Source organism: Hypomesus transpacificus, chromosome 6 (genome assembly GCF_021917145.1).
Source record: "Hypomesus transpacificus isolate Combined female chromosome 6, fHypTra1, whole genome shotgun sequence".
NCBI classification, from domain to species: Eukaryota; Metazoa; Chordata; class Actinopteri; order Osmeriformes; family Osmeridae; genus Hypomesus; species Hypomesus transpacificus.
This window is the reverse complement of record NC_061065.1, coordinates 5,613,999-5,754,565: the sequence shown is the minus strand read 5'-3', so window position 1 is coordinate 5,754,565 and position 140,567 is coordinate 5,613,999. Positions and strand designations below refer to the sequence as shown.

The window sequence follows — 140,567 nt, the reverse complement described above, 5'->3', positions numbered from 1 at the left end:
CAACTTTACAAATTCAGTAATAGTAAAAAGACTAAAAAAAGCTTTTGACATGTTTTAATCATCCACTTACTTTCTTAAAACAAAAGTAATTTTCGCGCATATTATAATAATATTTAGATAGTCTACAAGATCAGTCCCATTTAGAAGTCTTTCTCCTCATGTATCGGTCTCCTTCACTGTCGACGGCTTCATACAACTGTTGGTCGTTCTCTTTGATCGCGTGCAGGTAACCCAGATACCCCACGCACAAGGTGATTGTCACAAGCCCAAAAGCCATCATAGGTTTGTTCTGCAAAAAAATAAGTGAAAGATTTAAATACATTTCACACAGCACTACTCACTGTTAATACATATGCTGTTCACAACTCACTGTTGATACATATGCTGTTTACCAATCTAGTTCTGAGATTTAATGAGCCATTACCGGTTTGATGAATAACTCAGGGTTGACAGCTCGGAAAAGCGTGGTTGTCCTCGCCCCTCTAAGTCCGGGGGTCTTGTAGCCTTCAGCAGCCTCCTTTCCACTTCCCGATTCTGGAGACGACATTTTCCAATGTCAGTCTTTCCAAACGATTTGAAAGTAGTTAAATCCTCAATAAAGATAGCAAAGAGTCTTTAAAGACATGTTGGACTATGTCATATACATAGGCTAGGCTCATAGGCTAGGCTACTTTGCGTCGTGATGTCAAAGTCAAAACAATCAACGACAGTGAAAAGAATAACCGCTGAAACAGAGTCTCTAAAGAATTATGGATAGCGCCACCCAATGGTTGTAGAAATAAAAGAAAGAAAGACAGACGCGTGAAAAATATTCAAAACCGTCTGGGGAAAACAGAGTAGGCCTGTTGAAAAAGTCAGCAACGTGTAAGAGCAGGCGATAGCTTTATATTAAAATAATCATATATTTGTTAATTTTAATGTAACAAATACACTGAAGAGACGAAGTTCATGCCTTCAAATGTATTATTAATAGGCGACTTACTGTGCCATATAATAGGCCTACCTCAAATTCTCATTAAACTTGCATGACACGCCTCCATCACATGGAATGAATATATTTAACATATCGTTCTGTTCTTTCATCAAACACTAAACTGTTGACCTAGTTTTTTTGTTTGGTGTGTGTCCATAGTGACAACTTAGCCTCCAACCGCTTGTTGGAAATAAGGAAGCCTTTTTATTTAGAGGAAACAAACACCAACAAATTATTTCCCTATTTTAAATAGGGCTCAGATATTGCATCTCGATGTGAGTAAATCTTTTGCACACATCAACAAATGTAATTTGACATCTTCATGAATATAATTATTTTCTGTAAACAACCAGTCAACCTGTCCACCTGGTTGCAGAAGGTGTGGCGAGCTCACGGCATAGGAGGTGTCGGCTATCAGGTGATCCTAAAGATACAGGTACAGAACCACTCTTTACCTTCAGTTCACCATAAGAGAACAATAATCCGCTTTTCAATTGGTGAGTTTTCATCCTGCCTTTTCACTTTGTTAAATTGGTTAAAATGTCAAGTTGTTTGTTGCGCCCAGTTTTTAAATTTGACATTCAGTTCATTCTTCCTTCCTTAAATCATTGGATATTTCACGGTTTTTGATGTACAAGTAATCCTCGTAGAGAGAACATATTTGTTCGTAATAATAACTAAAAGACAAATGGTTGTCAGTGGGTGTGAAACGTCTACGTCACAGAAAGAGTAGGACTGTTAAATTATATATGGTTTACTGTTAATACTGCAGCCGTTACCAGAGCCAATGAAGGTATATTGAGTGATAATTTCAACACCAGGAAATCACCGGGATGCAAATTATGGGGAAACTACATTGCAGTTTGACTAACAAATCTTTGTTTTCTTTGTATAGCCTACACATTGCTATAATATAATACATGTTAGAAAAGACAATGTTTTCTGACTCATTTCCATGGCCCTGGCCATTGTCCCTCATATACAGGTTTATTAAATCAAAGAAAAGATGAACTGGGGTTTTTTGGAAAACGTCTTAAGTGGGGTAAATAAGTACTCCACAGTCATTGGGCGGATCTGGCTCTCCATTCTCTTCATCTTCCGCATCCTGGTGTATGTTGCTGCAGCAGAGCAGGTGTGGAAGGATGAGAACAAAGACTTTGTCTGCAACACACACCAACCTGGTTGTGAGAACGTATGTTTCGACCACTTCTACCCCATCTCCCAGATAAGACTATGGGCACTCCAGCTCATCATGGTGTCGACTCCCTCTCTGTTGGTCGCTCTACATGTTGCTTACCGCGAGTACAGGGAGAGCAAGTATAAAAGGAAGCTATACGAGGATAAAGGGAGGATTGATGGAGGCCTACTGTGCACCTACATTGTCAGCCTCGTCTTTAAGACAACTTTTGAGGTGGGGTCCCTATTGGCCTTCTACTTCCTGTACAGCGGCTTTGATGTTCCCCGTTTGCTCCGCTGCAGTGAGGACCCTTGTCCCAACACTGTGGACTGCTACATCTCCAAAGCAACCGAGAAGAAAGTCTTCCTTTACATTATGGGCTGCACATCGATTCTATGCATTCTATTGAATATTGCAGAACTGATGTACATCATATCTAAATACTGCTGGAAATGTTTCAGCAAACGATACATTCCTGTTGATGCGAATTACCGTTACCATTCAAATATCATTAATAACTCATCCACTCATCAAGTCCAGACTTTCCCAAATAAAGATATTCTGCAAAGTAAAGTCACCACTCAATGTCCACCAACCACAACAGACGCATAAATTGTATGATCCGTTAATATTTGATGTTGGGACATCTACTGGGCTATCTGCTTCTTTAAGACAGATTTTCTTTTAATGTACATTACAAAGACTACCATTGTATTTAAAATTCCCACAGATTTAATTTTTTTTTCATTAAAAGCAAAACAATGTAATGACTGAATGTAATAAAACACAAAAACTTGTAATAAAGTTTCAGTTTATCTCAATTAACTTTTCACTGCTGGTGGCAGTAAGTGCTTAAAAAATTAACTATACACACACACATACACATTTGTCTATGCCTAGAAATTTACAAGGCATGTTTAACAAAATAAATCAGAAACTTTACTCACAACATCACATTCTGTTAGTTTGAGGGACTACTTTGTTAAATCCTGTCCCATGGGGATACCATTTTTATTTTATTTTTAACATGGCAGCGTGTGCCATGAGCTTTTCATCTCAGTTTCTAATTTGGTTTGCAGGAGGCAAAATGTGATGGGAAACGTCATAAATACATACATGCTTAATTCATTAATTTATACCAAACTTTGTACATGTACTATAAAAACAATATTTATAGATAAGGTTTAGACTATTAGGTTTATTGTCAAAAACAATTTCAATTAATTAATTCAACAAACAGATTTACAAAAAAAAAAATGCAGCAAGTTTAAACCAGTCTAATCCTGAGTAACCATATTTAAAAACACATTCAGTCAGTCAGTCAGTCTTAATACCAACAATACCTATTTCTCTAAAATCACTGTTGGTCTCATTTCCTGAAGTTGCTTCAGTAGTATCTCAGCAACGTCCGAATAAGCGCCATCTACAATAATTTTCACTTTGTTAAGAGATGTCAGTTGTTGAGGGTTCCTGAAGTCAACGGAGGAATCTTTTGATTGCAGATATTCACTAGATTTTTTGCACAACACAGCGGCTTTTGGATGAATCTTCCTCTTAAGGGAATGTTCAGATTGGTTGGATTGCTCCAAAAACTTCAAGAAAGACATTTCAAATCCCATGGGCTTGAATGAAGTCAAGTCATCCTGTGTCAGAGCATTGCTCGATGATGAGTCGGAGCCATTATCCCCACCATACACCACACGGCTCCTCGTTGACCTCGACACCCTTTTCCGCTTCACTAGTTTGTCCAGATGTAATTTTTGAGGGCGACCTCTTTTGCGTCTTATCGGTACAGGGCTATCTGAAACGGCCTCAGAACTGTCATCGTTCAAAGGTTTGCTGTCGAACAGTCCAGGGTCCTCAGTTGTCCCCCTCTTACGCAGTACAGGTTTGGAGTACTCAAATTCACTTCCTTCTTGGCCGGTGTCTGCAGTGTCGTCGCTCTCCGATACTTCAGATGAGTTCTCTGACTTTGACTCATCACTCCTGACGGAGCGGTGCCTCTGCCTGGGGGATTTCTTACAAAATATGAAATGGCTTCTCTGCTCCTCGAGATATCGCTCTGACAGGCCATGCCCCATGTAGTGCTTCATAATGCTACGCTCGGAATTCATAACACTATCACACCCCTTTATCATGCAGGGGTACTGCAAGGTGTATCTCTTGATGCACAGCGCTGATGCTTCCTCCTTCGTTTTCAAAGAGGGGTTTCCGTATTTAGTCCAGTGATTGTTTTTAGACTTATCGGATTTCTTCCTGTCACAACCTTTCTGATGGCTCTTTTTGTTGCTCTCGATGTTTTCTTTTCCATCGACTGATTTTGACATTTTCAAACGTTCTTCACTCTTTTGTTGATTTACCAGCTGAAGTTTGTAGATATCGTTATGCTTCTTTATCGTGTGTCTCAGCAGGTTGGACCTTGTGGCGTAGGCACGGTCGCAACCGTCAACATCACATTTATACATTCCGTCCACAGGTTCAACTTTAGATAGCGCTCCCCTCTCATGTTCCTCTTTGACATGCCCAACGTACTTCCAAAAAGCGGTAAATGTTGCCGCACAACCTTGTTGGTCGCAACAGAACCTGCCAAGGTTAATGCTTGACATGAGAGACCCTGCCTTATCTAGGCTGAATTTGTGAAGCTGGAGGTAATGCTGCAAAAGGCTTGGAACATCTTGAAATACTCTTGAACAGTCTCTTACTTGACACCTAAGTTCAGTGACCTGGGTGACCTCACTCTCTGGTTCCTCCAGCGATGATGATGACATCTCTGGGTCATTTGTTTCATCTTGCCCCTCGTTCTGGTCGTTTTCATTGTTTACTTCAAATGCCAACAGAGCAGACTGATGGACCGCCCTATAGTGGAGGATCAAATTGTGCTGAATCGTAAAGGCTGCAACACATCCTTGATGAACACAGCGATAGGGCCTGTATGGGCTGAAAGCATCATTTGCGTCTGGCTTCTTCTCTTTCATCTTCTTGGGAGTTTCGACTTTAGGTTTTACAATTTTTTGTTTGTTGACCTTGTGTTTGTCAACGGGTAGGGGAATGCAGGTCTGAAGGGCATCTGATGTAGTCACTGACACGGAAGTTGTCAGTGCTGGCAAACTGACTCCAGTTTGATGACTTGGTAAGTACTGGTTGGGCACTGTAGACGATGGAATATATGGTCTATTTGACCATCTGTCACTCTCAAGACCTGTAGGTTGAGGAGTCATTACCGCACTCTGAGCATCCATTTGGTACCTAGACATTGTTGGTGATGAAGTCAGTTGCTGATTGTGTCTGGACAGGCTCTGTATTGATTGCATTCCAATAGAGTGAGTATTATCATCATACCTTTGGTCAGATATATCAGTAGAAAGTGACTGTACACAAGTATGTGACAAGTTCTCTTGTTTGGTCGCATCTTGGATTGAATTCTGACGAGTCATAGTGTCCGTGATTGGACGATGTTCGTTGACAGCACTGAGAGTCTGACACCAGGGGGAAGGGACTGAACTTACATTTGTCTGGTCCTGGTTATTCATGAATCCACCCGTGTTGCGCTTTGGATTTAATTTAGAAACTTCCTCAGGTGACAATCGGTGAGCCGTCTGACAATGTGCCCTCAGGTTTGAGTTACGGGTAAATGTTTTACTGCACATTTGGCAGCTAAATGGGGCAAATTTCTCATGACTTTTCTTCATTGAATGAATCATCTCATCTGTGTAATTGTGAGTCTTGATAAGGTGTTTCAAAACGGCATCTTTTGTCATGGCCCTGTATGTACAGTTATCTTTCTCACAGGCAAATGGTTTCACGAAGCCGTCAGATACCTGTGTAACAGACACCTGTGTGACTTTCTCTTTTGAAACATTGGACTCATTTTCATGGGACATGTCATTGGTGCTTGGTTTCTGTGGGAAACATGGTTGAGGTTTGACACTGAACTCTCTGTCCAAGTCCAGCCTCTCCAATGCAGTCTGAATATCCATCATCCAATGTTGTTGGTCTGTAGAAGATTGGGAGGGACCTAGATCAACATCATTCGCCAAAATAGTGGTAGGCACAGGTGTTTCCTGGTGTTGGGTGGATGGCTCTCTGAAATTAGTGAAGCTCTGTGGATTTGGTGCCCCATGAATTTGGCCAGGATACACAAGGTTAGTTTTTTTGTTAATATCATGGACCTGTCCCACAGTGGTTACCTCAATCTTCTTTGTCGGCTGGTGGCTTTGATGGTCCCCAGAATAATGTGTAGCACTGGTTGCTGGATTTAATGACATTCGATTCTTTGAGCAGTCATTTGTGTCAGTGCTGGTTAAATTAATTGAACTGTTTCTTCTTTGAAAGTCTCCTGCTAAAATCTGTTCCCTCAGTTTTCTCTTAACATCCTGTTCGATGTGCTTTCTCTGTGTCTCAGGTGGTTTAAGACCAGTTGCCGGAATATTCTGTGGATCTGGTGGCATGATCTGGGTCATTGGGTTGGACATTAGATTCTGTGCCATACTAGCCATCGCAGCCAGCAGTCCGTCATTTTTCTGCCCTCCTGAGTCATCATCAGAGATCCTCTTTGCTTCTCTCATCTTTGTGATTGTTTCAACTTTGAGTAAATTGTTAATTTGGTCTGAGGGCAGACTGCCAGGGGAACCACTGGATGGTTTCTCTGAAAGGATTTGGGAGAGGAGTGGGTCAGAGAAATCAGTCATTCCAAACATACCGTCACATGACTGGAGAAAAGGATCCCTATAAGATTCATTCTCTGTCTTCTTTACGTTTGCAGTGTGATGTATGACCGAGATTTTCGGACCATTATCAGTACTTCCGTGGGGCCCACAAGGATTTTGTAATGGTTGTTGGGGAACTGCTAAATTGTCATAAAGATCAGGAATGTTCGTATTATCCATAAGGTGTTTCAGAATCTCATCATTTGGTTCATCCCCGACTCCATATGCTGACAAATTGGCTGGATGATAACTGATATTAGACAACATTTTTGAATCTGCTGGAGTTCTTGTCACTGGCAGACTAGGCTTGTCTTGATAAATTCCAGAGGGGTTATACTGTACAGCTGGTGAAGGCTGGGCAGCATTAATAGATTGTTCTGAATTGAGAAGATCGAGAAACGACGTAGGGAGGTCTGCAGTCAGGTCAGTCTCATCAAAGGCCTTACAGTGGGATCGCTTCGACAAATGTCCTCCCAGCGATTTAGGACTCAAAAATTCTCTGAAACACCTAGAGCAAATGTATTTCCCATCTTTAATAATAGCAGGCCATTTTGTTCTTTTGTTTTTCTTGACACTTTTTAGATTCTCCGTATTATTTCCCAAACTGATTGTGCTGTCCTTAACCGCAGGTACGAGTTTTGGTTCTGTATGATTCAGTATCTCTGTCTTTATTTCTGGGGCAATGAAGTTTGTGCTGGATTTGATTTGTGTCTGTGAGGCATACAGAGATGTGGAACATCCCAACTGACTAGAACCCTTGAGCCTCTCCACATAAGAGGCAGTGTGTTGCAGAGCATTATCCAGAGTTCCAAGCATTGGACATGATGGACGGCCATGGTTGAGCGTTCCACTGATAGCATCCATTTGTGGTACATGCATCCCTTGCTGTTTTGAGGGATATTCCTGGGAAGGGCAACTATTCTGGTTTTGTTTGTTTCCAGAGGTTGGATGCCATGATAAAGTCGATCCAACATTTGACTGCATTGGTGCAAATTGATTAGTGGTGTTTCCTAACTGAGAGAGTACAATGGGGTCCAGTATATTCTCTATTTGGTTGAGAAGAGCCTGGTTTTGAACTGATGAAGTCGGGTGGTTTGAGTTTGGGGTCATGCTTAGGTGTGGGTGTGAATGGATCACATTCTGCCTCTGAAATCCAGGGACTGGGTCTCCATTGACCTGATGGGTTTGGAGAGCAGCAACAGGGTTTCCAACAAAGGGAACACTCAGAGAGGCAGCGTTGGAAACCTTGTTAATTTGTTTAGAAAGTTTCCACTGTGCATAAAATTCTGGATGAACAGCTTTCATGTGCTTGGTAACACTCCTGTAAGAACTGTAATTCCGTGTACATGAGTCAAGCGCACATTCATGCCTCTGTTTCTCCACAGATGTTGGGGCAACAGACCCTGAACATGGAAACTGTGCCATTGTGCTCTCAGTGGGTGGCAGAGGGGCCACTGCTGGAAGAAGTGATTGTGTCATTGCGGATGGAGTGTAATGTGGGGTCAGGCCCGATGCCAGAAGGTTATTAACAAGCATGTCTTGCTGACATCCTTGTAACGATTCTCCACAGTCTGAATTATATTTGCTAGAACAACCATGTCCATCTTGGGGAAATGTTAATGCCTGGCCTTGCAGAACATTCGTGCATAGGTAGGAGGGGACTTGGGGGTACTGTGGTGTAGGTCTCATGCAGTCAAACGTAGAAGCTCCTGAATTGTCTATATGCACATTTTGATTGGGATCAAGTGTGTGTGTAGACCGGATTACTGAATTATTTGAACAAGGGACCTGTCGAGATGGGTACTGACTTATGTCTGGTGGCTCACTTTTGACAGTGTATTGCTCAGGGTTTTGTACAGGTCTTTGAGAAAACATGTCCTCAATTGAGTGGTTCATCCTAACATTGTCCGGAGGTTGAAGAGGTGTCTCATTACCCGAGTTTATTACATTTCCTTTGCAGATCTCCTCTGAGAGGGTGGCCTGATCTGAAAGCATCCGCTCCACTAGTGAATGAGGAGGGTTGGGGCTTGGTGGACTTTGAAGGTCTTGATCTGGGTATTCCTCCTCTTTTGAGACATGTTCCTGCTGGTGTGAATCCAACTGGGTCTGACAGTGGAACACCTTCCCACAGTCAAGGATATTACAGGTGAACATCTTGTAATGCTGTGCCTCGTGATCATACAGCTTGTAAGCTTCACTGAAAATCTTCCCACAGCTGGGAAACATGCATCTAGCCTTAAACATAGCGTGCTCTTTTCTGTGGACAAGCAGTTCGGTGTTGGACAGAAAGCTGGCCCTGCAATTCAGCTGAATGCAAATGTACGGTCTTACGCCACAGTGCACCTGCAGATGATCGTTAAGGTGGGTGACATTGACAAACTGACGACGACAATACTGACAGATCACCTTCCTGTTCTGCATTTCCAAGAAGCGCTTTGCTTCATCATTATCCCCATGTGCTTTTACATGTGCAAGAAGATTCTTTAAAAACTTAAACCCCTTCCTGCAGTTGGCAACAGGACACGTGTTTTCATCACTGCATTCCGTCTTGAAGTCTGAGACTTTGGCCTGAACAGTTTCGGGGAACTCCACATTTGTTTCTTGCGAATCACTATTTTCTTTTGTCCACAGCTGATTCTCTGTCTTGGCCTTTAAGGCTGCAATAACAGGAGCTGCTGTTTTGGGATTAGACAGTTTCTTACTTGTTTTCATCGCAGCTAGTCTTTCCTTACTTGACAGCTTCACATGAGATGCTACATGGGGTACTAGTGTTTCCTTACAAGTAAATGTCTCTGCACATATTGGACAGCTATACACTCCATCTTTGTAATGAGTCTGTGCATGACGAACAATCCTGTGACCGAGAAACTCCTTGTCACACAAAACACAGTACTGCATATACGCCTGCCAGTTTCTAAACCTGGCAGATATGAAACCTTTCTCTCTCAGTTTCTTCACTTCTCTGTTCTTTTGTCTCTTGTCGGTTATTTCCTTCAGTTCATTTGTGGTGTCCACAAAGCAGTCCGTGACATCTCTGAAGTCCTCCTGGCCTTTGCTCGCGTCCTCCTCCTCCTCCTCCTCAGGAGCCTCTGGGCTCTCACTATCGTTCAGCAGGTCAATAGACGACACGATGGAGGCCTCCTCACCCATTAGAGCAAGACACTGACGTTTCAGGGCCTTCCAGTCCCAGAACTCCGGATCGAAAGGCCACTGGGTCTTAAACACCAGCAGCAGCTCACACCTTAGAGAGTTGGGCACGGGTAGATTGTCCTCCTCCAGCTTCTGGTCAGGTTCATTATAGAGTGTCTCCACAGCATAGTAAGAGTCCACTGTTGGATCCAGGAGAAACTCTGTGAGCTGGCAGGCACGTTTGACCTCCAGGTCAGTCGGTAACAAACACGAGATCGTTTTACAGATAGTGGCCTTGGTGCTTCCGTCACTGGATTCCATTTGCAGTGCTCTTATGCACATCTCAATACACACCGGCAGGCCTACAGTGTCCATCTGTTAAAGAGAGAAAGGAACAAAAAGGAGGGTAGGTTACGTGGAAGATGGTGAGCGCAATCAACTGATTTAAAAAATGAGTGTTTTGTAAAGTGAATGTTATTAACTCACCTCTGACTGAATGACCTTGATGAGGAAGAGAATGTGGTAAACTGTTTTAGACAGCAAGGACATCTGACGACATCTATCCAGAAAGGTCTGCTCTGACTCTTCTAGACGCTTCAGCAGTTTGCTCCAAAACAGCGTGAGCTCCCTGGAGATGGAGGACAGGTGTTATTCACACATTCCAATGTCAAAATTAACCAAAAAAACCTTAGTGTGTATCCGTGGTTACCAGGAACAATAACTGTCTCCTTGCAGTAGCTGGCGGGTCAGGAAGGCAGTGCATAAACTGAAGGCTCCCCTTTCATTCCCCTCTGACTCAAGATTGCAGATCATTTCCAAAGAATCACGGCAATCCACCTTAGACAGCTGAACAACAAACACGGCATTAGTACAGCCTCGAGTCACCAAGACTACTTGTAATGTGCTAGTCCGCCCTCTGCTGGCAGAAGTTCTCACTATCAAGAAACAGAAACCTTCTGAAATCTTTTTTTAATGACGCCTACAGATTATTTCACCTTACCTCTTCCATCAACTGTTCCTGTTCTGAGACGGCACACAAACAAATAAGGTGCATCTGCTTAAAATGCCCTTTTCCTTCAAACTCTGGATACTCTGTGCATGCCTTGGCCAGATGCAGGGCCTTCTCCTCCTGCTTCTCCTTAAACAGATGCTTCATCCTCATCAGCAGCAGTTGAGGCCCCTCCAGGGCCAAAAACTCATGAACTGTACAAGAGGAGAGTCATTCACCAGATTAAAGAATGTTGTTGTTACGTCACGATCATAACACTCCACTGTAGTTCCAGAGCAGGACTGCCCCCCTCACCTTGGTCTGTGTGTGGGGACCCGTGGGAGAGCAGGCTGTGCAGAGTGCTGTTAGTCCAGACCCCAGTCCCCTGGACCAGGACAGACAGCAGCGACAGCTGTGGAATCCCATTCTCCTGCAACTGTGAGTGGGAAGACTGCAAAGAAAAACATCAACGCGACAGCTTAGAGCGGGAAATATAATATCCCAGTTTAGGACACAGACAAACATTGAGGGATGAGCATTCCCCTCCAGTGAGACAGTGCCCTTTACCTGTACAGATGACTGGAACTCCTTCCACAAGGTATCTGGGATCTCGTTTGGTAGTGACAGCAAGAGTTCCACACAGCTTCTGCACAAAGCAATGGAAACCCAAAAGAGGAAAACCAAACATTATTTAATCAAGACAGCGCTGCATGACATGCAATGCAAGCGAGCAACCTAATTGCTGGTGCCTGGTGGCGTAAATTTCCTTTGATTGTGTAAGTACTTTAAACGGTACAAGTTATGATGGAAGTTAACACAATAAACACACATTTATGTACAGCAAATCAGTGTAATAAGTAGACTATAATTGTCCTGACATTTTTATGATTTTATGTTTATATCTCAAGGGTATTTGAGTGTGAATTGATGAAACAAAATAGTAAACAACAATCAAAGGCATCCCCTTCATTAGGACTCACAGCGAGAGCCTTTCAAGTACAAGGGGAACATTTTCACACTGGGTGGAGAGGCAGGGAGAAGCTTCAGCATAGCTCAGCAGGGCCACTCTGTAAACCTCCACCAAGGGCAACAGATCCTCCTCCACCTTCCATCGGCCAGCATACTCCACCAGAGTCTTCACACAGAGATAGAAGGGGAGGTTACACACACACACACACAGTCTATTCTCCTAATTAAGCACTGATAACATTCAGCGAGAAACCAAAATACTGTTTTTGTAGATATCATGCTGCGTCTTTAAAGTGCAGCGTAAAAAGACATCATTCAGAAACTTGCTGCTTTCTTGTGTTTAAATTCAGGCTGTACTTTATAAGCCCACAGGACAAATAGATGACTGAGCAGAGGTAGTCATTTCATAAGGTTCACTACATTTTCAAGGCCCATCTTTCCAGTGTCCTACAAAACTAGTGTACAACACATTTCCACACAAGTTGGGAAAGAGGGAGCTTTGCAACAGCGTAAAGAAAACAGACAAGGTGAGACCCAGGAGAGCTAGATACGCCTGAGGAAGAACGATCTTCACCAGAGTACAAAACTAGGCCTAGCAGAAGATCTGTAGAAATACAGGCATAGTGAGATGATAAATACATCTACTTTTATCTTCTAAGAACAAAGAAAACCGATTTCTCTGTAAAGCGAGGGGGGGGGGGAACCAAGTGTTTTTCATACAATAGAAGAGAGGATCCGAAGAAAGTCTTAGCCTACATTGTAAGATAATTCAACAAAGCTGCATATCTGTCTTCAGTATCATGTCCTCCGAACAATAATAGTGTGTAGACTGTGCTCATGTTTCACTGCATGGCTGGCTGGCTGCCTTCAGCCTCAGGTGGCTTGCAGACAGGATCCTAGAGGGGCCGATAGTCTTGCTAGGTATGCAAGGTTATGGAGAGTTCATTTCAAGGTCCTGGAGAGTTCAGTCAAGGACTGCCCCATGTTCTGCTCTTCAGGAAACACTGTATCGCTAGAATGTAACCCCATATAACCCAGAGAACTAAATACATGTTGAGGACAACAGCTGTCGAAAAGATCACGTTTTTCTTTTTCATCCCTGCAGCAGATTCGTAAACACATACTTGTAAACAGAGTCAACAGTCAAACCTCCACATAAAGAGAAGTTTCATTCTCAAATAATGAGATGTAAACATTCCCTAAAGACTTGATATTGGACAATCACCCTATATACAGGCAAACCCCACAGGGTACCATCCACTTAGCTTTCAGATTAAAATAACAAAATAACGTACCAAACGATGCTTATCAAGAGCTGAACACAATACCAGGTCCATTGAGGATATGTCTATGAAGGCGTTCATTAGAAGGACTAGTGTTAGACTTAATTAGCAAGGTCTGCCAGGATATTCACCTGCAGGGGAGGAGAGCATGAGGGGGAACTGAGCCATGCACAGACAGATTCATTATCTCAGCAGGCTACCTCCCAATGACAACACCACACTCATCTCTCTTCCCATCATGCATCTGCCCATAACCTTCAACTACAGACGAAACAAAGAAACAGTATCCTTCACATCCAGTGCTGGGAAATCTTCACAATGGAGGCTGCTGTTATGATTAACAGAAAACAACAGCAGCATCTTATTTAGTCTGCTCATCCTTCATCTCGCTCTCTCTGACCCCTCTCTCTTTTCCTCTGCAGGTGTGCATGACAGCACCCCCCCCCCCCCCCCCCCCCCCCCCCCCCCCCCCCCCCCCGGGAACCTTGAGAAATATACACACACCACTCATGTACACCTGGCTGCTAAGTGCTATTCCTAGCAGAAACACACAAGTGGACTTGTAATCCACCAGATAACCAGAGCACCATATCTTAGCTGCCAGACATGGATAATGTCAAAGGTCATGTAATTCATTTCAAAGGAAGCTGCCATCTGTCCGTTAGTCAGCTGTGGCTTCCATGCAATACAAAACAGCCTTTATATAGCGCAATCAGACCCCCACCAATAAAAAAGCTAGAACGGATATGAAGTCAAACACAGTGTCATTGTAAAAAGCTATCTTCTGACTGTATGTTAAAGTGAGTGATCAGCTCCTGAACAAATCCACAATGTTGTTTGTTGACCTTCTAATTAGGACAAGATTCAAGGGTAAACTGACCCTACAAGACATTGCTGACAAATGAAAATCTGGACCAAACGGCTCTGCTGGTTGGGTTAAGAGAAGAGAGAAACGCCCATCTTTGGTTTCCTGCAGTTTGCAATGCAAACACCCTGTGCTACAAGAAAACAACGAACAGGACCTTGCACCCAGCACACATTAGAATCCTATTCCCTGTTCTGTAGTTGATCCAGGCCTAATTAGACAAAGATAAAAGGAGGGGAAGGGTGCCCAGCCGGACCCGGTGGAGCATGCATATTCATCAGGTTCCACACAACCTGGGGCAACAGAGTCTCAAATGACTCTCCAGACAGAACACTCCCACAGCAACATCCTAGACACGGGGCAATACTGTGCAGGACGGCTGGCTTGCAGCTCATAACACCACATATACACACACACACAGACACACAGATACACACACACACACACACACAGATGCATACACAGAGATAGACACACACAAATACATTCACAGAGATACACACATCACTCAGTCGGTCGTGTGTTGTTCTCAGTGTGTCTAGGATCCCAGTAGGCCTCTGGGGGATTAAGCATCTTTTAAGCATCCATTCACTGAAATCCACACTAAGTGCAGAAAGTAGCAAACACAGGCTGCTTCTCCACTGAGAGAGAAACAAATCTGGAAATGAACACTGCACTGTTACATTTCCAAAAGAGAACACTTGAAAACCAAAAAATATAAATACAATTTAAAGACACATATTGAGGCTTAGATTGAGAGAGACTGTTCTAGGCTAGTCCTCCCACACAGCACAAAGACAGTCACTGCCTCCAGTCAAAGTTGTGTGTGAAACACGCTTTATATTCTACTGCTACAGTGGCTGAAACATCAAACACTGGAGGAACTGATCCTGTCTTTTCAAATATAAATCAAAAACAAGTTCAACTGTCACTATTTCCCAAAACATGAGAAGCAAAAAACCTTGGTCAAATAGTGCAGTTCTGAATCAGGAGCAGATCATAGGTCTAAATGTAACCCTAATGCTGCCATAAAACCAAACAACAAACACAGAAGTGACCTCAAATCAGAGGCCAATCCATCATAGATACATTCAGGGATGCATAGTCCACGTTTACTGCTACCCCATAATAAAACTCACGCACGACCCTGACTATCTGAATAGGCAGTCTATACTGCATTTCATATGTGTACCTATAACTGTGCAAACGAATAATTAACGTTTCTGACCAAATGTGATTCTGTGCATTCTATAGTTTATGACTGCACTGCAGTACTGCATCAAGTTGATGTTAGCCACAGCTATCAAAATCACCTCCTCTGCTGCGTAAGACAAGACTGGCAATTTCCATGGATCCACCCCACAACCGAATGTATTGCTAGCTAGTTGAGTCATGACACACCTTACAAGATGTCAATATGGTATGGTGGGAAGCATAGCTAGTTGACATGATTTAGCCTGAAGCAAAGCTAGCTAGCCAGCTACCTATCAAGCTGATCAGTGTCCCATCATTTGCTACGTTAACTAAACCAACAGTTACTTTCACCTTGAATTCTATGAACCGTACCCGCGGCTTTAAAGTCGTGGTTCTTTTGGTAGCTTTAGAAAAGATTCTTAGAAACCTAGCTCTCCACTGGTTAGCAATGGTTTGCTGTTGCAAAGCAATGGCTCAGTATGGTGTTAGCTTAGCTAGCCTTTTTCTATTGGGAATGGCCAGGACGCACAGTCAGAAATAATTCTAGCAAACGCTTGACAAACCTGACAAAATTCTTGGCAATACTGAGAAGAAGACTGTTCTCCAGAGTCCGCGCAGTCCTTTAGCACTACAGCTAATTTTTGCAGTCGTTCCCGGAGTGACACTATCGTTGTACTGGTGTCGCTCCGTGCGCAACGGTCCTGTTCGGCCTCTTCGTCCGCCATCTTCACATCCAACTCCAGCGCGTACCACTAAAGCGTACGCGAACAGCGTGGGACACAATTTTACGCACTGACGCAGTAAACAATGCCCTCTACTGTTAGAAAATGATTTTGATTGCATTGACCCCCGAGCGCATTACTAACGTATGATACAGAAAATAACAATAATTTCAAATTCCTATTGATTCCGTCTGATTGGATACGAGCGAAATTAGCTTTAAACAGCAACAACGTTTCTTTAATCGTTATCCTTAATGAGGATGTATTGATTGTGTTTTGATTTGGTTAATTTGTTTTGTTAATGTATAATCTGTTTAGTCCTATAAACCAACTGTAAATGTCAAAGGTGGATGAGGCCTGTAAAGTCTATTCTACAGTGGAAGGTGGAAGTCATCTCTAAAGACTTAAATAAAACGGGCGGGTAAAACAGTTTTGTTGATAAGACTTTTATTTAGAAAAGCACAACATCACACAAGTAACATGGACAAATGCAACACACTGCATGTAAATATATCTGCATACATTCCCTAACGGGTAGCATTTTCAACTTGGACCGGCTAAACATGCTCCTTCCGTCTGAAAAGCTTCTTAAACGCCAAATTGAAATCATCGTTAAAGCTAGTGTACAGGAGGGGGTTGATGAGCGAGTTGATATAGCCCAGCCAGGTTAGGAAATCAGAGACCTGTGGAGATGGATTTACTAGTCTTAGTCCCACAAGAAGCTCCTTGATAAAGAAAGGCAGCCAGCAAATTATAAAAGCCCCAAGGATAAGTCCAAGGATGCGTGCAGCCTTTCTCTCACGGGAGGTACATATCTGATTCCTCTCATCCATCCCCTCCAAATCTGCCTCAAAGGAAGGGATGCGTATAGTGACGTTGAGCCTGTCAAACTCCAGAGTGTTGTCTGAAGTGGACAGGTCGGACACACAGAGCGTGTGCGCGACACGGCAATGGTTGAGAGAATTCTGGCTGTCCACGCTCCGGTTACTCAAGTGACGGGAGGAACCTCGTTTCTGGTACAGAGTCTTGGCGGCGCTGTAGATCCTATAGTAGAGGATGAGTATGAGAGTCATGGGAATGTAAAAGGCCCCAAAGGTGGAGTAGATGGTGTAGCCCTTGTGGTCGTGCTCGATGATGCACTGTTTGGGGCCTTGGCTGCCTGGTCTGTGCCTCCAGAAGAGGGGAGGGATGGAGATGGAGATGGAGATGACCCAGACGACGGCTACCATGACGGCCGAGCGGCGTGCCGACCTCTTGCGGGCGTATTCGATGGCTTTAGTAATGGCCCAGTAGCGGTCCAGAGCTATGACACAGAGGTGCAGGATTGAGCATGTGCAGCAGGTCATATCCACGCTAAGCCATGCCTCACACACCATCTGGCCCAATGACCACGTCTCTGTGGAGATGTAGAGGATGCTGATTGGCATCACCAGGACAGCAACCAGGAAGTCAGTGACAGCCAGGGAGCAGATGAGGTAGTTGGCAGGCAAGTGGAGCTTCTTGGTGGTGCAGATGGCGATAATAACAGCAATGTTGACTAGCGCAGTGAGTAGGGTGAAGAGCCCCAGAAGTACGACCAAAACAACCATTCTGTCTGAGAAGACAGCGGCCTGCAGAGCGCTGGGGGGCGTCCCTGTGCAGTTAGTGATGTTGGGGCCCGTGGAGCTTTCTCCTTGGTACCTCTCCATCTCCATCCCTGGGCAGAGCCCGATGTCCACTTGGAGATAGAAACTCTCTCTCACCCAGGGAGATATTGCCCTCAGTCAGTAGTCATCCTGAAACAGACGACACGGAAAGAGTAACCAGTAATTATTAAATATTCAGGCTGACAACTGAAAAGGCACACAAAAAACAATTTGTTTGTCAGTATCTCATTTTCAAAAGCATTTGTAGATGACGTACAGCTACACATGTTCTGTAGCTGTCCTTGCTATCTAAGAAAAAAATAGTTTTACTGAGAAGAGAATAGTCGTTTGATAAAGGTGGTCATGTTTATGGAGGGTTGAAATCTCATGATTATTCTGATTTGTATGTAATGTAATTTGGTTGATTAACACACTGAACCCAAACAATTGTTATCAAACACAATGGGAAAGATTGTAAAGGTGAAGGGCACATTGAGAAATGTAACTACAGTTCTGATTCGACTCAATGTTTCGGTATCTCCACTCTCGACAAATATGCTATATCCCCTGAGTGTGATAGAATTAATCACTATTATTTAGAATAACATGTGAGGAGGTATTAACACATGCCTTAAGCCTAATTATTTAAATCCCCAGTTTAATTAGTATCCATTTTGCCTGTTGTCTGCCGGCAAAAAGCCCAGACTGTAGAAAGCGAGAAAAAGATAAGATAACAAACCAACGCTCAGAGAAAAGAGGAGCGGACTGATCAATTCTAGGGCAATGTGTTTTGGTATAACTATTGAACACTGATGCATTTTGATATTTAAAAAATCCTGTCTGTAAAAGTGTATTCAAGGAAAACAGAATTAAATATTCAATCAATGTTTTTGCCACTTGATACAAACGCTGCATGCTAATCCTTCAAGGCTTTATTTGACATGTGCACAGCTCTGTCTGAAGGGCATATATGGCTTTTTACTTGCAAGTGCACGAGCAACTTCAAATAAATACCCTGCTTCATACTTGCATGCAAACACAAGACAATGCTGAAGGACACTGTTTGAAGGCTAATTCATTTATCCAGACATGGTCAACGGAACGTTTCTGTGGCAGCTGTCATCGTGGACATGGTTCCCTCCTGCCCCCAGAGAGCTCCTCAACACAGACATCAGCTGAGTCAATACCCCAGACAGGTGTCCGACCCCGGGACATGGCATGAATACAAGCAGGTCGGAAAGAGAACCTTGGGGCTCGTGATGAACCCTATTTAGAACAGAGCCTGTAGTCGCTGCCAGTGGCTCAGTGAGTACAGCGCGTAGCATTCAGGTTAAGGCTAACGCAGGGGCCCAGGTTTGATTCCGGCCCGGGGCATTTTCCATCTCCTTCTCCCTCTCGTTCTGCTTTTCTGTCTCTCTCAAACTGTCTCTATATAAATAAAAAGTTGAAAGAAAAAGATTATGAAATGGAATACATCCTGTAAATACAATGCAGTTGGTGAGCACAAGTGAGCTAAACAACTGAGTGTAATTATTAGATCTTTGTGACTCTGTCATGTTTTCCTATAACAAATTGTGCGCTTCAAAGTGAATGAAATTACTTTACACTGCCATGTGGGGGCAGTAGAGGGAAACACAGCAAGTGTTTACCCGGTTTCCACTGTACCTACAAAACCATCATTTAGTTGCACAATATGTTTAACAGAATAAATAAAAGGTTTATTTTAACCAATGGAGCTACCAGTCAAGAACCGTAAGGCCCTTCTTGCTTGACTAGGGACTTGCAAAACACATTTTGGCGGACTGAATTTCATATGGGCAATGTATATTTATTAAAATAAATGTTTTATTTAATATTTTCCAAAGATCACAGCGAATGTGTCTCAAACACTCTGCCTGCTGATGTGCAGAACAATCATTTATCCTCTTTGGAGTGTCTTTACATATTTTTCATTAAAAAACTCAAGGCTCTCATTAAACAGAGGATTCTAATGAGGTTTCAAAATGCCTCCAGTCTACAGTGATGCAAGACTAAAATAACTCTGGACTGAGATGGTCATATTGGTCTCAAATGCAAGTGTAACCGAGTTAGTGAACTAGCTCCAAGCATGACTCTCTTCCAGTTGACCAATCATGACCTGTGTCCATGACCTGCCTTTAAGGCTAAATGGAGGCTGAAATTTTGGCCTCAAACTATTATGAAGGTCAAAATCCAATTTCCAGCTGCACATATTGTTCTAGATTGAAATGGAAATATTACGTAAGTGTCAGTATAGTAATGTCGGGAAAAGTGTGGCACAATGTGTATCAAGGGTTCCTTACAAGAAACACAGTAGGGTTGTGATTGGCTGTTAAGATAGTGACACGCCCCTCCTGTTGATGAGCTAACAATTGATTGCCATTCACATCACCATGATCATTCAGTAGTCATGGTTTTATCATCAATTGATGAATTAATTACTTCTCTTTCTTCTTCTTTGGCAAAAATAAATAAAGGTAGAGTACGAAGAGAGAAAGAAAGAGAGAAAGAAAGAGAGAGAGAGAGAGAGAGAGAGAGAGAGAGAGAGAGAGAGAGAGAGAGAGAGAGAGGGGAGGGAGGGAGAGGGGTAGAGAAAAATAACATATATTTTTGCCCATAGAAATTTATATTGTGAAACAGGTACAGAACACTAACAATCCATATGGTATCTATGCAAGAGCACCATTTAGATATCAAAGCAACAGTACAGGCTTCAAAGCTTGTGTGGTGGATGAATAATTCAACATTCCACAAGGCTAAATTACACATGACACTAATAACGGCACTACATATTGCCAAGTGGGCTCAGTGAGCTTCAATCCTGGGCTCTAGTCTAGTCCTGGTGTACAGCTCCCAAACCCCAGAGCCACCAAGCTATCCCCACAGAGTGAAACAGTCATACACACACAGGAAACTACAAATTATTGTCATTCAAGTACAGTAACACATGCCTTTCACGACGTTCGTAATTTCTGCGTGATGGTTGAAGGACTACAGCTAAATCAGCAGCTGTCAACGTATAGAGAGCAGGTGTGAGGGGGGGGTAGTCACACCCAGGGACTCGGCAAACGATGCAATTAATCAGCTGTCGTTTCACCTGGAGGACAAATGACCTTTCTACATTGGAGTTTGCGAGTGATCTCATATTACCATAACATCAAGCTGGAGTCTCTGTATCAGAAGTGGGGGGGAAAGAATCCATCAACACGGATGATGAAAAGCCACCATCATCGCCCCTAATAGTCAGATTCAATCTTACAAAGCCCCTTAATGTCACCAATTCACACTGTGCCCAAGTGGTAAAACCTTTTTGCTGAGCCCATTACCAGAGCAATCAATGTAAAATTACAAGAAACAAATGAAGATGGACAGAGGAGCGAATGTGATGTCTCCAGAAGGGGAGAGAGAGAGAACGAGAGAGAGGAAATGGCAGGGAACAAAAAAAAGCTCAAATAAAAGATAATGACAGGTGAAAGGAGAGGTCAGTAATATCTCCATTTGCCCAATCTATCTCCCAATCTGAATTGGCATTCTTCCTTCCAGAGCATATCGCAGCGCTCATATAACCCACTCTGGTTGTCTGATCACAAAGGCAGCCGTGTCTTCTTTAGCCAGTTCAGAGACAGATCCAAGGGTGATGGAACAGGAAGAGGGGAGAACTCTTTTCGTCAGATGTTGAATAGAGGGGCACCTATTCTGGGCCCTGATGGAAGAGGATACAGTATGATGGCACTCTGGGACACTTGAGACAGGCAGGAGTGTTGTTGGTCAAGCGCACAACTCCTACACAACTCCTACACAACTCCTACACAACTCCTACACAACTCCTACACAACTCTTACACAACCACTGTAGGCTCCAGACACATGACTCAACAATATCTGACTTCTCAACCTACGCTTGACTGAAACTCCCACAAGGTTTTCGGTCATTATGCCTGAAGTCTCTGCTCGACACAGGTCAAAGAAGATATCAATGACCTTACAGTAATATTAATAAATGTAATTGAATGCATTAGATTAGTTGGATGACACTGTACCTATCGCAGAGAAAAGATGGAGCACATTTAGTAGGACTAGCTTGACTAGAGATGCTTGACTGAAGAACCTACAGTCACTCGGCCTACAGTTACTGACAATATTAATACATGTAATTGAAGGCATCAGTTTATTAGTATAACACTTAGTTATGACAGAGTACTCCTTTTCATTTTAAATATGGAACACATTTTATGGGACTAAGATGAGTAACACTGCTGTGACAGCCTAAACTGAAGCCAGGCCAACATTAAAGAGAAAGGACATTGACTGATGCTTCGCAGCAGAGAAGTCTGTAACACACTCACTTTTGTCACCCAGAAATTGATGGACAGTTGCTTTCAGGATCTAAATCATGGGGAGCTAGAGAGCGGACAGATCTCTGGCTGGGAGTTGTGTCTAGTCCTGTCCAAGAACCTGACTTGACTTACTGTGAAAACTTGTGTGGTTGGCTTCCAACATAATATTGTTTACTTTTTGAACTCTTTAAATGACTGGCAAAAACACTACTGTTGTATATGTCAGTTACATATAAAGATGTTCTATAACTTTGGTAATTGGGATTAATAATATTACTGACAAAGAATAGCTGCAATATGGCAAGGTTTTTGCACACTCTTTCCTGTTGTACTAAGCTTCTGCTTATCTGTTACTTTATACATTTGGCGGATGTAAAGACGGCCCTGAAGTAAATTGTATTAAGATGTTATCATTACGGTAAATCAACGTCAGCTGCATCAGGATATAACAGATCTGATACAGCTTATCTGTTCTTGTTCTTCCCCGTCGCAGATACATTCGCCTTGATTGTAATACAACCCTGCAGGAAAGGTGCACCCAAACCTCACTGCAACATATTCACAGTCATGAGTACACTATAAAACCCTGTTTTCAGTTATGTTTTCTCGTCAATACCACAAATTGATTGTGACAGTGGAAGCTTGAAATCCAATTATTGGAACGTCTTGAGATTGTTTTTGCTACTTTGTCACTTGGTTGTGTGTGCTGTGCACTCACAAACACCTAACACAGAGTGGACCCGTCTGTCCAGAGGGAGAATACAGAGAGGGTGTGGAAGACAGGCAGTGTGAGGTCCTGGGGAGTAAATCTGGAGCTAAAGTTTATGGAAGCCCATAAGGATGTCGTGCCCATAAGGATGTCAACTGCAATCATGGGTGCCTTGGGACCAAAACGCCAGAGACTATAGATTTTTCCTTGATTGCTTGGGCAAGCTGGCAGAGTAACCCAGCTCCTCTGAGTCCACCTCAACTGTGGTGAAGAACATGCCATGTAGGGAAAGGTGTTTCTGTACCTTGAGAAGACAACCACTTGAAACAGAATAATGAATAATCGTGGTTTGTGGTAACATTTAATGAAATGTATCAAGTGTACTTTGATTCACATACTTAAAATCAATAATTTCTTTGTGACTGTCTAATAAAGGATAAGGATTGCTCAGTTCAGATGAAGCCTTTCAGATTGAATTTCAGAATCTCAGAATCACCTGCAGTTGTAAATGCATAATTGATGATGTAAAGAAGAGGCTTGTTACTGTTCTAATAGATGGGCCGCATTACGTACTCTGTTCCAGAAGTATTGTGATGAAGATGGTAGATATGGATTCCTGAGGGACATTCAAAATGGATCAGTCAACGGTGACTCAGTTAAGAGTGGCATTACAACATCCAACCCTGATTAACTCAATTTATGTAATTCAATGTTTGCTCTCAAATGTAGACAGATATTTTATGTAGGGCCTACCGCAATTTCTATTGTTACATTGGAAGTATAGTCGTAATCTGTTATGCTTCTGTTGTAATAGACCATGGTGCTGGCCATCAGAATTGAGCTCCTTATATGTAGGGCAATCACACACAGTCATTGCTTTAACATGCCCCAGTAATGGAACGGGCTGAAAGAGATATCCGACATAATATCACATTGCTTGCATCTAAAGGGAATGTTGAGAGATTTGAGAGCTTTAGCGGGTTTGAAGTGTGGAAGCACACTTCAAGTGACTTGCTTACTAAATGCTCTCTCAAACACACATACATGGGTGGGGAAAAATGTTCCCTGCATTAAATCTACGTCATACTGGTCTGCATGGCAAAAAGTATATAGTTGACCTAGGCAGCCTACAGCCCATTATCCAAAAAGTTACCTATCCCATGAGGACGATCTCGTATAGCTATTAGGCTACGGTTAATTTCAAATGGGCATTTCATTAAGCAAATATTAAATGTGTTTTGAAATCTGCCCAATTAGGCCTACTCAGTACATCTGAAATTTCATAGCATGAAATGAAATGAATAAATGTAATGTAAATAGCACTTATCGACGAAGACCATGGACGAAGACTATGCACACTAGCGATTAATAAATTAAGAAGGGATGAAAATATGAGCAGCTTTATCTTTGTCTTATTTTTTATTAACTTTAGGCAGATCCGTTAGCTGTGTAACTACAAAAGCAGATATCTATAAGAGTAAAAGTATCATGCAAATGAAAAATGTCGACAAGTACACAGCCTGTTCAAATATACTGTCACTCAATAACAAATTGCCAAGTTATATGCGCAAGCAATTGACTTACCGTTTATTCATTTCCAACTCACTTGGAATAGCCTATCATTATTTCTAAATGACGCTGTTGGACAAAAATACTGAAATCCTTTTTTCTTAAAATCGATTTTAAAATCGGTATATTACCTATACGATCAAGGTGCCCGATACATTTTTGCGCGCTGGTCTTGGGTGCATGCGCTGGAACAGTTCATCAGGTGTGCTCACATTTGCGTACAATAGCTGAGGATCCAAACACTAAAACGGTAATCCACTCCATAACCGAGGAAAATTTAAATCCACTGATTGTATAAACTACTAATTTAGGATCGGCGAACCCGTTTAAACATTTCCAGCTATGCAGCCACTTAGCCCATCTTTCTGCCTGTTCTCTGTAGCCTACCGAGGTTGTCACAGCTTCACCAATGGACCTGTATATTCTAACACTAGGGGGCACTTTCTACATTGACGAAACCCAAAAGTCAGGTGTCAGCAATTATAACGCGTGACGACGCTAACCTAGACTTCGTGTAGGCCTATTAAAAACAGTTATGTTTAAGGTATCAATGAAGAAAATGTACTAGAGGTCAATTGAAAGTGGTGAAATTACAAAAATTGATGAAGGTTCAGCGCGTCTCTTTCTCAGAAGTTCTGATACTAAACATTTAAACCAACCTGCATGTTAAAAGCCTCCGTGTATAACAGGCACGAGCAATTACTGGGCAGTGGGCACGCTCTACTCGCCTCCATAGGCCTACACACGTATGATATGTTGTTAAAACTTGGTGCATCAAGATATAATGAATATATTGGGCCAAAACTATTTAAATACACATTTAAGGCACAACATGTATAACAAGCTTGTAAAACAGGATAAAAACGGGTAGATCATAAGCAATTAACTATGTGAATCGCATTTTGATCAGGACACGTGTCATCCCTAATTGTCCCATGTGCAAGAACCAAAATGGACAATGATTAGGTTTTGATTAAGAGAGAATTGCAAGTCAATATGCTACATCAAATATGATCATATGTGTATATAATCATTGTAACCCACATATCCCTTCTGATCTTTAAAGAGGATGGCAAGCGATTGCATAAGAAAAACACCATGCCCTATTCGTACAACTGAAAAATCCAAATAGCAAAATTATCTCAAAGTATGTCTTTAGTAACTGATCAAGCTCTGTCATAACATGCATAGCTGTACCCACATACAAACACAGACACACAAATATTGGCCCATTTACAATATTCAGCTCATATCAAAACAACATGTCTTTACAAGTCTTTGACAGAGACACTGGGGAGTGTGAAAGTCTGCTATTTCTTCAACGACACAAAAAAAAAGAAAGTATTCTACTGTATTTACTGATAATTTCAGACGGTAACATTTCTGACAGGATGGAGAACTTTGGACCAGGCTCAGCTGACATACAGTATAAATGTCTCTTCACTCTATGGCTTTTTCTATTTTGGAAAAGTCTTTCTAGACAGACAGTTCTTGCTGGGAGCTGCTCATCGTGACCCCACAGCTTTCCAACACAGAGCTTGTCGCTTCGCTCTGAATCAAGTGCAGCACAAAAGTGCTGAAATAGCCACCCTGTGATCTTTTGTAGACCTGACAGTGGGCTAAAACTGGTGTAACAGAACAGGTGTTCCTGGTGAAAGAGCCTGGTTGAGAGGTGTAGATATGTGAAATGATTCCATGTCCGAATAAATGAGTGCTTCCGATAAAGGCGATAAAAAAAATAAAAAACATCAAATGCAGATCGAGGCTAATGAATCTTCACCCAAGAGAGCCAAAAAGTATTAATTAGAGCCTAGGCATCTGCTATTCAAGAATAAATGAATGAATAGTTTCATTCAAAATAGATACAATGAGTGAAATGCAGTGGTCAGCAACGTATGAAAAGTCTGTTTTATTAATTTGGATATCAATTATTAATTAATCATTGCAATTAAACTACTTTAACTTTACTTTATTTTGAGTGGATTAAAGTGTTCTGTGTACTCTATAAGATTTCAGATCTGATACCAAGGCACAATTTTCTCCAGAAAACCTCTTTCTTCAGCTCAGTCTGTTACTTCTGTGCCATGGCATATGAAAGTCCCCGAACATCTGTTTCTGTTTAGCTTATACTTATTGGAGCCTGTCGTTTATATCTTATGCAGATGTCAGTGCACAGACTTTCCATCCACTCACTTTACCGAACGGAATCCGGTAAAGGAATCCATACCTACTCTTTCACGCTCTGATGGCAGCCATACAATCTGATTTGTAAACTAAAAGAAGACACAGCCTAATCCTGATTTATGCTGTTCCGGCGATGGATCAATGTCTCCAAACAGGTTATCTGATGGAGTCCACCAGGAAGCTATGGGAGACAAGTGGGACTGCGATCCAGCACGGCATGGAGAGGTTCAGGGCCACGGTTTAGACCTGAAACCATAAATCACACCTTGGTGTTTTAACCCAGTGGCAGATCAGCTAAGTGCTGAGTGCTAGAAACAAGGACTATCCTCCAGCCATGGCATGTGTAGCAGGAGACCTGTCAGCACTGATATACATAATGTGTCATTGGATAATGTTATGTAATTTGGGGTAGTCTTTGCATGGTGTCAGTGGAATATCCATTTCACAAAACTAACGGGTCAGGATGACTTACAGACTGAGGTAACTCTCCAGGGTGCCTCAAATAAGGTTAGAGAGACCCTGAGATTTAGGCGTTTCTTCACGAAAACCTCCAGTGATTTGAGACTGTTGATTGGTCTATGCAGTACAAAGCAAGACAATGAGTGTGTTTAGTCTTTTTTTTTTTATTAATTTTTTAATTACATTTTATTATAGAAATTACAGTTTCAAGTCTTCTGGTTAATCCCAGTGTAACTATCTATTATGTCAATTTTACAACATTTTGCCATTTTGAAGGAGGAATCCAACATTGCTGCTTGCAGCTACATTTTTTATAGTATTTATTTGTTTGTTTTTACAAGGTATGCTTTAGAAATTTCAAAGGAGCGTTAGTTGCAAAGAGTCAGGACCAGAACAACAGCAGAGGGACATTTACAAATAAAGAGCTTCTAACCACTGCTCATGAATTGAGAAACGGAGCCTGTTTCTGTACCATCCAGCTGGGGACCAGTCATCAATACCCCCGCTCCGCTCAGAGTCATCCTCATGTGCCGGGTAGTGTTCCAAACAAGCCTCTGTCCAAGTTAATGAAGCCATCTGGAACTTAGCTGAAGTGTGAATTCAGAATCCTGGCTGGGGCACTGAGGATATGCTGCATAATTGGAATTGGTTTAAAGGCCTTTTATGTTCCAGCTCTTAGCCCACCTCTTCACCTGCAAACTCTGCATTGCCATGGCGTGGCCCATACTGGCTCTACTGTGCGGATGGCTTAAGAAAACACCTGCTTAATTCCGATGATTAGGGAGGTAAAAATATTTCCCTGCATACATACATGTTAGTGTCATTTGGTGGTTTGGCTGTCTCACCATTTCTTAGTTTTGCAGCTATTTAGTACAGGGACTTGCCAATACTATGTATCCCTCCTCCAGTGTTAACGAATTCCTTGCCTCAGTGGATCACTTCTGACGCTCAAGATGTTTCAACAAATTGCAGTCTGTGAACCAATTTTGCTTCCTTCAAACAAAAAAAACCCCACATAAGTGAAGAATCTTTGTCATTATAGAAATGCCTCTTTCCTCAAACCATTTCAAGAAGAGAGCATTTTTATTGATTGATCCTGACCTGAAGGCAGATGGTCAAATTGACCACGAGAAGATGACAGTTACTCATGCTCCACTATGGCAAACCTTCAGCCTGGATGATCTTCAATGACTGATGAGTTTCTGTCACAGAGGGGCGGCCTGTGATAGTGTTGAGTAGTTTGTGTAAATGAGATACATGTTTGGAAATTGATAGGTACTGTAGTGAAATAAACATGTTCAACATTAAATGGGATGTTTGAAATTACAAATGGTTAGTCAAACGTGTTTAAGGTGCATCATCTCAACGTATGACGAGGATGAACCCAGATAAGAGAGCAGTAGTGGCCATCATAGCTGAGTTAATTGCTCGCCTGAAAATTCTTATTGTCATTTCTTTATTGTTTTCTGATATGTTGTGGTTAAAGCTAATGAGTATTAGTTACATCCTGTTAATAGATTTATTATGACACAAGTTCCCTGGATTATAAATATTTCCTGAAACTTTTAAAAGCATCAAAGCGATCCAGCTGGCTCATGCAGAAATTGCTTCAGTCCAATTAAGTTTATTGAAGCACATCTTGGAGGACCTTCAAGATCTTACTGTGTTTCCAAGTGCAACAATATTGGAAGGATGAAATGTCAGCATTTGCATATATTAGCTATGTTGGTAAGGTTTCTTGAGCAGGATAACAAAACCCCATATGTGGGAGGTTTTTACTTGATTAAATTAGAACAATTACCTAGCATCCATGGTATTCAAATGTCTTAATATTAAATTATATAACCAATAACCAACAAAACACAATACACACCAATACAATGTAAATCATTAAATCGATGGAAGTCATAGAACAGGGATGGGATCATGTGTTGCACCCTTATGCAAATCTCTAGGCATTCAAAATGATAGTTCAATTAACAGAAGCTAAACTGAACTTACTGCTGAGACAAAGCAGCATGCCATGCATCGTGTACACCCTCACTGATTATGTTCAAGTGGTTGCTACTGTGAGAGAAGGCGGTTTCTTGGGGTGAAGAGAGGGCCCGGTTGAAGGCGTGTGATTCTGGGACTAATGACATCACCTGCAGACAGCAGGGTCCTCAGATCAGACATCACAAGGATGCTGTACATTTATAAATCAGCCCACCGTCGCCCCGGGAAACCATGCCACACACGCTGCGTGAGGCTGATTGAGCTCAAATGACTTTACCATTATGGGGAAGAAGCTGCACGAGAATGTATAATATTATGCAAAATAATGATTAAGTAATTTATATTCTGATGTCTGTTTGTTCTGTTTTTCATCCCAAGAGCCTTTGATCTGATTTTGATATCTGTTGTGATAACATATATAGGATGGATGGGGATTGTGTAAATATAAACTGAGAGATGTTGTGTTTTCACATTATGATTCATGCAACCAGTTTTTGGTTTTGAAATTACTACTGCTGCTATGCAACATGTTTCCATGGAGGTTCAACACAAGATACATAATTGAAGTAGAGACTATACTGATTACCAACAACTAACCAAAACAAAATAGTAACCAAGCAAACAACACATGAGCGAATGAAATACAATGTACTGTTTATGTGCTGAAACATATGTAAAAAATGGATGTCAGAACTGATAAGGAAAGGAAAGAGTGTAATTGCATTGCAACTGTTTTCCTTTGGTCCACTACTTATCATTGTAAACAATTATAATGCTGCACCAATCTATGGCTATCTCATTATACAGAACAGGATGTCCAAGGGAGGAAGGAGACAAATGGACAATTATCAGACTAGCAAACTACTGTTCTACAACAACAAAAACAACAAAAGATACTGTATTTTTCTCTGATCAAAGAGTGTGAGATTGGCTGGTGGAGTTGTTGAGGACTCATCAGGAGATCGTGGCTTCAGTGGGGATTAAAAAACAGAAATGTACTGTCCATGGGAGGATGTGGCCGGTACAAAATCACTGGTAAGCCGCTGGCACGCCGGAGACACTGTCCTTGAAAATGATTTCATCAGGCAGCAATGTTTGCCGGTTGCCTCACTTCTCTCTCCCATTAATTACCCACAAACCACTGCACTTCCTCACAGGTGAACGGATCAAGGAACAGGATAGACCATTACAAAAGTGGCCACCCTAATAACTTTGATCGTTTGACATCATAAATAAACAGGGAGGCAGAGCAGGTAATTAGGGTGCTAATTTGCATATTCCATTACCACTGGTCCTCCTATAACTTCTTCAGGGCAACTGATGATTCAAACTTCTCCGCATGAATGAACAGTGACTCAGCACTGTGTTTTCCAGATCTGAATTAATACTGTATATAAATGGGGAGGCTGGCTGAGATTCAACCGAATATCTGCACCTTTCACATATTGGCACGACATTCGGATACTTTTGAGAGCTGATTCTGACAAGCCTGGTCATTTCTCAAGAAAAAACTTGGATATGGGTCAGTGATAGAAATTAGCGTACAACAGGAGCAGTGTATGACGCACAGGAACATTTTTGAGACGCGTTTAATGAGTAGCAGGTTCATGCAGGGAGATCTATTCCAAACAAATGGTACTCTTATGCCTTCACTAGATGAACACATGAAATACACAGAAAAAAACTAGCAATCAACAAGTCAGAATCTCTGTAATCCATTGTACTGAAAGCATTAAATGGTCTTCTGAAAATAATGTTCTTTAGGAATGTGGTTTCGGATAACTCTTTTGTTCATAAAATGCAGTGCAAGAGTTATGCCTGCTACAAGGTAAAATAAGTCATTCTCTTTCCATAACTCAGTGGCAATAACCAGAGGCTGGAGACATTGACATCAAACTAAAACTTGTTTACAACATGTCATTATAAATTTAGAAGGAAAGGTGTACAGTAAATTGGGACTGGACCTAGAATAGAACGTATCCATATATCCACTCTCATAACGACTGTTTGCATTGCACAATTATAGGACTCACCAGAAACAGAAACCTTCACCCTGAGGTAAAATTTAGGCAACGCACCTCACAACATCTTTAATTGAGAGTTCACAGCGAAGGTATAAAGCTGACTCATCTCACATTGTGCCACCAGAAACCTTCTTTCTGCTGTGAGAGACAGCAGAGCATGAACAAGACACAGCGCCATGGAAACGGTCCCCTCAGAGCTAACAGTTTACAGCAGGGAATATCAGTTGACCTTGGAAGGAGTTTGGACAGTGTCTTTCGCTTTGCCTGTAAAACATCCTCAGACAGTTTGTCGTTTCAGTCTCATTGGATTCCCTCGAGAAGGGATGCTTCCTCTCAAAATAATCTGATGAAGTATTGATTCTTTAGAAATTACATTTATGAGGTTAAATGTTTCTTGTGTCCCGATGTGATTGTAAGCTTAGTTCACTTGAGCACTGTGCTCTGCTTGCTGTGATGAGCTTCTGGGAGACATTTGGTTGGCTGACCATACTAGCAGGTTTTCTTTTTATTAGTAGTTTGTATGTTCCATGAAATAACTAAAAAACACATCTTAATGTTCACAAGCTCTAAATACTTGTTTCTTTCCCTGCTCTTCTAAATGATTATTGTAATTGTTGTGTTTTGGCAGTCCAGCGTACATTTGAGGAACAAAATTTGAGCAAATCATAATTGCTTGCATGCTAGGAGACCAAATTCTGGTCTCTTTAAACCTAGTAAAAACAAGAAATGCATTTTGCAGAGTGAGATTCACCTCAAGACTTTATTTGTTCACACAAAGCTGAAAAAGATGCCAACAGAACAGCTTAAGATGTGCAGTCTTTCTGTCCTTGTTAGTAGATTGTTAGCAAATGGTGTATGACAGAACAAGTTGTGTTTTGTGGTGATGCTGCACGTGTGTCACTGCAGGGGCTTGTCCAGCCTCCCCAGCACTCCAGCTCACTTCATCCCCAACAGATGATCTGTGCAGGACCTTCGACTTCAAGGTCACAAGGCAAAAGACAATAAATGGACTGAATCCTCACGCCTTCTCAAAACATTCCATACCATTTAACAATTACACAAGGATGAGCCTAAGATGAAAGTGAAATATTTGTGCATATACTTTTGGTAGCACACTATCTGGAAGAAAATGACACAGGCATTTAGGCTTTGGAACCTGCTGGAGATCCTATCTGACACATTTGTCATTCAGATGGTAGCCTACTTTAACTTCACAGTTGAGAAAAAATGTTGACAGCTGTGAGAATGTGCAAACAAAAACCGCCTACGACAGCAGTGGAGTCGAGGAACACTAGAAACCCTGGTTTACTGAGAGTGTTGGGTAAATGTCTGGAGCAACGACACTTCACACTGGCACCGAGCCCTCTGACAAGAGCTATCTCTGCTCACAGCTCCGTCTCTGCAGCCGGGAGACAGAGCAACCCGAGGGGGACTCGAGACGTTGACCTTGTGTCACATAGCGGCCATGTCTGAACCTCTGTGAGTGTGCCTGCGGGGCCCAGCGAAGAGGATCGAGGGGGAGGGGGGGGCTAGCCCAGCTCAAAATGATCACACCCGCTGTGTCTGTGGTTACTGGCCCAGGACGGTAATTAGATAGCATAATCTGTCATGTTTGTGGAGTTTTCACACGTTCGACATGCTGGGTTACCCATCCTGGGTGCAGAGAGTGAAGTGAGTGCTTCGGGAGGGAGCACCAACTGTTTGATTACCTTCTCCATCTCTGGAGACAGGGGGAAAGCAACATCCTGCTAAATATAGACAGCTAGCTGAAAGGCAGGGCAAAGAGGAGAGGAAATCATCGTTTGATACTGATGAGTGCCAATCACCTTGTCATTCTGATACACTGTAGGTTTCAACTAAATCTGATGGAGCTTCTAAATAGCTTGTTTTTTTTATAAAAAAGTGAAGTAAGATAGTTTTGTGATTACTGTGAAACAGGTGAAAAGTTATTTTGTGGAAGTTTGCAGGTATTTTGCATGTTCTTTCGCAATCCAGGCAAGTCTTTCTGGACTGCATTTCTGATGAATACTTCTGTCATTCTGATTCAAGTGTCCTTTATCTGGGTTTCCAATATTGTGTTGTCCTTCTGACTGATGCGAAGAGGAGATGCATCAAATGTGTTTAATTTTTTCTTGTCAAAATGAGACAAAGGTTTTAGATTCATGCAATAAAATGTGTTTTTGAGGCCAAATGACTGCAGAATCCTGGAGTGAACAATAGTGGATAGTAAATCTGACAGATGTGGCGTTCTGTCCAAAATAGAATTAGCCTGTAAATCCACTCAGAATTAAGAGTTCTCCTTATGGATCAATTATATTAACATATTTTTAGCAGCCAGTGTTCAGGAATTGTCCTGTAATCCTCCCTCATCCTCTACAGAAACCTCCTGTGGACAGTTAGACTGCCTCCCTCATCCTCTACAGAAACCTCCTGTGGACAGTTTGGCAGTCAGAGAGAGACAAATACTGAATCGATGGTTCATTCCTGTTTAAACAGGTTGTTAAAGACGTAAATCTTGCTATGTTTAAATACACTGCCCTGACACTTGTCACGATAAGTGACAACTTTGACAGAGCGTCACAATTATGTTTAAACAGCACCTTGTGTATTGTACACTGGCTGACTGACTTAAAAGAGGGGTTAACTGTGCACATGCATTAATGGGCCATGGGAAATATCTACTTCTCTGTCGCCCTTGAAACTGTAAACTTGCATGATGTCTTCACAGATTCCGAGTCCTTATTCCAGAAATTAGGTATTTCATAAAAGATCAAAGAGGCACAGAAGATAGTTATTCTGAAGAAGACAGATCTCCCAAAGCAAATAAGTGTTGGTGTCACAAATCACACGTGGTTTCTAGATCCTGTGGCTCTGCTACTGTTTGAAGCTCATGGCACTGTAAACCCAGTGTAGTTGACATGAGTGATTTTAGAGATGCACGTTCTCTCATTGTTGTGTCTTGGAGCTAATGAGCAATGGCGTCGGCGGAATCGATTCTGAGAATGTTGATGTAGACTCAGAGGCAAAGAGAATCTAAAGTCATTCATTTGTTTTTCTTTCCAACAGATGGACGTAACTTTAACATTCACATTTCATACTTAAAATACAAACGCCAACCAGAAATGCACATGTACAGTACAAACATACAGGCATGTATATTCACTGCATAGAATATTAATATATGCATTCCTACACAACGTGTCATCATCCAAGGTCTTGACAATGAAAGTGACTTATACATTCCCATATAAGATGTGAGTCAAATATCTCCAAAGCACATACTTCGGTATGCTGCATATGCAATGAAGGAAAAAACGAATTGAAATAAAGAGGATAACATATTTTCCAGATGCATGGTGTATCCATAGCAATCTTAGAATGGAATGGCTTTTTTCTCCGCAGCAAACAACCTCAAACACACATTTTGCATTTTGACAATATATTCAATAGCTGTCACAGGATTGAGACCAACAAGCCTGATGAGATATCACAGGGTGATCGTGATAATAATGAGTTCAGAGCAAAAAAAATAAAAGGATGAATATGGATGGTGGTTCACAAGCATATGGTCTCACTCACTTTACACTTAACGTCCCTGCATGGAAACTATACTGACTCTTTTTACATAACTGTAAATATGTTACATTCTGGATCAGAATGTTTGAAGTACAGTCTTGATACTGATACAAATTTCACAGTATACTCTTGAAATCTTTTCTGAAGTGAAATTTGAAATGGTTTACAAAAGCGTCTTTATTGTCTATTATTCATAATCGTTCCGATTTGTGGTACCATGAACTGTAAATTCAAACTGGGTAGCACAGAAAGGGACCAGGGATTATAGACATAATGAATCCTTCACTAAATCAAAAACACTGTCTACATTCTGTGATAATCAGGCCATTTTGATGAGTTTGATAATCAGGGATGGAAAACGCTTTTCACATCAATCGACTTTCCTGCTTTGAAGGTCAGATCCAGATCCATCATCTTTACGTTGATAATAAAGTAACATTATTTTCCAGTTATCTTATTACCTGCATGCAATCCCTCAGTGGGATATATTTAATAATTGAAGCAGCCCTCATAAAATATTTAACCTTTTTTTTTTTATTATTCACTGTTCATTCATTTTTGTCTGTTAAAACAAATTAAGTTTTTAGATTTAAAAGATCAGTTAATGTGTGTGTTCTTTAATTCTTCAACCTTTAGAAAAACAAACAAGTGTTGACGCAGTACTTTGTTGTCTTGACATTCTTTGGCTCTGAACAAAACAGAAGCATTTATAACTTCAGTTTATCCACCTCTTATGTATGTTATGGTGGCCTTACTCAAGGGCCATGTCCTATCTCAAGGTACCCTTTACCCAAGTGCTGTACAGAGATTGCCTACAGATGCTAGGTTTGGTAAGATCTGTTAAGATATGCCCTGGGAAATACCCTCTTGCCTCAGGCCAAACATTCTCAAAATGTGAGGAATACTGGCAGGCGGAAAAGTTGTGGCTTGACCCGAAGGAAATCAAGTGAGTGAATGAACTCACATTTCAGAAAACCAACAGTCCAGTTATTTATTCCACTGTACAATTGAAGATAGATTTGCCACATGCAAAAGCTTTGCATCCAGCAGCCTACACCAAAGGAAATGGTCTCAGGGCATTTTTCCATGTTTGGCACCATTTCATCAGCTCAGTTGATTGGTAGTTCAAATTGACACAAGGATTTTGACAATGCATTTGATGTGAAGATGGTGCAAATTAGCCGCAGGAGACTGCAAGAGAGAGAGTGGGCTTGAAGACTCTGAGATTTCAGTAGTAAAATAATGTAACCTAGCAACATGCCTCGATGACAGAAAATACCACAAAATTGACTTTCTTGAGCAACGGCTTAACCAAAATCAATGGACTGATGTTGATTTAATTCATTACTTTTACAAAAACTCTTTTATGTAAAATAGATAAGAGGTAAAGAATGTGTACTTTGTATGTAAACGTTGCAGTCTAGCACTTATTACAGCTGTACAAAAGCGAGAAGGCATAAACTTCAGGGTTGTGGCTGATGTTTTCCTGTGATTTTAGGACATGGGGACAAAACAATAAATGCAATGCTGCATTAATAAAATCCTCACTTTTCAAAACACATCCTTTGTTATGAAAGTATGTCTCATGGTACCTCATTAGCTTGTATACACCATCACTGGTGCTCATTTGGTCCCCTGTTTTCTTTTATTGTAATGTTTTTATACATGCAGTAGGCTACTTAGTACAAAACACTAGACTGCTCTCATCACAGATTGTATCTTGAAGCCTCCATAGCAAATGTGATATTGTTTTTAATTGGCTTTTCGAAGAACAGACAGTTGTGCAAACAAAGCAGTGAAAAGCGTAAGCAGCCATATTTTTCACAATGACCCGAGAGCATCAGCACAATAAACTGAGCTGAAACCATTTCCATTAAACATTATTAAAGATGTTTGTGAACAACTGTGGCCAGGAGAACATATTCTGATCATGGAATGCTGGAAGGGCAGCCATTTGCCTGACTGAGGACCGGCACACTGGCAGGAATGAGTGAACATATCAGACCCTTTACAACATTGATCAAACATACTGCTGCGGCTTGATGTACAGCTTCTATACAGAGTGCTGGTATGCTGTCCGTGGTGATACAAAAAACTCATTCAAATAAAGTTGTCTTAGTCTTCATACATTTTATTTGATGTATTTATGTTTGGCTGAAACCAGGGGCGCTCCTACTTCCTGCCGTGAACAGCCCACATGTGGAGATGCAACTAAGTAACCTCTAGAGGTATTGTCGGTTCATCTACAGCCTTATAAAACAAGTTGTAATTGGTATAAACTAACAGGTTTCTTAAAGTAGAAATATTTTAAGAAGAGCCAGGCAAAATCGGTTTCAGTTATCTTAGTTTGGGGTGGCACCCCTTGAAGATCAACTGCCAATCTCAGTTTTTTTAATATGAAACGCACAAGGAGGCCAGGTCATACGCCTGTGGGAATGACAGAAGCATTTGGAGCTATTCAAACAGACCAGTTCATTTTCCTGTGCCATTCGCCACTCTGTGCTTGCAAATTTCCTCTGATGTCACAACAAAGCTTCAATACCTCCGAGGCAGAGGGAGCGGGCAGAGCCTCACTCCCACACACAGTCATGCTCACGTATACCAGAAAGAAACCAGATTAATGCTGTACCTAATAAATTATCCCTGAACAAGGACAATTATTCCTGACCTATAGCTGAGGTGTTACTTTAAACAGATTATCTCCATAGCAAAAAGAGATACATACACCATTTCATGTCCAGCTAAGATAACCAAGAATATTTTGGACTTGATTGTCTAGCTGAGGCTCACGTGTTGTGTCCTTCCCTTGTCGCTATGCGTTGAGTCCTTCAGCATGTTCCTGCAGAATGAGAATGAGACAGGAAAGGCGGAGGGCTGGGGGGCTGACATCTTGTTCACGTTGGCTGTAAGCAGCAACATCTGCCAACAGTTTGTGTTTACATTCTCTCCGTTTGTCCTCCTGTTTATGCTAATGATAAGAGTCACAGAGAAGTGCCTCTCTAAAAGGTTTGTAGGAACATATAAACCTTCACAAGGGCCAATATTGAACCAGCTTTGCCTTTGGCCTTTAATTCCCATTGACATTATGTAATACAAATGTACATGTTATCCTCACATTATCAAGTACCTGATAAAACACATTTACCTTAAAAATATATCTGGAGGCAGATTTTGGGTTCTAGCAGCTGTTAAGACAGTGATAGCTGAGCTGGGCTCCAGAGGACAAGGACACAGTGAGCCGTCTGTAAAGAGTCTCATCAGACTGTTACAGGAGGAATGTAGCCAGAAAGCCTAGTGGCATTAAATAGATCCAGTTCTGGCCTCATTACAGAGCTAATGAGATATGTAATATGAACACTTTCTAACTTGTAGCTGGAGGTGGCGTCCTGGGTGGGGAATGATACTGCTGATCATAACCAGGACACAAGCCTCATGGACGTACAACAGCGGGTTAGCCGTCTCCCTGAGCAGCATTACTTTGATGTACCTTGAATTATCACAAAATATGAGATTTTCTTAGGTGACAGGAAAGTACCACAAGCAGTGAAGCCGTTGCCCCCCATTGCTGTCTTTGAAGAAGAGTCGTTTGTCACTTCAGATAAAATCCTACATTCATCACACAGTTGCGGTTCTTTGTAATAACCTTTTTTGTGATCTAATATTCTTATAAGACAGTGAGACAGATGGTCCCTCCCCCTCCTGCCACCTGTGTCCTTCTCAGCTGCACCTCTGCAGGTCTTCATTCATTACTGATCCTCTCTGACAGAAGATCCTGTCACACAGACTGGCAGGCAGGCAGGCTCACAGCTCTGCAGGGTTAAATAGGTGTTTGGATCACTGCTGGGTGCCCAGCTGGTGGTGAAGTTTGGGCTTTCACTGCTGTTTCTAGCTCCCTGTGAAGTGCCAGTCACTGCTGTTATAGAACATTGTTCGGGGCGCTAGTCAGAATGATACGAGAGGTGTCAACTCTCTAATGACCTAGCAAATACAAATAATAATCTTTAGGTATGAAATGCAGATATACAGCCTTGCAGACTTGACTACACTCATCTTTAAATAAGATTATTTGGATTCTCGTCTTGCTTTACATGGGCTGGTATCCCAAGAAAGAAAAAGCAACACAAACTCATTCTATAATGAATAGGGTAAACTATGGCATTTCAATTAGGCGTTGATGATATGCACAAGCAAATCCAAAATTAATTTACATGATAAATGTTAAACTTCAGGAGGGCTAAGTCAAATCTTCCCTATTTGTATGGATGGCCAGGTTCTCATTACAATGTGCCAGCATAGGGGCCAAAATCAGTGACAAATTATCCTTTTGCAATGATTTGGGCTAGTCTTCAAATGACCCCTCCCCTCCACTTGATCAAGCTTCTTCGACAAACAAATGAAGCTGGAATGAGATGCTCATCCACTGTTTTGTCAGACTGAAAACATTATGCAAAAATAAACGAGAAGAATATGTAAAACACACCATGCAGACACACTCCATAGAAGGAAGCAAAGATCCATGAACAGAATTACTATCAAAGAGCTTTCTCCAGGTACAGAAACCATCCCATATTTAGATGCCGTCTGATGTCAATGCGAGAGGGCTGTTACTCCTCACGCCTTACGTCCGACAGATCTATCCCAGCATCCATCCTTAAAAGGCATCTCTGTCTGAGAGCCATAGTTCCAGTTTCCTGGAGATCACATTAACAGCTGTGCTAAGAGCACCTCTGCCTTTTCATCTCCAGAGCTCGAGGTAGTGATAGCGACAGGGGAGCTCCCAACAAAGGAGTTCATTAACCATGCAGAGAGGATGGAGACTGGAGTAGGAGACAAGATGCGGTCATACACAGGGCACTGTATACCGGCTATTTTTGCTGTCACACGTTTCACATCTCTCACTGTTTTGTAGATGATCTCAGTAAATTATCTGGGTCTGTTGCAGAATAAGGTTGAGGATTTATATTAGACCAGTGGACTATATTCAGTATTCGACCGTGAGTTTGTGTAGAGGCAAACTGTGTTATGCACGTAGACTTGAAGATGCTTCACGAGAAAAAGCTGTCATATGTTGGACGGAGAAATTAGTTTACCGTTCTGTTTATTATTCTTCCCTACTGTGGTTTAATGTTACCTTTTCCAACATGAATACATCAGATGCAGGACATTTTACAATGAAAAAAATGACATTGCCAACTGAATACTTGCAATCTAACAGGAAAGAAAACTCCCAAACTCGCACCTTTAACAAGAGGGACATCTAGTGTCTTGTGGTAGGAAATTTCTTTTCTCAATAGAAGATCTCATCAATCTCACAAGCTCCCTACATTTCAAACTTATGCATCGGAACCAAGCACAAGCAACATTTCAAATGGTACAAACATTGATAAAAAAAAAAGAATGAAGAAAAATAAAGAAATACACAGGAGACGATTAAATTCATTTGTATGTATTTACATAAGGTCCACTTTCAAACATGGAAGTAGCGTAGTGGGAGGGTGGGTGGTGGAGGGAGGCTGGTGGAGGTAGGGTGGTGGAGGGTGGGTGGTGGAGGGAGGGTGGTGGAGGGAGGGTGGTGGAGGGTGGGTGGTGGAGGGTGGGTGGTGGAGGCAGGCTGGTGGAGGGAGGCTGGTGGAGGGAGGCTGGTGGAGGGAGGGTGGTGGAGGGAGGCTGGCTGGGCTCTGGCAGGTCTACCTCCGGGCTGACCTGCTCTCCAGGAGCTGGATGACCAGACGTGTCTTCAGCGAGGCCAGCTTGGTCCTGTAGTTCTGCTGCAGGACGCTGCACAGACGGCTCCGCAGCTCACTCAAGCTGGGCAGGGAACGGCAGTCCTGCACGTTCAGCAGAGTGTGGAACAACTCGTTCCACAGGTCGCTGTGGGGATTCCTACAGGAGATAATGGACACTTAGCCAGGTGCTTGAGACTGAGAATCCCAAATCAAAAGTGATTGGGTTTAGAGATTAAATTCCCACTCTCCTTAACGGTGATTACCTTCTGAAGACGGCGTTAGTCTTCCACACTCCATCCTCATTCTTCACTTGCATGTACGTCCCAAAGATCATGCAGTACACGGTCCCGGCGATCCCAAAGTAGTCAGTCTAATGAAACCAGACAGGGAGGCAGTTAGGGCAGGGGTCATCGAAGACAGATGCTTCATGTAGCGGGCTAAAAGCAGTTACACAAGCTTACTTGGTAGTTCCATGGTCTCCCACTCAACATCTCTGTACACTGGAAACCGGATGTCATACACTTTGCGGTGAACTCAGTGCCTTCTGGGAAAAGTGTCATGTCGATGCTCTGACCCAGGTCAATCAGAGCAAGTCCATGATCAAGGTTCTCTGGCTCAAAAGAGGTATTGTCCAGGAACCTGAAACACAATGGGCCATAGAGATGACAAATCCCCCCCCAGCAAAAGCAAAGACGTGCACACGCACCCGTGCCATGTTTTCGCCATGGAAACCGTGACAGTTGAACTTTACAGGTTTGAATAGTGGTGGAGAAAAGCGTCAGGAGCAGAAAGACAACATGACAGGACCCTCACCTCTCCCCCAGCAGGAAGTTGTCTGGTTTGATGTCAGCATGCACTATGTGGATGCTGTGCAGCTGCTCCACCATGTACAGGATACAGATAGTGAAGTACATCACCAGAGGCTGGGGCATCACCTTGTCACTTTGGTTCCTATACAGGTTCACTGCATTCTGGCAAGAGAGAATAATACATGTAAAAAAAGTAAGTGTTAATAATGCTCATAATTAAACGTGTACCAGTTAACCAACACTACGAATGTTTGCCGGTTAATATTATCGTTTAAACAGTGTTGTCAATTTTGCGCAAATTTGTACCTTTCCTAGTGACAAAAAAGTTGTATCTAGCGACAACCAAAATAAATATTATTGTACGTCTGTGTTGTTTATTATCTGGTTTTTAGTTTTTATGGATCACAGACACCCATGCATTATACACTTTTCATCTTATAGGTTAACGGTTAATGAACATTAATGACCATCGGTTATCGGTAACATTTTTGTTTACAATATGAGCAGTAAGTGTAATAGCAAACCTCTGCTCTGACACTTCCCTTGTGTGTGGATCAATATAAATGTGTGAGGTGACCCACCAACAGAGTGCCGCAGTTGTGAAGATCGGCCAGCAGAACGCTGCCGTTCTGGAACAGGTGGGCTGAGAGGACGTTACTGAAGAGGTGCCTTATGCTGGGCTGGAGACGAGCATTCAGCTGAGTGTTGATGTAAAACTCCCATGGATTTCCTGGTTTCTGCACCTGCAAAACCAAAACAAGAACATACTTTTTTCAGGCTTCTAAAACATAATAATATCCACTTTTAAAATAAGTTTCTTTATAGAAGCAAATCAGTGACATGTTTTGAATCTGAATTTTACTGTTTGAATTTGTGCAACCTGAATTTCTGAACCTTGAATTTTTGATCAGATCATTATTTAATTATTTTATATAGAACTAAATTCATATTTTTATTTTAAAGAGGTGATTTCAAAACCAACACACTGTGGTGTTTAAATTTCAATATTAAGTATTCAATGCCTTTTTAAATTCAAAACATGATGTCATTATGTTAAGTTTCTGTTTTTTTGTTTTTCAGCTCTCACCTTTAAAACCATCTTCTTGGATGTGGAGAGGTCAGTTGCCTGGTAGACTGTAGCAAACGCCCCTTCTCCCAGGAGACTATCCACCCGTAAGGAGCCTGCACCTGTGGACAGGCATGAATATTATGATAAAAAAATGGTGAATTCTAAAGATTGCAAAAGAAAGACATCACCAGTTTTTCCTTCATGCTCACCCATCTTGATGGTCATCTTGGGGCTGATGTTGGGGACTTTGCACTGCCAGGTGGTGCAGTCTGGATGGGAGGTGAGCGGGGTGGAGAGGGTCTCCAGCAGCCTGGAGATGAGCTCCTCGTCCCAGGGATCTGAGACCAGCCTCCCAGCTGCAGCTCCTGCTGAGGGGCTCATGGGGACGTCTACGTCCTCGTTCAACTCCTGGCGAGGACTCATCGCTGCCTCCACGCCGGCTTTCTGGATCCAGGCTGGACTCATGGGCACATCCATACTGAATTTGTGCTCTGGGCTCATGGGGATGTCTGTGCTCTCCTGAGGGAGGACGTCTGCTTTCCGGGGCCCCTGCGGACTCATGAGTGCATCCAAGTCCCATTCGGTCCCAACCTCCGGGCTCCGGATCACCAGCCATTCCGGCATGGGGACACATTCTGGGCTCATGGGAACATCGACGCCAGGCTCTGGGTCTGGGTCTTTCTCAGGACTGACGGCAGACTTGAGGGTGAAGCCCTGGGACCTTCGCAAGGGGGCCCCGTGCGGGACGAGGGACGGGGGACAGGCTGCCTGAGGAGGCTGCTCCGGGCTCATGTACACATCCCAGCCAGCTCCAGATGCCCCGGGTGGGCTGCTGGCCGCCTCAGGGCCCTGAGGGGGGACCAGGGTGTGGTCTCTGAAGGACAGCAGGGCAGGCGCATGGTGCACCTCAGTCATGGAGCATGCCGTCAGGCTTCCCTGCTCCAGAGCCAGGCCCTCTCCCACTATCGTGCCCTGCTCAGCAAGTCCCTGCCCCCTCGTGGACCCCACCACTGTCTCCTGGAGATTCTCATCAGATCTCTGTTCTATGATGGGGCTGGGGAGGGAACAAACAATGAACCCCATGGTGTTGCCATACCAACAACTTATTTACACATTTAAAAAAAAACACATTAATGTGGGGTGGAGAGTTGGTGGTTCTGATCACCTGAGTTTCATGGGCTGTCGCATGTAAGGTTTCTCCTCAGGTCCAATGAAAGTTCTGGGGTCGTCTATTTCTGATGCAGCAAACGGATTATTACGTTAAACAGATGAATTAAACTAGCGATGCCAAACCACTTGTCGGTTCTCAGTAGGTGAGCTGAGGCATACCTTGGTCCTCCTCAAAGTCCCGGGAGTAAGGCTCTTTCTTCTGGAAGGGTGTGGAGACCATGTGGGCCGACAGGGAGAAGTCTCCTGTGTTGTTGGGGCAGGCGGCTAGGGATATCAGAGAGTTGTAGCGGGCTCCCCACATGGTGCTCTCTTCTGGGATCAACTCTGTTGGAGTCTCCTGATCGAAACATAACGTTAAAAAACCATGAGAACAGCTTGTACCCTGCACTCTCCAACACCCGACTCAGACTAGGGGTTTAGTCAGTTTAGCCAACACTTACATTTGGTTTCTCTTGTTTTGACACAGGGATTTCTACCAGGGCCCTTGATGGCCTTGGCTTGTCCACTGTCGCTGCAGGACTGTAGAAACACATGGGAACACACAGGACACCGGTGGCATCAACCATAAGTCCGGGGGAAGAAGAAAAAAAAAAGAGTGTTCAAGAGAAAGCCAAGCCTCACCTGCAGTTCTCTTTATCATTCTCATCCTGGAAGATTGCAAATGGGGCCACAGAAGGGGGCTTGTTGAATGAAGTGGCATCCCCTTGACACGATGACACAAACGAGAAAAGAATATTGATACCAATCATGTCAATTAGAGTGAGTAGGCTGCCACCTGGAATATGCAGGTAGAGTGTATATATATATATATATACACGTTTACCCATTCTGTGGTAGCCAGCATCAAAGCTCTTCTCTGCCTGGGCCAAGCAGCTGAACGGCTCGTCCTGCAGGAGGGTTGGGGCCAGGAACATGTCCATGATCACATCTGAAGGAGAACACACAGACACACACAGACACACAAAAAAACCAACACTTGCCGACTTAGCTGAACATTTCAAAACATATGAACCGGTTTTACACTGCTAGGTTACAGATAACATCATCAAGGTACCTCAGTGCATATAAACCCAGGTATGGGGGGGGGGGGGGGGGGGGGGCAACATGCTAGCAGAACCTGTACATGTGAACATGCGTGTTAGTCTGTGCTTACCCAGTGCTTCTCGTGTGTTGACGGTGGGGGATGGGAGTACCCTTGAAGGGGTGGCATGCGCAATACCCAGAGAAGTGTTAGGAGTGACATGGGACAGGTTCCCTGTTGCGCCTTGTGACACTGCCAGGGAGGATGGAGGGAAGAACATGAGGGTGGAGAGGAAAACACTGCTGGTGTGCAACCAAACACAACAAGGCTGCTTAGGCTGTACAAAGGCACTTTACTTACCATCTAATTTAGACTCTGCTGCTTCGCAAGCGGACATATTTCTGGGGAAATAAACATTTAGGACGTTTCAAATGTAAACATGTCCTTGCAATGTGTCATTTCAGAAAAGAAAGATTTCAAAGCACATCTAGTTTTCAAATGTTGATCCAGATCAAGAGGGATCACCTGGTAATAATCATCTTTAGTACTTACTGATCTCTGACATTGAACTGCTGGAAACTCGAGGACAGGTGGTTCATGTGAGGGTGACTCTCCAGATGTGGAGCTTCGTTCTGTGCTCCGCGTGACCAGGCCGGCCTCTGGAGGGCCGTGCAGGGACCTTCAGAGGGCTGGGGGTTGTGTCCAACCACAGGGGCCTGCAGAGGAGGAGCAGCCTGGGGGTGGGTGGATGGTGTTGGAGCTGCCCAGTGATCCGTCAGACCCAGCCCAAACGGAGGAGAGCATCTCTGGGTGCTCAGATCAGCGACAGGCTCCCTCAGGAAGCTGATCTCTCTCCTGCACTGCGTGAGAGCCCCGGGTGCCCTCTCTGAGTCTGGCTTCACGTCTGGTGCCCAATTCAACCGCTGGTCTACACTGGGCTGATTTTTTAGACTGTGCAGGGGGGGGGGTTGCCTGAAGGACTGGTGGAGACATTCTGGATTCAGACTTGTTGCAGTTGTGTTGCATTGTACCTGAAAAAATTAATAATAATAAAAACATCGACAATGATATTGTGCTTCCCAACAACCAGGTATATTATTTCAGGGGTTGCAAAAATTTGGATAAATGAATAAAGCTAACTGAATTGTATACATAAAGACAATCTGTTTGTTTTTTCTCACCTGTTGTGTGGGAGGATTGCTGGGAGAGCTTCCAGTTGGCTCAACATTATTCTCCAGATCATCCAGAAGCTGTTTCATCCTCTGGAGCTCGTTTTCCTTCTCCCTGGCGAGTCTCTGGCGGACCTCTGGTCAAAACAAATCAACATTGATGGAAGTTTGGAACAAGAGATCACATCCTCCATACTTTAACAGGGGTGACATATAAATCACAAGCTCAAGTCGGCATGACATCATAACAGTTCCGTTCCAATATGACAAGCCTATATATCTAACCAAAATATAGAATATTTGGCTGTAATGTAAAGCATCTTCTCACCCAATTCTCTACACTCCTCTTCCTGCTTGCGTCTAACATAGTATTTGGCCGCCCTGACCTCCTCGAAGCATAGCTCAGATCCTTGGCATTCTAGGGAATCCTTACAGTACATGGACACAGTCTGTAAACTGGAGGCTGAGCCTTGATTGGATGGCTTCCTCACTGCATTTTCAGACCTTGAGATTCTGTGGCAGAGTCACACTTTGTTAGGCCAAAAAAAATGTTATAACTTTTAGAGCATGTATTTATTTTTGAAGGCCAAGCTGAGCATAAGAGTCTATGAAAGATAACTCACATGTGTACTGTTCTGTCTGCAGGGAGCTGAGACAGGTCTTCAGGCTCCTGTGGAGGAGAGCAGCTGACTGTGTCATGGCTTGGTAGCAACCAGGCTACATTTAATTGGAAATGTAGACCAAGGTCTTGAGACAGAAACAGTTGGATATTCACCTTGCACTGTGGACCGGGCTCTCTGTGAGATGACGTCTGATTGGCCAGTTGCGAATTTTGAAGAGGATGTGGGCCATCTGTTATTTTAAAATAATGTGATTGATTTTGGTTATTTCATAACCAAACTTGAATGTACATGTCAAAATTGTAAACATCATTAACAGCACGATCCCAAAAAGTTGTCTCACCTAAAACTCCTGCTGAGCGTCTGGAAGTCCTGGACTGAAACATCCTGTAAATTACACGTAAACATGATCAACACTGAAGAGTAAAGAGAAATACATTCTCATCAAAAGTACATCATTAAAGTTAGCAGTAGGCCTAGTTCTTTGGCTACACGTGCCCTTAATTACAGTCAAAGGGAGTCCTAACCTGTACTGCTGAAGCACAGTGTCAGACGGCTTAGCTTGGTTCTCGATGGCTGTCTGGTACACTGCATCAGCGTGCTGGTGCTGGTGGAGCTGTTCAAACTGTTGGGCCCAAGCTACGTAGAGGGCTGCAGTAGTTGTGCCGATGCCTTTACTGTGTATGTAGCTGTACAGCTTGATAGGTTCGTCGTAATAACTTGCCTGAAATCAAGAGAAAAAAATGTCCTATGGTCGTTTTCGCAAACAATGACAAATACTGCCAAGAGAAAGTGATTTAAAAGTTGAATCACATGTTACGTTGTTTAACTAATTGCGTTGTTAAATACTTACACACTTGATGCAGTAGTTCACATATCTTATGTCATTTGAGTAGCGCCCGTCTTCCAAAAATCTCTGGACGAGGCGATCTAGCACAATTGACAACCCCTTGGCATCTTCAGAAGGAACCCTCTTCTCTAAAAAATCATAAAATCTACAACACGAGACAGGATTTGGAGACAACCATCACCTTGCAAGCTGGAAACAAATCCTGAGTGAGAATTATAGTGTGGAGTCTCACGAGACCCTAGATGTTGCTTTATCATTCATTGCCAAACGTAGTTACCTGGTCCATGAATCTAGAGGGTCATCTCCTGTGTAGCTGGTCATACTTTCTTCAAAACTCCTAATAGAAAATATGATAACATATATAGTTGTGAATGCATCGTCAACGAACGTAATTTATTAAGTCACTCACTTATTAGCAGTAATAAAACAAATAATTCCCGTTAACTAGCTCCTAGCTCTACGTCAGAGATTAGCTAGAGCTAGCTACTATGCGCCCACATCTCCGGGCCGTGGCAAATGTATCTAGTTTAGCGCTAGATACTGTATGTTTTCAGCAACTCAAAATCACTTCTCTGTAACTTGTACTTAATCCAAAATGTTTTTTGAATGCTATATTAGTTATTCCATGAAGCAAGACCAATTTTGTATCATGCAAACTCAACAAGGGCGTTGGTAGACTTTCTACAGTTGCTAGCTGTTGATAGTCTTTTTGCTTATGTCTGATCTCTAGCTTAATTAACTAACTAACTTCGCTATTTAATGTTAACAAAGTATTTATGAGGTAACTTACTGTAAATATGTAGAAACATCCATGGTGTGCTCATAAGTAAACAGTTCTACTGAGCACAAAAGATTTTCCAAACCCTGCTAAATTTTCTGGCTAGCGAGTTGGTAATTTTCAAAATCCGCGCTACATAGTCGAACAAAAACAAGCGTACACATCAAAGTCACTCGTTTAGGGAAACAGTGACGCACCAGAAGGGTGGAGCACTCTAATAGACGGAGTCGCGAATTTGTTTATCGAACGGTGGAAGTGTCCTTTAATATTGTTTTCTAGAGATTGAAAAAAATGCTGATATACTAGGAAGGAATAGGTTTAATTACGACACTGACTAACTATACTGGTTGTACCTTGAAATTGGTGTGCTGAAAGCGAGGTTGCACAACAGGGCAGCGTATTACATTTAAACTAGAGTTCTTATACGTATGTTGTTTGCCATTGGACAGAATCGTCAATCGTGTTGGGATTGGTAAAACTGCAACCAATCAGAGCATTTAATTTGAAGCTAACCCTGTTTTAAAGCTCAGCTGATGCCAGTTTATAACGTTAAAACTATGTTCAATTGTAATTTACGATATTGCCTTTACACAGACATTAAAATGCATAAATGAATGGACTGGTCAAATGTGGATGGTATGATGGAGAATTTCTTTCCTAGGCAATGTTTGAATCTGGTGAACTAAATCGTTTGGGTATTACTTTCTGTTGAATCTGTGTTTCTGAATGGATGAATTTCATTGCCTATAAATACAACGCAACTTCTCTGGAAATTCCCTCTTGAGATGTAGTTGGCAGTAGGACAGAACATGTGTAGGTGTAAGAATATAGTTAATGACTTGTCTTAATCACACTAGTTTGATACCTAGATGCTAAAGTCTGTTGAACGAGCTAAATTAGTTTTGGAAGGCGGTGTGCTAATGGTTGATGTAATTTTAGATGTAAATGAAAACTTGTGAAGTTGGACGACGTGTATCCAGTGTCCACGTGCTAGAAGCAGACTTTTTTGAAATGGCTGTACCTGAATTGAATAAATTCCAAATTTGATAGATTGTTGATATAGTTTTACGTAGTTAAATCGACATGGTTGCATTACTTATATTTAAGTGACTAAAAGCCAGCTACCAAATGTTGATCATGGTGGCAAGATGAAGCCGTGCTACAACGAAAAGGTTCGTATGCAGATTTAAATCTTCCTTGTGCCTATCCAATACATTTCCGGTTGCTACAATTGTATTGAGGATGACAAAATCCCGAACCTGATAACTGTGACTGAAAACATTATCGGATCTGATTTCTGAAATACAATTTTGCAACAACATATCCTGGTGTTCTACTTTATATTTCCTAGCGTTGACTGAAGTCTTGATTCCTACATATGTTCCATGTAGCCTTTATGTCGTCGATCTACTAACCAATTAAGGGTCACAGCAAAGTAGTCAGTACCGTGACAGATCTCCACCTTTTTGTACAGTTAAATTCAAGAATTACAAAAAAAAACTGGTTCCTGTGATGTACCCAGACTAATCAGCCTAGGGATTGATAATTGTCAGATCTACCAGGATCATGGTCAAAACCATAATCATGATTTTGGTTGGAGGAAATCTAATGAATTGTTTTTAATTATCTCCAGCCAGGATGGAAGCTTAGATGCCCCGTCGAAATTCAAGTAAGTTTACCAAGTTTCTTGCACACCCGAGGTATACTGATGTGATGACTTTATCCCGAACCTGATTTCATGTGAATGAAATGGTTTATAAGGATCTGATTTCTGATGTGCAGTACATTTCCTGACCTCTTATGAAAGTTGTGTCGGTGTTAAATTAATGCCAACTATGTATATTTTAACAGGTGGTGACTTGATTCAACTCAGGATGTCGTCAGTCTTTCAAAAGAAAATGAGCCAGTGGTCTCATGATACTTTACACAAGCCTCTAGATGTATTTAATGCAACAACGATGGAACTGTAAGTGGTTCTTGTTTCTGTAAATTATTCCCCTGAATAAATATATTTTAAGTTATCTGCTTGTTTTCATTTTGTGGGTGGTGTGTTCAATGTTTGATGGAAAGCATTGTGACATCATAGTAACCATTTTACTACCCGAATGTCAAGAATGCAGTGCAGTCTACACGATTGGGTTTTAACTTGCAGCACATTTCACGGTAGCCTAATTGTTAATATTAATTACTTAACTGTATAATTCCACAACTCAGAGCTCCATAGATGGAGACTAATGACCCTCAGGTAAAGGATGATTCACTGCCAACTAGTAAAGGCATAAAGTAACTCTTAATTGCTGTAGACTTATAAGCACCACTATAATGGAGATATTCTTAGGAAATGCTGTCTTTACATGTCACGATGTTGCGTTTGGAGCAGGAAGAACCATCCATGGAGACTGGCACAGTTGGTTATTCCAGGAACCAGGTTTGCCACACTAAGACCACATGGAGTCGGCAGGGCAACGTAAACAGAAAGGTGGTGTTTAAATTCCACTTGATTTATTTTCGCACTGATGATATTACTTAGCATTAAATTCAAGCGAATTATTTAGGTTGCTGTAGTCAGGCCCTTTATGAGTAGGCCTACACCGAGAGGTGATGGGGTTACTGACATCACCCAAAGACTGAACAATCTCTCACATGTGGAACCTTACTTATCTTCACAACAGAGTCGGGCAAGTCTTCTGTTTCTGAATTCTTATATAATTTGATATTCATTTTATTCACATTCCATTCACATTCTGTGACACAGTTACATAGTATTTATTTTTAAATGACAGGTGTCTGTTGCTGCACCACCGGGATTCACCACAGTGAATCCCGGTGACAGAGCCTCTGCTTTCACCCTTGCTCTGAGAGGGGTTCTGGAGGACTTGGAAGTCTCTGATGGTGCCTGGACTCTCCAAAGAGCTCTGGAGATAATGTTGTCGGAAAACGATCGGGATTTATCAGATTCTTCATCATCAGACTCATCATCAGAGTCTTCTTTGTCCTCGTCTTCATCATCATCAGAGTCTTCTTTGTCCTCGTCTTCATCATCATCAGAGTCTTTATCATCATCAGAGTCTTCATCATCCTCTTCTGACACAGATTGAAATTAATTTGCCATTGGCGAACTCAAGTGCTGGATTGAATTAGTTGGTGACGTCAAGGCCAGCGTCGTACTGTAACTGATACTTTTAATTAAATTGAGCATATATTATACTTTTGTCTTCTCAAATTTTGCAATAAAACATAACTTACCCAATGTAGAGATCGTTCATACAGACACAATTAATGAATAATGTTGGTTGAAATATGACCATATCGTGGGACATAGACATATGTTTAATAAAGGGACTAATTGGTGGGGCCCAATTGACTACAAATGTTGTAGAGCTAATGCAGCATTACAGTGGTTTTTATAGAGTTGCTCGGACATTGCCCAATACGTTTGAGGTCCAATACCCTGTTCAGTAAGATGTCGGGGGCTCTGCCCTTACATAACCTGGCCGAAAAAAAACGAAAATGGATAAGCCCGTGTATAGCTCTTGCAGAAACCCCATAGATGCAGGAGGGCTTGCGGCGTTAACGTAGACGCCATTTTAGTTTTACGGGGGAGGGAAAGAACAGAATCGAATGAACGCCGGGGAATTGTAGCTTGCTAGATATTTTTCTTTTTTTATTTCCACAATCCTGAAACGACACACAATCAGCACCGTGCACCTTAGTGAAACGACGCAAGGTACGTGTTATTTAGTGAGCACGGATGGAATAAGGACATAATCCTTAAATTACGTAACCAATGTTTGCAAACAGTCTATGTGGAAAGTGGCTTAGCTAGCTATCCAATTGATGTTAGCCAGCCGGTCTAGGTAGCTAGTGTGCCTGGGTATGGCTAGCAAATTATTCCAGTTAGCTTGCCTTCATTGGTTGGCTTAACTCCATTAGTTAAACGAGTGATACATGTGGAACGTCAAGTCAACAGCTGAGCATGTTTGCCGTCGTCTGTTAGCCCAAATTACCAGTGTTAGTCGCTTAACTTGTTTATTTGTCTGTTTTGAAATGTAGAGGTGGCGTTAGCTAAGCAAGCAAGCTAGTTTGAGAGGCGTGGCTCAAGTGCATTGAGACTCTGAAATGTGCCTACCGATTGCTAAGCAGTGCTTACTATTGCTGATCGTGACATGAATCTTGGCAAACTACTGTGCATGGGCATTTAAGTTGACTCCCAAACAGCATATCATGTGGCTTCCTTACATTAGTTTGGCTACTGTAACGTTAGTTTCAGACGTTTCCGTCCAGGAACATGTGGTTGTATCATGCAGCCTCCTAGCCGCAAACTGCTTAGGCCGGCCTAATCTATGTCATGTGGCCATTATATTCTTGTGCACCTAACTAGCTGATGTAGTATCACTTCTTCGTTGTCTAGCCTGCACTTTTGAGTTTACCTGCCTTGATTAAGTCTCCAACATGTATGTCAGGGTAACATTTTGCTACCTTACACGGTTAGTTTTCCTATTCGTCATCCATTCCTACTTTTGTGTGCTTTCCGCGCGTGTTTATGTATGTATCCATGTACGACGAGTTTGTTGCACGTGCCACTTGTTTTCATGAGGCATTGCCGTTTCATTTTTCAACATGACACTCTACTGTTGATTAATTATGGGTTATTACATTTCACAGATGTCTGAAGACATGGCATCGGATCATGTTAATGGGAATGGTACAGAAGAACCGATGGATACGACTGCAGCAGTCACCCGCTCTGAACACTTCCAGACTTTATTAGATGCAGGTTTACCACAACAAGTTGCTGAAAAACTAGATGACATTTACATAGAAGGTAAGCAACGTTCACCACAAATATTTTCCCCTTCAGGATTTCTTTTGACTCAAGTTGACCAGACAGAACAAACGTCCCATATCAAAGCAAGCACAACCTATAACATGCTCTTAAAAATGCTGTAGCTCAACAATAAATTACTTACTGTAGAAGGATTAGCCTATGCTCTTCCTTATTAGACGAGCTGGGTTGACGAGGGGGCGGGCCTCGGTATGGTCTCAGGGGAAAGAGGAAGCCTGCTGGGCTCCTGCAGAACAATAGCAGCAGCTGTCTAGGGGCACGAAGGACAGGTGACGCCAACCTTCCCAAGTACAATGTTTACATGTAAATTACTATCGGGTGCCCGAATAATATATGAAGGTGGTTTTTCATACTTTTTATTTTTACGAGACTATTTTAAATTGTGTTTTTCTTTGCCCCCAGCACAATTCTTGAAAGTTTTTCTACCATAACTGAAGATAATGATGTTCTTAAACTTTTAATATAACTCTTAGCAACAGCTCCAACAGATGAAATCTCCTCATAAAATCTATATTATGGCCTGAAGAAACTCCATGTTGGTTGAAACATTTTAAAAGATGTTTGCTTTGTGTTTTGAAATATTGCTCTCTTTCTCCAGGACTGGTAGCGCACAGTGACCTAGATGAAAGAGCAATTGAAGCGTTGAAAGAATTTAACGAAGATGGCGCCTTGCAAGTCCTGCTGCAGTTTAGGGAAAGTGATCTGTCACATGTTCAGGTAAGTATAGCCCTACACGCACATCTTTTGATCAAGAGTGGTTTGGATCTAAATCCTGATCCTTGCCCTTTCAGAACAAAAGTGCCTTTCTCTGTGGAGTTATGAAGACTTACAGACAGAGGGAGAAGCAAGGGGCCAAAGTTTCAGATGCCACAAAAGGACCAGATGAAGCTAAAATCAAAGTATGTAAACATTTGGAAGGTCGCTTTCATGGAGTGTGTGTGCCCCCTGTTTGTGTCTGTACATACTAGAGGGCTGACCAATTGTGATCTTTACATGATTTTTTTTTTTTTTTTAATCTGTCGACTGCAGGCTCTGCTTGATAGAACCAGCTACACGCTTGACGTAACAACAGGTCAGAGGAAATACGGTGACCCACCACCAGAGTCGGTGTATTCAGGGGCGCAGCCCACTGTTGGAACAGAGGTATGGTTCTGCACAGACGTTGTGATGAAAACGACAGTTGATTGCCGACCTCCTCTGCTTTATGGTGACTTTCTTGTTCTCCTGGAAAAACACTTACATTTAGTCATTTAGCAGACGCTCTTATCCAGAGCGACTTCCAGTGAGTACAGGGACATTCTCTCAGAGGCAAGCAGGCAACCTTTTGATTTAATAGCTCGAGTCCCTAACTTCTCAGCCATCTGACCCCCTTGAGTGAAACACTCGCTACGTTGAGAGGTTGCTGCCTAGATCTGACTGGTTTTAAGGTGGACGAAATCTGCCTGTGCAGATAACAACTTGTCATGAACAGTTAGTTATAAAGAGGATGCAGTGTTCTTTGGATCAAATGAAACCTTCCTAACTTTGAACTCCTTACTTGAAATACTTTTGAAGTGCTCTCACCAAATCACTTCAGTCTCCTTTACGTAATCCTAGACCACTTCACGATCAGCTGACGGTTTCTTATGAATTGCTCTTTCTTTCCAGATATTTGTAGGGAAGATTCCACGAGACCTGTTTGAGGATGAGCTGGTGCCTCTCTTTGAGAAGGCGGGGCCTATCTGGGATCTGAGGCTGATGATGGACCCCCTCAGCGGCCTCAACAGAGGCTACGCTTTTGTCACTTTCTGCACTAAAGAGGCTGCACAGGAGGCGGTGAAACTTGTGAGTGTCTCAACAAGCCTTAATCTTCCAGTTCTGGTTTGTTCGGTAGATCGTTAAGATGCAAGCTCAATGCCTAATTTAGACATGGTGTTTGGCTGGTTCCTTTTCACGTCTTCTGTGCTCTTGGTCACATTTCACTTCCTTTTGAAGTTCAGGAAGTCACACAGTCATGTATTTGCTTTTGTCAACAGTGTAATAATAACGAAATTCGACCTGGAAAGCACATTGGAGTTTGTATTTCAGTAGCCAATAACAGGCTATTTGTCGGCTCCATCCCGAAGAGTAAAACAAAAGAGCAGATTGTGGAGGAATTTGCTAAAGTTACAGGTAAGGAACCCATACCATTTTAGAGCTGTCTTTTGAAGACTCCCTATTTCAAGATCTCTAGTTCATATTAGTAATGAACATGAAACAGACTCACCCCTTTCCTAACCCTTCTACGCAGAGGGACTTAATGATGTCATACTGTACCATCAACCCGACGACAAGAAAAAGAACAGAGGTTTTTGCTTTCTGGAATACGAAGACCATAAAACTGCTGCCCAGGCCCGCCGTAGGCTCATGAGTGGCAAAGTGAAGGTGTGGGGGAACGTGGTCACGGTGGAATGGGCTGACCCCATAGAGGACCCAGATCCAGACGTCATGGCCAAGGTAAACCAGAGCCGGCTGTTGATTAAAATGTGGTGAGGAGCAGGAGGAACCATAACATGGTGTTCATTTAGCTGCTTTCCTTAAATCAAAGGGCCCCATTGTGTAGGGACACGGAATATGTATTTTGACTTGTTCAACAGTTGCTTCACGTTGTATTCTGTGTAAGCTTCATCTAAAATTGAAGCTCAGGGAATAGTTATACAGTGTGAAATGCCTTAACTCTTAATCTTTGATTACAGTTTTTGTTTTTTTTGTTTTCCTGTCTTGTTTCAAACCAACAGGTCAAAGTTTTGTTTGTCCGCAACCTCGCGAACAGTGTTACTGAAGAAATACTTGAACAAACCTTCAGCCAGTTTGGGAAGCTGGAGCGAGTGAAGAAACTGAAAGATTATGCCTTTATTCACTTTGAGGAAAGGGATGGTGCAGTCAAGGTATTAAGCATACCCTGATATTCTGCTTTGGTGGGGAAATACAACACACTTTCAAAGCCTGCAAGACATGGAATGTGTGACGCATTACGTTTCTCTTGTTGCCCTCTCTCCACAGGCATTAGATGAAATGAATGGTAAAGATCTGGAGGGAGAACACATAGAAATAGTGTTTGCCAAGCCCCCTGATCAGAAAAGGAAGGAACGTAAAGCCCAGAGACAAGCAGCCAAAGCACCAACGTAAGAAATGGGTTCAACTTCCAACTTGCCATTTACATTTAGTCATTTAGCAGACGCTCTTATCCAGAGCGACTTACAGTAAGTAGAGGGACATTCCCCCCGAGGCATGTAGGGTGAAGTGCCTTGCCCAAGGACACAACGTCATTTTAGCACGGCGGGGAATCTATCCGGCAACCTTCTGATTTACTAGCCTGACTCCCTCACCACTCAGCCATCTGACTCCCATTCTGTGTTAGTGCAAACCACGTCCAGTATCTTGATCTCGCTTGTGGCGTTGTCTCTCCTCTGCTTGTCTCCCACAGATATGAAGATTACTATTACTATGGTCCTCCTCACATGCCTCCTCCCTCCAGGGGGCGTGGTAGAGGTGGTGGGAGGGGCGGGTACTCTTACCCCCCCGACTACTACGGCTATGAGGATTACCATGACTACTATGGGTATGATTATCACAACTACCGCGGTGGATACGAGGATCCCTACTACAGCTACGATGACTTTCAGGCCCCCAGCAGAGGGAGAGGGGGCAGAGTGTCCCGGGGGGGCTCCTCAGGCCGGGGTCGGGGCGTGGGTGCTCCCCGTGGCAGGGCCAGCTTCTCCCAGCGAGGAGGCGGAGGGGGTCCAGGAGCAGGCAGAGGCGTGCGAGGTGCCAGAGGAGGCGTGCAGCCCAGAGGCCGCGGGGTACGTGGTGCAAGGGGTGGCCGCGGTGGAAATGTAGGAGGAAAGCGCAAAGCTGATGGGTACAACCAGCCAGATTCCAAACGACGCCAGACCAATAATCAGAACTGGGGCTCTCAACCCATTGCTCAGCAACCGCTACAAGGTGGTGATCATACTGGTAACTATGGTTACAAATCTGACAACCAGGAGTTTTATCAGGATTCTTTTGGGCAACAGTGGAAGTAGAACAGTAAGGCTTTCATAACAAATCCTTTTTTAGAGACTTGATCTGATTGGCCCCAAAATCCATACCGTTGCTACTTTTTCAAATTGGTGACATCTGGCAAGTTGCTCTTGTATATATTTTAATAATCCGCTTGGACTTGAACAGTAGTCACACTCCCACCTGCTTCTGGCGAACTGGTTTAAAGTTTTCAAGTTGATTGATGCGATTCACATAATCAGGTTTGAAATTTTAGATTTGCAATCATGTGCTCCACTTGTCTATTTGGCTATAGTTTTATGTATGTTTTTATGGTCTCCATGTCTTAAGTAGCTAACAGCAAAACAAAGCTTATGTCTCCCTAAACATGTATTTAAAACAAAATGAAACAACAATTTGTATGTCACAAGGATTATGCTAGATTATGGCGTGTCTTGTTTTTGGAAGAAGAAAAAGGATCATAATCCTATTTTTGGCAAAACATTTTGGCTTGTATTTTTTGCTGTTTGTCTGCTTTAATAAACATACACACACAAGTGTACAAAACCTCAAATTGTGTTGCCAATTCCTGTTTCGGCAAATTCTCTTTTCAAATTCCCTTCAAATTTAAGGCTCCTTGTGGAAGGAATGGACCAAAGGTTTGCCTGTGGTAGCCACATGGTGCAATGTCACTTTGCATGCCATTAAATTCTAAACCAGCTGAGTTTTAACAGGCATCTTTCCTCAAATTAAGTGTTATGTATGTATAGTGGCATACTCCATTGTTCTGGTTATTTCTAAATTATATTGTATGTCCAAATACTTGCATATTGTTTATATCTACATATATACTCTGGGAAAACATGGTTATGGTGACTGTCGAGACAGATTCCAAACCCATCTCTAACCAATCAACTTCTTGTGGCTACTGAGAAAGCACAATTTGATAAGTAAAGCTTTTGCCCCAGAAAGATCTTCCATAGAGGCCTCAATACTTATTTTGCACATAAAATTCACAAGATGAATCAATCATGGGAAATGTTTGGCATTTGTGTTAACCGCTTGTTCTGCTTTTTGCTTCTAGATCAGCCATTCCCCTGCCATAACCCCTAATTTGTGTTCACTCATGCGTCTTCATTGTTGTACCTTTTAAAGGTCCTACTGGACCTTGTCATAAAAGTGTAGCCTTGTGCATGCGAGGGTGTAAAGTTATAGTGAATGCTTGTCCGTTTTCCGTTAACTGGCTTTTCATGTGAATACATTGTTTTATCAGTGTGTGTTTATGTTCTGTGATGTCTGTGCTCTATCCTCTCTAATTGCATCCTTCTGTTACCTGACTAGCAGGGAAAAGGGGTCGAAGATGGTCCTGAACTGTCCCTATGAAGACTGGCCTGCTCTATGGGGTTACACTGCAAGCTGCCAATGGATGCCATGGTAAGGTCAACCCAATGATCTAACTGTATCACCAGCCTTACAAAAGCATATTTCCCAAACTGCCACATAAAGATAATCAAGTAAGAAAAATTAAATTGTTTGGTTGAACATATGTTTTTATAAGCTTGCCACCTCCCCAAAGATAATGCCATTTTGAGACGATGGAATAATGTGAAAAAGGTTAAAGGTGAACCCACCCTGAAAGTAAATGTAAATGTATTTTGCACTTTGTCTAAGTTTGGAGTGGCTCCAAGGAGCTTGATGCTAATGTATGTTTTTGTTCTAACTGCAGTGTTAGCATTGTGGTCATGACTTGGTTTAAACATTGTTTATGACTGGTTTAACCACCTGTCATAGAGGGTCAGGCATTCCTGGAAGCGGTTGGTTATCTACCTCAGTACAGAGGATTCAACTGCTCTGTCTGTACTGTACATAAATAAGGAAACTGATGATAGCGGGGCTTTCAAACAAATATGCACAAGAGAAACGGCAGTCTTCTCAGAGCTTATTTTAGTTGTGCCTGCCGTTTGTCTGGCACAGCAACAGGCAAACTGGGCATGTTAACTTCTCTCAAAATGAGCCCGAACAAGCCTTTTTGTCGTCCAGTTTTAAATGAGTTAGCTACATGTCTTTAGATTATGTAGTGGTTGGATGATAAGTTTAGGAACATGTTACTTTTGTAAATGCTTGAACACCAGGAAACACCAGTTAGTTTTTTTTTTTTTTTTTTTTTTTTTTTTTTTTTAAACATGTCATTTAGAAGCTTTGCAGTGTGAACACTTTCCTTAACAGGGAGGGATGAGGCGTAACTTTTGTATGTGGTAAAATCCCCCTTGGACTGATTGCATACACAAAAACGTTTGAAAGCCATCTGCCAATTGTGTACAACTGAAAGAACATTTGCCTAATCATGCACAACATGAAGGATCAATGACATCCAAGCTGCCTTTTTGTCACATTTGACATATGTGACAAGTGTCTTGAATCTGCATCATGTTGAGTATATGATTACTAGCTGGAGATGACTGGGATTGTCCAGTACAAAAGGGATTCTTGTATCTTCCTCTATGGATTGTGGAAGTACAGTAGACTGATAAAGTCAATCAGGTTTTGTACACAGCAGACTCCCTCTAAGTCTATATCACCACAGACTACTTTGAAAAGATGTTACCAGTTATGAAAAAACTGTTGGTATGCTAACAAGTGTTTTTGCATACTTGCAAATTGTTTTATACTGTATAGTGAGGCGAGTGTAACTTATTTTTTTAATAAAGTTCTTGACTTTCCTCTGTCTTGTGTTAAATTTGTTGCCGTAACTGAACTGTCTGTAAAGGCAAAAAGAAAGAAAATGTTTTAGTTGAATATGAACCTGTTGATTCAAATTGCAATGGCTTCAAATCTGAAAAGCAAATTGAAACTGGGATTTAGGGTCTTAAGTCGAAGTTCAGTTAACGTCAAATGATGAAATGAAGGGTCTACGAATTCTGCTATGTCACAAGAAGTAGGCTTACATTTTAATTTAATTTCAAATGTGATAAGCAATGAAATCCACTAACGGCAGAATTAGACTTTCTCACCAGACTCCCAACTGATGGACAACAGAGCACAAACAACAAAGGCACGTGTCATGTTTAAATAAAAAAAAAAAAAGACTTTCGTTCAGATACCGGGGAATGTTTTACCGCCGGGATTGCGCAAATCTTCAGGATTATACAAGAGTATAAACCCTTTAGTGAGTGTGGATTACAAATTCAGACCACTACATTATTGTATTGGATCTGAGCATGCGACTTTTTATATTGTATCTCAAACGTTATGTAATTTGCACACTTATTGAGATTGAACGGAATATGTAACATTTTGAATTGAACTCAAACCAAAGAATTTATATTGCTTCTATACTCTTTGCTCAAACCATAGACAAACTGAGAGGTAGTTCCATAGAAATCTATGGGTAGTTCTACTTTAACAGGAAGCGTCGTAACCTTTAACGGAAATGACGTCAACTGGATTAGGGAAAGGCTCAGCTGTCAGGAAAAATGTACGGTTGAAATAGGAAATAACAAGCTTGCTTTCATGAAAATAAAAATAAAAACATTATTCATAATAGTGAATAATGACACTGTATATGTTTAACAAGTAGTTTTTTACGTGAAGAGCAATCTTGCAGGGTAAGTAAACCGCTATATCGGTTTGTAATGTAACGCTAAACTTCCAAACATCCCAGCTCACGACTTGATATCCAAGTTCTAGCTATGGCTAGTATACTACTGTCCCGCAGTGGGCATAAACCAGTTTGTGAAGTATGCCGTTGGTCTCACTGTGTGCCCCTTCAACAGAGTCTATTAAATAATGGCCAATATACGAACAAATATGGAGAATCTGGAAAAAACACTGAAGATTGACCTCCTGAGAGAAGTTCTCCGTCAATATCCAGTTTTTTGTTTTCTTCTGATGTTTATGCTTTCGTCAACTATACTTCTCAACCGGTGAGCTCTTCTTCAGAATATTATCTTTTTTTATGCGCTTCTTACCCGAGATAGATAGAAATACAATACAGTTACAATGCCTTTACGTACAAAAAGTGGCTGATTATTTAGATCCTGGATGTTATAACAGTGGCTGTGTCTGATCTTGCTCCGGTTCTAATGTTTTATTAGGTATCTACACATTCTGATGGTGTTCTGGTCCTTCCTGGCTGGGCTGATTACATTCTATTGCTCCCTTGGCCCCGAATCCCTGCTGCCAAACATCCTCCTCACTATAAAGCCTAGACACAAAGTAAGACATTTGTTGTAAGACAATTTTAATAATACACTGGAAAAACACATGAATTCGGGGCATAACAGGAGTAATTAAGTCCTAAAATGCACATCGGTGTAAAGATGTTGGTGTGGATTGGGGTTAAGCTTCAGAAAGCTTGATATAAATAACAGTGGCAGCCACTGCCTGTAGTCATGGCCAATGTAAAACAGCTTCTAATGAGCTTGTTCTAGGATTCAGCCGTCTTAATTTTAAGAATGTATCTTTAATTCTGCAGAAAGAGGAACTACAGGAGCTATTTCCATCGGGGCACAGCTGTGCAGTGTGTGGGAAAGTCAAGTGCAAACGGCACAGGTAGGAATGTGTACAGTTCTGACCAGATACGGATGGTATTTTGCATTAATTTCGCTCTAGTGGTCATGATGCATCACTGCGGACAGTGATGTGCTCTAATTTTGGAAATGCATTGCACTTTTGCAGACCTACGTTACTTCTTGAAAATTATCAACCATGGTTGGGCTTAAAAGTATGCTCAAAAGTGGACTCTTCCATATCTGAGGTACAACAGCAGATTATGAGATACTATTTAGCTCACCAGTAACCAGTCAATAACTGAATGTATGCACAGATTTGGCAACTTATATTTTATTATTGTATATTTTATTTTAATTGTATTCCACTTAGTATTGCTAGTTTATGTATCCTTAGTATAGTTAGACCACATATTTAAATTTAAGATTCCTATATGTTTACTGTATGCACCTTCCTGCCAAAGCAAATTCCTTGTCTGTGCAAACTTTCATGGCAAATAAATCCCATTCTGATTCTGATTCTGATTCTCTGATTAATTTTTATTTGTTATGTCCCTTCCAGGTGCTTGAGTTGGTTTTGGAAAACTTTGTGTATCCTTGGTATCGGTGAGATGAATAATACAGCTTGATTTATATATTTTTGGGATGATGATGAGCATCAACGTGAAGTGAACTCTGCTTCTCTCCACTTCTCAGGGACATAACAGATGATGAGGCCTGCGTGGATGAACTTAGAATGACCTTACGTTTCTTTGCGGCCGTTATGATTCGACGAGCTCAGAAGGTGAGCAACCTGCTCTCTCAGATGAACCAGCCTTTCATTTCCCATTTCATTTCATCCAGATGTAACAACAATATTTACACATGAGGTGTGTAGATGAATGTAAAAATGAACATTGAATTTGTGTTCTGTAGGTGGATGTCCCCTCGGTTGTTGCTGGTAAAATGATGAAGGCGACCATGAAGCATATAGAAATAATATCAAAAGCCTGGGGAAAAGGTTTTCTTTTTTCTTTTCTTCAATCTTTACAAAACATTAGTAGGGTATGCAATATAAATATGAATGTATTTACCTTTATCTCTCTCTCTCGCTCTCTCTCTCGCTCTCTCTCTCTCTCTCTCTCTCTCTCTCTCTCTCTCTCTCTCTCTCTCTCTCTCTCTCTCTCTCTCTCTCTCACACCCACACACCAGTGAGGAGCTCAGAGAGTCTGCAGCAGGCTGCTCTGGAGGAGTATGGCCCAGACCTGCATGTGGCTCTCCACAGCAGGAGAGATGAGCTTCTCTATTTGAGGAAGCTGACAGAGATGCTGTTTAACTATGTCATGCCCCCTAAAGCCACTGACTGCAGGTAGGCGACACATGAGACCTGGATGAGAAATAAACTCCTGCTGGGGTTTTATTGACAAGTGTCCCTGAATGGATAACAGAACATCTTGTTGCACGTTTTTCCAGGTCTCTGTCTTTATTACTGCGAGAGGTTATGACAGGCTCTGTGATACTCCCCACTATGGACTTCATGGCCGACCCAGTAAGCAGAACCCATCTAATATACTGTATATGGAAGTAACAATAATGATGTACAAACTCAGTCTCGACAGTCAACCAATGCAGGTCATGTTTACAAACATTGCATTCATTTCCTTTTAGGATACCGTGAACCACATGGTGCTGATATTCATTGATGACAGTCCAGTGAGTAAAGGTTGAACTTTCCAGTCATGTCATGGCAGGCGTGTGGAGATGGTGTGGGATGGGAACTCATCTTTACTGTGTTCTCAGCATGAAGCAGCCAGTGAGCCTTCCTCTGCCCTGGTCCCCTTCCTGCAGAAGTACGCTGACCCACGGAACAAGAAGGCATCTGTAAGAGCAGGCCTCGTGCCTCGCGCCTCGCTTCAAGCACACAGGAAGAATGGCATTATTATATTATATATCAATATTATATTATATATCATTATTATATTATATATCATTATTATATTATATATATATTTATTATATATCATTATTACATTGGCATTTTAATGTTTTGGTCGTTTAGTCTCAGCAACTAACTTGCAGTCGGGCCTGTCTTGCTCGTCCCCCCATGGTTGTCTAGGTTCTGAAGCTGGAGCTTAAGGAGATCAGAGAGCAGCAGGATCTACTGTTCCGCTTCATGAACTTCCTGAAGCACGAAGGGGCCGTGCATGTGCTGCAGTTCTGCCTCACTGTGGGTAAGTGCATGTGCTGCAGTTCTGCCTTACTGTGGGTAAGTGCATGTGCTGCAGTTCTGCCTCACTGTGGGTAAGTACATGTGCTGCAGTTCTGCCTTACTGTGGGTAAGTGCATGTGCTGCAGTTCTGCCTCACTGTGGGTAAGTGCATGTGCTGCAGTTCTGCCTCACTGTGGGTAAGTGCATGTGCTGCAGTTCTGCCTCACTAAGCAGGACTCCCTTTCAACTCACGACGGCTCAGCTGTCACGTGCTACTATGCTATTTTTTTAACGACTTCCGTAACAATAGTGAGGAAAGGGCTGAAGAGTCACACCGTTTAAAAATGCGTCAACATGATGCTGAAAGAAACATTTGGTTCGGTGGTTAACTGTTGCATCACTTCATCCAGAGGAATTCAACGACAAGATCCTGTCTCCTGATCTGAGTGATGCTGAGCTGCAGAGGTTGCATGGGGAGGTGCAGCACATCTATGAGACCTATTGCTTGGAAGAGAGCATTGACAAGATCAGCTTTGACACCTTCATCGTAGAGGAAATACGCAACAGTAAGCAACCTACACTGAGCACAATCACAAGTCCCAATCCCTCAGGACGACGTCCCGGTGATAATCCCTGTCCTCCCAGTTGCTCAGGGTCCATACATGGGCGTGGTCCAGTTGCAGACCATGCGCTGCCTGTTTGAAGCTTACGAGCATGTCCTGTCTCTACTGGAGGGAGTCTTCACCCCTCTTTTCTGCCACAGTGATGAGGTGAGCGCCGGCCACACCCACACAGGCCCCGGCCACACCCACACAGGCCCAGGCCACACCCACACAGGCCCAGGCCACACCCACACATGCCCAGGCCACACCCACACAGGCCACACCCACACAGGCCACACCCACACAGGCCACACCCACACAGGCCCAGGCCACACCCACACAGGCCCAGACCACACCCACACACGCGCAGGCCACACCCACACAGGCGCAGGCCACACCCACACAGGCGCAGGCCACACCCACACAGGCGCAGGCCACAACCACACAGGCCACACCCACACAGGCCCAGGCCCACCCACACAGGCCCAGGCCACACCCACACAGACCCAGGCCACACCCACACAGGCCCAGGCCACACCCGCCCAGGCCACACCCACACAGGCCATACCCACACAGGCCCAGGCCACACCCACACAGACCCAGGCCACACCCACACAGGCCCAGGCCACACCCGCCCAGGCCACACCCACACAGGCCATACCCACACAGGCCCAGGCCACACCAACACAGGCCACACCCACACCGGCCCAGGCCACACCCACACCGGCCCAGGCCACACCCACACAGGCCCAGGCTACACCCACACAGGCCCAGGCCACACCCACACAGGCCCAGGCCACACCCACACAGGCCCAGGCCACACCCACACAGGCCCAGGCCACACCCACACAGGCCCAAGCCACAAAGTTAACATCATCCAGGGCAAAAACTGGGATGTAGCGACCGCCTACATCACCACAGGGTGAATGCAGAGGCTCTCAAGTTGACCACAGCTCTGTGTGTGTTTGTTTGTGTGCAGTACTTCAGGCACCTCCTCAGAGGGGTGGAGTCTCCGACCAGGAACTCCAGAATGAGCAGGTTGGTAACCACAGGACACTGGAGGGCCTCCACATTCCCCCATGAAGTACAGAAATATTTAATTATTTCTGTCAAAGTTAGAATGGAGCTTGTTTTGTGTGTGTTGGAATAAGTAACATTTCATGGCCACTGCATTCCCTAAGTTCCCCCCAAGTAAAAAAACAGCCAATTTGTAGCCTTTGTCAGTGTTTGCCATGGCAACCTACTGTATGATTTACTGTGCCTGTTGTTCCAGGAATAGCCTGAGTTTCGATGATATGAGGTAAGTATGTTTTGGCATGATGCAGGTCAATGTCTCCCGGCTGCCCGGTTTGCTGCATGCACCTGTTATTGCCTGGATGGCAGTAAAGGAAACAAACTGCTGTTTTTGACAATTTGGTGCTAGTTACTTAAACTGTTGGGCTTTTGCGAGTCAGTGCTTGGGTTTTGAATGTTTACTATGTGCTGACTAAGCCCTTATCCTGACATCCTTAAACATCTTAACCCCCGAAACACAGTCAAAAACACGTTAGACTTAGAATCTACTTTTTTTTTTTTTACAGTAGTTTTAATTCCAGCTAACATACAATATATTTATGCTAGGGCCCTTTACTGTAAGCTTCAGCCGCAGAAGGTTCTGTGTACAGGGGAGAAAGATGACCTTGGACCTGGCTGTCATGCACATACTGTGAAATTCTCCTCGTCCCTTGATGTTCTGTGTCTATCAGTGGTCTGTCCTTGTGTGTCGTACTTTGTACCATAGTTGTCTTGTGTATAATGAGCACCAGTTACCTGCTGCGGGACATGGTCTCCTATTCCTACATTTACATTTAGTCATTTAGCAGAGCAACTTACAGTAAGTACAGGGATATTCCCCCCCGAGGCAAGTAGGGTGAAGTGCCTTGCGTAAGGACAAGGCAACATCAACATGCACTCCTACATTTACATTTATGCATTTAGCAGACGCTTTCATCCAAAGCGACTTCCAAGAGAGAGCTTTACAAAAGAGTATAGGTCACTGATCATAACAACGAGGTAGTCCCAAACATTGCAAGCAGCCAAAACATGAAGCATATATTGTGAAAAAACTAAACAAGTGCCAAAAGGGAAGACCCATAAGAGCATGCAGTTATACAAGTTACAAATTCAAACAACATGAACCACAAAAAAAAGTGCAGGACTGTACCTGTAGAAGAACAATCAATAGTAAAATATTTCACAGCGAGTACAAGACGTCTTGTACTCCTGCACTCAACTCCTGCACTCAACATTGAAACCCAAGACTTCTTGAACAGTTTTCTGTTTAGACCTGTCTCATTCCATAAGCATGGGCTTGTATGATATGCAGCTGTACCAGTCATTGCCTGTGTGTTTCTGTTCTAGTTGCTGCTTGCATTGGTAGAATGTGTCAATCTTTGTATTTCTGTCTCAGCTGGGCATGTTTGCTCTCCCTAGCCAAAATATAAAAGTAGACTCAATTCAGTATGCAAAATATATTTGTATACAGCACACGATGTAAAGGTATCAGAGTAGAATTCTGGTTTATTTGTTGTAACTCTAACTCTGAAGGTTACATGTTCAATGTCACTGTGTGTTTGTACAGAAACATATCAAAGCGGGGGGAGACATTTGGAATCAGCAGGATTGGAAGTAAAATCAAAGGAGTGTTCAAGAGCAACACCTTGGAAGGAGCGATGCTGCCCTCTTATGCTATGGTCGACGCAGAGGAAGACCTGGTGAGTGCTTCCTCACAAAATATTCTTTCAACTTTTTAATATAAAAATAAAATCGAAATAATTTTATAGAAAAGTTTTTCCCAAAACTTTTTGGTAGAAATGTTTTTTTCAACCTTTCAATGCTTAAAAAAAAATGAAAAATCCCAATTTGTACATGTATTTTGTAATCTAATTTGTGTTCTACCTAAGAACACTAACAAAGTATTTTATATGTATGTATTGTATATTATGATGGCTGCCATAAACAATCTTAAAATTATAGTTTTTTTTTTACTTTGTGTATAATATGTGTCTGTATGTTCCGTACTGTAAAACAAATGGCCTCTCAGAGGACATGACAGTTGAAGTCCATCTTGAGCCCTCCTGGTGTCTCCTGCTGTGTTGCAGGTGGAGGAGGCCACAGTGGTTGTGGAGGATGAGTCTCCTGCTGAAGCAGCCGGCACCCCGGGGGTCCTGAGGAACCTGTCTGCCTGGAGCATCTCCATCCCCTATGTGGACCTGTACGACGACGAGACCAGGAGAGAGAGGGTCCCTGTGTTCTGCATCGACGTGGAGCGCAAAGACAGGAAGGAAGGTGAGAGAAGCCAAAAAGAAGCTGTGTAAAATAATGGAGGGAAAATACTGAGTGGGCTGTGTGAGGCTGAGTGACTGTTTTCTTCTCATTCAGTGGGGCATGAAACTGAAAAGTGGTCCATCTATAGGAGATATCTAGAATTCTACGTGCTAGAATCAAAACTCACTGAATTCCATGGTAAGTGTTTATAATCCCTTTTATCTAACCCAGGAACCAAATTCAGTTTTGACTGAATTTTTATGAAAATCATTCATCTTGAGTCTTGATTTGAAACACAACTCCATTTCACACAATCTGTTTTCTCTAACAGATGTGCAGGGTTTCCCCGCCAAAAATGTGTTTTGGGTTTGCCGAGGGGAGGGGAGGGGGGGTGCGTTCTGAAGAGTGAGACTGCCGTTGGTCACTATTTGGAATGGAAGGGAGAAAACAGGACAACGGCAGATATCGCTATCAAAAACCAGCAGGCGTGTGTTGCTTAGGCGGCCGCCTTGACTGAAAAGTGCTGCGGGAAACCCTGGGTGTGGATCTGAATTGAATTAGAACTGTCATTTGTTTACACAGGGTCGTTTGCAGACGCACAGCTTCCTTCCAAAAGAATAATTGGACCAAAGAATGTTGAGTTCTTATCTTCTAAGAGGGAGGAGTTTGAGGAGTATTTGCAGGTATATTCCCACCAAAGCACAGTAATCATGGCTATGTTTGTGTGAATGTTGATGTACTGTACGTGCTTATTTTTGGAGGCGTTTCCATGCTTGTGTGTTTATCCAGAGGCTTCTGCTGCACCCAGAGCTGAGTAACAGCCAGCTTCTTGCTGACTTCCTGTCCCCACACAGTATGGAATCTCAGTTCCTGGACAAGATGCTGCCTGATGTTAATCTGGGTAAAACTCTGTACAGTTCAGCACAACACCAAGACAATTCATTTGAGAACAATTGATTTGTGTCTTTTCTTCTGTAATCTTTTTTTTTATCTCTAATTGTTAAACTGCAGGTAAAATTTTCAAGTCTGTTCCTGGAAAGCTTATGAAAGAGGTAGGAAAACAAGTACAGTATCTCTGTTTGGCATGAAAAACATGAATTTGAGTCTTGATTTGAAACACAACTCTATTCCACATGGTCTATTTGCTCTATGCTTCGTTCCAGAAAGGGCAGAATTTGGAACCATTCATCCAGTCTTTTTTCAACTCTTGCGAGTCACCCAAGCCCAAACCCAGCAGACCAGAACTGACCATCCTCAGCCCCACAACCGAGTATGATAAGAAGGTGAGTCTTCAACCACCATCTTATCCCACTCCCTGTTCACAAACTGATCATCTGTCTTGACTACATCTGGCTCAACATTTACATTTTGTCCTTTTGGCAAACGCTTTGACCCAAATTGACATACAAATAGCGCATTCAGAAAGTACAGTAGATGATTGAGAAGGAGTTTGTATGACTGGTACTGCTATCCTCATTTATAGCTCTTCAACGACCTGTTCAGGAACAATGCAAATCTGTCTGAGAGTGTGGAGAGGAAGCAAAACCAGAACTACTTTATGGAAATGACCACAGTTGAGGGAATGTATGATTACATGATGTATGTGGGTAAGTGATCCAAACACTTTTTCAAACGTTTTGTGGTTGGATTTGACCGTGAGAGTTAACTTTAATAAGATCCAAGTCATAAAGGGTCTAAATCGTTCACCTCCACCGGAGTAGATCACAACTTTAATCATGTAATCAATGTGGGGAGATATGTTGGTGAACCTGCCTCTCACTACAGTTGTGTTGGTGAACCTGCCTCTTACTACAGTTGTGTTGGTGAACCTGCCTCTCACTACAGTTGTGTTGGTGAACTTGCCTCTCCCTACAGTTGTGTTGGTGAACTTGCCTCTCACTACAGTTGTGTTGGTGAACCTGCCTCTCACTACAGTTGTGTTGGTGAACTTGCCTCTCACTACAGTTGTGTTGGTGAACCTGCCTCTCACTACAGTTGTGTTGGTGAACTTGCCTCTCACTACAGTTGTGTTGGTGAACCTGCCTCTCACTACAGTTGTGTTGGTGAACCTGCCTCTCACCACAGTTGTGTTGGTGAACCTGCCTCTCACTACAGTTGTGTTGGTGAACCTGCCTCTCACTACAGTTGTGTTGGTGAACCTGCCTCTCACTACAGTTGTGTTGGTGAACCTGCCTCTCACTACAGTTGTGTTGGTGAACCTGCCTTTCACTACAGTTGTGTCGCCTGACAGGTCGCATAGTGTTCCACATGCCGGAATGGTTGCATCACATCCTGTCAGGAGCACGGATCCTGTTTAAGAACACATTTGAGGCGTACATGGACCAGTACATGCAGATGAAGCTGGAAAGGATTCTCCAGGAGCACCGCTTGGTGTCTCTCATCACCCAGCTCAGAGGTGGGTGGTCTGAGCATCCCTCTCAAACACCAGGGACATCAGAGTTCCTGTGTGGTGAACTCTGGTAAAGCGGTTTGAATATCATCCGGTGAAAGAGCAAAGGTTAATGTGCGTGTTTGAATGGGGGCATTACATTTACATGTAGTCTTTTAGCAGACGCTCTTATCCAGAGCGACTTACAGTAAGTACAGGGACATTCCCCCCGAGGCATGTAGGGTGAAGTGCCTTGCCCAAGGACACTATGTCATTTGGCACAGCCGGGAATTGAACTGGCCCACTCAAACACTTCAGAGTGTCGGTGTTAATATTATTCTTGTTCCCTTCCATCCAGCCCGAGGCCCAGACAATAGAAGTGTTTTACTGTGACTCCTCACTCTGTTTGGTCCTAATGACTCCTTGTAGCACTCTCCCCTGTCAGCCCCTCCCCAGTGCCTCAGACTAATGGTGAGGTTTTGTCTCAGATGCCGTGTTCTGTGAGAACAGTGAAGAACGCTACACAGAAGACAAGCAGAGGAGAGCCAAACAGACCTTTGAAGAGATGATGAGATACTTGCCAGGTTCAAATTAAACTTTAAATGTTCCTTTCTCCACTCCGTTCTTCCATTGTGTGTCATGTAATATGTGGATGTTCTGAGCTTTGCCATGGTTGATGTGGGCGATGGATTAATTTGCTCAGACGCCATTTTGGATGTCATTAATAGCTCCTAATCCCTGTTTAAAAAATTATACTAGTAAACATGCCTTTGTTTAAAGTACCCCTCTCTCACTTGCATATCTGTCAATTGAACTGGGTAAATCAGAGAGTAGATCTGTAAAGTTCTAACTTGGATTTTCTTTTTAATCTTGTCTGTTAACCTTCTGCAGACATTGTGGTTAAGTGCATTGGCGAGGAGGCCAAGTTTGAAGGCATTAAGCTTCTGTTTGAAGGCTTTCAGCAGCCAATGCTCAACAAGCAGGTAAGATGGGAGCACTTTGAAGAGGATGTCACCAGCATCTAATTGTATAAAAACCCAAACTAATGTTTTGTGTTTCTGTGTGGTCTCATTAGATGACTTACGTTCTGCTGGATATTGCTATTCAGGAGCTCTTCCCAGAGCTCAACAAGGTGAAAATCTTTTAACAATATTGGTCTGTGTTATTTTATTTTCAAGACATCGCTAAATGCATACGTCTAATTGTATTATCGTATAATTCTATTATTGATCTTTTATGGAAGGATAACCAAGCTGAAAGGATTCTCAGCTTCAATAGATGTTACTGGACTAGCTGTGGACTGACACGGCTGTCTCTTTTTTCCACAGACTGGTGGACAGAGTGAATCCACAGACTGGTGGACAGAGTGACTCCGGTCACAGGAGTGAATGGATCTAAAGCACAGCTGCCCCCCTATGTTCGTCAGCTAAAAAGAGTTGCAGTACACTAACAAATGCTAATGTCCCTGGGACCATATCAACATTCCAATGTAAAGTAATCCACTAATAAAGTATATTTATTGATTTGATTGGTGTCACGTCTGCACTTGTGATATGTTAAACTTCTCGTATTGAGTGACATTGATTAGAGGAAAACGTTTTACAGAAGTAAACTGGTAATGTTTCCCTCATAGCGAATGCTGTCCCTTTCAGACTTCCAGATAACTGACCTGCTACAGTCAGTACCCTGACTATGACCTGCTACAGTCAGTACCCTGACTATGACCTGCTACAGTCAGTACCCTGACTATGACCTGCTACAGTCAGTACCCTGACTATGACCTGCTACAGTCAGTACCCTGACTATGTCCTGCTACAATTTCCATCTCTGTTCTTATTCCAGTCAATAAAATCTTAGTCAATCCAGTTTTTCTCTAATGATGTCAATTATTTGGTAAAGCAGCAGCACAACAGATCTACTGGAGCCATGAGAGCCTTCAGGAGAGTAATTACCTCCCCCTGAGAATGAAAGTCTGTTGTGTGTGAGATCAGGCTACATAGGAGACGTTGTCCTCTGAAAAGTTTCCCATAACGCCCTGTGAGACACAATCTCAAACACATGTTAGAGAGGGACTTTAATTCCATTATTTACAGATGCACTACAGTACAGTACACCACACAGTACATAGTCTGTCCAAAATACATTTGATTTAATAATTTAATTCGGGTTTGACAATGGTTATTTTGTCCTGTACTTCATTGTAAAATGTGATTATGAAATTTAGTGCCATAAAATACACTTTGTCTCCTGGACTTTAAGTCTGCCTTTCTTATTGTTTCCTGAAAAACATTTGTTTCCAAACAGTCTTATCAAAGTTGTTTAGTTACTTAATAACTTTGTAACCATGTCTGTGAACATATCACCAGGTCATGCTTAAACCGTCACAGATGGGAACATATCATTTATTTATTTTTATGCAGAAAACTAAAATGTTCACATGCATGGTATTCACAGGTAACACACATACATTGGTCTTGCGATAAACTTTCTGCGTGTTTTTACATTTCAAGCAAAAGAAATTGGACAAATAATTTATGATTTCTTGCTGTAAAATTGTTACCTTTTAATAGTAAAGCTGAAACAAATAGGTATAGCTCTCTAAATGTTTATTAACATTTAGCTTCAAGAGACATGCCTACCTCTTATGTCCATAAATATTTAGTGGGACAGAGCTTGGATACATTCTGCTCCTATTGCTCATATCCTAACGACGCAGACATGGTCATAGTTATGACATTCTACACAGATGCTATGAAACTATTTAAAAGTGAGCTTTGTAAACGAATTCTGCTGAGATAAAACGTTAGAGGCTTTGAGTCAGGAGCAGTCCTACCAGAATCAGCAGGAACATGGACCCAGATCTTCCACTGGACGAGCTGAACATCCTGATTCTTCCCTCCACTGCAGGGTGCACCTTCTTCCTTTCTGAGATGTAGCTAGCCAGAACAGCAATGTCCAGATCACCTAAAGCAGAGTTACACACCGTCTAGATTTAACAGTTTACTAAACTGTCCTGTCAACATATTATTAAAAAGCACAGAAAATATGCAACAAATAAAACTGTTAAATATTTTTTGGTGTGACACAAAAACACTGGTTTATAAAATACCTCTGCCTGTTAAAACTAATACAACAGTTATGATTCGACACTTAAGTTTGTATGAGGAACTTTGAGTCACAACAAGTAATTACCACTGTCATGTTTCAGCCTCTCCTCCTTAATCATAGAAAAGCCATCTCCTCCTTCCACCAGGTATGAAGGCAGGACCATCTTATACAGCCGGTTGGGCTCCAGGGGTTCAAAGATGGGCACGCGACAGCTGGTACACAGGACACTGACGCTCTGCACACGCTCGCCTGGAACCCTTGATATGTCGTATTCCACATGGAAACCTTATGGGTAGAAATGAGTGAAACCTTTTAAAACACTGTTGCAGCATTTCCATCTATGAACATTAAAGTATGCAGTCGCGCTCATGAGGAATGCACGTTAAATGATTCATTTGTTTGTGTCGATCGCGTTGTAATGTCTGCTTTTATAATCAATCTGTTCAAAGTCGAAACCGACGACAGTCCACTCTGTACAGTTTTGTCTGACTGTTGTATTTTGAGGATAATGTTTGTCTAAATGAGGAGCTGGAGCTCAGTGGGCTACCTGACACCTGGAGGAATTCTCCCGTGCTGCCTCCGTATCTTCTGACCGAGTGCTCAAAAACCTTCAGCAGCGTGGTGCCCTTCATCTGCACCATGTCAAAGGTGCCTCCGAACGGCAAGACAGAGATGAGGTCCTCCATTGTGATGGAACCTGAAAGACAAACAATTTGGATTGTTTTAACACTCTCTCTCCTTCTTTTGGTCACAGTTTCTTCCTCCCTCTCTTTCTCTCTTGTTCTCTCTCTCACACACACACACACACACACGTGAAGTTGCGAATGCACCATTTCGACTGCGTTCATCAATAGATGTTCGGATGCCTCCACCATTGAAGATGCAGGAGCTAACATGATTCCACTGGAGCTCATCTGCATATTTGATGTTGTGGTGTACCTACGGTGGGAAAGGATGGTTTCACCAAGGTTTCATGATGATAAGAATACAGAAGTATATGCAAAGGTTCCTGGTTGTTTTCGTGAGATGCATTTCTAGCACATACCATGGCATCACAGATCAGATTACCCAGGTTGCATTCGCGAAATCGACATTCTTGAAATGTGCCGTTGAGGTAGACTAGGGTTTGACCCACATACTGGGAGGAATAGTTAGCCAGGTTCTTCTTCCACTCCTGGACATCAGCAAGAATATCAGGATCTTAAGAGGAATTCAAACTAAGGTCAGGTTATCTACAAGACCACATACACACACGTTCAGATGAATATGGAAATGAGGAGTTCCTTTCCAACCTTCTGGTACTGTGCTGTCCAGCAGGATAGGGTTGCCTGTGGCCTTGAGGACGTCGCCAGTATCGCTAAAGGTCACCTTGAGGTAACCCAGATATTTTCCGAAAGCGTAGGCTTGCACAACAGGGACATCTCGTCCATCTTCAGATTTCACCATGAAAGGGTAGAGCCCAGCTGGGACCTCGGAGGAAGGCGCCTGCCCTGTCATAACAAACTGGGGTTTTGTTTTTTTTAAATACTGTTGAGGATTCCTGGTTCTTCACAAATATTTCAAAAAATGTATCTTGGTTGAAACAAATACAAAGAAAACTGTAACTTTAGCAACAGATGAAAAAGGCAAAATTGTTTATACTTGTGAACATGATCTTTTTTATTAGCCATTTCTACTTTTTAAACAGTCAGATCCAAAAGTGAGATTTGACATCACAACTGTTTTCAGGTTTTTTAGGTTCTTCAGTGGGGTAACATTTGTTATGAGGAAAAACAGACTGTGGTGAAGCAAGGCCTACCCGTATATAAGAAAGTATTGCTGTGTCCTCCGATCACCACATCCACACCCCTCACCCTTCTGGCAATCTTTTGGTCCATAACAAAACCAGAGTGGCCAAGGGCAATGATCTTGTTCACTCCGAGAGACAGTAGTTTGTTCACCTGATTCTGCATGGCACTTACCTCCTCCTGAAACTGTACATTTGGACCTGTAGCAAAAATAAACGACACTACTGCATCACTAAAATGCCTCCATGTAAAGAAACACCCACACAGAAGCAAGGAGAGAGTAATGAACAGATCAAAGTCCGAACTAGTTTTTCAGAAGCACACTGACAAAGAGAAACAAGTGATTGATATCTACTGTACCTGGCTGTGACAGAGCAGGGGTTTCCTGTGACGTGTAGCCCACCACACCGACCTTTTGAGAGTCTACATCAAATATCTTAAACGGGAAGAAATTACCACTCATTTGCGGGGCTAGTTTGTCATCTGGCTTGATGTTCGCACTGAGAACAGTGCACTGCACTTGTTGCAAGAACGGCTTGATCAGTCCTTCCACTCCGTTGTCAAACTCATGATTCCCAAGAGCCTAAAAAACAAAAACAAATGATGCCCAACTCGCCAAAATGTGTTCCATCTATGGAACATGGGGATTTGAGCATCTGTCTAGACTAGTCTTTAACCGCAGGTACCTCCCATCGCACGTCAAAGATTCCATGCGGAATTCCCTGGGAATTACTAAGAAAACAAACCGTCCTTTCAATATTCTAAATAGTAAAACAATGGCACCCACAGAGACAGATCCCCCGATGCTGTCATTTATTTCAGACGCAAACATTTAAACAAACAAAATTTTTTTTAACCTACATTCAAACGGTAGTGCCTATTATTCTATGAATTGTAGGTTAAGCTAGCTAGTACACTTCAATATTTTCTTAAATGTTACATGTTTTAACTGATGGTAATTCTCTTAAAACGTGGCCTATTAAATCTTAAAGACTACACAAAAATCACGTGTCTAACGGACATAAATTGTTTACCATTGCATCGTATCCGAGTTTATTCATAAAATGTGCAGCCTCCGCACCCTTGTAAAAATTAAACCAAACGGTTCCCTGAAACTGATCACCAGCGTCTAGAAGCATCACGTTGCGCTCTCTGCTACGGATTTCTTTTATTTTAGAAAATCTTCTGGCCACACCAGCAAAACACGACCCCTTAGTGCATTTTCCCGAATCGATGTTTGTTTCTTCAACTCTGGCATGCACATCGTTGGTGTGGAGCAAAGTGAGATCCCATGCTGTTACCGAAACATAGATGCAAAAGTAGACCAAGCAACGAAGTTCTTTCATCTTCTTGTTTCAGAGAAATTTTACTGTCTTTTTGTTAGTTCTTTGCCTCAAAACTGACGTCAAGATACGGCGTGAGCGTAAGCTTCCTCCTGTCTCTCGCAAAATTTAAATGTCAGCGCATTATCTCATGGACAATTGTTCACAGTAGAGTAGCCTATTTATTGGCCACGCATACTACGTCGACCTAGTAGAAAAAACTGATGCGGTGTGTTTACGTGAAGTGCCCGTAGGCGGAGTACGCGAAGGCAGTGCCCTTTGGCAGCTATTGCACAATTTTATGGATGGCCCAGTGGACAAAAATTCAAATTCCCTGACAGGATATTTATTATCCCATTGCATAGCGCATTGACGGCGCACGCTACAGTGCCAGTAGGCAGCCACGTTGGCGGTGAATGCTAGAGCAGTGTAGTGAAAATGCTAAAGCAAGCTAAAGTCTAGCTGGAGTCCCCCCAAAAGTTTAATTAGCCCCCCCAAAAAAAAACATTTTAAAAAATTAAAATGTTTTTTATTTTTATTTTTTTAATCTACATTTGTTAATGTCTCTTCCTAAAACCCACTAGAGCAGGGGTTCCAAACCCTGATCCTCGGGCCTCCCTGCCCTGCATGTTTTAGATGTTTCCCTACTCCAACACACCTGATTCAAATGAATGGATCGTTAGCAGGTTTCTGCATAACTAGATGACGACCCATTCATTGGAATCAGATGTGTTGCAGCAGGGAAATTCCCTGATTCCTGAGCAATACATCAGGCAAATTTCAACTTAATAAAAAGCGTGGATCTCTAGATAGGCCTATCAAGCTACAGACAGACACACGTTCCAGGTTCATGCGATCATTTCTCAACCCAGTCCTCCCTTCTTCTTTCTAATACACCCACACCATCGTTCATCAAGAAATATTCTGAGAATGAAGAACTATGCTGAGCTAAAACACACTGCTACTACTCTTCTGCAGTGATAAATTGCTCTCTGTAATAATACAAAATTTGCAACATTGAGTTTTAATTTATAATTAGACAAGCACATCAGCCATGAAACACACATTTTGTATTTTATTTTATTTAACCTTTATTTAACCAGACAGAATCATTAAGAACAACATTCTTATTCACAAAGATGGCCTAGCAAAAAGCAGAAGGAGAGGTGAAGGGGGCTATGGAAGAAAAATCAGGTTAAAAGCCCAACGTTACACAACCACAGCAGCACAACATACAGAAGAAAAAAACAACAACAAAAGCTACAAAAATAAGCAGGTTAAACTAAGCAGGGTATTAGTACATATCAGAGAGAATACAAATGTTAAAAGCAAGAACACAAAGCAAGACACAGAGACTACTTACACCAAACAACAACCACAATCAAGACATGACTTGGCTTGACACTGGCAGGAATGAACAGAGGATACAGGCGGGTGACAAAACTAGACAGTTGGCAACAGATCATAATCACAAACCATGGGGATGAATAGGACAACAAAGACTGAGGGGAGGGGTTAGAAGGTTTACAGGAATCGGTGAGGATGAGTGAAAGGGCTTAGGGTTAGGGTTAGGGTTGAAGCCAGGGATAGAAATGAATACATTGATACTACATATCAAGGTAGTGATGTGTGACAAACATGTCCCTGCTCTAAATAGATGCTTGTAATCCTCCAAAGGATTACACACTTCTTGAGAGTGTTTTTGATCAAAACCAAGACCTTTACTTTCTTTTAAACAGTACAATAGGGTGTTCCTGCTTCTCTGACTCTAAACTGCATTCATCAAGCACAGGTACAGTTGTGAATTAATTTAGACACTACAAAGGACGCGATTTCAGTAGTGAAACATGTAAAACACACCTATTGTGAAGACAACTTCCTACTGAATTGTGTAACAGTAGTTTACACTGGGATCCACAGATCACCAACCTTCCCCTTGGAGCAAGAGAGAGAGAGAGAGGTTAAACACTGGGTGTGTTATAAAGTCATTGGTTAATCATCACAAGAGGAAGAGGTTAGTCATGGTTATACATTATAACCATGAATCTAGCTGCCACCCCAGACATGTAATATAGATAATTATACTGTGATTTTACTCAAGTAGCTTCCTTTCTGTTTTGGTATGAGTGAGATTTACTGCTACAGAGCTTCTTATAAGAGGAACCCAGGATGTTGCCTCGACAGAGACATCAGCTTCAGTATGTTTCCAACATTTTCTGAAAGCTCTCTGACATTTTGACATTTCAGTTTGATTAAACTTGTATTTACTAGGTGAGACACCTGTTAAAACTTATGGATGGTCATCGGGGATGATCTTTTCTTTAAGCTGTTTTATGGCTGAGAAGTATTATGCAAAGCATCCAAATAAATCAAAGCTTTGTTATATGTGAATAAACATCCCCAACAATCGTGCATTTAAACATTTTCTTAACAACTCATGTGTAGGGACTGTGAATAGGCCTATACCCACCCCATGACTGACAATTATAAAAAATAAGGAACATTTTTGTTAAAATGCAATGGAATCTGAAGTTGGTGATGACTGGAATTACGCAAATATATTTTGACCCACAAGGGGGCAGTAGATGGTAAGGAATGAAGACCCTGCAGCATCACAGTGGAAGCTCATTATTTAATGACCCATTTGTTGCATTAAGGTCCTTTAATTACACATGGACAAGACAATAAATAGACAATTAGTGAAGGTTGTGTTCAGTAGTAATTCCTGTTATGGAATGTACAAGGTAGCTGATGGCTTGTGATGTGTGAAACTCTCGAAATAAATAAATGGCAATGCATGTGTGTGTTTGAAACCTGGCGAGAATCCTTGCCCCATAAAAACATAATGAATAAAGAAACACAAGTCACAATACGTTTGACCTAAGTGTCATTAAAGCTGATGCAGACACAATAAAAACCTTGTATCCTGTGACCAAGCAACAGCAGCACTGTATCTAACAGATGGCTGAGCGGTTAGGGAGTCGGGCTATTAATCAGAAGGTTGCCGGTTCGATTTCCGGCCGTCAAAAATGACGGTGTGTCATTGGGCAAGGCACTTCACCTTACTCTCTCCATATCCAGTTAAAAATTCCCAACCTTAAATCACCCTGGTCTCCCATCACTTCAGACCCCTGCCGCCTCTGCAAAAACACCTCAAACTGGACACATTCATTTCCATCCCTGCCTTCAAAGAAAGCCATTTCACTCATCCTCACTGAATTCTGAAAATGCTTTCTCACCTTTTAGCCCCCCCCCCTGAGTATCTTGTTATCTATTCATCCCCATGATTTGTCTTTTGAGTCTGTTGCCAACTGCCTAGTTTGTCCTCCTGTTGTACTTATGGTGCCTGCTTTGTTTTGCCCCCTGCCTGTATCCTTTGTTCATACCTGCCAGTGTCAGTCTATGTCTTGATTGTGGTTGTTGTAAATAATCTCTGTCTTGCTTTGTGCTTTAATTTTTTTTTATCCCCACTGACTCCCTATGTTACTAATGTCCTGCTTTGTTTAACCTGCTTGTTGTTTTTTCTTCTGTATGCTGTGCTGCTGTGATTGTGTAACGTTGTGCTTTTTAACCAGATTTTTCTTCCTTAGCCCCTTTCCCCTCTCCCTCTAAAAGCTTCTGCTTTTTGTCAGGCCATCACTGGAAATAAGAATTTGTTCTTAATGATCTTTGCCTGGTTAAAGAAAGGTAAAAAATTAAAATTAAAATTTAATCATTTATTTAATGTAAATGTACACTACAAGAATGCTAAGGATAAGGTTGGATGAGGTGGTCTGATGGACCCTGTCAGGAACACAGGGGCAACATGACCACTAATGATCTCTGAGCAGCTCTCATCAGCACACGCTACTCGTTATCGTGAACTTCGTCTCCGAGCAACCAGACCAGGAGCAGGAAACAGGAGGACGTTCAGAGATGCTGGTGTAGAACTGTGTGAGGGGGACCTCCGTCTGCTGGAGTGAGCAGGCCTGCTCCACCCCAACATGGGCTGATGAGATGGGCAGGTCCTTGAAACCGGAGGGTTGAAATGGGCGACTTTCATCATTACTACTGAGACTCTGTTCCTCTGTGATAAAGCTTGTTGGATAGAAGGGCAATGAACAGATGCCATCAGACGGGAGAGGGAAGAAAGGAGGAGGGACAGTATTCTGAGGTCATCAGAGATGATAGCTGGAGGAGGTGTGAGATTGAAACTGGAGTTGAGAGAGAGAAAAATAAAGTATTTCAAAGGGACGCATGCTATTTGATTCCCAGTATATGCTTTCAGGCGCACACCATAAATGAAGGTTGAGAAAACACAGGCTCTATAAGGGTACCTGAGCTGAGCTTGTCTCTACACATGGTCTTAGCACAATAGATTGAGGAAAATAGGTTTCTTCTGCAATTAAATCTAAAATGCCAAATGGTGGTGACCTTCTCTATAGCCTACTCTGATTTGCTGAGAGGAATTAATGATATAGACAAATTTAAACATCCATGAAAAGCATTTTAGAGAAATATTAGGGAATATATATTCTCCAGAAGGCTAAATGTGACACTAAATAAAACTTGTAAAATAATTTATAGTTAAATGGTAAACAGTGAGATGGTAGCCACCAAACTAAACTGGGATACTTGTGTTGTTAATGTTATGACCACCAATATTGATCAGATCAACCATAAACAAGGAAAATAATCATATGGATAGTAAATTAGCTTAGTTAAGCTAGTTCAAAGGCAACAATATGGGCAAGCATGGGCTAGCATGGGCTAGCACGGGCTAGCACGGGCTAACCAATTACATACAGCATGTTGCTATCATTCTGCAGATTTTGGACACTTACATTTAAATGGTCAGATGTTGCCATCCAGGGAAAGTTCAGGAAATACGAATGACACAAAGCACAAAACAGGAGAATGGCTTAAACACACATTAAATCATTTCTTACACAGGAGGGATTCATTTGTTGAGGGTTTCTAATGGTCTAATTAAAATGCGTCTGAAAAGAAATCGACATTATGATGAAACTCAATGCCTAGCTACCCTTGGTAGCTATTATATGTTCGAGCCATTGCAAGACATTCACATTCACATTTATGATTCACATTGTTTGATAGCTAGCTTTTTGTTTCTAGGGTAACTAGCTATATATCTTGGTTAGTTGAGATGTTGACTGTTGAGCTTCTACTTAGGTCGGTGCACTTGATCCCTAACGCAACAGCCAACTTCAGAATTTTTGTATATTGGTCAATATTAAGGCTATCAAAATCTGTATTTTTGGGAGTGTTTATGTTGTCATAGAACAGTGCTGGGTGGGTGTCTGCGTGTGCCCTGTGCACCTGCCATGTTTAGTGCCACAGGAATCCTTGTAGCATGCATCACTGAGATTCTACACACAGATATTACTCTGATATATGACTTTATTAGCAAACACAAATGAGGAAAAATGAGCTAAAAAAGAATCGGCAAACTAAAAACGTATGGAGATATCCGAGTAAAACATACAAAACTGAATATCGATACCAGTGTCTTTATTTATGAGCTATCCCACAAGTTAATATGATTTCTGGGGGCGTCATTTCATTTCATGTTGACTGAAACTGTATCAGATAGAGCCTTACCTCATTTCCTGAAAGAGAAGATAAATGTGATTTTCTCTAGGTCCATGCATATCATTATTGGAGTTGGGAGTTCACTATTCCCTGTCTGAATCTCTCATACAGGGCAGTAATGGTGTCCATCCTAACCTCCGGGTCACTGTCCCTGACAGTCTAAGTACCAGTGGAGAGAGTTTTAAAATGATTGAAAAGGCACATCACTTGTTCCAGACTGAGGGGGCTGTTAAAAGTGCATTTAAAGGAAAGATTAGGAGAAAGAGGTATGCTTGAAGCCGGGACATTGTGTGTCAGCCTCTTCTGTGTGTAGAATATTGATGTATTTTAATCTGGGGAGTAAGTGCTGCAATGTCACTGAAGTCAAGTTGGAAACAATTACAGCACTCATCATTCTGCATCATTCAACATTCCTACACTCTGGGGACACAAAGTTTGCATAGTTGAAAATCCAGTCTCCTCTCCTTGACCCTTCTCCCCTGATCTACAAGAACAGGTGAGCGTACAACACTGAACAAAACACATTCACTACTAGCAAACGCACGCATCTGTGACATGTAGGAAGAATTGAATAACGAGAAAACAGGGTACCTGATTTGGTCAACAATGCTGAACAAGCAACAAGCAACGCAAACAAGATGGCCAGTCCTGATCAATCTTCCAGAATCTGTCTCTCCATCAGACTGACACAGACACACACACAAACGGACATCCCCATCCAACGAGCAGCTCTCAATCTGGGTTGATAGAGGAGTTCTCTGGTGACTGCTGCTCACAGGATGATTTTTAGGACGAGTCCAGCTGGAGAGGGATGGACACAGCCATCAAAAAAGCCCCGCAATCAAAGCCTCCCTCCCCCTCCCCCTCCCTCCCTCCCTCCCTCCCTCCCTCCCTCCCTCCCTCCCCCCCTCCCCCTCCCTCCCTCCCCCCTCCCTCCCTCCCTCCCTCCCTCCCTCCCTCCCCCTCCCTCCCTCCCTCCCTCCCTCCCTCCCTCCCTCCCTTCCAGGCGGGCCTGAAGCACACAGATAGCCACTCACACCAGTGCTGCCTAATTCACAGACGCTCCGCTTATTAGATCTCGCATCTCTCCTTGTGATGTTGGCCATGGGTCCACAATTCAATCCTACAAACAGAGATACACACCAGAAGGTTTTTATGTTTATTTAATTTTTTTGCCAGGTGGAGATGGTGAATATCCACTTTAACAAAGAATGTGTTTATGCTAATGTATCTCTATGTTTAGCTTCACTGTCTCATTCCCCAGAAGGTATGTGCAGGTATTTTTGCAAGCAATAACATGACACATAATTACAGATTGAAAAAGGCACAAACACAAAAATAAATCACTGAATAAATTGGACTGATAGGGAAATTTTGTTTTCAAATATGACTCACAACAAGAATGCTTTATCAGAGTTTTTCCTTTCTTGTAGGACAGTTCAAAGGTTAATTTATCATGACTGGGTTTAATGGAGACCAATAGGCAAGGGCAAAAGGATACGGTAGTTTAGGAGAAACCAAAAACCTTCCAATCCCTGAATCCTTCCTTTCCATTTTACCAGCTGCTAAAAGCAATATCCTCATCCATGATTTTCTCTCCCCTTCAAAGCAAAAGGTAGCCTTCAGACGTTTTCCTCCCACTGTGTCCATCCCTGATACAGGCCTGCATCTGCCCCAAGGGGGAGGGCAGGAGATTTAGCCCAGATTTCTGGGTTCAGAGACGTGTTTGAGCTCCTCAGTGTAGCTTTTCTACCCTGTTAGGTGGAGGCTGGTGCTGGCTTCCTTCTCTGCCTGGATGTGGCAGGAATACCAAGAGGTGGCTTCAATGAGACAGCCCCTAGCATCTGGATCACCCCTCTGATCCCGTTTCCTGCTTCTTCATGAATCTTTGAAGCGCTTGGCAGCCAAAGTAAATTCTACAGAGGACCCATCCATCTCCAGACGCCTGTAATTGTGGCAATTAATCAAGGATATAATTCCTCCTGTGTTTGATGTGGGGATCTGTTGAGTGACAACTCATCACACGAGGGTCGTAGTGGAGAGGGAGGGTACACTTTGTACCAAGCTTATGGTACTTTTTCTAGGAAGGCGACCTTTTCTCTAGTCAGAATTTTAAAAATGATGTTCAACTGTCAATGGGGTCCTCTCGTCAACACTGCCTTCAGCCAGCAATATCACTGGACAACCAGCAATTTGATGAAATGGTTTATACCGCGTTAAACTAATTAAACTTTGTTACACTCACCTCCCTGAACTCACTTCTGAGTCGAGCTGTAGCTCAGTCTTGGGTCCTCTGAAAACTAAACAACCATTTAACTGTAAAACTATAGTTATGTTACTACTAAATAACAATCAAACAACTATATAACATAAAAAAACGATATAAAACAAAAAACTAAAATGCATCAAAACATCCTGCATACAACTGACCACCTGTCATGAACATTTCATTCAGCCATCAACACCACTGACAACTAGTAGCTATACTGTGGTGTTAATTTCACCATCTTACTCATTTCCTCATTTCAAACAATTAGTTCTCATCTCAAGCCACGTTTACACATAGCCGGGTATTTACAGAAACAAATATTTCTGCCTCTCCGTTTTCAAAAATAACGTCGTACACACAAGTACGTTTTCAAAAATGTTTCTGTTTACATGAACTCGCATACACGCCTCCGAGCGCCATCATAACTATGCCAAACCTGTAGGCGGCAGTGTAATGTGAAGGATAAAGCCATGCAAACCAATCAGAATTTTCCAAAATCAACAAACACGACCGACTTCCTTTACCTTTCAGGCGCGAGGTTCATTTGTTTGAATGTGATGCGATGCACACATGTTTTTTCGTGATTCATAAATGTAACGCAATTCACAAACAAATGACCCCATTATGCTCTGTGTTTGACTTCATGCACCACCGGCGGTGCCGACAGCCGGCTGCGTTGAAGCTGAGAAAGCCATTGGCTGCTTCAAGTCAGCCGGGCTGCAGGCGACGCCGGCGCTGCATCAAGTCGAATGCACCTGTTACTATAAACAGGACACTCACAGGACGTGATGCTTTTTTAGTCCCATACTGTGAGGTTTGAGAACCTAAAACCCCATTTAAGCTAGTGCACACGCAAACACAAAAACAGAGTTTTCAGAAATCTCCACTTTGGCCGGAGTTTTTAGAAATGATCGTTTTCCGTGATAAAACCTCCGTTTTCGTGTAAATGAAAGGCCAAACCTCATGAAAATATATGCGTTTTTCTTCCGTGTAAACGGGGCCTCAGCTTCCAGTGAATGTAGCTTTAAAAGAACTACAAGAATTAGAGAATGCGTAGACACACAGCCCTACAGTGAGAAAAATAAAACGAGAGGGTCTGGAGAGAGGTCTGAACACTTAATGAATGTTGTTCTGAAACAGTGCTGTCGTCCCCATCTCACCTCTCCTCACAGAGCTCCAGAGAGTTGTCTTCCTGCTCACTAGACCCAGGCTGCCCATTGGCCAAGTCAACTTAAGACTGGTTTGAAGGCCCGATGGCGTGACGGCTCCAGCCTCATCAAGGCTGACACCTCGGCTGCGCTCAGATTGACTGCATTTTCCTGGGTCCTGCTCCAGTGTGCCCCCCTGTCTGCCTCAGTGCTCATCTGTCACCTCCGTCCACATCTCCATAGGAAACAAGTGGCTCGCCACCAGTCGGCATCACATCCGATTCCCAATACACCACCACCCACCAGAGAGTTTACAGTTCCTATCTGTGGGTTCGTTCATTTTGTTGAGGAAACAGGTTCTGAAATATTATCGATAACCAGCCCTCCCACCAGGAATACCTGACAATTATAATTGCACTTTGGTCTCAGCTTGAAGATAGAAGTAAGGACACATCCCTGAGGATGTTGAAGAAAAACATTTCCTGTTGCTTTCCCTTCGAGTCAGTCACCATATTATGACAAATTGACAATTAGCCATGAATAAACACTTGAATAAGACACTTTAGAGTGGCCTCAAAGCACCTATGGGTACAAATGGAGACTTTTAAAATCTCAGCCTCTTAAGGAAAACAGTACACAGTCTTAACTGGTTAAGTCAGCTAACACAGTGCACACATATACAAAGACAAGCATGAACACGTGACAGGATAACGTTTCATACCTTGTAAACACAGAATTTCTTCCCTTCCGCTGTTGGCATCCTCAACAAGGCCAAGAGCTCACACTGACTGAATGTCTTAAAACTATTTACATTTTGCACTACATTCAATTCCTGTAATATTTGTATTTTAGATTGTATTTTAGATTGTAAATTGGCAACTTATATTTTATTGTATATTTTATTTTAATTGTACTCCACTTAGTATCGCTAGTTTATGTATCATTCCACTTAGTATTGCTAGTTTATGTATCCTTAATATAGTTAGATCACATTTAAATTTAAGATTCCTATATGTTTATTGTATGCACCTCCCTGCCAAAGCAAATTCCTTGTCTGTGTAAACATTCATGGCGAATAAATCCATTTCTGTTTCTGATTCTGATTATCCTGGTGCCTATATTACAGTTTCATCTGGAGTGTCGATACCAAGCCATTACATTTAATTCCAGATATTGGAGGAAAAAAAATCATCTAGTCACCAAACACATGACAAAATGCACTAAATTTACTTAAGAGAGAGAGCTGCAAACTGGCAACAGGAAGTAGGATAATGCAACAGGAAGTAGGATAATAGTGTCACTGCTGAGGCATCAGATGGAGACGACCCACCTTTTGCACCACGACGGTGAGTGTAGTGCTACTCACCACAGCTTTCATCTACCTGGCACTGAAAGAGAGCGACATACGACCCACTACAGGTAGAGGGACGAACCCAGAGCTTGGATTTCCTTCATCAATCATGTAACAGAGACACAAAAAAACAGAACTCTACAAAGATGAAGTTTGCCTTTACAAAACCTTCCCGTTTCACAATTTAGAAGCTGGAGGAGTATATGAATCTTCTTACCGTAACCAGGAGACATCGTCATGATTTATAATTTGTTCCCAACTATTCTGAAGCTGTGAGTTATATAAAAAGCTCTGCCAGGTGATCATTTCTGTAACACAGATTGGGTACTTTGATTCCATTCACAGTGAAAAACAGCCAGAGTTGGATGACAATTGAAAAGCTTGTGATTTATTATGCATTACCATGTGGTTATTTACCTAATCTGTGATAACTGATTAAAGGCAGCACCATGTAACATATTTTTTACTTACATGAATGTCACTGGAGCGCATAATTTTTCAGTTGGCAAAGCCTGAACCATTTATGCAATTTTGCAATCATGTTTCTTATAAGTATATGCCTTATTTACTAATAATAGACAAAGCATGAAAGAGTTTTCATTTAATAAGAATGAACATTATTGTCCTGTGAAGTTGTTTCCCAACGTGAGACACCTGATGTTCAGTTCGATGTGATGCAGTAACAAGGACAGTTACAAAAACATCCTCAGGTTACCATGGTTTTAAGAGAGCAGTTGAAAGCAGAAACATAAATGCTTTTGTTCCTTTTTTCAGCTGTCGTATCATGTCCCAGAGGGGTCCGTCTGTATGGCTCAAACAGGCTGCTTAGGGAGCGCAGGGCCATCAAGACTAAAGGCTGTTAACATCAGATAAATAACAGAGACAGCGCTAACTAGGTGGCAGGGGTCAGCATGGTACATATTCTAATGAAGCTCAGGGATACTACACCAAGGATACACTACACACAGAGACAACACCATCCATGAGAGGGGGCCCCCAAAACTAACTCTGTTTTCCCTGAAAGCCCAGCCAACGAAGGTGCAATATTCTAAGATGCATTACGGTGGAGATTGTTTGAATAGGTGACAGCCTGCATGCTGAGAGGAGATATGTCAATCAACGACAGACCCTGTTATGAGACTTCAAATGCCTCAAGTCGTGAACAGCCAAGTCTGACTCCAGGAGCTGGAGGGCGTTCCTGTGGATCGAGCCCACGCTCTCTCCCGTTCCACGCAGGAAAGCTCAGGCTGGCATTGATGTGCCACCAGTCAAAGCCACTTGTGGAAAAACAACACAGAGAACAGATTCCTTCTTTCAATGCAGAATCTAAAAATGCAGGTTGTGAACAATTGACAAGTCAAACTGTCGGTACTGGAATACAGATCCACATTTGAATATGTTGGACTGTTCCTGAGACGGATAATGTTGCACGCACGGATCATTCCCACCGACAATATAATTATTTAAAAAATGTATTTATTTATTTCCTTTGTATGTCAGTTTATTTAGCTTCTTTGCATTCGATTTCCACACCGGCTTACATCCACTCCGATCCATCTGCCCTTCATCATTGTTGTCTTCAACCCAATTCTCCATTTAAATCTTAATGTGCGTTTTTACACAAATACCCACACATTTCCAATGTCAAAATGTCACAGACTGGAAGAGATAATGACTGAAGCGGCAATCATTGAACATGCCAATGAAATGATTGATTAATACTAACCTGTCCAACCTCTTCTTTTAATTAATTCTGCACATATATTATTACCTTGATAGAGTTATTACCGTCAGATGAAATTGATGGAAAAAAACAACTCTCTGAACTTTGGTCTGTTTGAGAGCTTTAGAGTGCTACAGACATATTAGATAACATTCACACTTCTGATAAGTGCAAAGTTTTCTTCAGTAAGAGCCTGTCTGAAAACTAGGGTATGCTCATATACAGTGCCCTCCAAAAGTATTGGAACAGTGAGGCCAATTCCTTTATTTTTGCTGTAGACTGAAAACATTTGGGCTTGACATCAAACGATGAATGTGAAACCAGAGATCAACGTTTCAGCTTTTATTTCCAGGTATTTACATCAGGATCTGATGCACAAATTAGAAAATATCACCTTTTTGTTCGAACCCACCCATTTGTCACGTGAGCAAAAGTATTGGAACATATGACTGACAGGTGTGTTTTGTTGCCCAGGTGTGTCCTATTACATACATTATTCAATCAATAAATACCACTGAATGTCTACACTCAGGTTCAGATTGGGTAAGATAGGTTTTGTCTATGCAGACTGTATTCAGAGGTGAAAACAACATGAAAACCGGAGCGCTGTCTTTGGGTGAAAAACAAGCAATTGTGAGTCTTAGAGAAGATGGAAAATCAATCAGAGCCATTGCAGAAACATTGGCCATAGCCAGTACAACCATTTGGAATGTCCTGAAGAAGAAGAAAACTACTGGTGTACTAAGTAACAGACGTCGAACAGGTAGACCAAGGAAAACATCAGCAGTTGATGACAGAAACATTGTGAGAGCTGTAAAGAAAGACCCTAAAACAACTGTTAGTGAGATCAGCAACAACCTCCAGATGGCAGGAGTGAAGGTATCACTATCTACTGTTCGCAGAAGACTTCATGAACAAAAGTACAAGGGCTACACCAGAAGATGCAAACCACTCATTAGCAAGAAGAATAGGAAGGCCAGGCTGGAATTTGCCAAAAAGTACAGAGATGAACCTCAAAAATTCTGGGACAAAGTTTTATGGACTGATGAGACAAAGATTAACTTTTACCAAAGTGATGGAAAGGCTAAAGTTTGGAGAAAGAAAGGAACTGCTCATGATCCCAAACACACAAGCTCATCTGTGAAACACGGTGGAGGTAATGTCATGGCTTGGGCTTGCATGGCTTCTTCTAGGACGGGCTCATTAATCTTCATTGAGGATGTAACACATGATGGCAGCAGCAAAATGAACTCGGAAGTCTACAGAAACATTTTGTCTGCCAATTTAAGGAAAGATGCAACCAAACTGATTGGCAGAGCCTTCATCATGCAGCAAGATAACGACCCAAAACACACTGCCAAAACAACAAAGGAGTTCATCAGGGGCAAGAAATGGAAGGTATTAGACTGGCCAAGTCAATCTCCAGACTTAAACCCTATAGAGCATGCATTTTACCTGCTTAAGAGGAGACTGAAGGGAGGAACCCCACAAAACAAACAACAACTGAAAGAGGCTGCAGTGAAAGCCTGGGAAAGCATCAAAAAGGAAGAATGCAAAAGTTTGGTGACGTCAATGGGTCACAGACTTGCTGCAGTTATTGAAAGCAAAGGATTTGCAACTAAATATTAAGTCTTATTCACTTAAATATGTTTTAAGTATATCTGTTCCAATACTTTTGCTCACATGACAAATGGGTGGATTCAAACAAAATGTGATATTTTCTTAGTTGTGCATCAGATCCTGATGTAAATACCTGGAAATAAAAGCTGAAACGTTGATCTCTGGTCTCACGTTCATTATTTGATGTCAAGCCCAAATGTTTTCAGTCTACAGCAAAAATAAAGGAATTCGCCTCACTGTTCCAATACTTTTGGAGGGCACTGTATGTATCTCATAGCAACAGGTAGATTTTGAAACCCTTCAGTTTGTTCCATCTACAGACACCTCAAAGTAAAGCATCATCTATCTACAGCTCATTACATGTAAACCCATGAAGCTCAATTAGTAAACCCATGACCTTTACCCCTCGGGACGCGTGCGTTCTGAGAGCCCCTGCTCTCTCATGTACTCTGCTGTTCCTCGGCCAAGCAGCTGTTTTGTTCCAACTCTAATTTATGCATCTGTGAACATTGTTAGTGCTCTCATAGCCTCTGGGGTCATTACAGACATTGTCAGAGAATAATAATGATATGCAAATCCTATTAATTACACTGTGTTTATTCCTCTTGCCTGCCAGCTGTAATTTGATTACAAAACCCACGTCCCTATTTGGTCTTGAGAGCTGCAGGGGGACAGCAGAGGACAAGGGGGGGGGGGGGGGGGCATTGCAGGGGATCTCCATTTGCTTTGTAATTTTAGGAGATACCTCTACTGCTTTACTGCACGTAGCAACAACACGTTGCTACGTGTGTCATCTCCCTCAGATGCTACGGAACTACTGCTCACGACAACAACAACAGCTCATATTCTGTTGATGTTTGGATTGGGGAAGCAGTGATGCAGTAGGGACGCCCTGGGGGCCAGGATAGCGCAGCACTTGTGTGACATTGACCTGTTTCACCAGCAGGGGCAATGTGGAAGCCTCCAATGTATTCTACAGGAGATTACGTTGTCAATACCTACCTATCTCACAGAGATCAATAGTTTGAATGGTCAATAGGTTGTCTAAGTAAAGGACCACACTTAAATTGCTTAAATTTAAGCCTCAAAGCTTAGACTTAAGCCTCAAAGTGGAATTCTCATAGAAAAATCAATCCTCTTCCATCACTGAATTTAGATTTTTTTCCACCAGACAGTTATCTATGGTGACAGGTATGAGTACTGGAATGCATTCACACAAGGTTTAGGGCATTGCAATGTGCTCATTGGAATCCTTTGCTGTACATTTCCTTGTTGTATTAATTACGGTTGATGGAACACATACTCACTACTACGCACAAGTCTCAACCGACTGATTCTCTCTGGTGTTTAAAACTGTTCGACCGAAAGACCAGTGAGGCATAGTGGTATGTACAGTTTGTAACATGACTGACGGCTATAATTCGATCACAGGTCTTGCAGCTGCATCAGTAGGGTGTGTGTGGGGTAAGATTTCCACCTCCTACCGGTACAAGTATTTATGATCCTGTCTGTAAGGATGTCACATCTGTGTAGGCCCTCCAGAGTAATCAGTCACATTGTCCCACAAGGGCCCGGGAAGGAGATCGGGATGGAAAAGTTTGTTAATCAAAAGACTCCAATCACTCCTGAGCATGCCTTGTCTTGAGAAACACTTCTTGATTTGTGGGTTCAGTGAAAGAGCTCTCCCCCACCTCCATCCCAGCTATGCTGTATGAAACGTAGGCAAGGCAGGTCCGTGACAAACAGTTACAGATGCTGGCGTTAGCCTGGAGGTGACAGCTGCCTCCGACTGATGGTTGAATCAATACATCCCCGCGTTGGGACGCTTCTTCAGGAAACAGCTGGACACTTGGGGCCACATCATTATTGCATGACCTCCTCAAGCAAACTTAATCTCCATTTTCAAGTCATCTAAAAGGTCAAGTTCTCTTAATAAATGTAAGCCATTTGCTCAAGTGCCTATGTCTGGCTGCTGACAGCACCTCACACTTACTGCTGTGAGTGAACTGGTATGCTGTTTAACAGGACACCCAGTCTTACACACAAAACATGCTCAAAACATACCACCAAGTAACACACAAAACATGCTCTTCACGCCTGGGCGGACTTGTCAGGGCTGGGCGGGGGGGGAGACATCTGACCAGGCCTCGCTGACATTTACACTGTACTGCCATTCTCAAATATGACATCCTATCTGTAGTACTTTGACTTGCCAGTTTGAACGCTTCCAGCAGGGTCACTTGGCGAGAGGGAACTAATGGGATTTCACTCTTGGTTAAATTGTGGCGCAAGTGATGTGAAAAAGCTTGTCTCTTCGTTCGTCTCCTCGCAATTTAATTTAATCCTAATGCTTATTACGTAATAGAGTCCCATAGGGTCAGTATGTAAGTGAAAATTGCTTTAGATAAATAAAAAAATAAGAGTCCGCTTTTGGCTATCCTCGCTAAATTGAAAAATCCAATCACGGACATTCTGGCAGTGGTAATTTATAGTGTCGTTTTCAAGGTAAGTTGTTTTGTCAAGACAAGGAAAAGAGCTCGATGCTGGGATGTTTCTCCCCCAAAAAGTCTCTGTGCCTAGTAACCTGTTTGCCCGGTGACAGTAACCAAGCCTGCTAATGACAGATGGTTGTTTGTGATTTTTAGATCAAAAACTGTTTCACAGACAGACTGCTGAGTGACCACTAATTACTAAACGAGGGGGAGGTTGGAACATGGAGAATGCTCTCAGAGAAAACAGCCGAAAGGTATTGGCATCATAAAGCACACAGCATATTTTCTATGGGGACCAGATCACGTCACATAACTCACCACTAATGAGAATACCGGCTGTTTCATTAGGCTCGCGATGGACCATTGAGACAACCTTTATACACAGGGATCACGGACAGATGACAAGGTTTTGTACGATGACTTTTGAAATTCCCCATTCTCGCTGATATTGGATTACACAACACAAATAAGACTATAAGGTTCCTTCCTAATTTCACACAGGGCCTCCGAATAAAGCCAACTGACTCTTAGCTTGACAACAGTATCTAACGCATGCACAGGCCTTGTTGGACGCCCAAACTTGCATACCAGAATAGGAGTTCCATTCCAAGCACAGCAGGGTACACTGTATATTCATTCAGAGAGTCAGGGGAGGACAATGGGACAGGGCTGGATGGAGGGATGCTTGGATCACCCAAGGCCCTGCAGGTATGCAAGTGTACATTCCTTCCTTTCTTTATGACAAATGAATGTGACTAATTGGCAAGTGGATGAAAACACACCTGTTTTGTAGTCCAAATCAGTCACAATCCACAGCCAGAAACATAGAGCAGACTGTAGCAGGCTGTCCCTGAGGCCTGGGCCTGGTTTCTGCAGTGTACCCATCTAACTGGTTCTTTCCTAGCAGGATTTATTTTCCTCATTATGTTGAATAACTGCCAACAGGGGGGAATTAACAGTGTTTGCAGTCTTGTTTGCCTTCATCATAAATTCCCACAAGACTCCCGATATTGCTCAGTGGAGTGTGGCTAGCCGGAGCTTTAGGTCTAACTACATTAAGATTGATGGACATGCTTGAGGCGCTCAGGAGCTCTTTGACTACAGACCATCCTTCTTCCCTCCAGCCTCCCTATAAAGCAGGCAGCCACATTCCATACTGCCGTGGCTGTGGAGGATAAAACGCTGTCATTCCCCTCAGATGCAAAGCATGTCAAATTAAGACAAATGAGTCAGAGTCTGCTTTAATTTCCAGCTTGCCAAAGTAGATCCAATTCATCTATGAGATTCCACTCACGCTGTGTAGCCGTCGCACATTCATGAAGGAGGGTGCTCGCGGAGATTTCACGTCAAATAGACTGAGATAGAGATGAGAATTAAAAAATGCATGGTTATAAATAAGGTTTTATCCAAAGTATATAATTGACTATGAATGTTACCTCTTAGGGCATTGATGAGCGTAATTCAACAAAGTTTCAAAGCAAAGACAATCAGAGATGTCAGCAAGGACATCTCCTGAAAAGGCCGCTTTTAAAGTAAGAAGGAAAGCCCCTCTTTCCTACAGACGTCTCATTTACATTTAGTCATTTAGCAGGCGCTCTTATCCAGAGCGACTTACAGTAAGTACAGGGACATCCCCCCAAGGCAAGTAGGGTGAAGTGCCTTGCCCAAGGACACAACGTCATTTGCCACGGCCGGGAATCGATCTGGCAAACTTCAGATTACTAGTCCGATTCCCTAACCGTTTAGCCATCTGACTCTCACAGCTGACGATGCTTGAAGAGCACCTCTTAATCCCACATTTGACTGTGGACAAGATTGCCAATAGCCTGTTAATGATCAGTGTACCAAATAACCTTGAAAGGCAGCACAATAGTGGCTTTATGCATGTATCTGTGTGTGCACTTTCAGAGAACAGCAGACTAAGGCCAGTGAAACAGACAGTCGATGCATCGCTAACATTCGGCTATTCTCCCAGCAGTGTCTAATAAATCACTAGGTGTTTTCTATGCTATTCCAAGAGCTTATCGGACCCTTAAAAGTTATTTATTAAAGTTATTTAAAAAAAATTAAAATTGTAATTAAACTAGGTTTCAAAGGTCCTGGAGGGACCTATTTATTTATTTATTTATTTAATCTATTTCAAGCGCATCTCAACTAGCAATTAAGTCATTCCTGAACATGCAAAACTAGAGTGTCTGTGAGGGGGAATAAATTGATGAAGAAAGATTTGTATATTTCTCAATATAACTGACGGCACTTGCTGTGTATCATCACCACTGTTGACCTTATCTGGCATCTTTGATGAAGGTCTCCCTGACCAGTTCAGTACCTCACGAAAACAAGTGAAACAACACAGAAATTATATGAACACAATCAAGTGTAGGATGAGAAGATCGTGTTAAGGAACGGGGTGCAACGAAGACATCTGACCTGCTGTGGTGGTTCCTATTGCTCATTTTCTTGGGTTTAATGTGCTAGGCTCTGTTGAACACCTAATGGATGACTTTTTAATGTCTCTACCCAGGATGGTAATTACTAGGGAGTAATTAAAGCATCAGAGGAGCATTAAGTCTTGTTTTCCATGACAGCTGACAAACTAAAAGGGCTGCGATCTATAACCATCTGGTACAGTCAGGTCATGACATTCATTTTCACATTTATCCGAGTCCAAAAGGTTTCTGAATCACACAAATCATGATGACCAGTTAGGATGCCAAACACCATTATGGTGCCATCCTAGTTGCTGAAGGGTGACTATTACATCGGGGGGGGGGGGGGGGGGGGGGGGGGGGGGGATCATTAAGAATCTCTTGTGTGTGTAGATGTTTCGTTCTATCTCTGTGTATTTGTAGTGGCTGACACAATCTAGAACCAGACAGATCGCTCTGTGGGAGCCTTCTTCATGTCTGTATCACAGACACCCATCAGGACCTGGAGAATAGAAAGCCAATAGTCAGTCTGAGCTGCAAAATGACATCTGGGTCACATGCACCCTAAGGGGAACAGTGAAACGGCAAGCTTTTAGCCACTGGCTGAGAACGACCCTGGCCTGTATCTAGAGAGAAGAGGCGGCAGTTGTGCGGAAATTAAGTTTTTACACATCAACACATTACTCAAACAGCTATTACCATTGTAAAGCGACTTTGAATTCTGGAAAGGTGCTATAAAAATGTTATTATTATCATTGAAGCTCCTGGTTAAGATAATGTAGTGCAACAGCCTAAATAAAAATATGTCCTTGTAAATCTAGAGTGACCTATTTCTCCATATGAATGTAAGCGTCAACTCCAAACGTTTACCCGTGGGGGTCAGATGGCTGAGCGGTGAGGGAGTCGGGCTAGTAATCAGAAGGTTGCCGGATCGATTCCCCGCCATGCCAAATGACGTTGTGTCCTTGGGCAAGGCACTTCACCCTACTTGCCTCAGGGGGAATGTCCCTGTACTTACTGTAATTCGCTCTGGATAAGAGCGTCTGCTAAATGACTAAATGTAAATGTACCCTAAATGTATACAAACATCGTTATGATTCCACTCACAGCAGCTATATACAGCAAGGTCATGATGCTATATTCTAAACAAAGAAATACTGACTACTACATTTTTTTGCTGACTTTACATCAATTAGCAAATATACAAAGCTTTGGGATTGATCAGACCTTGACATCCAGCGGTTCTTCTTACAGCAGTATCTCACACATAAATGCACCCTCACTGCTAACGTCTGCTTGGAAGAGAGGGAGGGGAATACTGAGGGAGGAGAAGGCCAGGGAACAAACACGCCCGGACCTCCCCGGTGATGACGCAGGTCATGACCATGTGGGTTCCTGGCAGTGGCATCTTCTGTAAGTTCAGATCCTCCCCTCTGGCTCTCCTACGTAGCCGAGCCACATTAGGTGTCTGAGCACGTAAAAGCCGTCTTGTTCCCCCCCCCCCCCCCCCCCCCCCCCCCTTTTACGGGTGCCTACCTGCTTTGCCTGCAACAGGATATGAAAGATGAGGAGATCCCAGGCAGAGCAGAAACAATGGGAGGGATGGCCATCAGCAGCAGCACAGGCTAGCGTTAGTCATTCACCAAGCTACTGCAAACTTATTTAGTGCCCCTGCCAATATCAGAAAACACACACACTCACGCAAACACTAAATAACCTATGAGAGTAGGCGGCAGCAAGTCATTCCAAGCAGTTCGCCTGGTTCTCTATTCCCAGGAGGATAGGTGAGATGCGGGGAGAGTGAAGCTGCAGGTCAATCTGACTTCTTTCTCCCGTACAATCCACCACGAGGCTGACGTTCACAGGCCTCATGACAAACCTTACTGTTCCATCTGTACCATTGATTTTGTCAACGGTAAATGAAAAGCTTGCCAACAGAATATTAACATAACATGAAAAACATTGAGAAAATTGATAAAAACGTATATTAGATTCCAGCTTTATTTCCCTTTTTCTAATCCACAACATCCTGCTAATGGCATTAACAAATGAAACTGTAAATGTTTAATCAAGTGGATCCCTGACAGTAATGAGCATGAATTCTCTGGGGAGGGGGTTATGCACATACATTCACTTCCCCATGTATAAAAATTAATTAAAAATGCGACGCTCTCTCCATAGTTCCTAGCGTTGTCACTGAGGTCCATTGAACACACTTAGCATAACAGTTAACATAACAGTGGGTTCTAGGTCTCTCCTGGATTTGAGCAAACCGTGACACTATTTTTATACAGTTCAGAGCTAAATCAATGAATAAAGCATGCAGCGTACTCAGTCTGAAATCTTGTTTAGCCTTTAACTCCAGGAAGTGCCGGGTGATGCAGGAAACAGCCCTACCCTTTGAGGTGGAATGCCTAGAGCAGGATTTGCATGAGAGTGTGGTATGCTTGCTGGCAGGCTGAAGGAACGTGGGGCTCAGGTGGTGGAGAGGGGGGGAGGAGAGCTCCTAACCTCCAGAGGTACAGGTCAGGTGGTGGAGGGGGGGAGGAGAGCTCTTAACCTCCAGGTCAGGTGTTGGAGGGGGGGAGAAGAGCTCTTAACCTCCAGAGGTACAGGGCGAACAGAGGAAACTCATCGGAGAGAAGCAGGACACGGTTCTCCAGGTGCCCCCACACGGTCTTCTGTTCTGGGGTCCAGAGCTGGCTGCTCCCCTTGGCCCCCTGGGCCCCCCCGGGTACCGGCCCCCCCCTGCAGCAGCTGCTCCAGGATCCAGAACAGGTAGAAGGAGTTCTCATACAGGGCCACATCAAACAGCTCAGGCCCATTACTCTCTCCCTAAAAAACAGCAAGGTTACATTGAGGTCACATGGTAGGAACGGACAGCTTCTGACAGCAGATCAAACATGCAACGCTTTAGCACGACTGCATGAAGTCTGTCTGTCGTTGAAATGTCTGCATTCCTCTTCCATTTCTCGCTTGGGCCGTTCATACATTACATCACCTGGTAGTATAGGGAGGAAGCGGGCCTGAAAGTGGTTCCTAATTAGCGGGACAGGAAGAGTGGAGCGGCAAGTGCATGAGGAGCAGGGGGAATAATGGGGGGAGCAGAGCAGGGGGAAGGGCAGGTCCTGACTACATTACAGGTTTGGTTTGTTTGGGGATTAAATTCCAGGGAAAGACCTGAAGCCTCAGGAACTTGGGACTTCTAAATATGGCTGCGTTCTAAAACATTTTAGCGACTACTACGTTTTAGGATACTTTCTATAAATTGTGAAACTAATCCTAACACCGCATGGGAGCCACACACACACACACACACGAGTGGTCATGGATCCGGTGCCATGGTTGCAGAGTGACCCCTGGTCTTGTCTGGTCTCCTGAAGCAAGATTAATGTGTGACATATTCAAGTTTTGGTGTATCATAGCACACGTGCGTGTGTTGGTATTTCTGGGCGTTTGTGTGTGGATGTAAGCGACTGGGTGTGATGTGTAGCGTGTCGCGGAGCAGAGCAGCGTCCAGATGGCTGTCAGGTACAGCTCCAGGCTAGGTGCTCTAGAGGCCTGACAGGATGTGACAGACTGGACTTCCCTCCCGCTGCAGACGCCGTCGGGATCCGATCACGTACGACTTCTCTCTCTGGGGTGGGAATGTGCAGCTCCCAAAATGGCTCGGGAGCTCTGGTCGTATCAGTCCTTCACTAACCTGCCTCAAAACTTTCTCTGCCAGGGTCAGAAGCTTCGAGAGTGTATTCCCAATCACTGGTACATGTCAATACAGAACAAGTGTACATAGTTATGGTTGGCTTGCACCATGTTCCATATTGCAGAGAAGACAAGGTTGTGGCATTACTCCCTAAGTACAAGACATTACGTTTGCGTTTAGTCATTTAGCAGACGCTCTTATCCAGAGCGTATCCAGAGACAAACTAAGCTATAGCCTATAGTCTACATTTCCTGACAACACAATGCAGTCTAACCACTGACTTGACCACTTTTTAAAGCAGAAAACTCAGTATATCTCTTGGTAGGGGACTTGCATGTAACTCTTCCCTCTGACGAAATTAGCTGCTATAGTCCCATCACAAGACTACTTTAATGAGATGTGCATTTCCACCCTTGACAATAGAACCAAATAACAGAGCTTCGGAGGAGGAAGAATTGTGTCAACAAAATATGCTGACAAATCCTTCTGAGTTGGGTTAATAAGTGACCAAAGAGCTTGCTAATGAACCCCTGAACAGCAGCAGATGTGTCTTGGGCACAGAAAACAAACACACACACGCAGTTTTCTCCAGAAAATGTTCCCGACTCTACAGTCTTTTGAATGAGCTCACTGTCTCAGTGTGATACTGCCTTCTCCCCGGAGTGCAGACAGGGAAAAGGCCCTCCCTGTTCTGGTTGGAGACCAAAGCACAGCTGTCCCAACCAGAGAAGGACTGATCGAGTGAGAGATGATCGTGACAAGATCTGCTCTAGTTACTTCTCTCAGACGAGCCAGTTTCCTGCATTCTGAGAGGTCAGCAGGGCGTCATCCTGCAGCCCTGTCGTTATCAGAGAACAGAGACACCGTAATGAAATAGACCCTGAGCGCAGATTTAATCGGGCATTTGATTAGACCTGGGGCTTGTTACTGATCGCAACCCTTCGCCAACCATCCCCATGCCCTGATTGGACAGTGTGCTCTTAGGACCCTGGAGAGAATGGAGCAGATAAAAGGGAGGAAAAATGAGAATGTTAAAATAAGAGAAATGTAATGTCTTCGAGGTCTGAAGGAGGGAATAGTGCTGCTGGACAGGGGCTGATTGCTGGGCAGAGTGGAGGAGGGAATCTCGGGTTAGATTCAGACAAGCCAGAGGCAGGAACGTGGATGAAACTAAGCACCAGCTCTCTCAAGGCTGCCCAGCTCCATTTGGTTCCGGGGGTCTGTGGCCACAGCCCAGTATTAACAATCATCTACATTCATAACCTGCAGTCCTCTGGGGTTTCAGCTTTCAAAATGACTGCTGTATACAGTAGGAGAAAAGGTTTTTGGCACCCAGGATTCTTTGACACAAATATTCTCAGAAACATATTTATTTGTTTTGTCTTCGGTATTTGTGCTGAAATATAAAAGTGCAATCTAGATTGTTTTCTTTGTCTTATAGCATTTTTGCTTTTAAAATATTTTTCTTTGTGCCCAAGACTTTTGCGCAGTACTGTGCATAGAAACTTCTTGACGCTCATCTTTCTTTCTTTACAATTCAGCTCTTTTCATCCTTCAGAGCTGCCTGCAGACTGCCAGCTGTGGCCTGACATGCTCAGTGGCTCACACATCCTTCCTGTTGACATGCTACAGACTCTGTGCATTACAAAAGCATTCTGTCGGCACATCCAAGGGTTTTCTTTTTTGAAGGTTGTAAAAAAATGCCACTAGGCCCTTAGAAAAAAGTGGAACTTTCTTGAACACCTACAGCCTGCACCTCATGTTACCTACAGCCTACACCTCATGTTACCTACAGCCTACACCTCATGTTACCTACAGCCTACACCTCATGTTACCTACAGCCTACACCTCATGTTACCTACAGCCTACACCTCATGTTACCTACAGCCTACACCTCATGTTACCTACAGCCTACACCTCATGTTACCTACAGCCTACACCTCATGTTACCTACAGCATACACCTCATGTTACCTACAGCCTACACCTCATGTTACCTACAGCCTACACCTCATGTTACCTACAGCCTGCACCTCATGTTACCTATAGCCTACACCTCATGTTACCTACAGCCTACACCTCATGTTACCTACAGCCTGCACCTCATGTTACCTACAGCCTGCACCTCATGTTACCTACAGCCTGCACCTCATGTTACCTACAGCCTACACCTCATGTTACCTACAGCCTGCACCTCATGTTACCTACAGCATACACCTCATGTTACCTACAGCCTGCACCTCATGTTACCTACAGCATACACCTCATGTTACCTACAGCCTACACCTCATGTTACCTACAGCCTACACCTCATGTTACCTACAGCATACACCTCATGTTACCTACAGCCTACACCTCATGTTACCTACAGCCTACACCTCATGTTACCTACAGCCTACACCTCATGTTACCTACAGCCTACACCTCATGTTACGTCTAGACAGTTCTGGATCAATATGAAATATAACACGTTTGTGGATCCCAGAATGGCCACAGTCAGCGTTCCACAGCGTTCCACAGCGTTCCACAGAACCACCAGAGAATGGGCCGGCAGCCTCAGCCCTAACTAATCTCCAAACAGTCTGATGTAGTCTGCAAGGTCATCAAAACAAGAGTAAATGGCTCAACCTAAATCTAGTGGCTGCAGTGTAATTCTGTTGTGAGAGAGAAATAAACTCACACGCCTCAGATATTCCAGAACAAAATAACTACGATCATTCAAATACTCAAGGTATAAACGCAATTTAACATGTAGAATTTCACAACATTACTTCCATTGTAGACATTAACAGTGCCGAGAAACTCATATTGCCTCTATCAAGCATATAAATGATCGCCACAGGAAACCTTACCACGCTGAGTGAATGATAAGAAAACATAACAACCAGAACCCCCTCAGGCAGGCTGTATCATGACAGCTGCTATATGAATGAAATTCTCAATAAAAATGAGGAGACAAAGAAGCGGTCTTCTTCTCCACTGTCAACCTCGTCCTGGCAATCTCATGCCGTGTCATCGTGCGGGGTCTGTCGGGTTTGGGATTGCAGAGCAGATAGCGAATGAGATTCTTGCCGATTGTCATCAGACAGATGAAGGCCATTGTACTACAGTGTGGACAAGTCGACGGTAACCAAGTCTTTGTTGCTAGCCCAGGAGAGCCCAGAGAACAGGCTTGTTTCTGATGCTTTCAAACCATCTCTTTTCAAGGCGGTGCACTGACAATGCAGATCAGACTGCAGATCAATCTGAGCTGCCGGTGCATTCTCCACAATTATATCTAATGCTATATTGGCTATTGTTTATATGAAAATGTTCTTTCCCTTGGGAATGTCACAGAAAAAACGCCCAGTTCCTCTTATCTTATCTAAACAATCCTCACCACCACAAAGGCTCCCTTTGCTAAATTCAAGAATACTGAAAATCGTCACACATTATTTGGGATTCTGGATCCTAAACTCCTTCAAAGGTGTGATGAAGTCAAACCTTTTACATTTCTGCTAGAGATGATCTGCTGCGCCATCAGGTTATATTACAGCTTCCCCAGGGTTTGAACTGTTACATTTAGTTAATATCACGAGGAATGGGTTTGATTGAAGAGAAAAGCCACAGGCTACAGAAACAGGATGCCGTCGGCGTGATTCCACAACCCAACATTTTCCTAATTTCTCTGACCGGCTCGTCCTTGGCCTTCCCTGCTCTGTTTGCCATCCGTTTATCCCATGTGCCCTGGAGGAGGGTAGAGGGGAGGAGGGAAGAGGGGAGGAGGGTAGAGGGGAGGAGGGGAGAGGGGAGGCAGGGGTGGCAGTGGCCCTCTGCTTTAACCCTGACTCGCTCCAGCCTGTTGCAGCCTCATGGCAGCCCTGATTCATGTCATGTCAGCCACTAAACAGATGACGGATATGGAGATGATCTCAATCTCCGGGTCCTGCATGCGGGAATACTGATGGCAGGGTGAGAGCCTGCTGTAAGTAAAAGCTGTCTGATGTGTGTGTGCATGTGTGTACGAGTGTGTTTTCCTGTGTGTGTGTGTGTGTATGCATGGAGTGTACCTCTGCTCTCAAAAAAAATTTTTTTACTTCACAGAACTGAAGTAGTCTCCTTAGGAGAAAGGAAGCTCCCATGCTGAAGAAGAGTAAACAAGAAAAAGGCTTGTCAAGCTTCAGCTTCATCAGGAGAGACAACACCTACCTGCTTACATTAAGAGTGCCAACTGTGACCCTGAGTGCAATTCAGACTCTAATTGAAATGTCTAATGTGGTTTAATGAGTACCCTGACGAAGACAAAAAGAGCATCGTAATCACATGAAGATCCTTGGTTGTGCGTCAACATCCTTTAGAGACACAGGCAGCTATCTGAGCACAGCATTAGAGAGAGGGAGGCCACCACTGAACAGCTCCAAACCCTGACCATGTCGCTGACGCTGCCTTTAAAGCAGAGGACCTTGCTCTGACAAGTTGCTGACTTTGGAGCTGGCGAGCCGTGCGTTCGGAGGTGACGGCCTTGGACAGGGTCTGTCAAGGGATGAGCCGTTTCCCTTCGCCATACCGACCCCTTAAGCTTGGTTGTGTAATTCGACTTCAGTCACACACAGCCTCATTTTGCCTCTCTGTTAGAGACGTAAGGAGATCGGGGGCCAACTGAAGGGAGACGACGTCTCTGATCCCGGCTGGTCCACCAAGCCTCCTCTCCAGGCTCCTGTTCTTCTTCTCTTAATCTGACCTTCATCCTGTGCAGGGGAGATGGGAGAGATGCTCTAACCACAAGGGGTTAGCGTCAGAGTGGCAGTCGTGTGTTAGACACAGGACAAGAGGCCTCTGACACATGTGGGGAGAGAGGCCTAATAAGGGCTGTAACTCACCCTGCTGACAACACGGTCATAACGAGCATCACCGGGATGTGCAGGGACACATTCCTCCAGCTCCCTCTCAGTCACGCCAGTTAGCTGGATGCACAGCGCTACAGAAGATGTCGACATCATATCCCGCTAAAAGAGGAAGTCACTGCTTAAAAATGTAGGATGCCTGTCGGCAAGCTGACATGAAAGGCTTTCAACATCACAGGAAATCAACCATAAACCTGCATGTGCAGCGCACGAGCATAATGACCACCGCTCGTTTCCCAGCTCTCTTGTCACATTTTGATCTCAAAGGCCGTGCGCTTTACAGCAGATTGATGGGCACAAACATGGAGGTAACTTCCAGTGTGTCCTCATCAGCAGTCCAGTCCTGTCGGCTCGTCATCCAGCTCAGCCTGGAGTCCTGAGAGCAGATAACTCTTCCTTACTGCCATAATGAGGGCCGCGCTTAGACATAATCTTGTGCCATTGCCATAACTGCCTCAGTATTATAATATACGACAAATGTTATTGACGCTCCTACCGATTACAGCGATCCAAAAGGGGCCAGAGATTGTGGTCGGCCAAGATATAAATACTCTTGGGTCTATTCCAGGACAAAAGGTACACTCTTTATCACTTCTCCTGCTGACTCAGACATGCAGAGAATTACTGACCTTCCTGTGTAAGTCATAAAAAGAGCCATACACTTGGCCGAAACATAAACTGATGACCTTCCTGTTTGTTTAGGAAAGTTCCGAAAAAGGAATGCAGTGGAGAGTTGTCCCTCAAGAAGTGAAGTGTTGTGCTGTGATGTTAGGCAGCACAACCTATCAAGCCACGTGTGTGTGAGAGAGTGTGTGAGAGAGTGTGTGTGAGTGTGTGTGAGAGAATGTGAGAAATATTTGTCCTGACAAAGCTTTTTGTAGTGACCCTGAGGCAGAGAGGGCGTCCTTCAGAGAGCCTGAATAAATATCCTACAGTGCACCACTGGTACAGCCTGTTCAGAGAAGGGTCCCCATTCTGGCTCTGATGGAGCCTGGCTGAGAGAGTCGCTGGCGCTGTGGGGCTCTGGCTTGTCACTGCGGCGCCACTGCCTGGCACTGGCATCGACCCCCTCGGCCCAGTGTGTGTGCATGTGCACACAACACATTAAGGCTTCGGGCTGCCATGGCGACATGTAAGGAGAGGCTGCCAGGCACCGAAATGTCAGCTGTGGAGTGGTCTGCTCAGCTGAAAAGAACACATTTCAACTGACAAAGAAATGTCATTAAGTCATGAAAGATGAACTGGGTGTTTCAGTACTCCCGTCTAGATCTAAGGGACAGTTTGTTCTAGCGAGTATTAGGAGGCAAACGTGGCATTAGGAGAACACAAGCCGGTTCTATGGAAGTCTTTGGCTGGAGAACGTGTTTGAAGCTTTGTGTTATCTAGCTCATGACATTTAGGGAGGAGAACTGAGGGGGTCTGGCCATGGACAGCATGAATGCAGAGATAGAAAATGTTCCCTGAGTGACGGTGCGATTTCTTGGGCACCAAGAGCACATCTATCTGCTGCTGCCCTTCACAGGCATCAGCTGGGAAATGACAGTTTCATGGGGCTCTGCCCTGAGAACTGAGGCCTGGCTGTCAGCCTGGAGATTTCCATGTCTCATCCTGCAGCCAAACTTATCACACGGACCCTCTCTGTAGGCTGTCTGGAAGCTTTTCAGACGTCCTCTAATTGGAGGATAGATGACCCTTGGTCCAGGCAGGTCAGTGTTGATGGCCGTGTCTGGATGACCCTCGTGTTTCTCAGGAGGTGAGAGTGAACTACAAAAGGTTTAGAATCCCCTTCTGAAGGTCCCAGCGCCCAGCAGACAAACAGCGGTTAGCATCTGTGTTGAAGGAGGAACTGTCTGGGTGTTCTGTGACTCGTTTGTCCTGTGGGCTGGTGTTGGGGACTGTGCTGTGACTGTCATGCCCTCTGACAGACCAACACGGCGCCCCAGATGGTGGAGCTGATCTGTATGCTACGCCGCTCCGAAGACAGTGGCTTCCTGCCACGGTGGTGCATGAAGCTGTGTCTGACTGACTCCTCTCCCCTCAGAACTGCACCGGCTGAACAGCAGTTCTCTGATAGAATATGATTCCTTAATGTGGCTGATGAAATATGAATAGTCTTAAAATAGTTTAATAAATCTTCTTTAACTGAAGGCAAACCTGCCACCGGAGCACATCTGATTGTACAGAACACCACAGTAACTCATGTTTATAATAGGGTTAGGGCTGCTAATCGTCATTACTGATATCTAATCAATAATCTGAAATTTGCCAACAACAAATTAGGTGCAAGCTCTGTAAAGATCTGGGGGAGAGAGGAGAACCCCCCCCCCCCTCCTCCCCAACAAGCGCCTCTAGCATTAACCCTTGCTGACTGTATGTCAGGGAGTTTCAGAAGGAAACCACCTGCTTCGCTTATCCCAAGTAAAGGGTTAACAGCCATCTCAACACTCACATCCATCGATGCAGAGGAGACACTAAAATACACTTCGTCTGACAAATTGGCTGCTACTCTATGCAGCGACAAAACCTACGAGAGACAGGCGAGAAGTTTGGCACACACAAATTCACTCACACGCAACATCTCTCTAAGCACTTTAGTGTAACTTCCACTTTGTGACTTCTCTGGAGAGAAACGTGTGGCTGCATGTTGAGAAATGATCAAAACAAGCTCCTCCCTTCTTCGAATGGCACGCTCTGTACATGATCACAGAGATTTCTTCAACGCTTCGGAAAGCAAGACAAGCATATGGCTGATCCACAAACCCACTGAGAGATGAGCTCAAGGTGAAGCCTCCGCAGTAAGATTGGACCTCAACTAAACAACTGTGGCCTTCCAGGAGAGCGCGTGGGGTCTGGAACAGCTGTTCCTTCTCCCCAGGTAGAGGCGAGTGCTGAGCTTCTTATCTGGAAGAATAATTGAAGAAAACATGTTTTTTTTGTCACCTCTCCAGGCGTGGTACTGTGTTGCCAAAAAACCCTGGTAAACCAGACATTCCCAATGTTCCAGTTTACAGTTGTGAGTGAAAAAGGTTGTTAATTGGATGGACTAGAAACAAACTGCCGGCAGAGGTTGTCAATCGCATACAGTAGCTGGAATCACACAGAGCATTTGTGTAAAATAGAAAGAAAAAAGCTATCTTTAGGAGAGTGATCAGTTCAGGTTATGATTTCAAATGCAACCTTAAAAATCTGGATAGTTTACTCGGCTAAGAGCGCTAGAGTTCACATACCTCTAAATGCAGTCAATTGTATTTTTAACGATTAAAAAAAGGTATTTAAAAGGCATAGTAATTTCTGTTGTCTAGCCTAACTTGATACACATCCCGTGACATCATATGTGTATGTCCATACATGAGGATGAACTAGGCTACATGGACCCACATCCAGCCTTATTGTGAGTGTCTCACAGCATGCTGAGAAATAAAACTAGTGGAGTCAGACTGTAGCAGTGTACTCCGTAGCACTGCAGCGGGAGTCAGTGTTCTGATCCTGCCCCCCAGCAGAGGGAGGAGGGAGGGTGCAGGAGAGTGCTGATGGGCCTGATGCAGGCTTGACTGCAGGGCTTTCAGGAAGACAGGGGAGGGCATGGTGGAACAACAAGCTGCTAGACCACGTTGTCCGGGCTGCGAGGATTGTCTGATAGTTTTGATGCGTCATGCGGCCCCCTTGTAGTTTTTGAAGTGCAGCCTTCAGCTCCTTCCATGTACCTCTCTCTCATCCACCCTAATTATTGTACAGAGCGTAGCTCATTGTTTTATCTTTGTCCAATCAACCCACAAGAGGTTGAGCATAATCCTGTGATATGAAAGTCTTTGTTTTCGTATCACAACAAAGACGAGCCTTTCTCGGATGAAGCTGATGTAGTGCATGTGGCGCAGGGCTGATCAGCAGATGTAGTGCTTCAGAGTTCCTCATCAAGTGTTGCCAATGTAGCACCTTTGTCGCTATATTTAGGAACTTTTCACCTTCCCTAGCGACAAAAAAAATCTAATCTAGCGACTTTACGCTACTTTGGCAATCTGCGTTTTGGTTGTTGAGCGGCGGCAAAATAACTGTAATTGTACTTCTGTGTTGTTTTAGCCGACAGTCATAGTATCTCACTCACCCTGTCGAGGTGTTAGAGCTGCCAAACATGGTTAGTTTACTTCAAGGAGCTGGGTGTGGTTGACGTTTAGGGTTAGTGGTTGGGTTAGGGGTTGAGGGCCACAACTTGGTTTCGATTTAGGTCATCAGGTCATCTAGTGACTTTTCAGAGAGACATTAGGGACTTCAGGTGAGATCTGTTTTGCCAACACTGTCCTCGTCACTCAGTGCATTAGTCCTCGAGTCACAGGCTCAAAGGAGAGGGTCGAATTGGGAAGTCTGGTTAAGTCTTTAAACACCCCTACTCTTGAAACACTACAAGGTTTTGTTTACCTTTCATTTGTATAATTCCTTGAATTTTCAGATGTTGTATTCCTGCCTCATTGACACTAAGTCCTGAGAACATATTGGACTCTTATTTTATATAAATCCCTGGTTTGAGCCTCGCTCGCAGGCAAAACGAGGTTATAGAAATTCTCCCCATTTGCTTAATGTTGAGCCTAGCCTGTGGCCTGGGCAGGCTGTTCTGGAAGAGGAGGACGAAACAGGCACAAACACGCGTGACTGCCTCTCCTCAATGGGAGTGGAGCTCAACAGGAGAGGAGAATAATCTTTCCTTTCCAATTCACATATTTCAATTTCAGGGAATCCCCAGGGGCAGAGTTCTCTGAGCACCTGCTGGTGTGGGGGTGGGGCAGGGACAGTCTGACTCCCACCCCCCAGCTCCACCTGCTGGTGTGGGGGTGGGGCAGGGACAGTCTGACTCCCACCCCCCAGCTGCTGGTGTGGGGGTGGGGCAGGGACAGTCTGACTCCCACCCCCCAGCTCCACGTCTGGCTCAGACTAGGCCCTGACACCCGGGGATGCTTTGAGCCCCAAATCAACATTTACAAACCCTTCTGTCTCAAGTCATCTCGGAGCCCACATCGTTTACTTCCGTGTCGCAAAACCGAAGACTTGATTTCTGAACACCCTTTTATGGAAATGGGACAGTGTCAAAGTTGCAGCAACACAGTCTGGCAAAAAAAACTGAGGGAGACAGGAAGAGAGAGACAGTGACAGACATACATACTGAAAGATAAAGAGACAGAGACCAAGAGAGGAAAAAACCTAGAAAGAGACAGGAAGTGACACCTAGAGTGAGAGACCTAGAGAGAGACCTGAAGGAGAGAGACCTGAAGGAGAGAGACCCAGAGAGAGAGACCCAGAGAGAGAGACCCAGAGAGAAAGACCCAGAGAGAGCGAGAGAGCCAGAGACCCAGAGAGAGAGAGAGAGCAGGGTGATGGTATTATTTACCTGGCAGGTGTGCCAGAGGTGGTCTGCCACGCGGTCGATCTCAGATAGGACATGACGGATGAGTAAGGACTTCAACAGACTGCTACCTCCCAGGAGGATCAGACAGCTCGTCAGTGTCTCCTGGACCTGGCTCTGAAGTACACAACACAGGAGCATGTCAACACATGGCACTGAAGTACACAACACAGGAGCATGTCAACACAGGGCACTGTGAAGTACACAACACAGGAGCATGTCAACACAGGGCACTGTGAAGTACACAACACAGGAGCATGTCAACACATGGCACTGAGGTACACAACACAGGAGCATGTCAACACAGGGCACTGTGAAGTACACAACACAGGAGCATGTCAACACAGGGCACTAACACTCAACATGTACCCCTCCACCTCCACTGCATTCAGGACCTCTCAGATCTATCACTCAAACTGACTGCTGAGACAATCAAACTCAGCGGTGAAACCTTAAATGGCCTTTACTAGTGCCAGCCACCACCAGCAGCAGTTTCAAACTAGAATTCAAGTGCGTAGCCTTTATGAAATACATTTTGGATGCAAGTGAATGGCAAAGAGGAATAGCATGAGTAAGGAGAAAACGAGATTGCTTCAAGGAATCTCAAGTGGCACCATTACAGCTGTTCTCTGTAAGAAGCACAGGAGGCATTCTGGCTGAGGGCTAGGAGATGAAGACTGTGCTAAACAAGCCTCGACAACATAGTTGAAACATCAGACTGGTCTGATTGTTCACCTTGTCCATCATGCAGCTGATTTGTTTAAGCACAGCCTTTGATGTTGGGCTTTGGAGGCTATTCTAGCCAGCCCCATTACTTGAAAACAACACGAGAATAATCCAACATTGATGTCGCTTCGTGTGATATAGCAGGCTTGTGGTCGGAGACCAGAAACACATCACTGTAAATCAGTTTGACACAAAATAGACTTGTGATGAAAAACAAGCGGTAAACGTTCTGTCTGAGAGGAGCATATGGGGGGGAGGGGGGGGCGGTGTTTATGAGACCAGACAGAGAACCACCGTCTGAACCGTTCCCAAAGGTTATTAATGAAAAGTGACTGAGCCATCCATGCTAGGACGAGTTTTTCCAAAAAGAGTGATATTTGAATGATGGCGCTGGGGAGTCTGGGTCTAAGATTTCACTGTCTGTGTAGCTTCACCATGGACGACCTCCCCCTAGACCTGTCTGCTCTAGACCTTCCTCACTACAAGGCCGGCACCAATTACTTTTCAGAGCCCCATTCGATGGACTCATCATCACAGCAGGGAGCCACACAGAGACAGACAACTGGCTACCTGCATCACTTCTCATGACCGGTTGTCGTCCAAGGATGTCTTGTTTAACGACTGCTTCTTGTCGTCAGTTCCTGTGACCTTGACCCCCCCTTATGCTTGAAGGTAAAAGCAATGATGCCTGATCACAATCGATGCTTATAATAAACATAGGCTAACAGTTTTGCTTGTTAACACATTTATAGCTCAATGGTTTGGCAGCTACAGTATTTTACTGACACAGGAATGAGCTCTTTGAGTCACACTGCATTAGCAAGAAATGGGAAACAGCAGCTGTAATATGATTTTCTGGATTTTAATCAAAATGAATCGACTCTTATTAAATCAAGAGTAAAAATGAAGCCAGAGGCCAGACCCTGCTGTTTCCATGCCCACGCCTGTACATACTGTATGCAGCTAAACCAGGAGACCGCTCTAAACACAGAAAGGGACTACAAAATGTCAGTCCTCAGACTTCCATTTTCTGTCATCAAAGAACACAAACTGCATTTGAAACAGACTATCCCCGTTCAAACAGCCTGCTATGCATCTCTTACAGAGATAAGAGACACAGAAATAAAAGTGTGCGAAAACGTTATTTAACTGTGACTTTTAACAGTGATATTACACTCCCTTGGCCAAACTGTGCAGTGACCTCATGAGTCATTTTTATGGAAATGGCCCAAAGGATGGGGGCCGATACAGGAACCTGCGTTATGACTGTATGAACAGACAGCATAGTCTAGGCAATACAGCAACCTGCGTTATGACTGTATGAACAAACACTATAGTCTAGGCAATACAGCAACCTGTGTTATGACTGTATGAACAGACACTATAGTCTAGGCAATACAGCAACCTGCGTTATGACTGTATGAACAGACACTATAGTCTAGGCAATACAGCAACCTGCGTTATGACTGTATGAACAGACAGCATAGTCTAGGCAATACAGCAACCTGCGTTATGACTGTATGAACAGACACTATAGTCTAGGCAATACAGCAACCTGCGTTATGACTGTATGAACAGACACTATAGTCTAGGCAATACAGCAACCTGCGTTATGACTGTATGAACAGACACTATAGTCTAGGCATAAGAAAAAAACAATTCTTCATCCTCAAATACACCCAGAGCCTAGCTCTCGTAGTCCTGTAGGTCACTGAGGGCATCTGGATTGCATATAGCATGACATGCATTTCTTTTCTGGGTGGAGGGGGTAAACTGTGTGTATTTATCATGCTGTGGCAGCAGTCCTGGTCTAGTGGAAACACAGCCCTCCTTCTCTTCTAGTGACAGAGGACATTGTGCCCTCCTGTCCAGCTACACTACAGCCCAATTTCAGGAGGCCTTGATTCATGCACTGTAGAGGCACTGTAGAGGCACTGTAGAGGCACGGTGGCACTGTAGAGGCACGGTGGCACTGTGGCACTGTAGAGGCACGGTGGCACTGTAGAGGCACGGTGGCACTGTAGAGGCACTGTAGAGGCACTGTGGAGGCACTGTGGAGGCACTGTGGCACTGTAGAGGCACTGTGGCACTGTAGAGGCACTGTAGAGGCACTGTAGAGGCACTGTGGAGGCACTGTCGAGGCACTGTAGAGGCACTGTAGAGGCACTGTAGAGGCACTGTAGAGGCACTGTAGAGCCATCTTAGGCCACTCAGTCACTGCCTACAAAAGGATCATTGCCATCTCAAAAAGAGTTAGTGTTGTTGTGGATGTACTCCCCTCTGATCAACACATGTCAGCCTGTCTTAAAGACATATTACTCTGAACAGTACTGGATCAAAGATGACTATTGATGAAACTCCACTGCTGTTTTCAAATAAATACATTTGACATACAAACTGTAGGGTTATTTATTAATCTATTTAACATCTAGGTGTACTTTCCAGATACACAGTGGTGACTGACAAGAAAACATTATTTTGGCAGATTTGAAACACTGTGTTAACATTTGACACAATATGTTATCATACTGTAGGCTGCAAATTGAGTCATGTCAAAATAAATCAAAGCTAGCTTCAGGCCTGATTTCATTGAAATTAAATATTTGTTTAATAGCTTGTAATAGTGTAATGGATGACACCTTAAAGTAAAACTTCTCTGATTTTCATGAATCTCAATAGGCTGTATCTTAAGCACATCCCAGCATTCCTACAGTAAGCCTCTGATTGGGAACATTATGCATAACCAGGGTTCAAATGTTACTTTTTTTGTCCACCGGCCAAATAGCTGGTGAATGTTAAAATGTTACCAACCACTCAATAGATGAACATTGTTTTTTTTAGTCAGGTGAGTGAAGCATACCTAGCAGACACTTTCATATTTGACCAGATTTTGGCAGGTAGCCTCTGCTTATTTTGTGCACCTGTGCATTCGTTAACAGACTGTATGAGGATGGTGTCCTTTGGACCATACATGTTAAACTGTAATAAATGTTATATACGTCTTACATGTTATGTAGCCTTTTCTATCAGCACTCTGCCTCCAGCTCAGCTCTAGTATAACGATCCCTTCAGCACCAACCTCTCAAGCATGGCAGTCTTGTCTTCAACAATCAGTATGAACGGGAAAGGGAAATATGAATGATCCTGAGTCGTACCGAAAGTCATTGTAAAGTGTAGGCTACTAGGTACAATTGTACTTGATTGTACTGCTATACAGGGGATTACCCTGTATAGCAGCCGCTACAGGACCTGTCTCTTGAGTGGTATAAACCTTCAACTGATCATTGTCACAAAGGACTCTACAGCCTGACATCTCACAAGGAAACTCATTTTGTAAACCTAGCTGAATGCATCAGGTCGGATGTTCATCAGCTTTGATGTAACAAATAAATGACTACTTCAGAAGATCAGAGCTGCCCTACTGCTGGTTTGCAGCAGTGTTTCCCACACATAGACTAATTTGTGGCGGTGCGCCACAGAATCAACACCGGCCGCCACACATTGCGTTTCGTAAAACTTTTTTTTTAATCGCTATTTAGGTGAAAACACGCAGAGTATTCGTTCAGCTGCATTTCTTTTCCCCAGCTCTCCCTCCGTCTCTCAGTTACTGATGCGTCTTTCCCACATATGCACACAGTCACAACATCAGCACCCGTTAGCAACAATGCATACAGTACATATACCGTTCTAGTAAGACCGACAGCTATATCAGCGAGCCTTCAGCATTAGCGCCGTAGCTAAAAGTCGAGGAAAGTTGAGGCTACTTTTCGCTAGGTACCTTACTCACATTTACATTTAGTCATTTAGCAGACGCTCTTATCCAGAGCGACTTACAGTACTCGAAGTTTCCCCTTCGTTCTTTTGGTGAGAAGTCTCAAGAGCTAGCCACTTACTTGGCGTCATGGAGCCGACCAGTTAAATAGTTGTTTAGCACTAGCGTTTTCTACATGCATAATGCAGAAATGATATGTTAGTTGTTGTTAATTTGTGAAGGTGTGAATCATTTTGGATTAATATTTAATGTAACAAATTATTAACAAATTAACTGTGTAACGAATTATTAACGAAGGAAATTTTACGACCCCCCCCCCCGTCTGACAACCCCCACCCCTCCCCGCCACAATTAGATTTCTAATCTGTGGGAAACACTGTGCAGTATAGATATGTCAGAAAATACCCCTTCCTCTTCATGTTGAAGGTAGAGACACATCCATCACAACTCACTGGTGATGGCCTATATTCAACTCCTGATACCAAATGACCTCTTTGTTAGGATCTTAGTATTGGTGCTGTCAGTCATGAAGGAGTTTGAATAGATCGAGGAAATCTGTTTTCCTCCTTTTTTGTCAATAATCTTGAACTGTCATATGAGTATTTAAAGCCTATGGTTTGAAAACACCAAAATGCATACGCATAATTACTAAGCAGTAGGAGTGTAACAATATATCGTGTAACAATATATCGTGTAACAATATATCGCAATACAAAATGTTTACAATATGTATCGTAGAGTTATGGCAATATTTTTACAATACAACGTCCGTTTGATCCTATTGGTTGAGCTACCAGCAAGCAACTTTATCTGCACCTGCACTTCGCGTTATCAAATCACTTGAACGGAGTGAACTAAATTGTAAGTACAACAAAGAAAATTATTTTACAATGTTTAATGTTTTGGAAATAGATCTGTTAGGTGAATTTCAGTTACATTTCAAATGTTGTTCAAAATATCGTGATACGTGTTGTATTGTACACCCAGTATTGTGATATGTATCGAATCGTGAGCTGAGTGTATCGTTACACCCCGACTACGCACAGACTTGCTGTGACACCGAGGTTCAACATGTCTTCCTCTCCCTCTTAGATGTGTCATTATAATTACTGACCATCAATGTCTGTGCCTTTTCTGTTTTGTTTCAAACCAAATGTCATTTAATCAGCAACTGACTCTAGGCTTTGACTGATGGTTAACATCCGGTGATAACAGCCTCATTTCATCTAGGTCAGACTTGTCATTGTCTGGATATTGACAAGAATCAAATACATTCAGTAAGCTGGACTGTATACATTTAAGAATCATGTTTAGCAAATGTCATGCTGGGTTAAAAACCGACCCATTCACAGTGTAAATGTCATGCATCTGAAACTAATATTTGGACCAGTAAATGCGATACTTATAAATAGCCTACTATATGATTTTCTTACCCTGTTGAGTTGATCGTTGTGCAGTAACACACCAAGGAGCTCTTTAAGGGTGTCCTCCCCCTGTATGACGATGGGCTCTGGGGGCCTTCCCAGGGGGCCCCAGTACTCCACTGCCTGGGCTGCCACGCAAGCTGCCTGCCGGAGGAGAGGAAGCGGGGGCAGGGAGTCCCGGCAGATGCCAACAACACTGGAGAGCAGCTGGCACACAGAATCTCCTACCACCGAACTGTCACTGGCACTGAGCTCTGCAGCATGGACACCGCCCTCACAGCCCACTCTCCGGAGGGCACACACACTCTGGAGGAAGTGCATGTGAAGGAGTAGAGCCTTCCCCTGTGGGCAGCCCTCAGAGGGGGAGACGGAGGGGAGCTGAGGGCCTGACACAGCTGGCTGTAAGGACTGTGGTACGCTGGTGTCGGTGCAGCTTCCAGTGGACAGTAGAGCCTCTGTACTGTTCTCCGTCCCACAGCCAGAGTCCATGTCTGTGTTGGGCTGGTCGTTGAATGAGCCCATAAGGTCCTGAGAGAATACCTCCGTGCAGCTATCTCCTGAGGGGGTCATCAAATCAACCATTAGATCAGATTTCCCACGTCAACATGACTCAGTGACTAAGCTGCACAGTGTGCTAATAGCTTCTTTTTTACGTCAAGTCTGAAGCATGACATAATGTGTCATTGAATAAGACATAGCCTAATGTCCTTTTCACCCAATTAGTTTGGTCATTAAACTCAATTCGGATAGGTATCTCCTTAAAGTATGTCACCTTGGGTAATGTCATAGAATTTCTACTTTTGCAACAAAACCTGGTTTCCAAAGCAACCTTGTGTGCCAACGGTGCACAACCTCAATAATTACCAAGACATTCATTAGCCACATTTCCCCTTCACAATGCAACTAACTGAAGAGCTGTCTCACTCCTATTGAGATCTAATCAACACCAATGCAATACCTGCAGAACAGCCAATCTGAAAATAAACAAGCAACATTTAATGAGCATGGGTCTTGAAGTTAATCAATAAAACAATATTATTATGGAGGCTCACAGCTACAGTCCAGTTGCATCTATAAAAAATAGATAAACCTAAATGAATAGACCTATACCTGTATTTAATCAGAATAGAAACAGCATTTCCCCTGTTCCCTTAGCATAGGCCTTATCTATCTGCAGGTGCATTGGGTCCAATTTTAGATACTCGGTATGACTTGGCTGATGATCAAATCCTAAACCCTTTCATTATCTGCAAAGACAGTAGCACATGGGAGTATGCTAGCGTGTCGTACAGATCGGCCAACGTCACACAAATGATCGAAAAGACTAGCCAAGGCTAATTGCCGAGAAATCGTTTCAATGAGGATAGAATTTATATTATATAGCAGACGCTCTTATCCAGAGCGTTATACCAACGAAAATGATTACTTTGTGTGAACGGTCAGAGCTCAGCACCATACTGTTCGGTAGTAATTTAGACCCACCAGCTTCATTCTGTGGCTTGCTTTGGTTGGAAAGCAACTTGGTGAGAAGTAGTTCTTGCCGCAGTCGCAGCACTTCCTCTTGCAGCCCTTGGGCTTTGGTTCTCAAAGCCTCATCCTGGCTCCTGAGTTTGACGGCTAAATCTTCAGCCTGCAGCCGACCACTTTTCCCTGGAGGCCTACTTTTAATTACAGCAAAGGCCAAGGCTAGTTTGGCTTTCTTAACTCTCCACTCCAGCACATCTGTTTATGAAAGACGTTAAATCAGTATGCTATACATCGTTTGTTGAAATAACTTATTTTATGTCTCAGTAGCTAGCTAACGTTTTACTACACACCAAAAGAAGACAGATCTTTCTTTGAACACACGTTATCTTGTGTTATGAAACACCTGGACACATCGATTTTGTAATCCGTTTCAGGCAGGTCTTGTAGTAAGTTTCAAACCTTGATAATTAATTAGCAACTTTACTGCTTACTTTGTGCTGCCGAACCTTGCGCCAAGCCGCCATTCATCTTCCAGCTAATCACCAGGCTGTTAGCTACTAGCTATGATGATCAGTTTGTTATTCAACGATATTTCTTAGTTAACCTAAGCTATAACATTGCTTATAAGCATTTAAGTACTAGGTTGGGTTAGTTTGTTGGTTTGTTGCTACATAGGCAATATAGATGCGAATTGGGTCTCATTATCGCAAATGAAGGTGGATGATGTCAGTAACTGATGTAAATGTACCTAGGTGGCTAGCTTAAGTGTTCGGTTGATCGCAGCAAGCAGTGTAGCTAGCTCTAGATAGCTAAAGTGAAAAGGTGAAGCGGGGGCGCGCGAGTCCTCTGTGAATGAGTGAATATAGACCAATTATCACCCTACGTCACACGACGTCAAGCAGGCTCAACTGCGCATGTCGGTGACAAAAGACGAACTTCTCTCGGGTTAGTCCCATAACTCTATGGGTTAGTCTCCCTACTGCAGACATACATAGACCTTTTCAAAGCTGTTGAAAAGCTATGTGTATTTTGTACATTACACATGAAGGAGAAAGAAAAAAAAAGAAAAGCCCCGCCATGTGTACACACACACACACACACACACACACTCTCACTTTGTCTTGGTAGGTCAGATGGCTGAGCGGTTAGGGAGTCGGGCTACTAATCAGAAGGTTGTGGGTTCGATTCCCGGCCGTGCCTTGGGCAAGGCACTTCACCCTACTTGCCTCGGGGAGGATGTCTCTGTACTTACTGTTAGTCGTTCTGGATAAGAGCGTCTGCTAAATGACTAAATGTCTTGCCGACATCAATTGAAAAAATGCTGCGTTGCTTATAGATTTGTTATTATGTCTGAATGTAAGCTATGCTTATTTTAGCATTTAGGCTGCATAGACAGAATCCAAGGGCTTTATGACCCAGTGGATGAAACCACTCAGTGGGAGAGATGAGAGGGAGAGGGCCAGTGTGATATCTCACAGTGTTCTGCAGTGCGTTCAGTATAAAACCAGTGAGATGCCTCGCCCGCGCCGAACTTCTTAAGTGCCGCACAACTAACGCTGGACTGAAAGCGACATGACAAGGTGATGTTTTTTTTTACCACTTTCAGCGCGTTTATAATTTGTCAATTCACTTTTATCGTGAAAATGTATGCCAGTAAATATTGGTAGAATAGTTTTTTGGAACAATTGTTCTTCCTCAGAACTGTTGCAGAAACCATAAATGTAAAATAATGGAAAGTCACGTCAAAAAGGATATTTCAGAGACAACTGAAAAACATTTATTCGTTTAATTTTTGGAAAATCAACGTGCATCAAATGGACACAAATGACGATGGAGCGGTGTATGATTTTAAGAAGATGACAAAAAATGCAACGTTTTATGTTGGATAAGCAATCAGCTTTTGAAGCTAGATGACATCTATCAAGCGCATCGAGGGATGGAGCACTCTAGTCACTTAAAGCCAACATCTGTTGTTTATGGAGAGTTTTTTAATATTTCAACCAACGATACAAATCGGACTTTAACGTCGAAAGACGAGAAAGAGTCTAGTTTGGCTTTCCAAGTGGGTTTAGCTGTTACGTTATCTCTACTAACTTTTGCAACGACTTTATCAAATGCGTTTGTTATTGCAACTATATATAAATCTAGAAAACTGCACACCCCTGCAAACTTTCTGATTGCTTCTCTTGCTCTTACAGACCTTCTTGTGTCCATATTAGTGATGCCAATAAGTGCACTGTACACGGTGTGCCAATCCTGGACCCTGGGTCAAATTATTTGTGATATTTGGTTGTCATCAGACATAACGTGCTGCACCGCTTCTATTCTTCACCTGTGTGTGATTGCTCTGGACCGTTACTGGGCAATAACAGATGCTGTTGAATACTCCAAGAAGCGCACTCCAGCGCGCGCTGCGGGAATGATCGCCACAGCCTGGGTTATTGCGATCTCTATATCTCTTCCGCCCTTCTTCTGGCGTCAGGTCAAAGCGGAGGAGGTAACCAGTTGCAACGTGAACACTGACCATATTTTCTATACAATTTACTCAACTTTTGGAGCGTTCTATATTCCCACATTGCTACTTATAGCCCTTTACGGCCGGATCTATGTGGAAGCCAGAAAGAGAATTTTGAAACAGTCGCCTTCCAAACCTGGAAAAAGACTGACCTCAGCACATTTGATTACAAACTCGCCAGGTTCAGTTGCATCGACTTCATCGCTTAACTACGGAACTAACGACAATTGCTCTTGTGACACTACATCCACTGCTAATTTAAACCAGGTGAAAGTCACCGTGTCTGACGCGCTTCTAGAAAAAAAGAGGATATCTGCAGCCAGAGAGAGAAAAGCTACAAAAACATTAGGAATAATTCTCGGTGCCTACATCGTATGTTGGCTCCCGTTTTTCATTTACACGTTATTAGTTCCTGTTTGTGAGTCATGTTTTCATCCAGAATTATTTGACATATTCACATGGCTCGGTTACCTGAACTCTTTAATTAACCCTATTATTTACACCATGTCAAATGAAGATTTCAAAAAAGCTTTCCATAAACTCATTCGCTTTAAATGTTGCAGATCCTGAAAGTGGTAATATCAAATAGTTAAAAAGAGGTGTATTCGATATAAAAGTTGATAAATCACTCAACATCTATTATGTAGAGGATGCATGCTTTTTTATAGTAAAAAATACTGTGGTTTTACTGAAGTAGCCAATGGTCATAGCCTTTAATTAACATGGTAATTTGGCAGCACCAAATTTATAAGAATGTATTCTTGTGTTTCACTGCCATTATGTAAAATGTCCAACATGCTTGGCCTGTGTCTGTTATGCTGTTGCATTTGTTGATATGCAATTATCCGCCAAATCCTTTCTCCAAACAATTGATCTCCTCCTTTAATGGTTGAAATAGTGCGGTAGCTGCAGCTGGTTCGGCATAACTAATGGATTTGCCGAAGTGGAAGGCCAATCCTCTGAAAAACAGCACACGTATTTTCGTGCCTAAGACCTCTTGATTAAAAAAAATCAGATGTGCCTGCTTTCTAGAGACAAGGATGACATTTAGCTAAACAGATAGAGATCATGTGTGGGTACTAACACTCATAATTGTCATGTAAATAGTCTTTACATTGTGAGTAATGTTTACTCAAATTGGACTCCATACAAAGCTCAATGTATCTGTATGCATTGTAAAGTGTATGTACAGTGTGTGTACATTATTTATGTCATATTTGTTATATTTTGTTATTGATCTTGACCTGTGTATGCAATCAAACCATTGCAAGCCCACGGGGCATCACAAAATACGGTTTGTATAATTACACTAAATTGTCAATTATACCACAGATTAAACAGAGCCTATTGTGAAACAATTCACATATCACCACCCACCATCATTTTTAAAGCTTTCAAATTGTCCATAGAGTACATTCCATTACCGGTCTGCGTGTACTATCATGCGAAGAAATAATACATACTTAATATGAGTCTATTACTATTGAGAGAAGCCAGTACAATGCAATAGAGCTGAGCCAAAACAATTCAGTTGGAGCTCAACCGCTGCGAGGTACAGTGAAGAGCCTGACATTAACCATAAAGTTCAAGTAGTTTTAGGAAAATTTACCGTTATTAAGTTTGTGTGTTCTCTGTTTGTGAAAAAGAAAAGTATGATCATTTGGTTTCATATGGTACATTCAGGGTTTACGGTCGGGCCCACTGAATGGGAACGATGCTTCATCAAAGATAGCTTTTGCTGTATTATAAAGCTTCTCTGCACAATGCACTGTAATTTATCTGGCTCTGTGGGTTGAATCCTAACCCCATCAGAGCACTGATCACTGCTGCTGTTGTGGAATACAATAAATAAAAGGTCTACGGAATATTGAGGGTATGGACATTTTCCTTCAGAAGAAAAGGGGGACAAACTGTTTCAGTGGAATGTACATATCAAATGTGACAGTAATACATTTCCAATTAGAGCTGATATTTTGATGGCAGCAAAGGGTAAATGTTTGTTATTGAGTTGTGCTGGTAATAATGTGTAGCACAAATAGCTTGGAGTCAGAGAGAGATATGCGGTGAGCATATCTTAGTCTTTCCTGGATCAGATTACATTGACATCCTGCATTATGATAAAAAGACAGTAACATTTCCCTTGATGGCACTGTTGCCGTGCAATCAAATTTTTATATGTAATTTCATTCTTACACAGACACATAATGAATATCCTGCTTTCCATCTGAGATTGATGAGGCCCAAATTCAAGACTACTGTTTCCATGGTTCCTTGCTGTATTGCATGGCAGCTCTGCAGGCACAGTACTGTCTTTCTGAAGAAGAAGAGAAAAAAGCACATGGCTGCCATACAGATCTAGAGAGATGGATGAGAGCGATGGATGAGAGCGATGGATGAGACCTATGGATGAGACCGATGGATGAGAGCGATGGATGAGAGCGATGGATGAGAGCGATGGATGAGAGCGATGGATGAGAGCGATGGATGAGAACGATGGATGAGAGCGATGGATGAGAGCGATGGATGAGAGCGATCTGTGGTGTCACCGTCTCTCAGTGATGGAGGGACAGATGGCTGATCTTCTCCAGCTTCAGTGCTGGAGCTTAGGAGACATGCCAGTCAACCTCTCTCAGTGTTTCCTGAATGACGTGACACTTACACCCACACTCCCCCAGTCCAGTCCAGTTTCCTCCATTGTACTGAACTCATCATTCCCTGCTAAGCGATGCATGATGACAGTTATCTATCCTGAATGCAACTCTATACTCTTCTTGTGTTGCCAAAACCTTACACTTCAGCTGTTGGCCTAAATGTAATCATACAGTCTTAATTACAGTATGTAACAGATGCATGTTATGCTTTTCAGCCCATCGCCTAAATGACGAGTCAGAAATTGAATAATCAAGCCCGTGATTACAAAGAATCCATCATCTTTGTTGCTTTGGGAGATGGGAACAAGTAGAAGTTTTCCACAGTTGGATTCTACGTGAGAAGAGCAGTGTGAAACTGATCGCCGTGCTAGAGTTCAACTCTGCCAGGAAGTTATGAATTTCCACTTCACATCGATGCGTGAGTTCCTCAGGCAGCTGAGAAGGGTGTGAACCCTGAGATCACAAGCCCAGCTTCATAGCCTCTTGCTGTAGGTAGGCTATCCTATCCACAGCATTCAGCGTCTTGACTTCAGTAGTGAGAGATTGGGATGTGATGGAGGAACTATCTAGCCTAACTAGAAGTCCTGCTGTTTTTACTCTTACGTTTTCTGAAGAGACAGCAGTGCTGATGTGCTGAGGGATACAGAGATGAATTCATATGAATAATTATTCATACGAATCATTAGAAATCAATATCAAACTGTGTAGCCTAAGCAACATGATCCATCTGCAAGTTAGTGACCACAATTACATGTTAATGTTCTATACCAATTTGACCGCAGAACAGATAGCACTTATCTGGTCCACCTGAGTAGCCCCCTCTTTGCAGTAATGACAGGTCCAACCTAATTAATGATCAAAAAAAATTGAAGCTCATATGTGCAACTCATCATCTAAACAGGCCACTCCATACCTGCTGCCACAGCCCTCACAGCAGGGCAAACATTTCAACTCTCCTATCCTCCTGTTCTGCTTCTGCAATCGGACGCCTTAGATTGCTGAGCTAACCGTCAGAAGACATCAGTGTCTTCTTATGCGAAGCCTCTTTTTATGTTTACATCAAATATTCAGCTGTGGATGGCTCATCGTGCACCACCAACACACGTATTAATTTCAGCTCAATTCCAGCAGCAACTTGGACAGAAGGGGAAAACACCTTTTGATGCTGTAGGTTTACGGCACAAAACAGAACTTGTTTGCTTGTGTTTGATTGTGCCACATTCTTTGTTTCTCCATCTCCTGCTCTCTCTTGCTCCCTCTCACTCACTCACTCACTCACTCACTCTCTCCGTCTCTCTCTCTCTCTCTCTCTCTCTCTCTCTCTCTCTCTCTCTCTCTCTCTCTCTCTGTCTCTCTGTCTCTCTCTCTCTCTTTCTCTCTCTCTATCTCCTGCTCTCTCTTGCTCCCTCTCACTCTCTCTGTCTCTCATTGTCTCTCTCTCTCTATTCCTTCTTTGTGTCTGCTGTTAATTCTAAGCATTGGATGCCCCAGTCACTTTGAGCGATGACACAAAACATAGCACATAAATGAAGCCAGGACACCAAGGCTAATGGGAGAGTGGACATGAAGATGCTAGCCCAGCTGGATGGAAACTGGGTTGCTCAAATACCCAGACTGCTAAGTTTAAACATCCTCCCATCCCTATGTTTTTGTAACAAGACCCTCGACAGTAACACACACAGTATATTCATCTGGCAAATAGAGCCCCTACCAAGGCAGCGACAGTAGCCTACGATGTCTCATAAAGCCTCTCTTGAAGCACGGATGAGCTCAAGTAGGCTGTCAAGTCCCCCTTGGCCTCCTGATTTCTGCAGCGGCCATAAAACCACATTGTTTCTCATAATTACCAGGCCTGTTTAAATGGGGGGTGCTTGATGTAATGCCATTAAAGAGAGAAATCCCAAGTGTGGAAGCTAAATGAACTCTGTTTCCGTGTGTGTGGAGCTGATGAAAACAGAAAGACAAGTGAGCCTCAGGCAACCAGCAAGCTTTGTGATTATTTATTTACGTTCTGTATCAAGGGGGGAGCCAGGCTGTGTTGCTGTGCAGTGCTGACAAACAGGGAGTTAGTGACCTCTGTCTATCTCTTTCACATGCATGACCTGTGTCTGACATGGGGATACAGGGTACTGCTGTCATAGCTATTTGACATGACTCCATGAGGGGAATTCAATGTCCGTTGGAAACACAAAGAAAGAGAAAACTCAAATATAATTTATGTACTTGAAAAGCATGTTCAGATCGCTCAGATTCAAATGACTGTATTCCAAAGGGTGGCGTGACGTTTACAGAATCAAGAAGATTTACCTTGAAAAACAACACAATCCCTTCCAACAAGGATGGCATTTTAGAAAATCATGAATATGACATGAGCACACTTACACCAGTGACATGGAGAATTGAATGCCCAGAAGATGATGTTGAAGCTAGAGGTCTTCTATCATTTATGGGGAGATTTGTATAGCAGCGTTTCAGAGAACTCTAAATTGTAATACAAACCACTCAAGGTGAAATTATTGGTATGATGATGGCTATAAATGCTTTGTGATGTATTCCTTGAAAAACTCATCTGAATAGCCTGACACTTGTTTTATTTGCTGAAATGTCATCTCATTCTGTCTGTACACAGCTGAATTTGGCCTCTTCTTCTATTACGCTGCTCCTGGTGAAATTCAAATATCTACCTCTCTGACCTCAATATTTGATGATGGCTCAATAACATGCTTTTCCACTGCAATTTTTACTCATGCCTACAAATGATGAAAGCGACAAATGCAGAGACCAGAGATGTAATGTTTTATGTAAAGACCCTTTTCCCAGTCTCCACGACACCAATGATTGTGTGTAATAAACATCCTCTACCTTGGAACTTTATTTCTGTTGTCGATTGAAGTTAAGAATCATTTGCAGATTGGAACATCCAATCATTCCTCTCCAAGTAGCTGTATGGCAGTTAGTATTTTTTGGGCGATTTTTTTCTCTCAAAGATATGGTTTCCTTGGAAGTCAATATCTCCTGGGAGATTTGGGCTGGTCCAGGGTGGCAGTGTCCCAGTCCTTTACAGGTGCTGGCCTGGAATAAGAAGCAGGAGCTGAGGTACGTCTCTGCATAATGCACCCCGCCTCACGAAGGAAAACCGGGGTGTTTGAGTGGCCTGGGCCAGAGATAAGGGATCTCACTAAATGTCAAGATATAGCTGTCTGAACCCAGCTTCCGAAATCACATAGTAAGAAGGGTTTTTGCATGATATAGTTTCACATCTTTAAATGAACCTGGTCTTCCGGTAGGCTACAGTTTCAATTGGTGCACCAGATTTAGTGTATTATCCAAGCCTAATTGTTTTCAATGGCATTATTATCCTAGGCATTAATCCCTGTGACTTTGAAAATGACCCGATTATTCCTTGTTGGATTTCCGAGATGGTGATGATTCAAAATGCAGTATTCCTCATCACACCTTAGATATCTACTTCAATATGCAGTCTTGATTCAGGAATTGACTGCATCATTATCTTTTGAAGGGGCATTGATGAGCTGAATTGATTAAGTCATGATTCCTCGACACCACTTGTTTATGATCCCAGAGAGAAAGGTTGAACTGTTTGTCAAGAAGGATTTTTTTCTAGTCATAAATTTCATGATTCCAAAAGGGTATATTATTGAATTGGGATCCCAAGGTCTTTTTTGTTGATAACCTCCATAATAACTTCTAAACCATTGCATTTCACAGTAAGGAATGTAACTATGAACTAAATTAGTGTGTAACTTTCACTAGATAAACATGTCTTACACTTTTGTTATCCTTCTTATTGCACCTACATTGCCAATTTATCTTACATTAAGGTGGTCATGTTTGACTTGTAGATTTGTCGGATTCACTCCAACATAGATGACGCAAGAAACATTGAATAAGTGCAGCTAGTTCAGGCAGGGCAATCGGGCAGCGCATGTCATTCATTTATCAGGGACGTAAGGCGTCTTACTCCACCTTCCTTTACTCCACCCACTACCACACCCATGTTACTGTAACAGCGCATATATATTGGGCCACGTCCAATAAGGCGTCTTTAAAATACGCGCGGATAGACACACACACGCACACACTCAGCCATTTGTTGTATGATCAGTGCTGCTGCCACCCTCCACCATCCCCTTCTCCCCCATGCTGTTTGTATGTTCTGTCCACCAGGGGGATTATATCTCTATTGCTCCCTGCCTCATATGTCATGTATGTATGTGTTGCATCGAGGAGGCAGGGAGTGCTTCCCTTAGATCATCCACTCCGCCAAATTAAATCTACATGTCCATGTCATGTAACAATAAATGCTCGAATCAAATACGTTATTGTCTTGACTGAAATGTTTTTGTCAATTGTTTAGTTCTCAAGCGTTCTGACACTAATGTACTGACTGAGTACTTCAGAGCCGTACCAAACCAGTCAGTTTATTCTCAAGTGTCTCATGTTCCATCGTGGCCTAGTCTGAATGTGTTCAACTTGCAATCGGACCAGTTCAGTCCATACGTGAATGTTTGTCCACACAAAACTCATCACCAAAACACTAATGACATGTTTTTAGAGGGATCTGACTTGGGCTTGTATCCATGTGTATACACTCCTGGCCCTCTCTTCTACTATCACCGTGGTAACCTACAAGAGGAAGAGGTTTAGGTTGATTGGTTCCATTTAATACACAATGCCATTATTTGTGAACAACTAAAATATAAGGTCGTTTTAGATATTCAAGTTTGCTGTATTATTTGTATTCCTGTCGCACAGCTGTTTGATTGGATGTCATGGATTGCATCTTGTAGTATGGGAGGATAGCTTCTGTAGTAACTAAGGGAAGATTACATGATGTTCTACTGCAAGGAAAGAGGCGGAAATATTCCCTCTTTATTTTTAAGCAGAGATATCTACACTGTCCTCCAGCATTTGTACAAGGCTACAATGTTTCTGCTAGTCTTTAATTTTCTGTCTCATGCAAATATAGTACCAGTCAGCTGAAACAGAAATTAAATCATAAATTGCGCTTCAGTGCTATGAAAGAATGTAATTTAATTAACTGCCCCATGCCTATGCTGCACAATTGCATCTCTGATATTAGAAAGGAAGGGTAGAGGTATCAATATTTCAGAGCGAGGCCACATTTCTAGCATACAGATGAATTTGGGCAGCAAACACTCATTAGTGTGGCAAACAAGACCATGCCCTTGCCTGTCAATGAAAGTCAGGCATGATGGGTCCAACGCTAAAGAATATGAAAGTCAACTTTGATCACGATTCATTTCAACGGGCTGTCGTTTTGTAAATAAGGATGTTTGAAATGTGTGAAACGATGTATAGGCCTAAACATATTTTAATACATTGTTTTTTTTGAAGGTTGCATCAGGCGCTCACTTGCTAAACTGCTTTGTTGCTTGCGGCGATATTAGGATTTTTCAATGATACCTCTTCGACACTGCAACCTCTGAATATCAATGTTTTCCACACCTCTGATCCGATAAATGTTTTAAAGCTCCTGATTAAAACATGGAAATATCAAGACTTTAAACATAATTTTTGGTGCAATGGCTTACGTTTTCTAACATTGAGGCACCTTGACAGATCAAACAACCATAAAGTAGCCAATATTTGATATTTCTTCAGTATTTTAACTCAGACAGCAGATGTAGCCTTATGAGTTACAGTGGTGACTGCGACGTTGGTTGTTAGGCTATACTTTTTGATGATTGCAAAGCAGAGGTTACCTGGCAAATGGGTTGTTAAAACAGAGAAAGGAGAACATTTTGAACTGCTCTGATTCTACTTTGTAAAAGGTGTGGTAAAACGAATGCCAGAGTTCACTGAATGCCTTGTTCTTATCTGTGCTGACCACTCCACCCAGAGAATGCTCCTGAGATTGGTTTCTCATCAAGCACTCTTGCAGCAATTTGGAGGGCTGTGATAGCGAAATCGTGAGAATTATGAATTAAATTAACTGATGTTGTCATGATGAAATTACACTTAGTGTTTTTTTTTAAGTAACCTACTAAATACTTAATTTCAAATATAAATATTTTAATTATCGATATTACATTAATTATTTAATGACACTTTTTATGACACCATTACAGGGATGATGTGCTTGGTTGAGTTTCTCATTATTATTCACTGTTCTCCAGAGCAGCATCACCAATTTGAGGATCTGAATAAATCTGTATTAGAAAACAACACATCCATATTTCAGGCCATATTAGAATATTGTGCAAAAGTATTTCAAAGGCTATCTAATTGCAATATTCCTCTCCTCGGTACAGGGGTATACACAATTTTGAGATTGTGTAAACAATGTAAGACGACACTAATGCTAAACAGAATGGATCAGGGCTTCACAACTTGGCAAAAAACAAAACCCTTTGATCTCCCTCTATATAACACTCAGAACTGGCTGCAGACCAGAGTTGTTGGCTAGTGCAGCTAATGTTTATCAAGGACACTTAGCTATTTGGCTTATCACAGAAGAATGTATTCAAATTCAGTGTTCAAGGCCGGTAAATTGTATCATTCAATTAGTTATAGTGAAACAGCGTTCTCGTACAAGAGTGGAGACGTGTTTTGTCCGGGCTGAATTCTAGTTTGACCAATGTCATAGGAGTTCAGTTGCTGCGCCGCTTTCAACTGGTCACTAAAGTAAAGTAGGCCAGACTAGGCGAGGGTTAGGGTTCCTCCTATGGTTACGTTAAACTCCGCCCCCAGAGGAGCTGCGATTACTCTCACTGACAGAATGCAAAGTGCTGGAGATGAATCATAGTGACCAGCACTCCTCAGCTTATCCCCCATGATCGCAGCAGTCAGAAGATGAGTTATTAATGCTAAGCTTAAACACACCAGAGAGCTGCACCAGGGGGGGCTCTGACAGATACAGCCGGTGTCTCTATCTCCTGATACATTATCACCTGTACAAGGGTGATTTATGGAGCCACGTTCAGTTTCTGAGGCTGTTCCAACCCTTTACCACACAGAAGGGATGTGTTCCATCTGAGGGAAGCTACTAGAACTCAATTCGCAATGACACCCTGCAGACTCTGAACAAAACTTTTTTTTAGAGACAAAACGAAGGATCTGCAAAACATTATTACATTTTGTCAAATATAGAAATACAACAAAGCATTATTTTGAAGCTTTGTGATTAGATCTTTTCTGGACGGTGAACTCAGCTTCCTCATAAAAGTTCTGTCTTTTTTTCTTTTTACCCTTCTGTTAGCTGTGGCTTAACCCTCTGACTTCATAACTGAGTGATTTTCAGAGGTGCAAGCTGTGAAGTGGAGGGCTGTACGTGGGGAAAGTACCAAACACCCTTTCAGTCTCGGATTTGTTGGTCCTGTCAAGACAAAAATCGTTTTACCTGAATAGAAATGACTCCATTTGTGAGTTGGGCTACATATTTAACAGGATCTGTTGAGGCATGAAATAGTAAGGAGTGGGATCAAAATAATAAATAATAATTTAATACAGACAGAGCTATTCTTGCTATTTCATTTTATTTAACATCTTCTCAGGTTAGACTTTAAATTATGCATCTCTGTTCCTTTGCAAGTTTAAATAGCTGCTATTCAGCTTGAGATATTTAGAGGAGTCTAAGAGTAAAACTGCTGTGAAAGCGAATGGAGGTCAGAGTCAAGGCACAGGCTTCTGGACCTGGGCTGACAGTATCTGTGACGCTGAAGGAAGTGCTACACAAATTCAGGGTCTAAAAACTGACATTTCTCTCTCCAATTCAGAGGGAATATGCTATCATCCATATTCTAATCAAACTGCCTTTCTCATCCAGGTCTAAATAGATATGAAATTGAATGAACTGACAGAGGGCTAATTTACACGTAGCTCATTTCATTCCGCCTCTCAAGAAATGAAGAACCAACAGATGATAATGCAAACCCATTATGACAACCACGCTGCCTAGCTTCACATTATCGGTTCCTTAACAGGATACTAAATGCATTTTTGGGGGGCTTTTCAACTCAATGGGTATGATAGTGGCCTTTATCATTTCAAAGATTGAAATTATACACAGTGGTTATATGCCTGCTCTCATTCCGATTAAAGCATTTCAATTAAGTTTGCCACATTTTTTACAATTCATCCCCCTCAATTTACCCCTTTGTGAATTAAATCCCTTGGACTGCACCCAGGTTTTCTATTAGAAAAATGCAATATTTGCCCGAGGCAGTTGTGGTTGCAAAACATAGGCGTTAGTTTGAGGATGAAGCAGTCTGTCATGTGTGTCATGTGTGTGTGTCTGTGTGTCTGTGTGTCTGTGTGTCTGTGTCTGTGGTGTGTGTCTGTGGTGTGTGACTGTGTGGTGTGTGTCTGTGTGGTGTGTCTGTGTGGTGTGTGTCTGTGGTGTGTGTCTGTGGTGTGTGACTGTGTGGTGTGTGTCTGTGTGGTGTGTGACTGTGGTGTGTGTCTGTGTGGTGTGTGTCTGTGGTGTGTGTCTGTGTGGTGTGTGTCTGTGGTGTGTGTCTGTGTGGTGTGTGACTGTGTGGTGTGTGTCTGTGTGGTGTGTGACTGTGGTGTGTGTCTGTGTGGTGTGTGTCTGTGGTGTGTGTCTGTGTGGTGTGTGACTGTGTGGTGTGTGTCTGTGGTGTGTGTCTGTGTGGTGTGTGTCTGAGTGGTGTGTGACTGTGTGGTGTGTGTCTGTGGTGTGTGTCTGTGGTGTGTGTCTGTGGTGTGTGTCTGTGGTGTGTGTCTGTGTGGTGTGTGTCTGAGTGGTGTGTGACTGTGTGGTGTGTGTCTGTGGTGTGTGTCTGTGGTGTGTGTCTGTGTGGTGTGTGACTGTGTGGTGTGTGTCTGTGGTGTGTGTCTGTGGTGTGTGTCTGTGGTGTGTGTGTCTGTGGTGTGTGTCTGTGGTGTGTGTCTGTGGTGTGTGTCTGTGTGGTGTGTGTCTGAGTGGTGTGTGACTGTGTGGTGTGTGTCTGTGGTGTGTGTCTGTGGTGTGTGTCTGTGTGGTGTGTGACTGTGGTGTGTGTGTCTGTGTGGTGTGTGTCTGTGGTGTGTGTCTGTGTGGTGTGTGTCTGTGTGGTGTGTGACTGTGTGGTGTGTGTCTGTGTGGTGTGTGACTGTGTGGTGTGTGTCTGTGTGGTGTGTGTCTGTGGTGTGTGTCTGTGGTGTGTGTCTGTGGTGTGTGTCTGTGTGGTGTGTGTCTGTGGTGTGTGTCTGTGTGGTGTGTGTCTGTGTGGTGTGTGTCTGTGGTGTGTGTCTGTGGTGTGTGTCTGTGTGGTGTGTGTCTGTGGTGTGTGACTGTGTGTCTGTGTCTGTGGTGTGTGTGTGTGGTGTGTGTGGTGTGTGTCTGTGGTGTGTGTCTGTGGTGTGTGTCTGTGTGGTGTGTGTCTGTGTGGTGTGTGTCTGTGGTGTGTGACTGTGTGTCTGTGTCTGTGGTGTGTGACTGTGTGGTGTGTGTCTGTGGTGTGTGTCTGTGGTGTGTGTCTGTGTGTTGTGTGTCTGAGTGGTGTGTGACTGTCAGTGTGATGATGATGTTGCACTGATGATCTTGGACACATACTGTACCTTCAGTCATGGGGAGGACGGAGAGCTCCAAGCCCACATCCAGCACCATGTACCTCCAAGCCCACATCCAGCACCATGTATGATGCATGTAGATCCTCACAAGTCTCACTGGCTGGACGATAGGCTACAGTACTGTAGCACTGCATTTTTCTAACACCTTGTCATTCTCTTAATTAGACACATTTCCAGAGTCCCTGACCCGGTAATACCTTTGATGTTCTGTCTGTATAATGTCCCAAGGGTATGTAGACGTTTCCCATTACAAGGTCAGATCTGTTAGGAACAGGACGTTGACATTAATGAGAGATCATCTTGGTGCAAACCCCTAATTAGATCTATTACAAGTCTGTGCTCATTGAGACATTGTTCATTAGGCTTTGACAGTGATGGACTCATCTCTAAACTCTACCCATTGGAAACTGAAGCCTCAGCTCTCCATCCATAGCTTACATTGAGAACTACACCATTCAGATCCCTCGGCAATTATCTGTCTGGGCAGACAATGACCCCCCCACGCACCGGAATAACTTCTTGTTTTGTCATTGATATCAAACCTTATGCAATAAACAATCATCTGTTTCATTTGCATTTCCTGTTGTTGTTTGGTGTACTTATGATTTACATATTCTCTTTTATTGAGTGAGTTGTTAATCAAAAATTGCTAATTTTGAACGGACAATTATTACACGTAGACATATTTTAAAAGTCCTAAGTCGTAATTTTTAAAAGGCCAGATAATTTACATTGGATTTGTAGATGAAAGAAGAGCTTTGCTAAATATTTTTTGGCGGCATTCATCCTTCGATAAAGAACAGTACTTTGCTCTTTGTATTCAAACACGAGATCCATTGCTTACATGGTTCATTATATGAATAATTATTGTCATGGAAGAATTGTGAGTATTGTGGCCTGTCTGCTGATATCAAACAGACATTAAGGATAAGTTTGTTGTATTATGTGAACATGCAATGTGGTCATAGCCTGCTGGGGGTTCTTTCTGAGCTGTGTCAGCACTAAAGTACTTAACTCGGATATGTAACTTCAGAACCACAAGATTCACGTGTGTGTGAGATGAGGGACTTCAAAGGTTCATAGATGAGATGGATCGCTTGTGAAATGGCCCAGGTCTGGTTTCAATTCCTTGGTCGCAACAATTCACCTTGATTTAGGTCAAATGTTGCCATGATGTTCAGGCTCATGGTCGATACAGAGTTATCAAACAGAATGCATAATCTGTAACTCATTAGACGTCTCCCATCTTGCTGTCCGCCTCAGTCTTTTCCTAACATATCAAACTGAAGGAGTGGAAGGCCCACTTTGCGTTTCAGAAAAGTACCATACCATATATTTGGCTTTACAATTTGATGCTTTAATACTGTTAGAAGAAAAGGTTTGAAGATGAGTTTTGAGACACTACGGGCTGCCCTGTGCCTACAGGCATCAACATAATAGAACACCGGAGAAAGATATCTTTCAGACGTAACAGTTCCTGTATTTTCTCTACCCTATTGAGAATCTCATGCCAGCCTCTCCCACTATAGGCCCATTCTCAGGGGCATAACCCCTGTTAATCCCTGATGGAATATATATGGCAGCTTCTTTAAAAATAGTACTCCATCCGTATTGTAAGGTCATGTGGAAAATAACCTAATCTGTCGGAGGTGTGATTCTAAGTAGTTTATCATGACAGGCGTAAAGGGCAGTGGGGGATTCATCTCACTACAAATCCTTACATGTCACCTGCAAATCACCCAACCCCATGTTTGTAGTTTGATATGAATCAGATGATGTACAGTGCCCTCCAAAAGTATTGGAACAGTGAGGCCAATTCCTTTATTTTTGCTGTAGACTGAAAACATTTGGGCTTGACATCAAACGATGAATGTGAAACCAGAGATCAACGTTTCAGCTTTTATTTCCAGGTATTTACATCAGGATCTGATGCACAAATTAGAAAATATCACCTTTTTGTTCGAACCCACCCATTTGTCACGTGAGCAAAAGTATTGGAACATGTGACTGACAGGTGTGTTTTGTTGCCCAGGTGTGTCCTATTACATACATTATTCAATCAATAAATACCACTGAATGTCTACACTCAGGTTCAGATTGGGTAAGATAGGTTTTGTCTATGCAGACTGTATTCAGAGGTGAAAACAACATGAAAACCAGAGCGCTGTCTTTGGGTGAAAAACAAGCAATTGTGAGTCTTAGAGAAGATGGAAAATCAATCAGAGCCATTGCAGAAACATTGGCCATAGCCAGTACAACCATTTGGAATGTCCTGAAGAAGAAGAAAACTACTGGTGTACTAAGTAACAGACGTCGAACAGGTAGACCAAGGAAAACATCAGCAGTTGATGACAGAAACATTGTGAGAGCTGTAAAGAAAGACCCTAAAACAACTGTTAGTGAGATCAGCAACAACCTCCAGATGGCAGGAGTGAAGGTATCACTATCTACTGTTCGCAGAAGACTTCATGAACAAAAGTACAAGGGCTACACCAGAAGATGCAAACCACTCATTAGCAAGAAGAATAGGAAGGCCAGGCTGGAAATTGCCAAAAAGTACAGAGATGAACCTCAAAAATTCTGGGACAAAGTTTTATGGACTGATGAGACAAAGATTAACTTTTACCAAAGTGATGGAAAGGCTAAAGTTTGGAGAAAGAAAGGAACTGCTCATGATCCCAAACACACAAGCTCATCTGTGAAACACGGTGGAGGTAATGTCATGGCTTGGGCTTGCATGGCTTCTTCTGGGACGGGCTCATTAATCTTCATTGAGGATGTAACACATGATGGCAGCAGCAAAATGAACTCGGAAGTCTACAGAAACATTTTGTCTGCCAATTTAAGGAAAGATGCAACCAAACTGATTGGCAGAGCCTTCATCATGCAGCAAGATAACGACCCAAAACACACTGCCAAAACAACAAAGGAGTTCATCAGGGGCAAGAAATGGAAGGTATTAGACTGGCCAAGTAAATCTCCAGACTTAAACCCTATAGAGCATGCATTTTACCTGCTTAAGAGGAGACTGAAGGGAGGAACCCCACAAAACAAACAACAACTGAAAGAGGCTGCAGTGAAAGCCTGGGAAAGCATCAAAAAGGAAGAATGCAAAAGTTTGGTGACGTCAATGGGTCACAGACTTGCTGCAGTTATTGAAAGCAAAGGATTTGCAACTAAATATTAAGTCTTATTCACTTAAATATGTTTTAAGTATATCTGTTCCAATACTTTTGATCACATGACAAATGGGTGGATTCAAACAAAATGTGATATTGTCTTAGTTGTGCATCAGATCCTGATGTAAATACCTGGAAATAAAAGCTGAAACGTTGATCTCTGGTCTCACGTTCATTATTTGATGTCAAGCCCAAATGTTTTCAGTCTACAGCAAAAATAAAGGAATTCGCCTCACTGTTCCAATACTTTTGGAGGGCACTGTATATATGAGTGCCTAGGTGTACAGTATGGTCTGTAATTAAAAAGTGTGCCCTCTTTTGGAGGCCATCGTCACTACAGCTGAGGGCTTTTTCAGTTCAAGTGCCAAACAAATCAAGACACAACCCTGTAGAATCTCTATAGAGCATGTATCAGCATGGATTTAGCCTCATATTTGGTTGTGATGTACTGTACTTTGAAATTGTCTACCTGTCTTACACAAATATGCGTGTAATGTTGGTGATAAGGCATATTGTACGATTCATGTACGTTATATTGAAAGGCATTGGGCTTTACATATAACTTAAAGACCTAAGTGAGTGTGCAATGTGTTAAATTTGTTATCATTTATTATTTTTATGGGGCTGACCAAGAAGCACTGAATGATAATCCCTTCAAACCATGGAAACCATAGCTACAATGAGAATGGCTCTACCTAAAGCAACATGACACAAGCAATGCGTGATGTCAGTTTACAATGGACCCCTGAAAGAGCTGAGGATTTCTGATCCTCTTTAGTCTGTGCAGTGTTCCAAGACTGGCAATAAATATCTTGCCCTGTCTGTGGTAATTAGGTACAGTGCCAGACTCTGGAAACTGTGTCCAGAAATGACTTTGCAGTCTAAACTAACATATAGGATTATTAAAGGCCATCGAAGGATTTGTGACTCAGCTTCAGTTTAGCGGAAACAAAGCAAAGGATTTACACAGCCTCAGGTTATATTGTAGCTTGTGGCACTATGAACTAAAATCAGATTTAGACTTAAATGACCCTTGAAAAGACTCAGACAAGACAACACTAGGCAACTGATCATACTTAGTTTTTATTGGCATCATGTGCTGACTCCACGCCTCCTCAGAATAGAACAATGTGTCATTGTGAGCATCTTCTGGATGAGCTCTAACAATTTCTCTGACTCGAAGAGTGGCTTGTCTATGGACTTCCTCTGAGTGAGACAACCAGGACATCTCAATCCTCGGAGCCCCTGTCCTCATTCCCTCCTCGCTAAGAGACCCGCCAGCCAATCAGAACACCCCACTCCACCACACCATGCAAGGCTACTGAGACACCCAGCTGTGAAGCCACGTCAGTCTTGATCTCCAGTGGATTCTGAATGGGAATCCACAATAGGATTATCTTGTCCAGTTGTTCTTCCTTTAGTCAAAGTCACTTGACCTCCACTCACGGCAACCTTTGTTTACGTGAAGGGCTTTAAGCTTTATTTTTAGATATTAAGGGTTATGCGGAGAGGCTTGTGGGACTAAATTGAATGGATTATCCATTCACAGTATTATACTCTTCCACAGATCATGTTATGGTTCACTTGGTTGCTGTCCTCTGGGAACTGTGCTGATGTTCCAGTTGGCTTGTTAGTTACTGCAGGGTTGTGAGAGCGCAGACCTAATAAACCTTGTTTATTTTTTTAATAGAGCATCTGTATGAACTTTCAACAGTATTCTGTGAAGAACTGGACCTGAGTGTGGTACACAGAAATTTAAAAAACGAAATTTAGGGTTCTCTCATAAGAAACAAAGCAGCTAATTCTGATCTTGTGAAAAATCTGCACAAGTCGGCAACAAAATGCCTGGATGTAAGAGCCTGTTTGAAGGCAAATTACTGTAACATGTCACCCAATTTGTGAAATTGGCTGCAATCTGAGATTCTCGCTTATCGTTTCCTTTTGTTAAAGATTAATTTCCATTTGGTCTGATGCCTTTGTGAATAGGGCAATGACTGCCGGCTCTGAATATAAATGGAGTTGGTCTCAGAAGTACTTCATCAAACGTCAACAGTGTTCTGGAGTGGGTGGACCCATCAATGCTAAATGTAACATGAAAGCCAGAACACTGTAACATGAAAGCCAGAACACTGTAACATGAAAGGCAGAACACTGTAACATGAAAGGCAGAACACTGTAACATGTAAGCCAGAACACTGTAACATGAAAGGCAGAACACTGTAACATGAAAGCCAGAACACTGACTCATTAGCTTAGCACTTCAATGAGAGACCCACTACCACCAGAAATCTATATAGAGAGAGATTGCTGTTGATGGAGGTGAGACAAAGTTTCTGCACAATTACGGTGACACATTCTCTAATGGATTACATGAACTGTATGAACTGCATGAACTTGTCATTGTAAATGCAAATATTTGGGTTATTTTTGTAGTTCTATTTTGACGGAGCACATTTTCTTTGTGCTGTCACGTAGGTGATGTTTGATCTTTCGCTGACGTAAACGGCTTCAACTTTCCCCTACTCATCCGAATCAAACGGGTCACAGTTCATGAGGACATATCCTTAGAAGACTTAGGCTACTAACACCTCGACCAGACAGTCCTGTTCCTTGGAGCGGGGGAGCAAATCCACCATTGGAGTTCCTGCCCTAAACCTCAGAGGAGACACACAACACCATCTGACACACACTGCTGTCCCATACATTACTGCCCAAAGAGCAACAGAACACATTGTCTTGCTAAGAGCTTACTTAAAGCTGTGCTTGCGGAGTGCCAGCGAAGCTTGGGCAGATTGGTAGATATTTGGAGAGGGTGGCTGTGCTGGGTCTGGTGGATTCTGGCGGGTGAGGCTGGAATTCAGTTTGGAGATGATGGGTGAGAGAGTCAGGCCAGGGAAGGGTGGACCTGGGGTGGCAGATGCTCCCCCCCAGAAAGCCACTAACAGGATGACGCCGGTGCTGCTGGGCCCATGGGGTAAAGAGGGATTATGTCTGAGCGGTAGATAAACAGATTATTCCCGAAACAGTGCTTACTTTTTTAACCCTGTCACTCTTGTCACACTTTGAAAGCATCCACACTCCTTCTGTGGGCCCTGCCCTGCCAGCGTCTCATTTCCAGCCATGTCCATCACACGACATCCTGGAAGTCGCAACCATCGGCAGGGAAAGCGAGTCGAAGCCTAGATGAGCATTTACCTCTGTGCGTGAAGAACCGATGCCCAGATACCTAGTGATCCCTCTTGACCATGGAGGAATTCACCGGGTCTTTATGAGATAAAGGACACCACACTTGGATTGTAATTGTTATTCTTCAGAAACACAACGCTTCCAAAATGCCTTGGAAATGGGGACTCTTGATGGTTTTATTTCTCTTTGGTCTACAGACCTTTGGAATGCAAGGTAAGATCAGGTTTGGATCAAGGATCCACAGTGCTTTCTGAACCTCAAGGTCAGAAAAGATTGTGTTTTTCCTTCCAGCAGTCAGAAGAGTTGGTTGTTGTCTAAGGGTTTAAAATGAACAACAATAGAGTATCAAATCAAGTCTGTCACGATTGATTAAATTGAAAATATCAGAAGTTTGTGTTGGTTCCTGAGTGTTTAGGATCAAAGCATGCACCACTTATAAAACACATCACAAAGTATTACTGTCATGTACAGAACATCCCATTCAATTATACTGTACAGAGTATTTTGATTGGGTTGTGTTCACAATACCTAATGAATCAGATTGCTTCTCAAGCATACCAGCAAACACCCATATTTCTTGAAGCCAATAGCCATCACACCCAACCTTTATGGTGATGGTAAAGAAAAGGAAAGCCTGCTGTGATTGCATAACATACTAGCACCAGCTTAAAGTGACGTGATTATGCCTTGCATCATGCTATGGTTGAGACTTTAGACCAAAGGTCAGCTTTAATGCCCAGTTATATAAAGCATTTACAGCTGATAAAAGAATGTCTGTCGTTGTCTGAAGTGATTATACGGTAACTATAAGCAGAATTACAGTATCTAAATTGTGTAGCCAAAATCAATCCACAGCAGATTAGAAGTGCTTGTTGTTTTCTGTGATGGTTGGATAACTAGTCAATAAAAAGGCATTTTCATGAAAGGAGATTAGATGGTGTAATTGGGACTGATGCAACAACAAATACTGCAAATCATGTAATTTAAAATAGGTTTTTCATTAGAGAAAAGATGTTGCGAGCTTTGGTGTCATTCTAGACCCACTCCATCCTGTCTTTGATCGTTGCTGTTAGAGAGAAGAAGAGGAGACTTCAGGACACAGAGGGAGGCTGTCAACTCAATGCATTTGGTTCAGCTTTTGAGGACAACCAAACAGACGGCTAATGTCCACACAGTCTTTGACTTGGAGAGACAACGAACAAAGAGGTCTGCAATTTTCCACGCTGGGGTGAGAATCTGTCCACAGGAAACGATCAGTGAGGTCATCGCCAGCCATCAAGCTTACTACAAGCTAAGAGGTAGGAACATCCCTGGGGAGGAGTCAAAAGGGTTAATAGTTGTAGAGTTCATCTCATGGTACCCTACTTTTAATACACCTGAAGGCATGTAGTCTACTGCTGCTACAAACATCCTCCGCTCTCCAGTTAGTGGAACGAAAAACAAGTTTCCATCTGGAAAGTCCTTCCTAATTAAAGACAAAATTATGTGGTCCGTCCTGAGGCAAACATGAACTACTTTGTGAGACAATTGATAAAACATTTGGGAGTTTGAATTATAATATGACCTCAGGTAATGCAGAATAAGATATACTTTCAACCCTCAAATTGGAGAACTCTGTGAACTCTCTTAACATCAAATAGAGCAACTGTACAGTCATTTTAATGTAACCAGACAACAACATAGTGTTGTCACCATTGGACAGCATGGACTCTGTTGTCTTAAGATGCTTCCATTCCTATCCAGACTTTAAGATAGCATTTGTCTGGTTTTGATAATCAAATGATTTTCTGAATTTCACTGTGCGCACAGTACTTCATGCTATTATGAAAACATACATGGTTCTGCCAACCACAACTGAATCCAACTGTAGTGTCCTTGTACAGTAGTAGTAGAGTATTGAGAGGCAAAGAGCATGCTTCATTTTTCAGTGGGCTAATGTTTGTTTTCCTCCAATATAGACACCACGTAGTGGAAATCAACTAGGATTACTCAAGTGTGATTCTACAGGGATATGGGTGTAGGGGTCTATAAAACAGCAGAAAGGGTTTCAGGCTTCAGTTTCTAATTGAGTTGGTTCATTGTAAGGACAATCAATGTCTTTTGGAAAGATGGACTCATCCCTCCAGCTTAAATGACCTGCTATTGACATTCTTAGAGACTGAATTGATCTGCTGGAATTCACACCATAGCGACTGGGTTTAAGACAATGGGATCCTAATCTGATGTGGATCTATATTAGCCGGTAGTGAAGTTTGTGATCTCAAGGGATAGATTCGATTTCTAAAGGATTGTGTTTACAACAATACTCTTGGGAAATGTAGTTAATAGGTCTCCCCTGTTGGAATAGTGTAGAGTTAAAGGCAATGGTTTGCTTATTTTGAAAGTGTAACATGAGGCTTTTGGTAGTTTGCGATGAATCCAAATGAAGTACTTTGATCCTGAATAGAAATGTATTCAGTTTTAGGACCAATGTCTTGCCTCACTGAAGAACTTTATTTTCTTGGGTTAGTTTGCCAGGAAGCAGTATGGGAGGCTTTCAGGATCTTCTTCGACAGGATTCCTGGAACGACTGAGTACCAGAGATGGGTGCACACATGTCAACATGGCTCAGTCTGTGTCTCTGACCTAGCCACGAACTTCAGCAACTCAGAAGAACACATCAGTATGGTCTACAGGGTAAGGATATCATAGCACATAGTGAACTAAATCACTTTGTTTGTCAATCGGATCATCCACAGTGATTGGGGTGCAGATTGCATTTTCTGAAGAATCAAGGTATCATTATCCTTTTTGCAAGACAAATGATCAAAACAGACAGTCTCTCGAGGCATTATGCTGCATCCATTATCACTCACAGAAATGCACTATCCATATGGCCAATTACATTTGATAATACACAAAAATATACACATTTACTGACAGTCCTCTCCAGGGTTGCTCTACATTCCATGCGTGCAGGATTACCAATTCTTTTTAAACGTTATTGCGCTGAGATTGTTTGGTTGACTCCGGTTGTGTTTCTGATTCTGCTCCTACAGAGGATGAACGTTCAGGACCGGAGGCCAGTGCCACAGTAAGTCTAACATACACAATTTTTCATGTTAAACGCTGTTCAAAAGAGCTCTTTTCCCACAACTTTAATTCCACTTATGCACACTCTGTAATGTGCATTTGGTGGATGTCTCCTGTGTAGATTCTCACTGAAGTGGTTCTAAATGGTAGTCATTAAAGAGCCTATTTCAGCTAACATGAGCTGAGAGGTGCTACAATGTTTCAAAAATGATTGGTGCCCTTAATTGGAATAGTTTAGAAATGTATGCATCACTAATCAGCACATCTTACAAGAACCATATTGTACATAATTACAAACTGGCACACACGTACTGGAATTTGCATAATTGTTAATTGACATAATCTGCTCTTTGGTCTGCAGAGAGGTGACTACGGCTGCAGCACCAGACACATCTGAGACAGCAGGTCAGGCTCCAGATCTAGACGTGGACGATCGTACACTTTTGTCTTTCACAGTCTTTGTAACCGAGTGATGATGATTGGTTTAGGTGCAACGGAGGCTGATGTTGTGTCTGAACCGGACGATCATGTGACCAGCAGTGCTGCTCCCCCTGACCATCCTACTCCCACAGTCCTGGATGAAACCCAGGCCACTAAGGAGGTACGATAACACAAAGGCAGTTTGGCTCACTAACAGCTTGTAGA

General features: G+C 42.9%; 11 protein-coding genes, 3 long non-coding RNA genes and 2 other non-coding genes across 27 annotated transcripts in view; 8 read left to right on the top strand and 8 right to left on the bottom strand.

Moving 5' to 3' along the window:
- Window positions 1-39: 39 nt before the first annotated feature.
- smim8 (small integral membrane protein 8) lies at window positions 40-737 on the bottom strand. Its single transcript, XM_047021601.1, has 2 exons — window positions 425-737; window positions 40-289 (listed from the first exon to the last, which is right to left on the bottom strand). Exons 1-2 carry the CDS (start codon window positions 545-547, stop codon window positions 131-133), a joined length of 282 nt encoding a protein of 93 aa, XP_046877557.1. The 5' UTR covers window positions 548-737; the 3' UTR covers window positions 40-130.
- A 336-nt stretch (window positions 738-1,073) lies between these two features.
- On the top strand, window positions 1,074-2,922 carry gjb7 (gap junction protein beta 7). 5 transcript variants are annotated; one of them, XM_047021600.1, is made up of 3 exons: window positions 1,074-1,248; window positions 1,350-1,409; window positions 1,959-2,922. In XM_047021600.1, the coding sequence occupies exon 3, from the start codon at window positions 1,980-1,982 to the stop codon at window positions 2,760-2,762; it is 783 nt and encodes a 260-aa protein (XP_046877556.1). In that variant the 5' UTR covers window positions 1,074-1,248; window positions 1,350-1,409; window positions 1,959-1,979; the 3' UTR covers window positions 2,763-2,922. The 5 variants fall into 5 exon arrangements, with proteins under 5 accessions (XP_046877556.1, XP_046877555.1, XP_046877554.1 ...); XM_047021599.1 differs by having other exon boundaries at window positions 1,327-1,409; XM_047021598.1 differs by having other exon boundaries at window positions 1,091-1,248; window positions 1,353-1,470; window positions 1,959-2,907.
- A 20-nt stretch (window positions 2,923-2,942) lies between these two features.
- On the bottom strand, window positions 2,943-16,023 carry znf292b (zinc finger protein 292b). Its single transcript, XM_047021589.1, has 8 exons — window positions 15,848-16,023; window positions 11,954-12,108; window positions 11,541-11,619; window positions 11,289-11,424; window positions 10,986-11,188; window positions 10,695-10,831; window positions 10,472-10,613; window positions 2,943-10,360 (listed from the first exon to the last, which is right to left on the bottom strand). Exons 1-8 carry the CDS (start codon window positions 16,007-16,009, stop codon window positions 3,494-3,496), a joined length of 7,881 nt encoding a protein of 2,626 aa, XP_046877545.1. The 5' UTR covers window positions 16,010-16,023; the 3' UTR covers window positions 2,943-3,493.
- A 540-nt stretch (window positions 16,024-16,563) lies between these two features.
- LOC124468702 (5-hydroxytryptamine receptor 1E) lies at window positions 16,564-24,304 on the bottom strand. The gene is made up of 2 exons (XM_047021595.1): window positions 24,279-24,304; window positions 16,564-17,781 (listed from the first exon to the last, which is right to left on the bottom strand). The coding sequence occupies exon 2, from the start codon at window positions 17,698-17,700 to the stop codon at window positions 16,564-16,566; it is 1,137 nt and encodes a 378-aa protein (XP_046877551.1). The 5' UTR covers window positions 17,701-17,781; window positions 24,279-24,304.
- Window positions 24,305-40,116: 15,812 nt separating this feature from the next.
- bub1 (BUB1 mitotic checkpoint serine/threonine kinase) lies at window positions 40,117-48,083 on the bottom strand. The gene is made up of 24 exons (XM_047021383.1): window positions 47,726-48,083; window positions 47,213-47,272; window positions 46,939-47,080; window positions 46,613-46,809; window positions 46,429-46,472; window positions 46,241-46,317; window positions 46,089-46,135; window positions 45,794-45,978; window positions 45,478-45,602; window positions 44,849-45,327; window positions 44,657-44,697; window positions 44,429-44,548; window positions 44,099-44,203; window positions 43,897-43,978; window positions 43,716-43,794; window positions 43,435-43,612; window positions 43,271-43,340; window positions 42,315-43,159; window positions 42,124-42,224; window positions 41,618-41,779; window positions 41,041-41,198; window positions 40,689-40,866; window positions 40,491-40,597; window positions 40,117-40,384 (listed from the first exon to the last, which is right to left on the bottom strand). The coding sequence occupies exons 1-24, from the start codon at window positions 47,746-47,748 to the stop codon at window positions 40,189-40,191; spliced, it is 3,801 nt and encodes a 1,266-aa protein (XP_046877339.1). The 5' UTR covers window positions 47,749-48,083; the 3' UTR covers window positions 40,117-40,188.
- A 242-nt stretch (window positions 48,084-48,325) lies between these two features.
- Window positions 48,326-50,367, top strand: LOC124468675. Of its 2 annotated transcripts, XR_006956211.1 has the most exons (5): window positions 48,326-48,885; window positions 49,347-49,382; window positions 49,565-49,679; window positions 50,094-50,192; window positions 50,269-50,367. It is a non-coding gene; the product is annotated as an uncharacterized LOC124468675 (long non-coding RNA). The 2 variants fall into 2 exon arrangements; XR_006956210.1 differs by lacking the exons at window positions 50,094-50,192; window positions 50,269-50,367 and having other exon boundaries at window positions 48,328-48,885; window positions 49,565-50,057.
- On the top strand, window positions 48,948-49,017 carry LOC124469249. Its single transcript, XR_006956273.1, has one exon. It is a non-coding gene; the product is annotated as a small nucleolar RNA SNORD50 (small nucleolar RNA).
- Window positions 49,417-49,491, top strand: LOC124469248. The gene has a single exon (XR_006956272.1). It is a non-coding gene; the product is annotated as a small nucleolar RNA SNORD50 (small nucleolar RNA).
- A 36-nt stretch (window positions 50,368-50,403) lies between the features above and the next one.
- LOC124468676 lies at window positions 50,404-51,199 on the bottom strand. The gene is made up of 2 exons (XR_006956212.1): window positions 50,960-51,199; window positions 50,404-50,886 (listed from the first exon to the last, which is right to left on the bottom strand). It is a non-coding gene; the product is annotated as an uncharacterized LOC124468676 (long non-coding RNA).
- An 85-nt stretch (window positions 51,200-51,284) lies between these two features.
- On the top strand, window positions 51,285-59,281 carry LOC124468674 (synaptotagmin binding, cytoplasmic RNA interacting protein). Of its 3 annotated transcripts, none has more exons than XM_047021545.1 (12): window positions 51,285-51,440; window positions 52,379-52,538; window positions 53,158-53,276; window positions 53,351-53,458; window positions 53,589-53,702; window positions 54,207-54,383; window positions 54,575-54,710; window positions 54,829-55,034; window positions 55,316-55,465; window positions 55,581-55,702; window positions 56,005-56,380; window positions 57,906-59,281. In XM_047021545.1, the coding sequence occupies exons 2-12, from the start codon at window positions 52,379-52,381 to the stop codon at window positions 57,942-57,944; spliced, it is 1,707 nt and encodes a 568-aa protein (XP_046877501.1). In that variant the 5' UTR covers window positions 51,285-51,440; the 3' UTR covers window positions 57,945-59,281. The 3 variants fall into 3 exon arrangements, with proteins under 3 accessions (XP_046877501.1, XP_046877499.1, XP_046877498.1); XM_047021543.1 differs by having other exon boundaries at window positions 57,903-59,281; XM_047021542.1 differs by lacking the exon at window positions 57,906-59,281 and having other exon boundaries at window positions 56,005-57,135.
- A 705-nt stretch (window positions 59,282-59,986) lies between these two features.
- Window positions 59,987-71,419, top strand: snx14 (sorting nexin 14). 3 transcript variants are annotated; one of them, XR_006956189.1, is made up of 31 exons: window positions 59,987-60,166; window positions 60,335-60,484; window positions 60,656-60,776; window positions 61,036-61,112; window positions 61,239-61,317; window positions 61,632-61,675; window positions 61,766-61,853; window positions 61,985-62,069; window positions 62,261-62,417; window positions 62,522-62,597; window positions 62,717-62,761; window positions 62,849-62,929; window positions 63,165-63,279; window positions 63,668-63,823; window positions 63,903-64,027; window positions 64,839-64,897; window positions 65,133-65,159; window positions 66,480-66,612; window positions 67,000-67,186; window positions 67,280-67,363; window positions 67,748-67,848; window positions 67,955-68,066; window positions 68,177-68,217; window positions 68,329-68,448; window positions 68,649-68,772; window positions 69,417-69,581; window positions 70,043-70,138; window positions 70,446-70,537; window positions 70,630-70,686; window positions 70,883-71,043; window positions 71,207-71,419. XR_006956189.1 is itself a non-coding variant. In XM_047021167.1 (30 exons), exons 2-30 carry the CDS (start codon window positions 60,348-60,350, stop codon window positions 70,922-70,924), a joined length of 2,826 nt encoding a protein of 941 aa, XP_046877123.1. In that variant the 5' UTR covers window positions 59,987-60,166; window positions 60,335-60,347; the 3' UTR covers window positions 70,925-71,419. The 3 variants fall into 3 exon arrangements, 2 of the variants coding, with proteins under 2 accessions (XP_046877123.1, XP_046877125.1); XM_047021167.1 differs by having other exon boundaries at window positions 70,883-71,419; XM_047021169.1 differs by lacking the exon at window positions 65,133-65,159 and having other exon boundaries at window positions 70,883-71,419.
- LOC124468448 lies at window positions 62,441-63,411 on the bottom strand. The gene is made up of 2 exons (XR_006956190.1): window positions 63,122-63,411; window positions 62,441-62,959 (listed from the first exon to the last, which is right to left on the bottom strand). It is a non-coding gene; the product is annotated as an uncharacterized LOC124468448 (long non-coding RNA).
- A 194-nt stretch (window positions 71,420-71,613) lies between the features above and the next one.
- On the bottom strand, window positions 71,614-75,992 carry nt5e (5'-nucleotidase, ecto (CD73)). 3 transcript variants are annotated; one of them, XM_047021171.1, is made up of 10 exons: window positions 75,484-75,992; window positions 74,810-75,032; window positions 74,624-74,649; window positions 74,461-74,527; window positions 73,955-74,152; window positions 73,708-73,862; window positions 73,493-73,601; window positions 73,210-73,359; window positions 72,747-72,947; window positions 71,614-72,518 (listed from the first exon to the last, which is right to left on the bottom strand). In XM_047021171.1, the coding sequence occupies exons 1-10, from the start codon at window positions 75,793-75,795 to the stop codon at window positions 72,358-72,360; spliced, it is 1,602 nt and encodes a 533-aa protein (XP_046877127.1). In that variant the 5' UTR covers window positions 75,796-75,992; the 3' UTR covers window positions 71,614-72,357. The 3 variants fall into 3 exon arrangements, with proteins under 3 accessions (XP_046877127.1, XP_046877126.1, XP_046877128.1); XM_047021170.1 differs by having other exon boundaries at window positions 74,461-74,649; XM_047021172.1 differs by lacking the exon at window positions 74,461-74,527 and having other exon boundaries at window positions 73,955-74,165.
- A 21,034-nt stretch (window positions 75,993-97,026) lies between these two features.
- Window positions 97,027-116,289, bottom strand: mei4 (meiosis-specific, MEI4 homolog (S. cerevisiae)). Its single transcript, XM_047022120.1, has 6 exons — window positions 116,253-116,289; window positions 115,777-116,016; window positions 114,304-114,851; window positions 108,577-108,645; window positions 108,358-108,489; window positions 97,027-97,230 (listed from the first exon to the last, which is right to left on the bottom strand). Exons 1-6 carry the CDS (start codon window positions 116,287-116,289, stop codon window positions 97,027-97,029), a joined length of 1,230 nt encoding a protein of 409 aa, XP_046878076.1.
- Window positions 116,290-117,281: 992 nt separating this feature from the next.
- On the top strand, window positions 117,282-120,049 carry LOC124468881 (5-hydroxytryptamine receptor 1B-like). Its single transcript, XM_047021903.1, has one exon. The coding sequence runs from the start codon at window positions 117,698-117,700 to the stop codon at window positions 118,844-118,846; it is 1,149 nt and encodes a 382-aa protein (XP_046877859.1). The 5' UTR covers window positions 117,282-117,697; the 3' UTR covers window positions 118,847-120,049.
- A 20,348-nt stretch (window positions 120,050-140,397) lies between these two features.
- Window positions 140,398-140,567, top strand: part of LOC124469035 (interphotoreceptor matrix proteoglycan 2-like) — a 14,133-nt gene continuing 13,963 nt past the window's right edge. The window contains exon 1 of the mRNA XM_047022119.1: window positions 140,398-140,523. Within this exon, the coding sequence (XP_046878075.1) occupies window positions 140,398-140,523 (126 nt within the window). The remainder of the gene's footprint in view (window positions 140,524-140,567) is intronic.

What these genes read in the sequence shown, in the direction of transcription:
- LOC124468881 (XM_047021903.1), top strand. Translation starts at nt 117,698, where the DNA reads ATGGAGCACTCTAGTCACTTAAAGCCAACATCTGTTGTTTATGGAGAG.
- nt5e (XM_047021170.1), bottom strand. Translation starts at nt 75,795, where the DNA reads ATGAAAGAACTTCGTTGCTTGGTCTACTTTTGCATCTATGTTTCGGTA. An exon ending in CAATACTTTCTTATATACGG is followed by an intron (nt 74,153 to 74,460) that starts GTAGGCCTTGCT and finishes TTGTTATGACAG; the next exon opens with GGCAGGCGCCTTCCTCCGAG. An exon ending in AGAATTCCTCCAGGTGTCAG is followed by an intron (nt 72,948 to 73,209) that starts GTAGCCCACTGA and finishes TCTACCCATAAG; the next exon opens with GTTTCCATGTGGAATACGAC.
- LOC124468674 (XM_047021542.1), top strand. Translation starts at nt 52,379, where the DNA reads ATGTCTGAAGACATGGCATCGGATCATGTTAATGGGAATGGTACAGAA. An exon ending in ATCCAGACGTCATGGCCAAG is followed by an intron (nt 55,035 to 55,315) that starts GTAAACCAGAGC and finishes TCAAACCAACAG; the next exon opens with GTCAAAGTTTTGTTTGTCCG. An exon ending in CAAGCAGCCAAAGCACCAAC is followed by an intron (nt 55,703 to 56,004) that starts GTAAGAAATGGG and finishes TGTCTCCCACAG; the next exon opens with ATATGAAGATTACTATTACT.
- LOC124468702 (XM_047021595.1), bottom strand. Translation starts at nt 17,700, where the DNA reads ATGGAGATGGAGAGGTACCAAGGAGAAAGCTCCACGGGCCCCAACATC.
- mei4 (XM_047022120.1), bottom strand. Translation starts at nt 116,289, where the DNA reads ATGAATGGCGGCTTGGCGCAAGGTTCGGCAGCACAAA. An exon ending in ACAACGATCAACTCAACAGG is followed by an intron (nt 108,646 to 114,303) that starts GTAAGAAAATCA and finishes TGTGTACCTCAG; the next exon opens with TGCCATGTGTTGACATGCTC. An exon ending in ACCTCTGGCACACCTGCCAG is followed by an intron (nt 97,231 to 108,357) that starts GTAAATAATACC and finishes GCTGTTTTTTAG; the next exon opens with GGAGAGAGTAATGGGCCTGA.
- bub1 (XM_047021383.1), bottom strand. Translation starts at nt 47,748, where the DNA reads ATGGATGTTTCTACATATTTACA. An exon ending in CGACAGCCCATGAAACTCAG is followed by an intron (nt 43,160 to 43,270) that starts GTGATCAGAACC and finishes TTCCCTCCCCAG; the next exon opens with CCCCATCATAGAACAGAGAT. An exon ending in CAAGATGACCATCAAGATGG is followed by an intron (nt 42,225 to 42,314) that starts GTGAGCATGAAG and finishes GCCTGTCCACAG; the next exon opens with GTGCAGGCTCCTTACGGGTG.
- snx14 (XM_047021167.1), top strand. Translation starts at nt 60,348, where the DNA reads ATGGCCAATATACGAACAAATATGGAGAATCTGGAAAAAACACTGAAG. An exon ending in CTATAAAGCCTAGACACAAA is followed by an intron (nt 60,777 to 61,035) that starts GTAAGACATTTG and finishes TTAATTCTGCAG; the next exon opens with AAAGAGGAACTACAGGAGCT. An exon ending in TTTGTGTATCCTTGGTATCG is followed by an intron (nt 61,676 to 61,765) that starts GTGAGATGAATA and finishes TCCACTTCTCAG; the next exon opens with GGACATAACAGATGATGAGG.
- smim8 (XM_047021601.1), bottom strand. Translation starts at nt 547, where the DNA reads ATGTCGTCTCCAGAATCGGGAAGTGGAAAGGAGGCTGCTGAAGGCTAC. An exon ending in CTGAGTTATTCATCAAACCG is followed by an intron (nt 290 to 424) that starts GTAATGGCTCAT and finishes ATTTTTTTGCAG; the next exon opens with AACAAACCTATGATGGCTTT.
- gjb7 (XM_047021600.1), top strand. Translation starts at nt 1,980, where the DNA reads ATGAACTGGGGTTTTTTGGAAAACGTCTTAAGTGGGGTAAATAAGTAC.
- znf292b (XM_047021589.1), bottom strand. Translation starts at nt 16,009, where the DNA reads ATGGCGGACGAAGAGGCCGAACAGGACCGTTGCGCACGGAGCGACACC. An exon ending in GTCCCCACACACAGACCAAG is followed by an intron (nt 11,189 to 11,288) that starts GTGAGGGGGGCA and finishes CCTCTTGTACAG; the next exon opens with TTCATGAGTTTTTGGCCCTG. An exon ending in GGAGACAGTTATTGTTCCTG is followed by an intron (nt 10,614 to 10,694) that starts GTAACCACGGAT and finishes CTCCATCTCCAG; the next exon opens with GGAGCTCACGCTGTTTTGGA.